The 112,271-nt window shown below is 43.5% G+C and overlaps 5 protein-coding genes and 1 non-coding gene across 12 annotated transcripts; 3 read left to right on the forward strand and 3 right to left on the reverse strand.

The window, feature by feature from the left end:
* Positions 1–453: 453 nt before the first annotated feature.
* LOC119393237 (steroidogenic acute regulatory protein-like) lies at positions 454–24,759 on the forward strand. Its single transcript, XM_037660149.2, has 12 exons — positions 454–607; positions 1,561–1,604; positions 7,375–7,630; positions 9,689–9,769; positions 12,708–13,083; positions 13,987–14,108; positions 15,381–15,530; positions 17,445–17,540; positions 18,061–18,137; positions 20,833–20,937; positions 23,450–23,543; positions 24,567–24,759. Exons 3-12 carry the CDS (start codon positions 7,412–7,414, stop codon positions 24,678–24,680), a joined length of 1,434 nt encoding a protein of 477 aa, XP_037516077.1. The 5' UTR covers positions 454–607; positions 1,561–1,604; positions 7,375–7,411; the 3' UTR covers positions 24,681–24,759.
* On the reverse strand, positions 21,061–21,134 carry Trnaf-gaa (transfer RNA phenylalanine (anticodon GAA)). Its single transcript has one exon. It is a non-coding gene; the product is annotated as a tRNA-Phe (tRNA).
* A 1,809-nt stretch (positions 24,760–26,568) lies between the features above and the next one.
* On the reverse strand, positions 26,569–29,648 carry LOC119393239 (prefoldin subunit 5). Its single transcript, XM_037660152.2, has 5 exons — positions 29,449–29,648; positions 28,684–28,818; positions 27,884–27,958; positions 27,311–27,416; positions 26,569–26,728 (listed from the first exon to the last, which is right to left on the reverse strand). The coding sequence occupies exons 1-5, from the start codon at positions 29,530–29,532 to the stop codon at positions 26,652–26,654; spliced, it is 477 nt and encodes a 158-aa protein (XP_037516080.1). The 5' UTR covers positions 29,533–29,648; the 3' UTR covers positions 26,569–26,651.
* Positions 29,649–29,846: 198 nt separating this feature from the next.
* LOC119393243 (GDP-fucose protein O-fucosyltransferase 2) lies at positions 29,847–48,177 on the forward strand. 2 transcript variants are annotated; one of them, XM_037660160.2, is made up of 7 exons: positions 29,847–30,072; positions 39,791–40,056; positions 41,105–41,357; positions 41,891–41,957; positions 44,423–44,729; positions 45,078–45,201; positions 45,378–48,177. In XM_037660160.2, exons 1-7 carry the CDS (start codon positions 29,918–29,920, stop codon positions 45,535–45,537), a joined length of 1,332 nt encoding a protein of 443 aa, XP_037516088.1. In that variant the 5' UTR covers positions 29,847–29,917; the 3' UTR covers positions 45,538–48,177. The 2 variants fall into 2 exon arrangements, with proteins under 2 accessions (XP_037516088.1, XP_049272112.1); XM_049416155.1 differs by having other exon boundaries at positions 39,791–39,819.
* A 5,271-nt stretch (positions 48,178–53,448) lies between these two features.
* On the reverse strand, positions 53,449–74,654 carry LOC119393240 (dolichyl-diphosphooligosaccharide--protein glycosyltransferase subunit STT3B). Of its 2 annotated transcripts, none has more exons than XM_037660154.2 (16): positions 74,397–74,654; positions 73,456–73,564; positions 72,135–72,244; positions 69,701–69,789; positions 69,126–69,280; positions 67,771–67,870; positions 65,281–65,379; positions 64,925–65,071; positions 64,259–64,462; positions 63,430–63,683; positions 61,978–62,165; positions 60,210–60,381; positions 59,913–60,086; positions 59,704–59,817; positions 58,980–59,246; positions 53,449–54,062 (listed from the first exon to the last, which is right to left on the reverse strand). In XM_037660154.2, the coding sequence occupies exons 1-15, from the start codon at positions 74,558–74,560 to the stop codon at positions 58,980–58,982; spliced, it is 2,346 nt and encodes a 781-aa protein (XP_037516082.1). In that variant the 5' UTR covers positions 74,561–74,654; the 3' UTR covers positions 53,449–54,062. The 2 variants fall into 2 exon arrangements, with proteins under 2 accessions (XP_037516082.1, XP_037516081.1); XM_037660153.2 differs by having other exon boundaries at positions 59,040–59,246; positions 74,397–74,652.
* A 423-nt stretch (positions 74,655–75,077) lies between these two features.
* Positions 75,078–106,907, forward strand: LOC119393242 (GA-binding protein subunit beta-1). Of its 5 annotated transcripts, none has more exons than XM_037660157.2 (13): positions 75,078–75,359; positions 75,994–76,040; positions 80,622–80,765; positions 83,340–83,537; positions 88,382–88,546; positions 90,971–91,048; positions 92,530–92,818; positions 94,336–94,410; positions 94,869–94,991; positions 98,084–98,190; positions 103,015–103,123; positions 103,728–103,858; positions 106,632–106,907. In XM_037660157.2, exons 2-13 carry the CDS (start codon positions 76,035–76,037, stop codon positions 106,785–106,787), a joined length of 1,581 nt encoding a protein of 526 aa, XP_037516085.1. In that variant the 5' UTR covers positions 75,078–75,359; positions 75,994–76,034; the 3' UTR covers positions 106,788–106,907. The 5 variants fall into 5 exon arrangements, with proteins under 5 accessions (XP_037516085.1, XP_037516087.1, XP_037516084.1 ...); XM_037660159.2 differs by having other exon boundaries at positions 75,084–75,238; XM_037660155.2 differs by lacking the exon at positions 75,078–75,359 and adding an exon at positions 75,492–75,767.
* Positions 106,908–112,271: the final 5,364 nt, after the last annotated feature.

Raw genomic sequence — 112,271 nt, forward strand, 5'->3', positions numbered from 1 at the left:
TTTGTCGTAGACAGCACTGGTGGAATCTGAATGCATCATTGAGCGCGAGTACGATGAGTGGACGCATTGCCCAACAAAACCTTCAGTCACATTTCCGCACCATCGCATCAGAGATAACACATCAATCTCCACATCACATCTTACAGCTTAGTTACCATTAAGCAATCGCAATACCTGTAATGGTAAGTATATAGTAATAAGAGCACTGGCATCCTCCATCAACACTTCGAATAACGCGCCCACGGCTGACATCGACTCGAAACCGCAACATTGAAGTTAGTCTCGATTTTAGTGCACGTGAATAAAAGGTGCTTTAGAGGCATGGTTTAAAACTGCCTGATTAATTAACGTGAGAGTTAATTCGTAGCCGTATTTCTTCTGCCTTAGATTACTGTCGAAAAACAAAGAAGAAGCTTGCGTCTCGCGAAAGCAGCAGCTGTGTCGGCGCAGTGTCGACGCCAGGCGGCGCAGAAATGTAAACAGGCGGAATGACCGCTTGTCAGAGCTTATCACAAAATTCGGAGCCGCAATGGTGCTGAAAATAAGCGTAAGATTGCTCTAGCTGCCGGAACGAATCACGTATGTGCCAAAATCCTGGTCGAAGAACGTAAGTCCGTCCTGCCAACGCCTTGCGTGCTCCACTCGAAGTGCCGTCCATTCGAAAGGCGCGGCATGTAATTGAGAGCTTTCGTTTAGTTGTCTCTGCCCCACGGTTCTACCGCGGACTCAGCATAATATACGTTTGCAGACCTCAGAAAACCATGAAAAGCTAGCACAAACTGCTGACACCCCGCTGAGTGCTTGTTACTCATGTTTGTTCATCGTAAACCCTGTCCTGTCAGTAACCGGTACGTTCAACAACGTGCTTTGTCTAGGCAAGTCACTTCATTGCTCTTTTTTATTTAAGTGACAGGATTTCACCGTTATGTTGCAGCTTTATATTTTCATTGAGTATCATTTGAGAGGCTTTTGCATTATTGCCAAGGTTCACGAGGAAAGGAAATACGCATCAGTGGGCGGTGTCGAGTTTCGTTCATCATAGATCAAGTTGCCAAAACATCATGTGTTCTTTGACCGTGTGTATTGTACGAGATGAATGTCACGCTGACGAGGCTTCACCTTGTTTCACGGTTATGTCACCAGTGCGAAGATAATAGATGTCATGTCTACTGCTTTTTTCTTCTTATTCTAGATACTACGCTGCAGTTAGCCATGTTTAGTTGTTGAACGTTCAGCTCTTCGGCAGTGATAAAGTAGTTACGATGTTTCTTGCAAAAAAAAAAAAAAAAAAATCCCCCACATGGTGGAAGAAGTTATCACCGTTTCATTTTCCTTAGGAAATACTTATCATACACTTTCCTCTTTTTTTTTTTTTTCACACTTTCATCACATGTGTGATATGGCACTGTGGTAATCTTCATTGTTAATGATAACGTCACTGTGATTGTATCCTTTAATGAAAGCACATTGATACATTCTCAGTTCTGTGCACCCAAATGCACCTTGTCACTCGCATTCATAGCACATCTAGCTTTCTCTGACAACTTTTCTTATCTACAGGTGAAAGGATGCAGGGATCAGCATTCTAGTTTCACAATGAAAAGGTATGATATCCTTTCCTTGTAACACACTTATCAGCAGGATGAATAAATGCATAGAGTTTTGATGTTATTTTATCACAACGAAAATGTTGCTTTATTCCTTGAATGGTACCTGAACAGGACATGTAAAATATCACCCACTGTCGTTCAACAACACTCAGCACTGCAATCTACAAACATTGTGCTTATTGTGCTTATTGCTTGTTTTTCTTGCTGTTGAAGAAAAGCAAGTTTTCCAGTTTGTAGATTACTTTTGTTTGTATAGATAGCTTGCGCATGTGGTCACACAAGCGGATTATCAGTGAGCTGGTCCTCTAACAAGGCCGCTGGGATGACAGGCAGTGCAAACTCTCTATATGAGGTTTTAGCATGTCTATTGCTTGTCATAATTGAGTATGCTGTGGTATTACAATTGTGAACCAAGACGTGATACTCAAGACAGGGCCTTGCATGCTAAATCAACATTTCATATTTCATTTAGCAACTTGAGTACACTGCTATGCATTGTGTGCATTTGCAGCATGCCAACAGGCTAGTATTAGGTGTTCCTTAGTGCTAAGTGAAAAGTTGGGCTTTGCCAGTGCTGGTCAAAGTCACGCACCATAAATATACTGCCTATACATGATTGTGGTATGGGGAAGATAAATGGCACCAAGTACAGCAAAAGATAAAACACCCCTAAGCACTCGAACAGGCACAAACGAGCATGCATGCTCCAACACGTGCGCACTATACAGCGTGTCACAGACCCCATCCATCAGCCCTTCTGTCACAACACTAAGATGCACCTAACGCAAGCTCTTTGGTGCAAGACGGGGCCATTCCTGATGCACTGTGGACTGAGGCATGCTTGCTAGGGAGACCACGCACACAAAGACCATGGATGTATTGTTTCAATGATGTGCTCCGCTGGTGAGCAGCTGCTTGTCTGGCGTTCAGAATTATTCTGTGGGAACCTGTACATAGTGCAGTTCAAAGTTTGATGCAAGCCTCTGTGGTTTTGTTAAAGCACAGTGGCAGATAAAAGGAGCAGTGACTGAGCGAAATAAGGGTAATGGATCAGGGGCTTGTTTCTTTGTTAGACACAGCCTAATGAAGCTAAGGAAGGCATAGGGGACATTATTTGTATGTTTTTAACTGTAGTGTAGTAATTGACATAAGGGGAAAGGATTTAAAATGGTTGAAGAAAGAGCTTGCTGTGGGTAGGGAACAAGCCTACAACCTTCGCATAACACATCCGATGCTCTACCAATTCCGCTACCACAGTGGTCGTTCTCCCGTCCATTTTATTTGGTATTTCTGTGAGTGTAATGCTGGTAGTGTTAGGTAGTATTAAATAATGTCTCCTATGCCTTCCTTGGTTTCATTGTCAGGTAGTGTTGACCATCAGAAACAGCTGAACAACATGTTAGCCCCCATAGAGAAGCCTTGCTGATGGGTGCTGAAATGTTTTGGTTATTTTATTTCTCTTGCTTGGATATACTAACGTATAATGACTTGGTGATTTGGCTGGTTTACATAATGCAATAAAACTACAAAATAAAAAGATCTCTTGCGTAGCAAAGAACATCCACGTACCTTCAGTCTTACACATGACTTTAGAGTCGGGCCTCTTTTATGACTTCAACCACTTCCTCTTTTTGGCAAGGCTTCAATTTCACAGACTAATCCAAGAAACAGCTGATGGAAGCCCTACACTCTCACCGATTTGCTTACTGAGAGCCACAATTTATAAACACATGTAGGATACTCAATTGTAGATTTACACACACACAGGAGATACAGAAGCATCTGCTACTTGAAGAAAATGGTCAAATAAGGACAGCTAAATTCTCAAGCCTCCTCTTATGTCCCTTACAAGCATTCATGAGGTGTATCTGTTATCAGTAAGTTTTGGTAGTATATACACGTATACTTACCACACTTGCACACCAAGACAGCACCCATCAAAATTTTTGATAGCGCCTCTTTGTGATGGGGGATGTACAATGAGACTGGATATTAGATTAAGGTTGTTTCCATAGGTCTGCACTGATTTGTGGAAGAAGCTTAGTGGGCAACTAATGTGTTTTTCCTAGGCCTCCATGAGCAATTTCACCCATTGACTTGAATTCCATTATACGTGCTGAGAAAAGTTTTTTTTAACATGAAAATGTTTTATGCCGGGGTCCGCCAAGATTTCAATCACGTACTTCCACCACGGATACGACGATAAAATGGACGCCAACGGGTGAGAAAGAAAAACAACCAAGAAAAAGATCTGCCGCTGGGAATCGAACCCATGACCTTGCGGCCACAACCTTAAGCGCCCGACGCTCAATCGACTAAGCTACCATGGCAGATGCTGGACACTTCGCGAATGCACTTTACAGTTGAAACCCGCAAAAACGAAATCAGCGGGGAACGCACAAAATTTCGCTCTTGCGGGAATTTCGTTGGCGCGAGAATGCGGCAGAAAAGACATGGAATTTACAAAAAACACATTTTATTTCCAAAAGTCAGTAAGTTTGCTTTGGCGGGCCTTACCGTGCAGCAGTTTCATGCCTCTCGACCGGGAATGGGCACAAAGTTCGCCGCATGCACTGGTCAGTGACGGCGGCACTGCGCTGTCACCAGTACCGTCATCAAGTGCGCCTACAGGCGAACCTTCTTCCGGCTCCACTGGATCAGCGCGGATCAGCGTATAATCGTGGACAGCAAGCTGCACGCAACGCCGAATTCTTCGGCGATGTCCATTTTCTTCCTGCCCTTTTCCACCTCACTGATGATTGCAGCCTTATCTTCCAGCGTGATGAACTTCCACTTTTTCGTTGGAGGCGGCATCTTCGCAGGCAGTGAAATTGGACGAAGAAATCGCAACACACAGTTCACGTTGCACCAAGCGACCAAACAAACACTCCACAAATGGCTCCACACATGCGACCATGTGCGCGCAAAGCCGACAAAGCCAAGCACAGAGCCAAGCCAACGAACGAAACTGTTTTTCGAAAATTTCGTTAATGAGGGACTGTGGTATGAATATCTTTCGTAGTCGCGAGTTACGAAATGCATTGACTCCTATGGGCGTTCGCCGGTGCTCCAAAAATATTTTGTTGCGGTGAGAATTTCGTTCCCTCGGGATTTCGTTATCGCGGGTTTCGACTGTATATCTTTCCCACATTCTTTCTCGCACGGTGCTCTCTGTTGGCAGTGTAGGTAGGCGGGGTGAGGTGGAGCGGGGCTGTGCTGCCGTCTTGGAGAGGTGAAAAGAAGTAATGTGTCACGATCGACACTTACTAGCGCTTACTCCGAGATTGCATGCAATCTCGGAGGTCATGGTTAAAGCGTCTCGATACCTGTGAGGGACACTGGCCACGCTAGCATCATGGAGGCACCCTAGACGCAGTTACGTTCTTTGCCTTTTGCTTCATGCTAGCGTGTGCCGGCTTATCGGAGTAGTGCAGCTTCCACGTCCACCAACAGGATTTCTCCGCCGCCGACTGCTTAGATTGTGAGAGCACGGACTAACAAAACCGCTGCAGTACGCATTGCAGAATGGACACGATTTTCACGGGTGAATGCCATGCCTTGGTGAAGCGAGACAAAGGCCAGCAGGACGCGCATGTTTGCGGCTCAAGCTACTAACCTCTGCCTCCCGTGCTTCTGAAGCGCAGTGTCGTTGTGTATGCATGAGCATAGGCATCAGTTACCCATTACTAGAAAGCGCACACTGTGCTGTTTCTCTCCTTAATTGACGACGTTTTGAAGAAGTGCATATCGGGTAGCAATTGATTATGAGCTTGTTGATGTCACCTTTACACGAGATTCACGATTCGCTGTGTCCAAATATACGTTAACAACTTCAGTTATCACAACGGTTTAATCATGATCATGGGCATTAGTCGTCGCGGTGGAGACATGCCACTAGGCGTCAACATGGGAGCATCCACGTCAAAACGGTGCTATAGCTGCCAAACACGAATAGACATTGTACGAGCTCTCATATATCACTTACACAATAAGCACTGCTTCTGTGAAGACACATATCACTTTCGTGTTACACTGATTCCCATGACGGAGGGATCAGCCATGTTTTTTTAATGGTTTGTATGAGTATACTGGTGCCAGTAAGTGTGAAAGATAGGCTAGCCCAGTCACCGGTATTATAGGAAGTTGAATGAACTGCTGATGGAAAAGGGGGCGAAATGCAAGAACACCCGTGTATTTTGATGTAGGTTGAAGTTTAGTATTGGTGCCAAAAACTACGCAGAAAAAATGAAGGTGGACGGAAAAAGCACCATTCATTTTCCGTGTAGTTTTTTGCACCAATACTATGTTTTAAGCGTGAACCAACTAGCCCAACATCACATTCTGCTGAATTAGGTTTAGGCATAGGTCGGAAAAAAATGTGCAGCTCACTCACTCACTCACTCAAGATATATATTTTGCGCTTAGAGCTCACTTGGACTCGGACTCACCAAGATTTTTCCCAGCCGGACTCATTTGGACTTAGGACTCACTAAAATTTTTCTCAACTGGAGTCGCTTGGACTCAAGCTCACCAAAATAGTACTCACACGGACTCACTCAGGCTCACACTTGTGGCTTGATTCGAGTCTGAGTGAGTCTGAGTGACTCGACTCGTGAGTGCATTAGCATATAATTAGCTTTTTCTGTTATGGTGTCAATGCTCTTTAATGCCAATATTTCATATAATCAGTGCTCTGCTATACACCTTTTGATCCCACACCTTCAAATACAAGTTATCAGTGGTTGCAATTCAGTAAGGACATTTTTATTAAAAGACGTGACTCACACAAGATATTTTTATCACAAACTTCCCGTGAAAGAGTGCAGGGAAGTCAAGGCACCCCTCCACCCTTCTGTTACTCACAACTCGGATGAATAAACATTGAGCTGGCATATGCACGCTAGTGCGTTCAAATATGAGTGAGTAGGCGTGGTTATAGACACGAGCTGACACAAGGCCTATAGTAATGCTGAAGATTGATAGGACCATTGCTCCGCAAAAAAAAAAAAAAGTTTGAGCTCACTTGGACTCGCTCACGACATATATATTTTGCATTTAGGGCTCACATGGACTCAGACTTACCAAAATTTTCCTCAACCGGACTGACTTGTACGCAAAGTCACTAAAATGTTTCTCAACCGAGCTCACTCAGACTCAAACTTGCCAAGATATTATTCACCCGGACTCACTCAGCCTCAGATTCGCGGCTCGATCTGATTCTGAGTGAGTTGACTCATGAGTGAGTTTGCTGACCTATAGATTTAGGTGCATGTTAAAGAACCCCAGGTTGTCAGCATTAATCGGGAGTTTCCCACTACGACGTGCCTCATAATAATATCGTAGTTTTGGCATGTAAAACCACATGAATTATTGTTATTATTATGGTGATGAAGAAATCTTATAGAAGTGGCATGTAAAACATCTCGCAAAGAATGGAAAACCAAGGATGTGGTTGACCATTATGCGTTTTTATTTAAAAAAGACGCACACACGCAGAAGAGGGTATACCTATTCCCTCCTAGAAATAAATGTGTAATGGAAAACTAAAAGCACATGGGTGTCTCCACTGCCATCTCGAAGGCAAATGCATGCCCATTCTTATGATAAGAATAGTGTATGTCAAGAAATCTATGCAGACATAAGAGTATCAGTAACATTGTGCAAGTCATGATGTTGCATAATCAAATCAGAGTGACAGGTATTAATGCAAACCAGTCAAGATCTGTCGTACAACCTCGCTGTCTTCCTGTGACTCTGGTGCCAGGTGACAAGCACAGGCCGTGGACCAAGAAAAAGTCTGAATGGGGGCAGCGAGTTCCTCCCATGACCCTGCCTGCCCAAGGCCAGAGCCCCACTGGATTCACTATGGCTCCATCAACCTGGAGGACGAAGTGCCGGCCGAGGCACTCAAAGTGGGGGCTTCTGTGGGGAAAAAGATTTCTCCCGTGCGGAGATTCTTTGCCCTGTTGGCCACATTTGATGTCTGCTTTTGCTCTTTCCTCTGGATTCTCTGTGCAATGGTGAGTGACATTCTTTCCATATATTGTGAGGCTCAATCCCTCGAGAGAGAGATTGGGTACTCACTGCCTTACTAGCTCAGTGGCAGTGTAAGGCTGATCAAATTGTGTGGCAAAGCATGGTCAAAGATAACTTCCATGGCCGGCAACAAGTGAACAAAACACACAGGAGAATGCACACTGCGATGTGTTCTACATTGTGGTGATGTTTGGGCTGTGAGATTAAACGTTGCTGTAGTACTACTACATATATTGGAGTTGAAACACTGCTAAAAAGTGGGACTATGCAATATGGCAGAGAAGGAAACGCTAACTTGTAGCATTTAAGGTTCGCTTTGACCTATGCTTTTCCGCAGGCTCGGCTGTAGCAGATGCGAGCTAGCCCGGGTTTGCATCAAAAGTTCTGTAATCAAGATTACGTGCTAGGTCACGCATTCAAAGCACTTCGTTGATAGTATATATTGATGCACTATTGTGCTTAGTGTGAGCTACAATGTGTGGGCATGCGGCAAAAGCAAGAGTCTTGGGCAATGTGAGTAGGCAAGTATGCTGGTACTGACAGTACGAATACAATTTCCTGCACTGCCCTTCGTTCATGTATGGGCTGCTTCACACTTAAGGGAAAGCGCGGAGCGCATTGCCTTGCGATGCGGCGAGCGTCAGAGTCGGGCAGCGGCAGCAGCTCACGCTGGCGCAGATGCTCGTGGAGCGGAGCCTTGAACTGCGTTGTCTGCTACAGTGGCTTGTGCTGGCCACGTTGTCGAGAGTGCCACAGGGTACCTGCCACTCTTAAATAAAAAAAAAAGTCCTTTCACAATTTATTTGGGTAGTGAGCGGACTGGAAGTTGCATCATATATACTAGGTCGTGCACAAAGTTACAGTGCTGCCTCTAGGTTGTGCATAGGGTTCACCGAAAGGGACATATTAAAGTTTAGCCCGGCTGCAGTACATGCCTTATTATGCATATACAGTAGAACCCCGCTGTTACGTTCCTCACTGCTGCGTTTTCCCGGCTGTTACGTCGTTTTCCGCCGGTCTCGGCATAGCTCCCATAGGATACAATGTATTGGGAACCCCGCTGTTACGTCGTAACTGTCGGACCGTTCCCGTATGATACGTCGCGTAGTGCGCTCGGAGCCGACCGAGTGACTACCAAAGAGAGCGGCCATGGTGCATTTTCACGCAGCTTGGCCTCGTTTGACCGTAATATTAGCCGCATGAGAGGCGCAAGCAACAGAATCTTTCAATTGATGCAAACAAAAGCATGGCCTTCGAGATTCAAATTGCAAAGATGGCGTCTATGACGTAACTGCTCGCGAAAGCAAGGCCTTCGAGATTGGCATTTACTATTGACAAAAGCATAGCCTTTGAGATTTGTATTGCACAAACATGGCGTGTATGACGTAATTGCATGCGAAAGCAAGGCCTTCGAGATTGGCATTCACTTCTGCCATCGGGTTGGCGTAGACTCATCATCATCGTTATTTGTCGGAGAGCGGGAGGAGTTCGAGCTGGTTGGAGCTCGCACGGTCGTGCGTGCGGTTCGCGGTCGGACTCGCCGCGCCGGTCGTGATTGCGTGTGCTTATTTCTTTCATGCCTACAGCTGTTGGTGTTAAAAAAATCACATACGTTAATTACATTTCTGTGGATGAGGCCGTCCTAAGCTCCGCGTTTCTATCCATCGACTAGATCGCGGCTGAGCGCGCCAATTTTCGTGCTGCTCGTAAGAATTGAAATAAAATTCTGTACCACTAAATATTTTGCCGTTTTTCCTGTTTTTCGGCTCTTACGTTTCCCGTCTCTTACGTTTATTTTCTACGGTCCCTTCAAAAACGTATCAGCGGGGTTCTAGTGTATCAGCTCTGGCAATTACATTGTGTCAGTACATTGTTTCAACACTAATTGCATTAAGGTCTACAGTCATCCTTGAATGCTTTCTGCCGAAATCTTTTTTAGTCCCCAGTATGTTGAATGACAAATTTGCTTGTCACTGAGCATTGTTAGTTCAATTCTTAGCTCTTTCAGCAAATGAGCTGTGGTCTGTGCTCTTTCGTTTCAGCTGCAGTACAAGTCAGTAAAACTAGTCTATGAAAAAGAAATCCTTGGATATGGAATTTCGACTTCCCTGTTTGATATGTCTGTAAGTACAGATTTTACTGTCTCTAAATGTAGTGCCTGCATTTGTGAAAACTATTGATATGTAAAGGATTACGTGTTTTGTCGCTAAACGTTCAGGTGCTAAAGGTGCATGTGTAATTGCGCATGTCATTCTTGTTTTTTGCCCATGTGCTCTTGGTGCTACATTTTTCCGGTTTACTCAGTGCTTCCAACCATGAATAAACAGTGTGAGCTTGCACTTGTCCCCGTACCCTTGTGAATGTCTTTTCTTTTTTTTCGTGCAACCTTTTACTTTCAAATATGTGTAACACACTAGGCCAACAGCAAGCTGTACTTGTACCCCTATAATGATGCAAAACATTCAGTAATGGCAAAAGACTGGTTCCTCTTTTCCGCCTTCCACATACATAAGAGTGCAGTGCAATTTATTGTTCCTTTTGATCCCTGAGCATGAACAGTTTGCAAGAGATGTTTGCAAGTGATGTGTGTTACAAATATAGTATGCAATGACTGATAGCTTCATCAAAAGAAATTCTCACCAACTCGAGAATAGCACAAAGCAGAATCAAGAACCTGTACTTTTATCCGAGAAAAAAAGCATCACCATAGTCCCTCAGTAACTTTTGAGGTCACGAAACTGCTGCCTCAGTTTAATATACAGCTAGCAGCGGCTGCTAAGGGCACCACCGTAAAATAAAGGCCACCCAGCAGAGCGACCGCTGCAGGTGATGCTTGTATTTTTTCTTCTCTGGTACGTCGTAGTTGAAAGCCCCGCTCTTTTTAGACAATATTTACGTTCTGCTTCGTCGTAGAAATTATACCAACTAAACTTAAAGCTTCTGAGAATGTTTTCTTAGCGAAGACAAGGCGCATACAAAAAGTAAGCAATCTCAAATTCAACTGGCAGCTTAGTGTGTCAGCAGACGACATGCATAGACCTTTTGTTACTGCAGATTTGTCTTTAGTTGGCTGAACAGGGCTAAAAAAAAAACAAAAAAAAACACTTGGACGTTACTGTGATGCACTGTACAGAGAATGAGACATCAGTGGCGTTACCATTAAATGCACGACAACCTCAGCTCAAGGTCGTGCACTGTTATATTCCGAACTTCTGATTGGACACGTGTCGTTCCAGCAGTGGTTATGGACAAATTTTTTGTAACAGATAATGTTCTAGGACGTGAGCTTGAGGTAATCTGTTTGGAACTGATACATCGACAGATCGTAGCCATCAATGAAGCGCTTGCTTGATGGGAACTGTTGTCATTTTCAGACCTAGAAAGCTTTGCTAGTTTTCATGCCTATCGTTCCAATTGTGCGACGCAGTTTTCTAATGCGATTTTTGTTGTCAATATCCCCGATGAAAACCGCATAGATTATTATGCCCCCCTGACTCTGCATTGCACTTCTTAATCTCTACGAGCAGGGTGACAAGGATTGACGCGCGTTTGCACTCAGTGCCGTACTTCCTTGGCGAACTGGGACGCTTAATAGGATTGTAATCATGATCTTTCTTTGAAGGCAATGAAGCCGTGCAAATGCTTATGAGAAATTACAGATAATTTTTGCCTTCACTGGGCACTGGGGTAGTGTGTATAGTTCAAAAGACTAAATCTTAAAGACGTATTGACACAGAAATCTTGCCTCTTGATTTTTTTTTTGTTACAATAAGTAGCTAATGGCCCGTTTATCACGGCTGGAAACATCCTTGCACAAGATGGCTCTCGGGGTCGTTTCAGTGGTTTCAGTGGCGTTTAAACTCTCCGTGGTCATGACTTCTGATTCGTAAAGTAGCCTGGCAGGCCGTGGAAAACACAAAAAAATGGCGTTAGGCCTGAGACACAGCTTGTCTCTCTGCAACGATATGGCATCACCGTTTATCGTGAAATCGCCCACATGGATGATGTCCGATAAATCAAAGTGCCTTGCACACACATGCACATGCTTCGAATCAATACTGAAGTTGTCTGTTTCTTGCCGCATTATGGCTCACTTTCAGTTCTCAAACTGCCCACGAACACTTGACATGTAGCAATACTTTTTCAGTCGTGCACTTGTAGCTGAAATGGCCCCTCGGTACACGGCACCTCAACGGCGTTGTCACGCGAACACGCCACGTCAACTGTACAATGCCTGAACTTGGCCCTTATCCAGAAAGCAATCACAGACACAGATTACATGTGCAAAATTTCAGCTCACGCCGGCCGAATCTGCGGTCTCAGCGGAATCAACCCGGAGAAGGGTGGCCTCTAAGCGATGGTGGCGTCGTGGCACGGCAGCTTTCCACGCCACATCAAGCTCTCCCATAGCACGATGCCAAAGTTTCGTAACCAGCAAAAGTATTGAAGGACTATGGCATCACTAATTTAATCTTGGTCCCAGGTTTGACTCCTATCTGGCCGTTTGATTATTACTTTTTCAATGACGAGACCCACAATTGAAGACTTTGTAGCTTTGTGCCACTGTCAGGTGAACGATGACTTTCTCTTTCATAAAGCTTTCTGCACTTTGTGGATTTTTTCAGAACAGAATTGCCATATTGTCAACTGTCATTTAGATCAGATTTCCAAACTTTTTATTTGTATGATTAGCATTCATGTGTATGCTTCATTGTGTTTTCTGATGGGCATACATTTTAAACTGCAACTGCAGCGATGTACTTAATTTCACATTTTTGTGAATGCACTCTTTTAGTGAAAAGTAATTCTATGTTATCTATGTATTTAGAATGAAACTTGTATGAAACATATGATTCTGCAATCATGTCAGTATTTTGGTGCTGTACAAAAGGAACTCTTAAGATTATGCAAGTGTTATGCATTGCCAAAGAAAAAATGAAATAAATCAAAGGGACACAGACCTAGTCAAGCAAATTTGTCGTTTTTTGTTTGTGCCTATGTCACTTGTACCTCGTGTGAGGCATGCAAAATTCAAAGTTTCATGCACTGCTCATTTTTCAGGTCCTATCCGCCCTTCGTTTCGTGGTGCTGATTTTAGCATATGTTGTGTTCCGGTTGAAACACTGGCTCCTTGTTGCACTCATGACAACGCTGAGTGGCGCCATCGTCATCTGCAAGACCTTCCTGTACGACTGGCAGGGCCAGTTGGCAGTGAACTCTGGTGTCCTTGCTGGAGTACTGCTTCTCGTGACATCATTCGTGCTGCCCTGGGGGCAGGCCTGGTTTTTGGACTTCCGTGTGGTGCCTAGCGAGAACCGGGCTTCGCAGCTGCTTGCACGCATAGTCAATGATGCCTTCCCACCTGTGCCATCAACCATTGGCCGAGAGAATGCACGCAGTGAGGATGGTGGCACCACTTTCTACTCGCCTGAAAGCGGTGAGACAAGCTGTGGTTCTCTTTTATAGTGTTGTTGCAAGGCAGGCATATTCAGGGCCAGCCAACTGAGCTGTGTAGATCCCACAAGAAAAATATGTGTGACTTTCTACTATTGTAAGTAATGCGGTGCAGTTTAATCTGTTGAATCTTGCATCACGTGTGTATGTGCTTCTAAAGTGTTGTATTCTTAGATATTCATTGTTTTTTTCTCTCCACTTTTCTGCTTGATATAGTGGCAGTGAGCTTCCTTATCCGCATATACTCCCGCTTTTACATAGTACTACCTTAAAAGAGGGACTATAAATGAAAATAATGACATCACAAAAATTCATCACAAACTCTTCCTTTTACTCCTAAGAGCCAAGACATCTTTTGTAAGTCGTAAGTGTGGAGTGTGAACCATCTTTCTATCCTTTTGTAGCATGTAGCTAATTGCCTTTCGCTTGGATCACCTCGGCTTGCTCATTGGCAGTCTAGTTGAAGAGACATCATTGAAAGGATGAAAGGGTATAAGAATGGGTTTGTTGGTAGTGATACATGGTGAAACTTGTAGTGCACAAAAAATACACAAAGCGCATCGTCCGGTCGTCGCTTTCTTCGCCTGTGTCCTTTTGTGTGCTACAAGTTTTGCCATTGAAAGGACCTAGTGAGGCTTGCATACTCATAATAGGTATATCTGTAATATAAATTTGTTGTAGAGTTCATTCCATCTCTGCTTGTAAGGAAACATTTATGAAAAAAAAAATCCATTTTTGTATGTGCATTTGTAATGCACTTATGTCTTGCTCAGAGCTTCAGAAGAAAAATGGTTTGGATGCTATATGAGTACATTTGCCTTAAACCCACAGAGCAGCTTATTCAAACATGCACGTGCAAATTATGTGTTCATACATTTTATTACAGGATCTGAAAGTGAGTCCTTCGCAGGAGATGATGTGCGCGTTAGAAGTGATGTTCAGCTACCTCATGACCTGCGGGTCAGATTTGAGCAGCCAGAGTGTGCTCCGAAACTGCTGGCCCCTGAGGTGAGTTTGGCCAAGCAAACTTAATCACTGCATTGTCCGACAAGATGAGCTGGTTGTAAGTTACTGCTGATGCTTCCTTCATAAGCTTTTCAGTCTCTCGTAGTACTAGTACAGTGCTGAATAACTAACCCATGGGTCCATTTGCACTTGTCTACAATCCATATGGCAGTTTCAATACTAGTAGGCATCTGTAAACTTGATTGTGATGAATTTGATCAGTCTCTTATTATTTCACTCCTGAGAGCGGCCTCGTCTTTTAAAGTAAGACAAAAATTGCTTGTGCATTCGGATAAGAAACTGCAACCATGTTTGTGGCACTGGCAACAAAGTCAGAGTTTGAATCATTCATGGGAGGAGCCCATTTAAAAAAAGTTACTTTACATGCCAAGTTAGCAACAATGGGACTGCAACGCATATTTTCAGCATGTTGGAGTCCTGCATCAGATTACAAACTGATCAAATGGTTATTATAGGCATGGGCCAGCATCCTTTTTGAGGTGGTCGTGGGGTCATTAAAGAAATGAAAGGTGGAACATATGAAACCACAGCACATCGTGACCCATAGCAATAAAGAGTTGTCAGAGAGTGATGGCAATAGACACCAAGTGTACACGTACTTCCATTCTATGATTGTGAATGCTGCAGGTATTGACTTTTCCTGGTTGCCAGAATCAGAGGCATGGTACATTTTCCTTGTAAAATGAAAATGTCTGTTAGATTTGGGTGTGCATTTGGGGATGTGTTATAAACTCGCAAATACAGCTAGAAAAAGAAAAGCAGCAGTGTGTCTGGACATTTTTTTTTTTCTGTCTTGGCTTTTAATTTGACCTGCCTTATTTGTACATTTGACAGTCGTGTTTAGGTGGACTTTATTAAAGTTTACTTGCCGTACATTTCGTATCATGTACAAAACTTCTGTGGGCCAACACCTGCTTGAATTAATAGCCCTACTACGGGAGTGCGTTTATGTTTAGTTTTAAAGTTGCTGTGACGGTCAAATCATTTGCATGGTTTTATTGTTATCAAGGCTATCGTAATCTGCAGCATGTTAGGAACGCACATAGCACACATAATAAATGTTGGGCAGTCTCCTTTTTATCAGTATTTCAGACATTTGTAGCTTCATAATTGTAAGTGTGTAAGATGTAACAGTCGTGGAGTCTGTTACGTATCAACCCCTGAAGCCATGCATATTCTTACTGTTTGGTAACAAAAGTGGTAGCAACTGATAGGAGTGATAAGTTCATGCTTGTTGTACACGTGTTTCAACAGGAACGTTCATACAAGCGCAAAGCTGAGGAGGCCTTGGACACAGCATTGAAGATATTCCACGAGAGCAATTGGAAAACTGAAAAGATGGACCACAACGGTGCGATTCAAACCTGCCATCATTCCAAATTTGGCAAGGTCTACAAATATGCGGTATGTCTCTTGTACTTCCAGTTTTTTTATTTCTGTTTACAGGAGGCACTGCTTACTCTATACTTGTACTACAGTAAAAGCTCGTTAATTCGACTCTCGTTAATTTGGAAAATTGGTTAATTCGTACACATCCTCTGGTCTCTGTAAATATACGCATTGCTCTATGAGACTGGGTGCTCGTTATTTCGGACAGATTTTACCGCAAATCGAATAATTCGGCGACTTTCGGGCCGCTGGCGAGGCTCGAAAACGAAAAAAATGAACAATTTGGAACAAAAGCAAAGCTCAAACGCAGCATCGCCATGGACATCAATTATCGACTTGGCTTGACTTGAGACTGGTTGAACACCTTTTCTTCGCGTGTGGGCTTGGCGGTGCCATTTTATTGCTTTGTTCCCGTTGGTGTGCTGCATCGTTGAACGCCGTTTTATCGAGGAATGATTCAGTACTGCTCTTTTAGCTTGATCGTTGCTGGTGCTTTTGTGCTGAGTTCTCGTGTGAACGCACTCTCCGCCGATGGCAACGCCAGCGAAGCGGCCCAAGTACGAGGCCAAGGACTTCACCACCAAAGCAGAAATTTTGTGTGCCCTGAAAAATGGGCTCTCCCGACAAGAAGTTGCTCCTGTGCCATGACGTAGGCAAACAATACGACGCGAGTCTCCTGAGCGCAGTTAGCATTCTTGCGTATGTGTGGCAGAACATGCCTGCGCACGTCATTGCCAACTGTTTCAGGCACAGTGGCTTTGTTGTACCCGACTCCAGCGATGCCGCAGTGGCCGAAGTGTCGCCGGGGCAGGAGTTCGGAAGTGTTATGCCTGATGCAGTGACACTCGATGATTATATTGGCATTGATGATGGTGTTGCCACTGCCGGCTCTCTTACTGATGAGCAAATCGTCAAGGAAGTGATGCATGGAGACGAATCCGAGAACAAAGAGCCTGAAGAGGAGCAGCCACACCATGAGTCACACAGGCTCCCTCGTACTGTGAAGGAAGTCGCGGAAGCCCTCGTCGTCCTTGAAGAATTTTGTTTTGGCACTGCAAACAGCATGCGAGCTGCTGAGCACCTTGAAGGGCTCAGAAAAATTTTGTCCGCGCAAATTTCTGCTCGAAAACAGACAAGCATCCGCGATTACTTTGTAAAGTAAAGGTACGTTGAAAAAACTCTTGCATTTATTGTGTTTATTTCCACCATTCGATAATTCGGACATTCTGTTAATTCGGACATTTTTTCCGGTCCCCAGAAATCCGAATTAACGAGCTTTTACTGTATTTTGTTTCCAACATTCAAGTGTCTGAGCATTTATACGTTCCCATTCTCTCTTCTCTTTACACTTAGGCGCAGCCTAAAACGTGCTCAGCTGTGGAATTTTGTGTTGCCGCTGGCAAACACTGCTTCCCAGTGCCATGTTTCCCCTGTAAAAGTACGCTTGTACGCAGGATTAAATGAGCAGACCTAGGCTTTCAGCTGTGGTTTATGCTGAACATGAACGCAAAAGTCAAGTCTGATGGCCCAGTCCACATTTATTAATGATGATGTTGAGTTCATTATTTCTACATCTGTAATGTCATACTGCAATACTGCAAGTATCACTCTTGTTGCGTGGGCTGAAGTATCCACCAAACACATGCTAACAGAACTTTCTGCTAATTAATAACCTTGCATAAACTTTTATAAAAAAAAAAAGAGAGAACTTAAACTTTTAACGAAGAGTATCTTCCCACTCTTTGCACACAAGTCGTGGCATTGTACTATTGTCCGTGGGAACAGCTTATCTGGTACATGTTAAAAGGTGCCTTAGCAGCTACCCATTGTCTGTTAGACCATCTGGCTGCCAAATTTCAGAACATTGTTACTAATGTTTGCTATCTATAGTGCATATTAATTGACTTAAATGCTTGACTTGTATTTCAGGGTACACTGCCGGCATCTCCAGAAATTATTTTGGACATCCTGTTCAACAAATTGGAAGAGCAAGTCCTGTGGAACCCTTCAGTGAGGGAAGCCAGGGTATGCTGCTTGTATTCTATGACGAGAACATGTTACTGTTTTGCTATGTTCTAACATGCGAGCCAACATTGGTGCGACCGGGCGCGCAGATGAGGCCAAAGCAATGGCTCTGGGAAGGGAGTTTGGAAGGAAAGCTCCTCCACTTCTTGCTTCCTCATAAGTGGTGCAGTTGACTCGTTTTTTGAGGGGGTGGACGGGGCGCGAGGCACATCGCGGTGCATGCCATCAGCACGGAGAGCCATTTTAGGTGTGCGCTGTAGCCGGATTCAATCGCTATATCCAATATTGCAGCACTGGAAAATCATAATAAGCGGTTGATATTACCATAGAAAGCATGCAAAAGTGGACGGTGCCATCGCTGTTCATCGTTATATCCGATATATTGTTTTAAACGGTATCGTTATAAGTTGACTCGACTGTATGCATTAGTAATTTTGTCATATGGCAGATGGTCGATGCTTTTACATGTAATTAACAGTTACATCATCTTCTTATTTTTGTTTCTTATTTTCTTTTGCAGGTAATAGAGAGTATAGACAGTCAGACAGACATTGTGTACATACTATCGGACGGTGCAAAAGGAGTCGTTTCTTGCAGGTACGTTGGCTACTGGTAAATGCTCTAGCCTGGAAGATTGGTGCAATACGTGCCTGCATTGAAGATTTGTTTAAAATTGGCCTTTGTCAAAAACGATCTGTTAACAGTCATACATCAAGATTAGCTTGCATTCATGGTGACATTGGCAGCTAACGTGCCTCTTAGATGGGCAAATCCTCTATATACTACGTACCTGTGTTCTTGTTACATTTTCAGGGTCTGGGTTTGTGGCACCGTTTGATGCTTTGCAGTGACACCAGTCTGTGCTTGATACGCTCTGATAAAACGCGCAGCCACATCTTGGCTGTTTGTTCCTCACTACAGTCGAACCTCGATATATCGAACGGCACGGCGATCGCGAAATAGTTCGATATATCCAGAATTCGATATAAAAAATCACGTAAAAAATGCGTCAAGAACTTGTGGAAAACAACCAACGAACCAATCGTGGTGCAGTAAATACTCACTTGAAGATTCAAACAAAGTATTTATTGTGTTGGCTTAAAATACTGAAAAAGAGTAGCCTGCTTTTTGTTGGCAATGGCGTGTTTGACGACTGCGTCCTCAACATAGTCCAGGCGATCCACAAGTGAAAGGCCGGTGCCTTCAATCGCGCTGCAGTGGCGGCGCGCAAGGGCCAAAGCGGCTACGACCTCAGCTGATGTCGGGAGCGGGGCACCATCAGCGCTTGCGGGATCCACCTCGGCAGCGTCTTCATTCGGCTGCTCAGCGGTAGCTTCGGCGACGATCTCTACATCCGTTAGCTCCGCCGTTGTACCAGTGCTGTCGTCACCTCCAACGAAGTCTTCGATGCACATGCTTTGCGGCTCCGCACCAACAAAGCTCTCCAGCTTGCTCCACGTTTCGGCGAGCTCGCTTTCTTCATCTGCGCATGCCAACCCAGCTTCCTCGGATTCTTCCACTGATGCTTCGTCAGTGCGTCCACCGAAGCCCGCATGCCGAAAGCAGTTGGCTATCGTCGACTGCTTGACGTTTTCCCACGACGCCTTGAGCATTTGGATGGCGCCCAAAAGATCGATCTTCAGATCTTGGCCCATCCGGAGTCTTACAAGCAAAATGTCGATCAGCCGACGCTTGTAGATAGACTTAAATGTGCGGATAATGCCCTGGTCCAACGGTTGGAGCTTCGAAGTAGTGTTGGGCGGCAGAAATACCACTTCGATGTTGCTCAGCTGGGCATCGGTGTGGTGTGCCGTGCAGTTATCGACGATAAGGCATACCTTCCGTCCCTGACGCACCAGGTCCGAATCCCACGCCTTCAGCCACTTGAGGAAAATATCCCTCGTCATCCACGACTTCTTATTCCAGGCATAAGTCACCGGAATATTGGGGCAGTTCCGCATGCACCTCGGGGTTTTAAATTTGCCAATTACAAGTGGCCGCAGCTTCGTGCTCCCATCCATATTGGCAGCCAATAGGACCGTCACACGGGCCTTGCCTTGCTTGCCCCCGTGGCACTTGTCCCCGCGAGTGTCCAGCGTTTGCCGCGGAAGCATTTGCCAGAACAGGCCCGTCTCGTCAGCATTAAAGATTTGGCTCGGCTCATACTTGGCGAGAACTTTGGGCCACTCATGATCAAGCCACTTCTGAATTTCTTCATCATTGGCGTCCTCACTCTCTCCCGACACAGTCTTCCCGACAATGTTGAAACGAGTCTTAAAACGTTGTAGCCAACCGCTACTCGCACTGAAATTCTCGACGCCGAGAATGAATGCAAAGTTCTTTGCCTTCTGTTGCAACATCGGCCCCGATACAGGAATATTTCGGGCCCTTGCGTCCATGAACCACTTGTGGAGAGACTTCTCAACATCTTCAAAAGCAGCTTTGCGTACACGCCGCGCGCCCGAGTGCTGACTCTTCTCGGCCTTGGCCTTTATGTCGGCTTTGTTTTTGAGCAGAGTACTCAATGTGCTTCTTGGTATCTTGGTATGCCTAACCCGTCCGCGACGCTCGACTTCTTCTCACCATTCTCAACGCGCTGGATTGCTTCCAGTTTTGCTGCAAAAGTCAGGGTCGTCCGTTTCTTCGCGTCTGCAGCCATCGCTACACACACACCACAACGCGCGGCAGGCCTAACACACGAGCACAACAACGACCGATGCGACGGATGCCTGGCGATACTATCAAGGAGGAGCTGGTGCAACAAGTGCAGTGCGTCGTTGCTGCAAGGCTGCGGCGTGCGTATGCCGCTACGTTCAAGTGGCGCACTCGGCGCCATCGATGTGTGCAGCAGTCGTAAACGCCCACCGCGCTACCGCTATTTTCGAGAGTTGCGGGAAAGCTCGCCGCCTGTCAACGGAGCGCGGCGGGAAAGCTCGCCGCCTGTCAACGGAGCGCGGGCGGTTTGGGGTGGCCGAGTTCGATATATCCATTATACGTCAAACTTCGTTCGAAATAAAAAATTAAAAATGCATGCGATTTCCCACGTGATATAGGAACCGTTCGATATAGGCAATAATTCGATATGTCCGTGTTCGATATATCGAGGTTTGACTGTAGTGCCCTGTAATCAGCCATTTCTGGCTGCACTTTTGTGTCGTGGATACCTTTTAAGTAATAAACTTGAATGACTACATAGTTAGCCTTGAGATTAAAGCAGTGATGTGACATTACATACAACTTCAAATTTTCACTTTGCGAAATTGCATTTGTGCCTCCACTGTATCTCTTCTAGGGATTTTGTGAACCTGAGGATGTGGCAAAAGCGTGGCGAGTCCTACTTACTGTGTGCCATTGGTGCGGAGCATGCCAAGCAGCCACCAAAGAAAACGATTGTGAGGTAAGGATCCTACTTTCCTTCACTCTAGGAAGGAAAATGGACAACCACTCATTTGTAGCACAAAGCCACAAGGAAATCCATATGGATTTCTCAGAACGAAAGCTTCTTAGGTGTCGAAAAATAGTCCTGGTCCGGGGATCGAACCTGGGACCAACGCCTTTTCAGGGCGGTTGCTCTACCAATTGAGCTAACCAGAAAGCTAGCAATTGGCAGCGCGAGGGCGAATTCATCAAGGACTCGAAGCACATGAACTCATATTATTGCAGATCGGTTCCCGCAAGGTGGCTGAAGGGTTAAGAAATATATTTAATAAATTAAATAGAAAACATCGCTTGGGGTGGGGGCAGGGGCTTACATGTTATGCTTTGTATTGAATGTGCTGTCTTCCTGTTTTATCGCAATGTCTGTATGGCTGCTGTTTGTGACATTCTATTTACAACTTTGTAATCAGGTCCCTATGATAATGCCCAACTCAGGTGCTGTAGGTGTTTGTAATAAATAGTAAATAAATAATAAGAAGGGGCTGGGACTGTTCCTTTAAGCAAACACTCTCATTTCCCATGCGACACTGGTTTTGACACCACCCTTTACCTCCTTCCTTGATAATGGTAGTACATACTACAGCCATGCCTTGTTTTGTAACTCTCTGTATTGGAAAACTCGAGTAATGGACAAGCCTTATAGAACCCTTTGTGCTAGCACAGTGGACAACGTGTTATGCTTAGCTCGAGGTCGTTGGTTTAACTGCTGATCACTGCGACTACATTTCGACGGGGGCAAAATGCAGAAACACCCGCGCACTTAAATTTAGGTGCACATAAAAGAACACGAAGTAGTCAGAATGTAACCTGAAGGCCGGCCTCCACTATGGTGCGCCTCGTAATATAACATTGTGGTTTTAGCACTTAAAACCCCAAATTAAATTTTTAAATTTTAAAAAGCCTTATGGAGTTCCAAACATCTTTCAGTGAATGTATGCTTCATTGATATGAAAAATCACTTAATAAAATGGACTTTGTAGAAATGAGCAAAGCCTGTATATGCTTATGTACTCTTTCAGCCTTGTTAATATGAATGGCATCAGTAAGAACAGTACCTTGACTACACTACACAGTGCGCTCTGTATTTTGTATGCTTAACAGCATTGATGAAGTTTTTTATGCTTTGCAGTATTGAAATATGCAGCCACCATGCATTTAAGTTTGCTTCTGAACAGCACTAGTGTCTCCTCTGAATTTGATTAGCAGTGTGAATAAAACCTTCAGAATAGAAAACTGTCAAGGAAACTTTTACTGTTAGTTAGGTGACATTCAGTGCTTGGCAGTGCTAATGTACAAGATGAGTGTGTTGTCACGCTTCAGATGAATGAAGCATTGCTCAATTTCAATGCTACTACTTTACATATGCAAAAATACATTAAGTCGCTGTATATTTGAGGGAGTTTTTGTTTTTCACTGAGGCAACTTGGTATGGAATAACAGAGAGCTGAGCTAGTTGCTATGTATTCATTCTAAAAAGGTAGGGCGTGCAAACACAGACACAAGAAAAAAGTCAGGACACCACAAACGGCGTTTGTGGTGTCCATACTTCTTTCTTGTGTTCGTGTTTGCACGCCCTGCCTTTTTAGAATGAACTTCGTATGGTCATCTCACTTTGTGGGCATCTTGTACACGGAAGCGTTAAAAGCATCTTTGTTCATTGAGACATGAGTGTGTGCTCATGTTAATATATTAATGTGTTTAGCTTGTGTCTTTTAATAACTCTGAAGCAGACTGTTGAAGTGCTCAGTGTTCAGTTGCTTCATGCATAGACATGCCTTGTCACATGTAAATGGCTCCACTAGTACAAAACAAAGGAAATTGATTGAGGGGCTCATTTCTTTAATCGCAACACTGTCAAGCCAAGGAAAGTGTACAGCGTGTTATTTGTAGTATCTAATTGAAGTATAATTGTGAGACAAAAGGCAAATGAATTAATGTGTACAAAAGATAGATCACTGTTGGTGTGGACCAAACCTGCAACCTTTGCATTACTCATGGGATGCTCTGCCAACTGAGCTACGGTGGCTTCTGTTCCCCCGTCCACTTTACTGAATATTTTTCTGTGTAAAAACCTAGTAGTGTTGGGCAGCGCCACTCGTGGCCATGGCACCAAATCTGGAACATTCTTTTTGCCAGATGGAGTCACATAGAATGCTGTGGGGTGCATTGTTGTGGAGTAGCATGTGTTATTTACCTAGAAAAGGATATGGGCATCAGACATGCATTTTCCTGTGGCAGAAGAAAATAGAGTCTCCATCAATTGCCCATCTGCACATTTACTCGGGAATGTGTGTCATCGTGGCATGCTTAACTTACAGGAGTTTGCTTGCAGGAGTTGTACACAATATTGGGGGCATTGTGGGTGATCAGAAGCTTGAAAAGTTACTTGTCAGCTGATCAAGTGTAAAAACATGCCCTCCGGCTTGAGTGTTTCTTGTAGCATTAACACAAGCTTTCGCTGCTGCTTGCAGAGGTGAACAGGGACCCCTGTTGTACATGCTGGCTCCATCAGATACAGAAATGCATCGAAGCAAATTCCAGTGGCTACTCAACGTCAATCTCAAGGTGAATGCATTACATGATGTACTTACTGCAAACACGTAGCCATTGAAATAAGTTAATATGTTCACTGTGGCATTGGTCATTGGTGGTAATGGAACCTATGCTCATAGTAGGGAGAAGTAAGGCTTGCAGACACAGACACCGGAGAAAGGACAATGCTTATCTAGCTTATCTATGTCTCCTGTGTCAGTGTCTCCTTACTTTTTGCTACGATGAATCCTTACCATCTCAATTTGTTCTAAGTTATTTTGTGTGGTTATGATGTTGTGAATGTCTTTCCTGCAGCTTGGAAGCAATAATGTTGCAAAGCATCGGTTCAGGTGAAAAATTCATTGCTGTCTCCATGTCCCAACATGTTCAGCGCCAAAAAGAACACGAAAACACAAGGAAGGGCACGTTTTCGTGTTCTTTTTTGCGCTGAACATGTTGAGTATGTTCCAACTAGCCCAATTTGCCACCTTACTTCAGTTCTGTCTCCATGTAACATAAAAATCATACAGAGCTGCATGGTTCATCAGTGAAATTTTGCACTGCAGCTGAGAAATACGATGCGGAGCTTGCGTGTGTGCCATGACCCTCAGGAATCGAGACTTGGAAGTGCTGCTGCACCTAAATGTTAAATTCAAATCTCAGTGACCTGTAGGCACAGATATTTTAATATAAGTGCTCAAATATTTTGTAGTGGTGAAAAATTTATATGCCAAGATGCTTGAGGTACAACTGCGGTACTGTATGCTAAGAACAAGTATATCACAAGTGTGGCCAGCCAGGAGTTCTCATGCATTTTCACTTACAACTATGCAAATGTTAGAACAACACTGGTGATTACAGTGACCACTGATCTCATTAAAATTTTCAGTATTTGCTCTCTTTAGTACTTTAGTAGCCAAAAGATACAACTGCAAGTCATTTAGTCCTCCTTAAAATGAATTTTCAAGGCTGGTTGCGCGTTCCTGTATTATGCCCCTGAATGTGACTTGCTACCATGTGTTCATCGCTTCATGACATTGTTGCTTTTCTTTATAGGGCTGGCTCCCACAGTACATAATAGACAAAGCGATGGCCAAGAGCATGTTTGAGTATGCTGATGCACTCAAAGCCCATCTCAACAGCCTCGAAATGTCTCCAGAGAACATCTGAAACAGTCATCACATCCCTTGAACGTTCAGCGTTTATTATTTTTTTACAAGATCACATATGTCACAGTGATTAAACTTTTTATATAGTTTTGACGATGCCTAAACTGTCTTATAGCAAGTTTGCAGCCAGCAGGCCACGAGGCATTACAGTAGACTTGCATCAAGTCAACTTCGATCTCAACTGAAAGGCCTAGCCACCACCTATACATTTCTACGGGACCAAGCCTTCATTACTTCAATATTGAAATTAGCATTTGCTGAGTAATTCAGATTTGGCTAGTAATTTTGCTAGGCTTGTGCAAATATTCGAACGATTATTACAGTATTTGAATTCGCTTCGTAACGAATTTAAGTTATTCTAAATTTGAAGCATTCGAAATGAACAGACATTTATAAAGTGCATTTAGCCCCCTGTAAGAGTGGTTTCGCTGCAGTGAAGGGGTGCTATACCGTGAATACACCTATCCAGGGAAGATGTGCACTGACGCAAAGCCCCCATTTCAAAGTTAAGTGAACTAATTATCCTCACATTGATTCATCATTTTTTAAGTTTAAAAGCTTTTTACACCGGCTTATATGCTCTAAGTATAGTAAATTTTAAAACTCAACATATTTTACAGGTTATCACTTGCATTCTACCGAAAGTCAAACCCTGCTGCTATTCAAAGTTGCTTCCACTTCCCTTTGAACTAGAAAGAATGACAGTTGCACATGCCTTCTTTAAATTTAAAAAATATTGTGCAGGTTAGTTGGGTCATGACAAATATGATCATTTTTCTTTATATTATGTCATATACACTATTCAAATTAGATTCGAAATTATTTGACAAAATCACTATTCGCTTCGAACCTAAAATTTACTATTCGCACAAGCCTAAATTTTGCTCATTCCCAATGGTGACTGCAGTGATGGTTCCATTACCAACTGCGTTCAACCTTGCAGTGCTTACACTGCAGTGAATGCATGAAACATGCCATCAAAATGGCCTATTTTCGTCTATTTGCATCTATCTAGTGCAGACTTGTAGGCACAAAGGTGAAAAGACAAGATACAGACAAGTGTCTGGTCTTCACATTTGTCTATGTATTCTGCACTAACTGCAACACTTGTTCAAATGCGAAACTGCACTTCCATAATTGTTAACTGTACTTTTACACATTATGCACAGTTCAACAGTGTGCAGTCATTTGAAGATCCGAGAGTGCTATAGCAAAGAATTTCAGCTCTAATATGCAGTCAGAACTTGCATTCATATGAAGTAGTGCACAAAACTGCACAATATGCACCATCGTAAAATGTAGATTGTAACCATGAACTTTCCTTAAATCATGGTATGCAAGAATAATCAGCAATTGTAGTAATAAATAATGAAATTTTAAAATGCTAATAGACAATTTACCTACAGTAGTCTGTCGACTCATGGTAATGATCCAGTCCTAGTACCAGTTTCACCACAAAATGTTGTGCAACTTGGTACTATTTTTGCTGTTTTTTGAGCCAAATTAAAGTTGCATCCTGCCTGAACTGCAAAAAGCATGTTTGACTCCATGACTATATGTCTTGCTTTCATTTCCACCAAAAGATTGTGACACATATTGGGCAGTTATTGGTCCCATTAAAATTTGTTCCGAGCACACACCTTTTATGTGATGCATATGCACTTTATAAGCAATTTACCTTTAGATTGGCAAACCCCACATGTTTAAATCGGTGACTTTTTCTGCAACTTTGTTGTTGCCGATATAGTTTTTAATAAACTTGCTCAATGTAAGTACCCTTATATGGTGACCAGATTCACATACATTATGATGAACCACTGCCAGGCAGCTCTAAGCACACTTTGTCCTATGGGTGGCAGGGTCACAAACTGTCAATACACGAAAAATTCAAATTTCTTAGGCTTTTATTTTGATCTGTAGAAGGATCACTATAGCAGCATAAATAGTAGTACAAGTCTTGTGACAGCATGTCTCAACTTTTGGGTGCAGCTGCAGCAGCTTGAGCAGCAAAAGTTGCCTGGATCTTCTTGTCCATGGTTTCAACAATGGCTGCAAGGTACAGAAAACACAGACTGATGATACTTAGAAATACGAGCGCGTAACTTATACAGGGACTTGGGAAGACAAGGACAAGCGCATAAGTTACGCGCTCGTATTTCTACGTATCGTGAATCGCCAACTCGCCCAATCAGCCATTTTAACATAGACTGATGGTCGTGAAATCAAGTCATAATTTTACAGTGAACAAGCTTGCAATATTTTACGCATCTAAATTGCATATTAGTGTTGCATTATAAACTGCATGGCTATTTGGAGCCAAGCTACTGCAACAGTTTTTTCAACAATCCATAAAGATCTCCATAAGGATGGATAAAATTCATTTTCTGTGAAAAAAATCTGTATTTCAAGCTTTATAAACATTTAAAAGTGTCGCAGCAGCTCTGCTAAAATTAATTACACTTAGGAACTGAATTTTTTTCATTAAACACACTAAATTACTTCATTTGTATTCATTGCTAAACTTATCTATATCAGGCCTGTCAAATGTGGAAACTCAATATTAGAAAAGCTTGCAGGTCAAAATAATTTGCGCTGTTTATTAAACGGTACGTGGTAGACATTTTCACATACCTTCTCGAAGTGCCACCTTCTCCTGAGCAACTTTCTGTATTTTTTCCATTTGGTCTGTGATATACTTGACTCGTCGCTTAAAATAGTCCTTCGATGCACTGACGTCCTGAAACGCAGTTACACGAGATGAAATTGTATAACAAAGTGTTTTAACACAAGGTTCCAAAATTTCCTAAATGGACATAATGAACAGCGAAAGCTGAGAAGTGAACTCAAACTGCAGTATTAGCTTGGCCAGTGAGCACTGTTGTATTAGAAGAATCGCTCTTTTACTTAATTCTGGAAAATTAAGTGGTACTAAAAAACAAGGACAGTTAGGAATCATACAATTCATATCTGCCTTGGCATTGCTCAGTTTGCCGGTATGTTGTACCTAAGTGTTTCAATGCTTTGAAGCACTCCGATTATACCAACTAGAACGAATGAGTGCCTTGATTTTACAAAATGCAGTGTACGTAGGGGCTTTCACTGCATGTAAGGAAGGATTAGTTTGCAAAAGAAAAGCAAGCAATTTTATGCGGTTTTGGTTCACAGCTGCACTACATCGCCAGACATATGGCATTCATAACTCACCTTTTCCACATAGTAGCCAGTTCCAATGTCAACAGTGACTTTGTTGACATCCACGAGTCTACCAGGTACATACATCTGAACAATTACAAGTTATGGAAAGCTTGGTACAGGATGTGTTGATACTGCTTACCTGCCAGCGTTCCTAAATTTTTCATAAGGTTTGCAAACTCGGGCTCATTTTTACTGTATCTACTACATTTCAACAAGCTTTATAAAAACAAATTCTGTTCATGATAAGTCTTTCGCTCGTTGGTTTGTGAACATAGTAGCGAATTTTGTCAGTGGGAAAGGACACCAGAAAGTCTGCTTCAGGCAAGTACCAGCTCCCTAAGCAGATAAATTTGGTGACAAAATTATTGGAAAAAGTCACTGATAAATTTGAGCTGTGCTGAGGTTCGACCTTTGTGATGCAGCATACATGATGATGTGAAGCACTTGAGCAGGAGAGGTCAAAAGAGCAGCATGGGCGTCCGGAGGGAGTGCAAGGGGGGGCAGCTGTCCCCACTTGGAATTTTGTATAATAATTTTCTATGCAGTAGCAATAAGCTACACAGCTTGATTAGCACACTCCAGTCCCGCATATCCGCGTGAAGCATCATTCAGGATTACCAGCCAACTTTGCACGTTACATACTGCTCTGGACTAATCTTGCCGGTCATGTCACGGCAATGCAACAAAAGCTAGCTATGCTGTATGCCCCCTCCCCCACCCTCTGCTGATTTTCCGGGGGCACCCCCCCGGAAAAAGTTCTACGGACGCCCTTGAAGAGCAGAGCACAACACGAGCGACATCAAGGATACGGAGCTTGTCAAAGGCACAAGGATGTCTTTTCCTTCGCACGAGGGTTTCAGCATATCCAGGCATCCTTCTGATTCCTGGAACTTCGTCTGTGCAGCTTTAAGCTGCTGCAACGAGGTACTGAAGAAATCGAGTTCCTGTAAGGGGTGAGCGAACATACACATTAATACAGAAGAACAGTGTCGACAAACAAGGCAGTAGACAAGACGGGTGTGTTATGCGGCCAAACAAAAGCTTTTCACCTTACCGAACACCATACGGTTACGAGATCGTTAAAGTATAAATACCTTTGTCTTTATTCATACCAGGCACTGCTAAGAGCAAGATACGCGTAGAAATACAACTTATTCGATAGCAAGGTTCACGAGCGAGGTCGAGTACTGGGCTAGTTGGTACGGTTCCATTGTAGATTGAAGCAGCGCAAACAACTAAGACGAAGGTTAGACAGCTTGTTGTGTCCGTCTTCCGTCTTTGTTGCTTGAGCTGCTTCAATTTAGAAACGGCTTATGTGGACTTTTCGGCGACGGCTGAACTAGTTAGCTGGCAACGCGAAGTAGTCGGGAAACGTCCGTCCTGTCAACTTCACGGTGAGTGTCCGTTTTTCACACGGTGACAATGTCGCACAGGACATTTAATCTAGATCCAACATTCGTTAAAAGGAGCAATTTCCTGCCCTTTAAAACGCTATTTCTAGTGGTGTCCGTCCTCAAAGAATCCACCACGCCTCTTGTACTTTGTCTACACACTGTACAGCTTCAACTCATCACCTGTTCAATATGCTGTTTCAACTGTGCGAGGGCTCCGATGTCAAGCATGGAGATCGAAAGCACGTTTTGTTTGTCTCCAGACATTGCTTACGCGTGGGCAGTCACCGCACTAAACCAACTAAACGCCAACACCACACGCAATGACCAAGTATGCACGGTCCCCGTGCTAGGCTCGTATACGGCTATTAATGTGAAAGTTTGTGGCTTATGTTGGCTTCGACTGTTTCCAATTGAACTGAAACTTAATAGTTGTATTACTTTAGTATATTCTAGCCACTGTACTTTAGGTTGCTACACAAATGGTTGCTTAGATTTAAGTGTTTATCAATATATTGCTAAATGTTTTCTTGTTTGTTTGAAGTTTCGAGTTTAGTAGGAACCATCGAGCCATCCTCCTCGGCACGGGTTGTTTTGGTTCAGTGCGGGTGGGTTCAAAACGACGTGCTTTCGCCTTCCTCGTTGTGAACTAATGCTCGTGCTAAGATTTACGGCGATAGTATTCTGTGTCGTCATTACTGGTTTACTGTCGTTGCTCGTCTCTGCTACGGACCCGTATTCTACATGTTCTGGTGCAAAGCCGTCACAACCGTGTTCAGCTTCTGTGTCCAAAAAGACGCTGCCACGGTACGTTTTGCGTCACTGTGATTGCTTGTCTGCAAACGTTTTCGATTCATGCTGACACGCTGTTTGGTCAGTCGGGCAAATTAGTCCACGGACTTCGAATGCGCGAAGCAGAAATGCGCGAAAGCAGACTACACGCGGAAGGCGATGCACGCGCCAACAGACTCGAAACTGAAAGTATTAGCCAAATTTAAGGTATATTTTACACTACCGGTAAAAAGAAAAAGCGCAAGCACGTGTTTCAGAACATCTTCGTACGTACGCTAGTAACTGGAACACAAAGCAAGAAGAAAAATAGTAATATATCTGCTTGGTTTTCTTATACAGGCATTTTTTTTCGAGCATGACGCGTGTTAAAAGCTTTTCAAGCATAAAAGCGTCGATACTGCTGTAAAAAAGTTGAGATTTGAGTAACCTCCCAGAGCAATCAACGCAAGGTTTACGATTAGGGCACCCTATATGTAGCATTTCATTAATTTTGGCCATTGGCAGGGGCAGTGGCGTACAACTTGTTCGCGAGTGAGAAGGGGGTGGGGGGCAGTCTTGGGCAGTAACTAGTGACTAGTAACGCGTTACCGGTAACTAGTTACTTTTTTCAGTAACTTGTAACTGTAACTAGTTACTTTTAAGTTAGAGGAACTTGTAACTGTAACACTGTTACTTTTTTAGCAGTAACTGTAATGGAAAATACCGTTACAGTTACTTCTGTCTTTATGGAAAATTATCCAACAGCAACATTTTTTCGAACTTTCTTCTTTACCATATATCCTCTCCACCCCTCAACTTTCCAGAATAGGGCTCAACTCGCAGTTTAGGAGAGGAGGTGACTAAGCGTATTATCTTCCCTGCAGAATACCGAGTTTGGAGGTCTGTCATTAACGCAACATGTAAATCAATCGTGGTTCAACTGAACAGCCTGCTAAGTTCGCGTCCGTTTTTTTTTTCAGCATATATATCCTTTTCGTCACTTGAGCATCTAGCTATGTTCTTGGTGTACAGGTGGAGGAGCATTAGGATGCCATGTTTATAGTCTCCTTTGTCTGAGGCTCCGAGCTAATCGTGTTTGACAGGTGGCTAGAAAACAGCAGAACGCGAAACGGCTAAGGCCAGAAATTCCATGAACTAGTGAAGCGATATTTTAAAACTTCTTTGTAACTGGTTGTAAAATGTTTACTCCGACTTATTGCAACAATTATTAACAAAATGACAGACGTTTCACCCCCAGTGAAGGTGGCATCCTAAAAAAGAAAAAAAAATGAGCCGAGGTCAACCAGTCCACTAGTCACACATGTCCTTGTAAATGTCCAGTGGGGGGCCGCGGCTGTTTTTGCAAGCCGCGGTGAATGAACCACGATTCCAGGAGTTGCTTTTCCCCCACCTTCGTTCACAAACCGGCGTCGTCGCATTGTTTAGGTCAAAGCTATGACCTGTCATCCAGCAGTGCTCAACAAGCTCAGTCTTAGAACGCGTTGCATGGGTTGCTTTAGCGACATTCCTCTTGAGTTCTTTAGGCCTCGTTGATCATTTCCTGCCCGTTTCGCCGATCCCCGCATCGCACTTTTAGATACCGCCATGATCATCCGCAGGTGTGCAGTCTTAGGATTTCGTGAACACACGCTGTCATGTTCCAAGGTATAATAACGGGACTTAAAAACGGTTTGTATGCCCAGCGGACCGGAAGCTCTCCGAACAGAGTCTGACACACCTTAAACATATGGAGAAGACGCAATGGACGTCGTAACCACTCGTGATGCACTCCCCGCTGCTCTTCGCATGCGCTTCTGGGTATAGTTAATAAACGTCTTAGGATATACGCCGTCGTTCCAGTACATCAACCACGTTTTCCACTTCAAGTAAGAGGCGTTCAAAGTGATTGCTGGTGTTGGGCCCCTTTTATGTTTCCTTCGTCTAGGGTTTTACGACGTGCAACCCTTATTAAATAAATTCTATAATTTGATTTGTGATCTATTATTTTATAAAGTAACGGAAAAGTAACGACGTTACTTTTGCACAGTAACTGTAACTGTAACAAGTTACTTTCGGAAACTCTGTAACTGTAACTGTAACAGAGTTACTTTTTTGGCTTAGGTAACTGTAACTGTAACACTGTTACTTTTTACTGGTAACGTGCCCATGACTGGTGGGGGGTAGGTCTCCCTCATTCTGTAGGCCGTGTATGTATGCTTGTATGCAGTGCTGGGCAGTATCGAAGATACATGTATCTTAGATACTATCTTAGATACTCTTTGGGTATCTTGTATCTGTATCGCGATACGTCTCGAAAAACAGGTATCTGTATCTGTATTTCCGATACATTCGATAATATATCGTGTATCTTAAGATACAAGATACTGCTGTCGCAACACAACCGTGCGAGACAATAATCGCTGGCCCAACTCCGCTCCTCAAAATGGTCCTGGCGTCACTATGCCATCTAAATAAAACTAAAGGCAGTGATGAAATTTTCTTTCCGCCAGTGCCCTCCAGTGAGGGCAGAATATGAGGTCTGCGCGTCCGCATTGGTGGAGCAGAGTCACGTGCCAGCGCTCACGCAGTCTCGACAGTAACAAGCGCGCGGACGTCTACGCCCATCCCAAGTACCTTATGTTTTCTCGATGTTTCTTTGTTTTTAGTTGCGCCCATGCCATGACACTTGCTCTTAACCACTGTCCTACGCCGCGTTCTCCAATGCGTGCGGCGTCTATCGCGCAAATTCTGACGTTGCTACAGTGTCGTTATTGAAGATTCTCTTGCGTCTTGCTTCGTAACAAAATCTGACGCCTGCAAGGATGGGTTTGCTTTGCGTCTCGTGGCTTTTACATATTAACGATTTGAACGATCTCGTGGATGTAAGTTTGACTTACATGCAATGAATTAAGTTATATGCAAATAAGATTTTAACAACTTTAGCATTACTGATACTGATGCTAGATATAATAGAGCGAGCGTTATCTTGGCCTACCGTACTTTTTTTCCTGCTGTCGTTATTCAAAAAATTTATAAAATCATAATTCGAATGTTAGCACAAGTGCTTTCTTAGCTGTCCTTTTGCATCCCATACATTGCCTAAGTCTCTGTGCTGTTTTTTACGGTCTAGTCACTGCAGTATATCTTTTGTAACGGACTACCAAAATAAGATATCTGCTTTATTCTTTTGAATGTCTGCAATATTTCTACTACTGTTTACACATTTACACGTTGCCAAGGGGATTTTGAAAACAGATATATATTTATGTGGGCGCGCCTTGAGTATACAGTACAAAACATTCTGCTTACCGCTTAGTAAAATAGCGAAATTGAGTTTGCGTTATAAAAAAAAGGAAATTATTAGGAGCCATCTTAAAGATGTTAGGAAGGGGCTTCGAAAAAGGCTGTTATACCGAACGCTCTGTTTTTCTGGTAAGCGTCCTCACGATCCGTTTCAGGCAATTTTCCATAGGCACTGAATTTGCCATTGTCTCACCTTAACAGGTGAGTTGACGACATTTCATGCTTAATTGTCATAGCTATTAAGGGCGCCGTCTGTATCGTCTTTCTGTACTCACTCAGTGTGAATGTTTGATACGGAACCGCCTCTCTGTTTTACCTATATTTGTTTTCCTGTTTTAGGCCTTCCTGAATTTTTTAGTACTACTAATCGCCACGTAATCAGAACTTATAAGTGGAAGTAGCGCGAATAGTGGCGGTATCCAGCGACGCTTTGTGCAACTATACAATACGTATATATATATATGAGACGTTTCTGGGTTGCACATGTTCTCTCCTTGAAGAAATATGGTTGAAAGATTGTACTTTAGTGAGTATATCAACGAAGAATCATTTACGCCAGCAGAAAAGTACAATATGAAAATTCATTGCAGCTTATGTCCTCTACGTATACACCAGGTGTCTCAAGCTCACCGTAAAGCGAGCGGACCGCAGTCACTAAATGCAGTCCCGCAAGAGCCAGGGCAGTAAAGTGAAGGTTGAAAGGGGGGGGGGGGGGGCAGGAGTAGCTTGAAGAAGATGACAGCTAACGCTGCCATTTGAAAGGAACCTTTCCCATATCTCATATATAGGTCATTTCTGAAAGGAATTTGGACTCAGGGTTCGAGAAACATCGATACAGTTACAGAATGACTGAAATCTGGACGCGGATTCTGAAATATCGAGATTTTGTTAATAATAACGATAATAATATCTGTGGTTTAACGTCCCAGCACCATTAGATGATTACGAGGGACGTGGGGGTGGTGGTGATGTTGCAGCAGGCGGGGTTAGCCTGGCCTGCATGGCCGGCAATTTGGACCATCTGGTGCGCTTTAACGTGCACCTACATCGCACACTACGCGTTCGCCTTCGTCGAAATGCAACCGCTGCGCCCGGGGTCGAACCGAGTTTTTGTTCCACGGTTATGTTTCAACACATGGTGACCACATGTCCTCAAGAAAAGAATGCTTGAGACCGGTCATGTCATTGTAGCTCATGTACATACTTATTAAGAAAATAAAAACAAATGGGAGGAAGACGGTGCTTGAGACCCCTGGTGTACACGATGCGTCAAGAAAAAAGATTCGCTACCAGCGTTGTTGCTGCTGTACACCTGTCCAGTGCTCCGGTATTGCGCCAACGCTCTTTTACGGACAAGGCAAAAGTCTACGCCGGTATTTGTGCCATCGTGCGAAGGCTTCTTATTGAAGTTCTTGTGATTAGATGGCAACCCGTTAGCTGGTCAGCAAGCAGATCAGCGACTCCCATCAACTGCAAAATTTACAAGCAAGAAGCGCTGCAGCGAAGTGTATAAACAGCTGTCCTGTTAAGAAGCTAAAACAAACTCCAATAAGTTGTTTCGGAAGGAAACTAATGTAATTTGAGCAAGAAGGGCAAAATTTTGAGATACTAACACACATTTCACTCATTTTTTAATTTTTTTTAATTTTCTTTTTTTCCCGAACTACTGAGGAATGGAACCTGATACCTTTTCATCATCCGGACTCACCAGAATAAATTCATAATTACGTTCTCACTATTTCCTAAACAACATTTTCATATTAGAGCTGTTTGTTTGCTTGTCTTCCTTCGTTTGAGATTTTCAATTGTCCTTGTACGTGTGTTTCCTATGCTGTACATTGCCCCTCCTGCTTGGGCCACATGCCAACAGTATGATGTAAATAAATAAGTGAAACGAAATGGGTCAATCTTAAGAAATTATCAAGCAGACGTTTTTCTGCATAGGCGTTTGCTGCTACATTATATGGACTTATAAAAACAAATTTGCGAATGTATCGAAGTATCTTAAGATACAATTGCCAAGTATCGTATCGAATACAATTCTTGTGGCAGTATCTTGTATCTGTATCTCAAATACTTCTTGCCTGAGTATCTTGTATCGTATCGCGATACAATTTCAAAGTATCTTTGCCCAGCCCTGCTTGTATGTATACACACACACACACACACACACACACACACACACACGCACGCACGCACGCGCACACACACACACACACACACACACACACACACACACACACACACACACACACACACACACACACACACAGGTAGCGAGAGAGAGAGAGAACTTCATCGCACTCACTTATATACAGAGAGAGCATTTGTTTAGCAGTGTTTAATAACAGTATAGAAAAAGTACAATCAGTTTTACATAGCGTACACTGGGTGCACCATTCATAGGCGTGTTATGCACATAATAGTATGAAGGGCAACACTTTTTATACATTTACCACACAACTTTATGCATGAACACAATTATATTGATGGCGGTCTTGCTAGTATATTACAGATTTGTATCATTCAATAAAATTTCATATACGTCTAAAAGCTGCCCACTAATAATTGCGTTGTAATGTTTGTGGCTATGACTGCACCTTTCCTTTTCCATAATTAGTACTACACATTCTTGCATATACTCAGGTTGGCATATACTATATATTGCCTTGTTTGCTCCTAGTCGAAATAGTGTTTCTAGCATATTATTATTATTATGATTACTATTAGTATATTATTAGTATTATCAGTGGCGTAAATCCAGAAAAGTTACTAGGGGGGACACACCTCGTGCGATGGCGGCCATTTGTTTTTACAAAAATGTTTTATTTTTATTATATCAAAATTAAAATCATTCTTTCAAATGAAATAAAAAAACGTTAGTTTTTAGCGTAACTATAGCATATTTCCAGCTCCCTCATTGAAGCTCCCCCATCCTTTTTGCCAGTGTAGGGTAGCGTAGGCCGGTTAACATCCCTCTTCTTCTCCTGTTCCTTCCTTCCTTCCTGGCCATTTCATTCGATTTAAGCCATGAAAGGCAAATGCTAGCACTTTTTTGTGTGTGACAACGCGTAAAGCTACAGCTTTTCATTCTCCATTCCCCATCGTGTAAACCTGTTAGAAAAGGCCTCCCACGGTTTGCCCCAGGAGACTTTCTTGTAAAACAATTTTATCTGCAATGGCAATTTTTATTAAAATAACACAATCATAGTCGAGCGATCGCATTTATACTTCATCGTGAATGGCTCCCAACAAATCGTCGACGTAAGTAAAGGTAGATTATCGGGGATCCTTTATTATCTATGTCAAACTTCAGCGTAATAAACATTTGAGGCACGTCTGAAGTAACCGTAGCCCGTGCTGCAGCATTCCAGAAAGCTCATGCTCTACAGTACTTTATGAAACGACAAGGAGCTTTCACTTTTGCATTTCGTTTCTGTTTATTGGAAGGGTTTTTGGTTTTACGGAAGGTGCGCAATCCTTAATTCAAATCCAACTATGACGTTCAAGAAATTCAAATATGACGTCTGAAAGATAGATCTCAAGGATGGACACTTGCAAGGGGTGTCCCCCTCAGCCTGAACACAAGGGATGTCAGGACCCCCCTGACCCCCTCATGATTTACGCCACTGATTATTATATTACTGTTCTTGTTAACTCGTCAACCCCAAGTTTTATTTTTAAAAAGTAAGAATTCGTGGTGTTAGGGCTGTAGTGTAACCTTTATACTTATCATATTTATATTTGCGTCATTGCTTGGAGAGCCCTCCGGCCTCTCCAAGTAAATGCACATGTGTAAACGGCGTAAGTACATATTTTCTTTGAGAAAATAGGGGCGACTGTGACGTTAAATACCCCGCATTGTTTCCTTCCGCATTGGTCATTAGCTGTTTATGATCGGTCAAAATTTTCTGGGTCACACACACAGCACCTGCTCGTAATGCGATGCAACAAATGACGTGAAAATGATTTATCGTGTATTGACCACTCATGCACAACTACGTAAAAAATAGGGGAATACACTATTTTTAATACGGCATATTTTTGGCCATTGGTTCTTTGCCATTCATCAAAAAGTTTCGGTGCGCCATAAAATCGCCTGCTTGTTACGTGGTTACCCGCCCCGGTGGTCTAGTGGTTACGGTGCTCGACTGCTGACCCAAAGGTTGTGGGGCTGAATTCCGGAATTCCGGCTGCGGTGGCTGCATTTTCGCTGGAGACGAAAATGCTTGAGGCCCGTGTGCTTTAGGTTTAGGTGCACATTAAAGAATCCCAGGTGGTCGAAATTTCTGGAACCCTCAACTACGGCTTCCTTCATAATCATATCATGGTTTTGGGACGTAAAACCCTAACACTTATTATTATTGCCTGTTACGCGATGTCACAAACTTTGAAATCGCCTGCTTGTTACGCAATGTCATAAATGACTTGTGCACACTAAACAGCATATTACTATGCTGAACAATGCCTAAAATTTTTTTGGAATAGCCGTACAATGTCTCATTCTGAATGTAGTACTTATAGCAGCTGGTGAGATGAATTCACAAGTATAATAAATATTTCAGTTGTAGTATAACGATGTTGAGCTGTTTCTGCCCGTATACAACTCTGTGAATTCATCCTTGCTGAGAAAGGAAGAGAGAGAAATAAACAGCACTCCGCATGTGTACTTCTTTGCCGTCTGTGTTCTTGTGCTGTACAAGTCAATTCAAGATGAATCAGACCAACTAGTCCGGCTGTCAGTTAAGTCTCCTTAGTCCAGAAAACCATTCAGTCCAGAAAACATTGACCATTTCCCTGGTTTGGTAGATCAAGTTGTGGGGCAAGCTTGAAAGCTGGGCATCCCAATGTGTGAGTCTACTTTCTAATTTGTCGGTTTGTTGCAAGCCGCCGCGATCACTACAAGGTACCATATGGTAAGCAAGGCGAAGCAGGTTAATCGGACACCAAATCGGAACTTTTTTAGCTCGACCTAACTAAAACACTCGGCACTTCTGCACACTCATCGACTCATGGCAGCTTGGATGTAGAGCAGCGGTGATGCTATTCTTTTTAGATTAAAGAAAATGAATGTCCTGAAACAGGAGGAGCGTTTGATCGATCCATAAAACGTTTACTGATTCCCGCCCGTATTCGCGTCGTCGATGATGTAAGTTTCAGGCTTGGCAGAGCAGGATCAAAGCATGACAGTGCGTTAGAACGTTATAGAGCCCCTGCTCAGCGGTAGCCTTCTTTGCAGTGCTGCAGAGTGCAAGATGCGAAAGCGTTGCATAGGTGGCCTGTACCACAGAAAGCCTACAGTGTGTGGTCGTGAGACACGGAAGACAGTGTTCACAACAGAAGTGTAGCACAAATTTTACTGTATAATTACTTGATTGATGTGTTGAAGGAAAACTTCTCAGTTGTTGGTTTCCCAGTGTGCAACTGACAGTGACTACTGCCGCAAGTGGGGGGGCTTCGCCCCCCTAACTTTTCTCAACGAGGGGTCTGGCGCCCCCCTTGCCCCTCCCCCCCGTGTAGATACGCCTATGGTCAGGGGTACCTAAAAGCATACACATACTCAAACCATGTCTATTGGTACAATGTCTATTGGTACGTCATGAGACTCAATCAATCTGTTCCTTAGGCAGTAGTGGTGTGGCAGTGCTGCATAACTTGTAGACACACTGTCTAGGAACATGAACATTCTCAGTTCTGAGAAACAAAACAGCACATGTACTGTTTGTCACCTTCCATTATGTCTGTGTAGTGCTGCCACAAATAAATGTTCACAAAGCACAGTACAATCTCAGTAAACAGTGGTTGCTTAAGTGGAACTACTGTTATATTTGTATAGTGCTAGAGAAGTTTTGTTTATCAGTACCAAAATTTTCAGAACTCTCTGTAAACGGAAACCGCATAAGCGAGCTCTAAAAGACTTTTTGCAAAAGAGGGGCAACCTAAAATATATTCTTGGGGAACCTGTCTTATATCCTGACAGCCACCTTCACTGAACAGTGACTAAGATTCCTTGCACAACTTCATGTTATTTGGTCACTACTTGGAGCATAAGAGCTATGGTATTTCTTTTAATACGTCACCAGTGTCTCCTTGAAACAGAAACTAGCAAACCTAGTCCATCCAGTAGCCATCAGCTGTTCCCCATGCTACAGGACAAACTGGCAGCTATATTCACTTGATGCTTAACACACCTGGCTGTGTGTGTATGATAGCTAGCGCTACACATATTGTTCAACATAAATAGAACTCCGCTTAATCAGAACACGTTTTTTCTGTCTATTAAGGTTCCCTTTAATAAAATTCTATTGTAGCTCAGTTTTTGTTCTAATGCAGTCCTTGAGCTAGCTAAGAAACACAGGAGGTGCAGCGTCACTTTTACACGTACAATGTGAGCTAGATGCCCAGTCCTCTCTGAAGTGATTGCAATTTGGTTTCTTGTTTCTTGTTGCAGGAAGTATCTGATGCATGATGTCAACCCTGGTGAGGGTTTCAACTTGAGAAGAGATGTCTACATGAGAGTAGCAAGGCTTGTAGCCGCACTTAATACGGATTCGCACCTTGAAGAATGGGTGCTGGTTTTGCCACCATGGGGTCCATTGTACCATTGGCAAAGCAAAGATATAAGTTCGCAAATAAAGATTAGGTGGGAACAATTTTTTGATATAGGAAGCCTAGCAGGCTATGTGCCTGTCATGGAATTCGAAGATTACATCCACAGTAAGTAGGGCTGTATATTCACTTTGAAAGAGTACTGATGTGACAGTTCCCTTTTTTTTTTCATTAAATGAAGCTGTGTGCCTTGAAACCATAGAAAAATAATGACAAACTTCGGGGTTCCCGGAGTACTTTATTACAACGGCTTTTATATGTACCGATATTGCTTTGGTTTCACAAGAGATGTATATGTAATGATGTTGTGGTGTAGAAAGTGGTCAAATGGGAGTAGAACATCACAACATCTTGGCACTTGCTTTAGCTCGTTCTATTGTCTCTTGGCTACTATTCATCTGCTATGCTGCTCATTGTGTAGCCCAATGCCGCAGCATGTCGGTGCACTGAATGACCAAGCAGCTGACAGTGTAATTGCGCTGAGGAGCCCCAATTTCTCAAGATCGCTACATTAGCTTTCATTGTGACCACGGCAAAATGCACACCATGCACAGCATGGCTTCAGAGGTGAAAAAGGAGTCTATTCACATCACTGAAATCTGATGTGGCTGTCTTGTGGTACCAAGAAACCACTGTTACATAAACACACATTGCGGCACTACCAAAAGCTCAGCACATTGAGGGATCGACGTTACAAGGGACGAAAGAAAGTTCCTGTGTATTGCAAGAGAAGCGTACGATTAAAACGGCACAATTGACAGCTTTTGTCAACAGGTGCTACTGCATGACCTTCAATCATTGCAATGGGCTGACTGGCGTGCACTTGAGTTGTGATACCCTAAGATTGCCAGCCCTGCTTTAGCTGACAAAAGTTGCCTTTTCTGTGCCTAAAGGTATGTTGTACTATCGCACATCTTGAACTGGTACCATAGCAGCTGGTGTAATTTTGTGTCATTCTCAAGAAAATTTGGTTTTATATTGTAGTTATGATGTCCACAGCCACCTAAAAAAGCAAAAAATTTGCACTCAGACTTTTCACGTCAGTGCTTCTTTAACACATACTCTCTTTTTATCAATACAACTCTCCATATTAAAAGCCTGTTGCATTTTATGCCTTAACATGGCTCATTTGCACTCAGCTGCCCTTCCCTTGCAGGCGTAGGGCGACTTATAGACAAAGTATTCTACCTGCAACATTATCCGAGCACATTTACCTCGTCCAGCTGGGTTGAAAAATACGAAGAGAGTCCATGCCTGGAGGAGACTGGCTACTATGAAGAGAGCGATGGAGAATTCACTGGCTGGTTTTGGAGCTATCATGATGTCGTGAGCAAGGAAGTTTCTTGCCTTTATGTCCAAGGCTCTGGCTCCACATTGAAGCCACTGCTTCAAGAACACTCAAATCACACGTACGTAATATTTACAGGGCTCTCTTATTAACAAACCTTGTCTCACAAGCACAGCAAACGAAGCAAAGACATGGAATATCACACCATTATATTCCTTCCTCTGTTTTTCCATTGCCTTGAATAAGCAAGGTAGAGAGAGTCAGTTAGACTTAAAGCCAGACGGATAATATTATAGCCTCAGCAAGATGCGTATATACGGTTTTTTTACATGCACTCAAAAGGAAACAATCTACAAGTTATGGCACGTGACAGAAAAGATATCATACTTGGGCATGTAAATTACCTCATATAAACTCCCATCACTTTAGCAATCACTCAATAATATGTTGTAACGACGTGAAGTCTGTCTTGCTGATCAGGCAGTTGCTTATACTAATTTTAGTGTTATATATCCACTTCTCTATCCTTTTTTCGAAGAGTGGTTGTGAATATGACATTGGGCATGTAAATATTTTGCATTTTTGAGGTGGTGGCACTGGCTTCAATGCAGCATCCCCTTCCCCTTTTTCTTTTTTTCTCTCTCTCTTTTGCAGTGCCATCATGCTAGATCGTGCTGAAGTTATGCTCCATGATAATTTCGGGGACCCAGTTTATTGGGAGGTTAGCATCTGCTTGTGGCTTTTTGTCTCTGCATGGCCAAATGCACAGTCTGTAATGTGATTTATAATGGCCACCTATTTACTATGAACCCAACTGACAAGAACAGCATTTTATTTTTTGTGGTGATGCATTTTACTTGTTATAAGATAAGTGTAACTATTATTCAGGTCCAGATTAAGAAATAGGGCAGCCTTGTTTATAAGCTGCTTCATGCTCGAATTTTCCTTACAGTCTTTAATCTTTCTCTTCATGCATTATAGTTAGGAAAGGTGAATACCAGTGGTTTTCAAGACGAGATCACATTTGTATCAAATAGCGATAAAATCAGATCAAGTGCCAAATTAATTGCACGAGGAATTAATAGAATTAAACATAAATTTAATGTTGGAATTTGTTGAATAGTTTGCAAGTACACACACTTCACCTTTAAAGGGACACTAAAGGCAAATAACAATTTATGCCAGAGTGAAAGCTCAATGTATGACAACTTCTTAAACGGCAATATTATCAACAGCAGTGCCCTACTTACCGAGAAATTAAGCTGAATGTATCACATGATGAGCACCACGAGTGGGGCAGTTTCGAAGTGATCCCGATGACGTATGAGAGTCTGCCTACAATAAATCACTAGTAATAAAACTAGCAGCAATAAAAAAAGAACCTTCCGTGCATCAAGAGACGTAATAAAATGCTGCTTGTTCGTTTCTGTTTGATTCATGGAAAAAAGAACCTCTTTGGCGTTGCCATGGGGAACGGCACGCGTGGTTCAAAAGTTTCGTTTTCGCCGAACTGCGCTTCATCCGGCACCCTGCTTCACTCACGCGGTCGCGTCTCAGTGGTAGTTTTGGTATTGCGTACTGCCCTGTGTGTTTTGTACGCTCGTGAAAGTCGCTCTGACAGAAAATTCGACAAAATACCGCATGCATGTGATGTTGCCGGATGCCTGAATGATGCATGCCGCCAGTGCATGCCGCCGCGCAGTAAAGGCGGGCAACGTTGGGCATGGCAACAGTGACGTATGAAAGTCTGATTTCACGCGGGTGATTTGAAGTGCTTACGCGATGAGGACCGCTAAAATGTGATTTTATTTCAAAATAAGCACTTCCTTGGCATAAAAGTAGCACTATGAGGTTTCTGTACCGCTATTTCAACAATCAACGTTGACTTAATATTTGCCTTTAGTGTCCCTTTAATATTTAAATTTTTACATACTGGTATTACAACGTTATAAAGTTTTTACCGTGTGACTGGTAATGGGAGTTGTCATAGTTCTGCTTCGATTTAACGTCTGATTTTGTGCAGTAAACAATGTAAAGCATTAAAAGATATTTAGATTTTCATACGTATAGTCACTTGTATTCATCTTGAGGACGTAATGGAGTAGTGATTGTTTGATTTGAAGACCAAATTAAATAGGACAGTATTTGATTCATTTGAATGTTTTGAATATTTGCACATTTCTACTCTACATTAGGCTTTGCAAATGAGCTACATTATGCAGGAAAAGAAAGGGACACGCATGCTAAGTGATAAATACAGTTTGCATATAAACTAGTGGTGGCTCAGTGACTGTGGTGTTCTGCTGCTGAAGGCTGGGTTACTGGTTCAATTTCTGGTCACAGCATGCATTTCAATGGGAACAAAATTAAAAATGCTTGTGTATATAATTCAGTGAATGTTAAAGAACTCAAGGTAGGCAACGTATAATCTAGAGCCTTTGACTATGGTATTTCTCACAACCCACAAAGGAGTTTTGGGACATTAAATTAATTCCTTTTGTGCACTCTCGCCGTTGTTTTAGAGGACAGGTGAGCCTGTATTTTTCAGAGTGGACCTATTGTAAATGCCAGTAGTTATGCTTACATTTATCTTCACAACTGCTACACCTGGTCTCTTAAAAACAGAAAAATGAAAGAGTTGCCTTTGTACTGTAAGAAGCGAATTATTCAGTGGCAACCTCTCAAGCCCTTGCTTAATACAGCGAACGTTGTATTACCTCTGTCTTTCTGTCGCTGTAGCATTGTGCCACTGAGCTTGAGGTCGCAGTCTTGATCCTGGCCACAGCAACCTTGTTTCAACAGGGGTGAAATCCAAGACATTCTTAGATTTAGGCACATCTTAAGTACCACGGGTGGTTGAAATTAATCCAGACTCTCCCACTATAGCGTGCCTCATAACTGTACCATAGATTTGGCACAAACCAACAGAATTCAATTAGTTTATTCTTTAACAATTGCAAGTATGTAATATGAAGGCCACATTCATATGTATTAAATGAAGCAAATGTTTCATTGTGTTGGGAGCCTGAGAAATCTTATTTTACTGCTTGTATGCCTTTACGTGCCAGTTTACGTTGAGATATTGGTGCTAATAATGCTGCCGTGAGTTATATTAACTTTGACATGTGCTGTATTTAATTTTCAGTCTTATATGGGCACTTTCTTTGCTTGTTCATGCATGTACAGATAAGGCGAAGCATGCTCTTCTCCAAGAGACTTCGTGATGTGGCAGACAAGTTTCGCCGAGATAGCCTGAATTCAGACGACAAAAGGGATGGCACAGTGCTTGATGAGGACTGGAAAGTTGTTGCCAATAGTACACGCCATGCCCGAGGTGGCCCATACCTTGCAGTTCATCTCAGGCGCCAGGACTACGTGAAGAGCCGTCCCAAAGATGTCCCTGACCTCAAGTGGGCAGCAGAACAGATTCAAGTGCTGCTTGAGAAGCAAGGCTTGAAGAAGGTGTTTGTTGCAACTGACGCAGGTGATGAAGGTAAGAATCTGGCTGCACTCTTTGGCCACACCCTCAGAGCTTCGTGCTCACTTTTTTCTTTCGCTGTATTCGTTCTCTTGGCCATCCCGTAGCCTTGTGTGACCCTCTGCTTCCCTCCTCACCCGTTTGCCATCCTCTCTACACTCAATGTGGAAGTACCATTCACTTGCAGGGGAAGAGCGTTAATTTATTTTGCACGAAATTATCACTAGTTGGCTGTTGCCTAGCAAATGAGAATTAACTTTTTTTCAAGGCTGGTTTTAGGTAATGTATACATGATGTTGCATTGCTGACATTGCTGAACATTTCATTAGTGCCTGCTGTTGCAATTTCTTGCATTTTTCTCAGAATTCCAGACACTGAAGACATACCTCCCTGAAGCTGTGCGGTTTGAGCCCAGCAAGGAACTTCATAAAGAACTCAAAGATGGTGGGCTAGCAATTGTCGATCAGTGGATAGCAGCACATGCAAGGTAAGCATTGAATTGACTAAGCTGTAGGCTAGGCAAGACGCACAAATTTTTATGTAGTACTTAGTGTAACTTCTTTTTTGGATAGCAAAGCTGAAGGCCAAAGAAATTTGTTTTGTGTAAAACCCATTCTGCTATGACAAACCTTGCATATTCTTTCTTTTTCTTTCTTTTTTCAGGTATTTTGTGGGCAGCTACGAGTCAACATTTTCTTTTCGCATTCAAGAGGAAAGAGAGATAATGAATTTTGACCCTGACACAACATTCAATAGGCTGTGTGGAAATGGACAAAAAACATGCACTCAACCTACCAGATGGAGAATCGCATATCCTGACTGATCATCATTCAAGTAACAGCACGCGGTCTGCGAAGGCCATTGGTCTAAAGCTGCATGCTTCACACAGATGCAAGCGTATAGTTGCACATGTTGCCTAACTTCATTTTTAAAGCAATATTTTTGAATGAGACGCGCCTGCATTAGCATAATGATTGCAAGGGTTGACGCTTGGGCAAGTTGGTGTGGATTCATTTCAAAATGTTAACAGCACATAGAACAATTAAGAAGGGACAGAGGTAAAGGGTGCTGACTTTCAACTAGTTTTATTTCGATAAGAAGTGCATATATACATGGCAAGGGAGAGGGCGCTAGACAAGAAAGAAAGGATGCACAGGTGCTGCCATCGTTGCCTCATAATCTCCAATACAGCGCGCATATCACCACGTGTGCCCTAAAACCCAGCCAGGTAATCAATTTCTTGATTTAGAAGCGCAATAGAGGGAGCACTGACGCACTTATCTCCTAGCTTATTGATGAAATCAGCTTCAATAACTTCGCGAGTTAGCTGATCCCTATGCCTCGCCATCACTTTGCCCTGATTGAAGCAGGGTGTACACCCGCAGTCACGGCAATGAATGCCGATGTGACCCTGGGCCGTATTGAAGACGTTATTGTGGTGTTTGCGCGAGCGGTCATTTAGGCATCTGCCTGTTTGACCAATATAGTCTTGCCCCGACACCTTGCAACGTAGTTTTGAAGCGCAAGTAGGCCGGCTCGAAGACGCCGGGTACCCTAAGGCTTTGCTGACTGCTGTCGCTGAAAAGCTACTAAAGCAGGTTCGGCAAGGAAACGAATGCAAAGAGCGTGAAAACACCAACAAAAAGCGCCTTGTTGTGTTGCCGTACGTGCACAATGTGTCACATTGGCTGAAGAAGATTGGAGCGCACGCCAACTTGCAGGTGGCTTTCTCAGCTCCCGAGAAGCTTCAGAAGTTGTGCAAAATGGTGAACGCTCAGCCCTCACGGGTTCCTGTGTGTTCTCCACAGGACACGTTTCATCTCCTGCACAGTGGGGGTTGTTTATTCAATCCCACTGACGTGTGGAAAAAGCTATATTGGTCAAGCGGGCAGATGCCAAAATGACCGCTTGTGCGAACACCACAATAACATCTTCAATACGGTCCAGGGTCACATCGGCATTCATTGCCGTCACTGCGGCTGTACACTTTGCTTCATTCAGAGTAAAGTGATGGCGAGGCATAGGGATCAGCTAACCTGCGAAGTTATTGAAGCTGATTTGAAAATAAGCTAGGAGATAAGTGCGTCAGTGCTCTCTCTATTGCGCTTCTAAATCAAGAAATTGGTTACCTGGCTGGATTTTAGGGCACACGTGGTGATATGCGCGCTGTATTGGAGATTGTGAGGCAATGCTGGCAGCACCTGTGTATCCTTTCTTTCTTGTCTAGCGCCCTCCCCCTTGCCATGTATATATGCACTTCTTATCGAAATAAAACTAGTTGAAAGTCAGCACTCTTTATCTCTGTTGTCTCGTCCCTTCCTAATCGTTCTATGCGCTGTTAACATTTTGACATAGCATAATGATCTTTACTTAAATAGACGAACAGGGAGGGATGTAGCTTGTTTACCGTGATGTCCTTTAATAGGTTGGACCACACTCGTCTAAGTCTAAAAAGTGAGAATTATTCTCTAAGTGGAAGCACGGGGCTGTGGGAAGTGACAAATCAGAGCTTGGCAATGTGCAGACTACTGGCCAAGTGCTCTGAGGTCCAAGTCACAGAAGAAACAAAATATAAGCTGTGATTTTTTGTACATACTTTGAAGGTGCCGCACAACATTCTCTGTTGCTAACTTGTAGTTGAGGTTTGTGAGTCAAATATTATTGCTTTGCATGCGGCCAGGAACTTAAAATTTCGTGCCTGAAACAGCCAAAGATTCCTTGTTCCGTTTGTTGCAATGTCTTTGCCAGCTGCGAAGCAGGCCCGACTATGCAGCCAGCGGGCACAACAGACATATTGCCCAATTTCATGAAAGGCACGCCAGCAGACGATTTCAGAGGGCATGTGCTGCGTCATGTATTGACTTAGAACAGATTCTGGAGGAAAAAGCTGCCATTATGTTACAGTGCAAACGTTGCCTGCTCCTGAGACGCCTGCTAGACTTGACGGTAGTATTCAGTTTTAGTTGGCCAACCTAAGCCAGCTAACTGTGTACGCTGTGTACATCACTGCATGCAGTGATGTATGTGTAGTGTTGCCCATGCAGCTCGTCCATGCAGGTGGTTGAAACTTTACATGGTTTGGGCATGGTTTTCAGCAGTTACGCACTACCAATAATGTATGACTTATTGGGCTTCTCTAGAGAAATTCACTATACTCGATGGAATCAAAGCTCAAAATAGCGTAGGCCACAGTCGCACGGTGCCTTGACTCGGTGGAGAGAGCATATGAGCCAGAAGGATATAAGGGGGTTTCCAAAGCAGCGGTGAATGTGAGTGAACAGGGCGAGTTAGTTGGAATTTATTGTAACAGCAGCACAGCAGGACATCAACACAGTGAGAACTCACAAATTTGCTTTTATGTAAAAAGGACTGTATCAAATTTTGAAAGTAGGTGATTGCATAGAAAATATACCATCACCGCCAAAATATCCGTGAATAAAGCTTTTTCTGTATGTGGTGTCAACTCTGTTCAACATGTTACTGTTGAGGTAGTCTTAAAGGAAAGACTACTTGTGATAACTCTCATACCGTACTAGGTTCTGTATCCCTCACGTGAGCAAAGGCTGCTGTTAGTAATAAGACGGCAACCATAAGCTGGAATTTAAAATGTTACATGACATGAATGTACTATAGTGAGGAGTAACACTGAAGTTTTATATGAAAGTGAGACGCATATCATCGAATTGAAAGCACATTTCAATAGAAAGCGCAAACAACAAAGCACTACCATTCACAAGACATGCAATAGACCACAATCTCAACCTAGGTGGATATGGTGGTGCCATCTAGCAAAGGCACCTGCAAACGCTCCTTCCTGCACACAGCAGATTACGTAAACAGCTTTTGGACATTTCCTAAAATTATTCTTTGTGAACATCAAACACTGTCCATGCGTTCATAATTGTGCAAATACCTGTTCTTGGTTTCTGTTGTGAATATTGCTAGCGTTGCATAATGCTAATTTTAGCCAATTCATAAATACATTAGACTCTCAGTAAACAGAAATCTCTTAAATGGAACAGCTGCCTCTAATATAATTGGTTTAAGTATTGTATTCTGCACCCATGTTCATCTCTCAGTAAATGGAATTCCTGAATCGAACTTGTTTTCCTGGTCCCTTCAGATTCCGTTTAACGAGTCTATTGTAATGGCAATGGCAACAATGACAAGTTCCAAGATGGTGGTACTCTAGTGGTCAGCACCTTTTTGACCCAACTTTTCCTCTAAAGTCTGTCTATTGTATCATATAGGTACCGCAACCGCCATGTTTTGGCACTACGCATGTCCAAACCATAAGTAGCGGCCACTATGTTAAAAAAAAAAAAAAACTCCAGGCCTGCATGGAGCACGCAGCACAGTCACATCAATAGCTGGAAGACCAGCATTTCTAGAGCCCGTTATAAACTCTCTTGGGGCTACTAATACAAGTACACCAGCAACGTACCCACTACGCCACAAATCACATTTTTTGTGAAGTAGAAAGCACCCACTAAGCCATTATTCGTCATTCTGCGGAGAAGCGAGATACCATCTGTAAGGCATTATGTGCACTTTGTTGATGCGAGAGCTGATGACGATGAATAATGATGGCTGAGCCCTTCGTAAAGGGTTGGAAGTTTTAAACGACCCACTAGTTACATAATTCACATTGTTTGACGCCTGGTCGTTATTTCACTCTCCCCCCACGCTATATCACATACGTTAGCGTGAGAAAGAGATAGAGAGAGGGAAAGAACTTTATTAAGACCCGAGGAAATGGCTCACGGGTACCTTATGGGCTTCCTTGGCAACCAAAAGAAGTGCACTTGCGAGAAACCCACTACACTATAAATCATCATAATTTTTATGAAGTAGGAAAGCAGCCACTATACCATTTTTCGTCATTCTGCAGAGAACCGTGGTACCCGCTAAACGACTGTAAGGCGTTATGTGCACTTTGTTGATGCTGTGCCTGATGACGATGAAGAATTATGGCAGAGCCCTTTGTAATGGGTTGGAAGCATTCAACAACCCACTCGTTGCGCAATTCGCGTTGTGTGATGCCTGGTTGTTATTTTACTCTTCTACCACGCTACATTACATGTGTTAATGTGGTTCCTTCCGGACATGAAGCCTGTATTTGGTTTTCTGCAAAGCAGTTTCAAGCACCAGCATGGCTCTGAGATAGAACACTGGGCTTCCACACAGAGGGCCCATGTTCGAACACCGTTCTATCCTGGATATCTTTTTCCTATTCAGTTTTTTTTTTTCTTATTTCATGCGATAGCGGTTACGGACAGTGGAAGCAGAGGCGACGGACAACTGCGGCGCCATAAATGGCCGTTGTGACCTCATGGCAGCTTCTGCTGTGAAAAAGAAAATGCTGAAGGGCATGACACTTGGTGATGTAACTTTTGGGCAGCACACCGTCTGTGCAGCCTCCAGTGCGTTTGTGCTGACGAAATAAACGGAACACACTTGGCTCGTGCATCGACTGCACTTGCACTTGACGGATTTGAAAAATTTTTCCTGGCAGGTGATCAGTGAGGCGGCAGAGTCCAATAGTATGTCATTCTATGATAATTTTTTATGGTGCTACGGACCCCTTTAATGTCAGTGCCCCTGGAAGCACATGTTTTTACCATGCAGACTCTGATCTGTAGAAATATTTGCTGTCAGACAGATGCTACATCCCTTTGGAAAAACAACTCAAACATACAGCTCTATACTCATCTGCGCTTAAATTGAACTTCCGTTGAGCTGCACACTTGATATTTAGAACACTGCACTGCGCTGTACGTTTGCAAGTGAGCTTCTCCTAAGCAGAATGCGATAACTTGTTGAAAATATCTGTGCCAAAGAAACAGCACTGCTTTGGCAGGTTCTCTCATAAGGGGCATTGTATATGAAGAGAAATTATGTGCAAAATATGAAGGAAAATGAGCAAAGTGCATTTCTCAGAATATGAATTTTTATTTGTGTTTCATTCCGGTGGATTTGCTGTAATAAGCTTCACTGCAACATGGCTGTGTTATGCAGTAAAAGAAACAAATAGCAGATGGAATGATCTGTTATGCAGTCAAGTGTAGCACATGCGGATGTTCATATACTCTTAAATTTCCCCTATGCTTTGTCTGTTCTCTTCATATAGCTGTAACCAGCAAAAGAAAAAAATTATCTAGTGCCCGAAGTCTCCTTATTGTTGGCTCACAGCATGGCGAGGGCCTTGCCTACTCGCAATATTGTGGCCATAAGTGGCTCTTGCTAACACTCCTGAGGCTGATGAACAGTTGTGAGCAATATGAGGGGACACTGAAATCGCCTTTTAAAGGCCGTAGCGGCTGAACACAGCTGGCAAGTGCAAAAGTGTTTATAACACTAAATACTCAAGCAGAAAGCTATCTATTGCAATTCAGTATGTCACATTCATATCGGTACAAGTAATCGTTAATTAAACATGAATTCGGCGTTCCCTCTCATATTGCTCACAACCATACATATAGTACAGATACACAAGAAACTGTGTGGAGCTATGGGTACTGTGGTGGCTTTAAGGGGGGAAATGGTTTGTGGAGATATTTCCTGTATTTTGTTGAAACCTGACGAAACTAAACAGACTTGTACAGTTTTTCATGCTGATTCTATCCTTTCCGGAGACAGTAGGGAAAAAATCTGTTCAGCAGAAAGTGATTATTACTAGATAGCTACATACTATAATATGCAATATGTGCAATGCTGCTAACAGTTCTCAAATGCTATCATAGCTAGTCTGCAGTCGATCAAAATTAAATGTTAGTACCATGACTACTGTAAAGAACAAAACCGGATTTTTTAAATATATGTGCAGAGAATTAGAATTCTGTGCTCAGCGCTTTGCGATACACAGTTCTGGCTTTATGTTAAAAATTTAATTGTAGCTCTAGCTGTTCTAGATCATCAGATATTCTGGCAAGCTAAATCGGTTACTTAAAAACATTTCATATTCAGCTCATACAAGTTGCATAGGTCTACACTGCAGATGAAATACTGATCTTATAAAAATTAAATAAGGCCTTGAGTGTGGAAGAATAGCTGTAGATTTCAATAATGTTATAAGGAAAACTTTTTCTTTGATTATTTTCAGGTCTCTACAAAGTACTGCATGTACACAGGGGTCCACTGTTAAAGGGAACATTGGAGCGTGTGGTGCCACCGCCAGCCAGCGGCTGTAACGAGTTTCGTGCAGGTGCAGTGAGTCGTGCTCTTTTGTCGTCTGCTGCCCTCTGCTTCCGCGCTGCGAATTGCCGCAAAGCGAACCGTTGACGAGACGAAAGAGCACAGTGCTCACTGAGTCTGCGCGAATCTCGTTGCAGTCGACGGCCGGTGGTGGCGCCACACGCTCCGATGTTCCCTTTAACAGTGGACCCCTGTGTACAATGTGAAAGAAATGGGTTTGGCTGTCACCTCCACAATCTCCCTTGCCTTCATTGTATTATAGTAAATTTACCCTATACTTTTTAAGACTTTATATTAGAGCAGTGTGAATAGCAAAATTTTGGGTTCGAATATTGAAGTGTGAGTGCGAATAGAATAGAATATTTTTTGAATATTTCTAGAATATTTTTCGAATACTTTGAAGTGAAATTGCAGAAAAAAAAGTTGGAGAGGATTCCTAAACATATTCTTATGAGTTAGCAACATGAAAATGTTTCTTTTCGCTAGGTTGATGCACTGGCAGGGTGGTGTTTCATAGTTGTCTTATCAAGAATGAGGCAATGTAGAGGCCGAATTGTATTTATGTACCTGATTTGGTGCAACCAAAGTCTTGCCGACAACACTTTACACGTGATAGGCAAAGATGCCATTTCCTCAGCCTCTCCTCCTCTTTCAACTTCTGTGGAAGCCCAACTGATGTGGTGGACAAGGGTGTGCTCCCTTCAAATCCGGAGTTCCATACCTGCCTCGTAGACGTCGATATATAAGAACATCTGAAATTTTGGATGCTAAAAAGTTTGGCTTCCGATTTGTCCTGCCCAAATTTCAGGTCCAAAACAGCATTGAGCCCCCACCTCTGCCACGTCTTTCATCTCCATGTTGGAACCAGCGTTTTCTTGAGTTAATACATTTGCGACCGTAGCGGAGCTTGAAAGGCAGCTTTGCCGCAATACCGGGCTGTGATGAGGCGAAACATATTGAAAATCTAGGCACCACTTTGGTCGGACGTTGACTGTGTCTTGGCCAAGTTCGACCGTAACAGAGCTTGAAAGGCAGCATTGCCGCAATACGGGGGTGTGCCGAGGTGAAGCCTATTGAAAATCTAGGGACCATTTCCGATCGGACGTTGCTGTGTCTTGGCTAAATTCGACCGTAACGGAGCTTGAAAGGCAGCTTTGCCGCAATACGAGTGTAATGAGGTGAAGCATAGTGAAAATCTGAAGGGGTCACTTTCAATCGGTCGTTGACTGTATTTGTTTTTGGGAAGTTCGAATAGTAAAATTCCAGTGCGAATCGAAACGAATAGAAAACATTATTCGAAAAATATTCGAAATTTCGAATATTCGCACACCCCTACTTTATAGTGTTACAACAAAAAATTATGCCTTTGTGATCCTTTTCACTCCCATTTATCACTGAATAGCGAGTTTGGGCAAGTGTGGTTGAAGCTGCGCCTAGTGTGAAAAGCACATATTTTGGAGAGAGAGAAATGTCTTTATGAAAAGCTGCAGATGTTAGCCACGTTTTAGTGTATGCATCAGTGAGGCATGAGACAAACGAGTTCTTCCTTAGTGTATTTTATTTACCAAATTCATTATATCAACAACCCCAGACACTTTCTCCAATAATGAGTCATCCACACAGTAATGAGGAAAAAAAAAAAAAACAAAACCACCACAGAAGTGCTTGCTCACTCAAGTCCCACAATAGTTCAAAAATAGCCAACAAAAAACAGTGGTAAATAAAAACTAAGCTTCTTCCTCTGGGCGATGGGATCTCTCTGTCAGCTGCGCAAACAGCACTGAATGCCACAGGAAAAACAAATGCAGAGAGAGAGAGCAGGTGCTTGCTCGTTCTGCACCTGTCGCGAATGAACAAAAGCTGAACTTGCACACTCCGATGCACGCACACACACAACACACTGGATGGAGGCACCCACGGTTGTCCGCAGCAAGTGAAAAAGAACAAAGAACAAATGAGGAAAAAAAAAAAAACAAGTCTTCGTCTTCACATGATGACTATGCGCAGGTTTCGACGTGCATTGGGGACAGCATTTACAGCTTCTTTTTCCTTGTAAAGTAATTTGATTTGATAGTCCTACATGGTTTTTGCCGACCTCTTTCCTTTTACAACAGCGGGCCTGTTTTTGATGTATCCTTTCTTCTTGCGTAAGCTCTGAAAAATGAGGGAAACAATATTAACACGACACTGAAACGGTTATTTATCATATACACACTGTGTCACCTATAGCTGTTTTGAGCATTTTAGAAAGAAACATTCTTTTTTAGGCCAGGCTTATTACAGTAGATAACCTCATTACAACGTACCTTGATACTAGTGAAGATTTTGGTCTGTTGTAGAAGCATGTATAGTATCAAAATAATGTTGCAAGACACCTTTGCGTAAACACTAAATTGGTCTGTTATAACTGGAGTGAACCAGTACCAGACACACACATGGTCAAACAACAGACTTAGTCCGATGTTTTCTGTAAGAGGCTTGAGAAAGATTGTAGGTCATGTGCCAATGCCTTTTCTCGCACCACTCTGTTTAACCATAAGGTCCGTGTAAGCGTATCCTGAGACCATGGACTGTGTTTGCCCTGAAAGTATGCAAAGCGATGTCCAAAGTTGGAAGCTATTGAACTTGGGATGTCTGTGGTACAGAAGACTGCTAAAAGGGAGTGCTGACCAGCTTGCTGGCCTTATAATGTAGTCATTTACCGTATTTACTCAAATCTAGGCCGGCCCCGATTCTAAGCTGACCCCTGAAATTCGCAAGGCCAGGAGAAAAAAAACAAACAAACAAGAACACAAACAACCTTAATCATTGTACTTGAATCTAAGCCGACACCCCCCCCCACTTTCGCACATCGTTTTTTTGAAATAAAAAAACAAAAAACATCAGCTTAGATTCGAGTAAATACGGTATATATACAAATATCCATTGTAACGAAGTTGTACTGTATTAGAAGACTTGCAAAATATGTGTATAGCTTCCACCTGTACCACGACACTATTTAGTATACAATCGTGGTTTTGTGCCAAAGTTTGCATTGAGTACACCAAAATATGCTTGCACCGTGAAACATACTAACCTATTTTCTTTTGTCATGGCAGTCAAACGAACAAAACAAGAAATCAGATCCTCAATCAGCATTAAATTTTACGTGCAGTGCCTTGGGTGTTTTTGACATAGTTAACAGGTGCTTTGTGTATTTCTGATTTCTGCATAAGCCAAGGGAGAGAGGACAGCATCAGTATACGATGGCTTTTGGGACTGCTTAGGTGCACACTGCCAGGATGTCACACATGAACCAAATTTTGTATTCTGCATAAATGCAAACTAGAGCAACGATAAGACCAGAAAAGTAAAAACGCTGCGGTACCAAATGCATCAGAGTGTGCATGCCGAACCTTAGTGAACATGGTAGTAGTAGTAGTAGTAGTAGTATGTTTTCCAGAGACTCAAGCAAATTCCTTAAATATTTTCACTTTCTTGTGTGCTTGTTCATAACCACATGAGTGCTACGATGCCAAAAATAAAACCAACTGATAATACTTGATGGATCTACAATCCAGAAGCAGGAAAAACTGTTGATAATAAAAAAAGTTATATGGTTTTGTCATGCTGTTAATTGTGACCATGCTATGTAATTTTTTGTGCAACTGTGTAAAGATCGATTAGTAGTACCTAGTCAGGCAAGCCGTGCTGCAATTTCAGGTGCTTCACTACAACATGGATCTCTGCAGACATAACAGCACCTCACAGATAGCAGTTTAACAGAGCCTTATAGTAAGATGCGGATTTGCAGTTATATAGCTGGCTAATGGCTAGCAGCCGAAGAGAAACAGGTGCATAGAAGACAGCTAGTTCAAACATGACTCGTTATAGCTGCGACACGTCAAACATTCAGCCCATAGAGTAACAAGCCGCGATTCTTGTTTAGGAAATCTTGACAAGAAACTTGCCTACCACATGCACGTGAGTGGACCATCAATTTGGATGGTGTCTTCTATTTATGCTGCACATGCCTTAAAGAGACTCTAAAAAATGTAAGGTGTATCGTAACTATTATTTGCCACTTAGTTATGCCTACACAGATTAACATCTATGTATGCATTTATCAGTTCAACTTGATGAAAGGGACACCAGAGGTTGAAAAATGTAAAAGCCATAAATGTCCAATAGTCTAGGTTTCAGCTATGTGAAAATACCGCACCAGCTTCTCAAAATATTTGTCCCATTTATAAAGTTTCAAATTTTTTAAAAGAGAAGCTTGCATTTTAACAGGAGGAAAATATTTGGCAAATTTCATTGCGTTGACTGACACTGGCACTATGTGAGGGCTTGATTAAAAAAGGCAAAACATAACTTGTACATTTCCCCCCCTCACTTCATCTCTACACGTAGTGATCATGAATGTAAGGTTTTGGAAATGCGCTGCCGCACGAATGTGTTTCAATGTTCTTTTTTTCCTCACACCTCCATGTACTGGAACAGACTTCCAAAGGGTATATCTCATTGTAAAACATTATCCGAATTCCAATCGTTTTTACATGCTGATCTCCCGTGAGATATTAATTATCTGTCTCCCTGCTTTTTCTGATACTTTTTTTTTTCGTTCGCATGTGTTGCCAATTTTTCACGCGGAGTCCATCGCTTGCTCACATTTTCATGTCTGTATGTGAATTTACATATATTTTGCTATTGTATCTATTTTTTCCTGAATTGCCCCCCTGCAATAATGCCCTCGTGGCGCTGCAGGTACTTGTATAAAAAATAAAAAAAAACTTCCAAGATTGCCAGCAAGTTTACTTAAAAGGCCCTGCATGTACTGGGCAATTTAAATTGACGAAGACTGGTGCAACCCCTTCAACTACCAATCTGTGCAACTAAGCGATCTTACCTTGAACGGCACCTAGAACGTTCATCGAGCATAATCGAACCTGCATATATCGAATCTGAAGGGGGTCACAAAAGAGCTCTATATATAGTAGAGCTGTGCGAATAGCAAAATTTTGGGTGCGAACGAATTCGAATGTTGAAGGGGGGGGGGGTGCGAATCGAATCGAATATTTTTCTAATATTTCTCGAATACTTCTCGAATATTTTTCAAATACTTCGAAACAAAATTACAGAAAAAAATGTTAGAGAGGATTCCTAAGCATATTCTTATGAGATAGCAACATGAAATTGTTTCTTTTCGCTAGGTTGATGAAGCACTGGCGGAGTGGTGTTTCATATACGTCTTATCAAGAATGAGGCAATGTAGAGGCCGAATTCTATTTATGTACATGATTTGGTGCAACCAAACTGTTGCCGACAACACTTTATACGTGATAGGCAAAGATGCCATTTCCTCAGCCTCTCCTCCTCTTTCAACTTCTGTGGAAGCCCAACTGATGTGGCAGACAAGGGTGTGCTCCCTTCAAGTCCGGAGTTCCAAATCAAATCTGCCTCGTAGACGCCGATGTATAAGAACACCTGAAATTTTGGATGCTAAAAATCTGAAGGGGTCACTTTCAATCGGACGTTGACTGTATTTGTTTTTGGGAAGTTTGAATAGTAAAATTCCAGTGCGAATCGAATCGAATAGCAAACACTATTAGAAAAATATTCGAAATTTTGAATATTCGCACACCCCTAATATATAGGTAATTCTATATATGTAAAATATTTTATGTATCAAAAATATACTCATAGGGATATTACAACTGTTTGACATACTACACAATAATTCGTTATATGTGGGTTCGATGTATGTGGGTTCAACTGTAGTATGCTATAAGTACAGTATTTACAGTAGACTCTCAGTAAACAGAAATGCTGCTTAGACGGAACAACTGCATCTAATATAACTGGTCTTGTACTTGGATTCTGCACCCCTGTTCGTCTCTCAGTAAACGGAACTCCTGTTAAATGGAACACACTTTCCTCGTCCCTTCAGGTTCCGTTAACGAGAGTCTACTGTATTTCTTAATCTTACGTGCCGATTTTGGCAACGAACAGTCTTTATTTTCTTTAGAGCTGTGCGAATAACAAAATTTTGGGTGCGAAGCGAATATTTTTCGAATATTTCTAGAATATTTTTCGAAGTGAAATTGCAGAAAAAACATTGGAGAGGATTCCTAAGCATATTCTTATGAGATAGCAACATGAAAGTGTTTCTTTTCGCTAGGTTGAAGCTCAATGTAGAGGCCGAATTGTATTCATGTACATGATTTGGTGCAACCAAAGTGTTGCAGACAACACTTTACACGTGATGGGCAAAGGTGCCATTTCCTCAGCCTCTCCTCCTCTTTCAACTTCTGTGGAAACCCAACTGATGTGGCGGACAAGGGTGTGCTCCCTTCCAGTCCGAAGTTCCAAATCTGCCTCGTAGACGTCGATATATAAGAACATCTGAAATTTTGGATGCTAAAAAGCTTCAGCATCCGATTTTTCGCACTTCTTGCCAAAATTTCAGGTCCAAAATAGCATTAAATGAGCCCCCACCTCCGCCACATCTTTCATCTCCATGTTGGAACCAGCCTTTTCTTGAGTTAATACATTTGCGACCGTAGCGAAGCTTGGAAGGCAGCTTTGCCGCAATACGGGGGTGTGATGAGGTGAAGCATATTCAAAATCTAAGGACCACTTCCAATCGGACGTTGACTGTCTCTTGGCTAAGTTCGACCGTAACAGAGCTTGAAAGGCAGCTTTGCCGCAATACGAGAGTGTAATGAGGTGAAGCATATCAAAAATCTGAAGGGGTCACTTTCAATCGGACGTTGACTGTATTTTTCTTTGGGAAGTTCGAATAGTTCGAATAGTAAAATTCGAGAGCGAATCGAATCAAATAGCAAACACTATTCGAAAAATATTCGAAATTTCGAATATTCGCACACCCCTAGTTTTCTTTGTTTATCCATGCTTGCTTTGTTCAAAGTGGTTTGCAGACAGGTTTCAGCCAGAGCACTCTACACAAGCAAGCCGCACAGTGACAACTGCAGTGCACACTGTGGCCAGACACGCAGGCAGTCTGATAGATGCAGCAGGCAGAGACAGGCGGGGCACGTGCCATGTGTGAATGCCGATAGCAGTCCTCACCTAAGGCGGCCTGCTCTGCCCGCTGCTGTAGATTGGGGAGGCCCCAGCCTGTGGCTTTACCTTTTTCGAAACAAAGGTGCTCCGGGCCTTGATCTGGCGCTGGACGTACGGGATGCGTGGACGGTTGGGTTCCTTCTTCACCTTGAAGATGCGCACCAACCAGTGCTCGGTTGTGTATGCCTCCTCAAGGTGCTCCAGGGTGAAGTGCTTGTTGCCTATCTCCATGTTGCGTGTGCGGTCAAAGCCGGGCGGTGACCGGTAGTCGAGCTGAAAGGCAAGTGGATTCAGTGTTGGAGGGTTGTAGGCACTGCAATTATATACTAGTATCCAACACGGGGAAAAGGGTTTCCTAGAAAAAAATACTGTTGGCACACCGATAATTCAAACTAGGCTGGCCAGCTTACATGTGCCTGAATTCGTGGTGGTCGCTTACAAAGAAATACTGCGGCATTTGTTTATAACGTAGGTGCATGTTAAGTGTGGTGTTGGGTTCATTATACAATCAGGGCAAATATGTACTAGTACTACTACCAAATGAGTTAGCGGTCTGTTTCCTTTTTTTTTCTACCTCAATAACTTCATCAATTTCATCTGTCTCTTCAGGGTCAAATCTAAAGTCGACTGTCAAAGATTTGCCTCAAGTTCATCCTTGTGACCTCAAATGTACAATATTAATGATCATGTTATGCAAGCTCAAAGCTATTGAAAATGCCAGCCATCTTACCTGAACTTCACCAAAGCGGTAATAGCTCATCTTGTACATGAGACAGTTGAGCAGTGTTTGGGATCCGTACTCGTCTACTCTGAACTCTCCCTTGTCGTTGAAGTAATCGGTTTCCTGTCACAGTCAGAATACGCAAGCTCATTCATTCTGTACAGAATGCACCGAAGGACACACAAGGCTTTGGATACACCAACACAGTCGTGGTTTACCTTTATATCCTTGGGGTGTTCACCTTCTGCAATTCTGACCATCCAAAGGAACTTATTGATGTCGTCACCAGAGTAGCCAATCACACCGCCAAAAATGACTAGGACGTAGTCCACGTCCAGTGCTTTCATGATCTCGTAGGCTGCAGTTTCATTTGAAGACATGGCCTTTCCTACCTGCAAGTTATTACGAAAAAACAAAACAAAAAACAGTTGCAAATTTAAGTCTGGAAAATTTCACATAAGACGGTTGCAGGATTGGGAACCGTAAAAAATGTGCTAAACGTTAGAGGCACTGACCAGTGCAATGTGGCTGTTGTTCCACGTATTGTTGTCTACCAGAGTTGTTCGGTTGGCCATGCCTGCTATCTGGTACCCGTAATCCCACCATGACATCACACGTGCATTTTCATGGGTGTTCTGAGAGAGCCAGTAGTAGGCCTCCCGGAAGTCGTCCAAAATGGCTCTTGACCTGAAAGAATAGGTGTGCCAGCGTCATCAACACAAGTATGCTAGTGCATGCAGATAATGTCAACAAACACATTAAACTGCAAGTCATAAGCTGCCGGCCATCTTTCTACGTACAAATTGTGGTTACAAGTTTTGGCTCATTGTTAAACCTTGTTTCTTTCAGCATAAACTAAAATGTTAAATTCACACTGGCATAAGCTTGTATGCTCTGGATGTCCTGGCCTGCATGAACTGCATGAAAATCTGTTTGCTGCTAAATTTGCAACATGGAAACATTAAAAAATCTAACTCACTGGCAACCTCAGCATGCTGCCATAAATGGAAAGGAAACTAAGCAAGACCTTTCTTAGCTCCAAGCAGTACATACAAGTTTAAGCAATTTTAATCTTTAAGGCTGGACTCATTTTAGGCGTAAACCTTTAAAGCTAGAGAACTAGGTAGCAGCATCAATACAGTGATGTTTCAACAATATACAGTAGACTCTCAGTAAACGGAAATCTGTTAAACGGAACTGCTGCTTAAACGGAACAACTGCATCTAATATAATTGGTTTCATACTTGGACTCTGCACTTCTGTTCATCTCTCAGTAAACGGAACTCCTGTTAAATGAAACACATTTTCCTGGTCCCTTCAGGTTCCGTTTAACGAGAGTCTACTGTACACCCATCTAGCCAAAGACAAGTCCTTGCGTTTGTTGCAGTGCTGGTCTGCAAGTCCTTGCTGCCTGATTTCCCGAGCAATCTGGTTTCATTTCCTCTAGTCTATGTGAACAAACATTCAGTTGGGTTGACTTGTCACAATTGATGTTACCGTATTTACTCGATTCTACCGCGCCCTCGATTGTAACGCGCACCTGTTTTCCGCGACCAAAAAAAAAAAAAAAAAAAAAAAACGTACAACATCGATTCTAACGCGCACCCATTTTTCATGAGAGAAATGAACAAAAGTACGTAGGAGTCCACCTTCGCACATTCAGAAGAACAGGTATTTGGGTTTTAAAGAACTAAAGTTTCAAAAAAAGAAAACACAAAGTCAAACGGCGGGCCTTGCCGCTGAAACTGTCACCACTACGGCGGTAATACGAGTCGCGTAATGGATCAGTCTTCGTCGCTGTCGGACAACTCCTCGTCGCTGTCAGCGCTCTTCGAGTTCGGCAAACCGGCCCTGCTTTTGTCCACAGAAACTTTTTCGTAAACCTTTGCTGTAAAACAATCTTCTGCTTCTGTTAGCGCCAGTCTCGCACGCACGTTTCGGCAACTCCGAACGACCGCGATGCGGCCCGATTTCCGTCCGTCTCTGCACATGTAATAACTTTTCTTTGAAATGCGACATCGTGGTGCACTCGTCGAGTATTTGGAGGGGGCACTTCCATGCCGCCGATGCGAATGCAGAACGAGATGACAAACTCCTCAGCACACGTACGAACTGAAACAATGACAGAAATGGCCGAGGCGCGTAGGAGGCGGCCATTTTGAAATGCCGATGGCAATACGATAACCGTTTTTTCGGTACTCGATTCTAACGCGCATGCGATTTTACGACTCGTTTTGCCGAAAAAAAGGTGCGCGTTAGATTAGAGTAAATACGGTAACTCACCCATCTGAGCTGTAGGATGCAAGCACAATGCTGGGACTGGAATATGCATTGCTGGTGACCCAGGTGCAGTGGACGGCAAACATCATGAGGATCATCATCAGCACAACGACCACTATGCTCCGTACATTGGTGCCTAGGCCCACATTCTCACGACCTTGGTCAGACTTGATCTTGCGAAGTTTTCCTGCCTGCAGAATGGTAGGCCTGTTAACCATCTCATTTTGTATGAAAGTATGCCGATACAGCAAAATCTTATGAGGCACCATGCTGAATCAAATTTTGGCTATATATATACACTGAAAGTACAAATGTAGCACTAAGGACCATCTATGGAGTTTCACTGGAGTAGTTTAATATCCCTGCCTTTCCTATATTCCTTCTCTCTTGTTATTAAAGAAAACACGAAGAAATTTAAATGTTACTGTTGCATTGCTGCCAAGAGGTGAAGGCCACTGGCAACATAGGCGTGCACTCAATATGCCTCGACCAGCAAGTGACATCCCTTGCCAGTTTTTCTTTTTTTTTTTCATATACCACGTCTTCTGTGGGAGTGTGTCAGTTCTATGCCATGAGCCCCATCTTTTTTCTTCTACTGCAGTTCCAGTACGCTGATACAATTAATTATATTTGCAAGCATTCGGTGTGCCTTCCTTTACTATGAATAAAAATTCGTAAACAGGGTTTGTGTGCTGGAGCTGACGTTTCGACAAGCGGCCTCTCCCTCCACCCCCACTTTCGCAGTTGTCCTCTCCTTCTCCTTTGTTTGGATTGGAGGTGAGAGTACAAAGCACATACACACAAGCGCTAAGGAAAGCAGTTGCAGCCTTGAAGAAGACAAGTCCGCTTGTCGAAACGTCGGCTTCAGCACACAAACCCCGTTTATGAATTTTTAATCGCAAGCTTCCATCTTACCTTGACTCCTCCCTTTCTTTTGGATTTCTTTGGTACATTGAGGCTCCACCAAAAGGCCATGAAGGCTGCTGTTCAAACCTTCAAATGTTTTCATGGCATACACTCAAGCGCTTGGTTATGATCTATGTACTGTACATTTCCAATTGTCAAAATTGGTGAATTCAAGTTGGAGATTAAGCTTAGTGTCGTTATTGTACACTCAAATCTCGATATAACGAATACGGATATAACGAATTATCGGTTATAACGAAGTAATGAAGAATAGTCTGGTCATAGCTACAGTGTTAAAAATAAACGTTTATAACGAAGTTATTTTCGTGGCAGGTGTGACTTTGTTATAATGAGGTTTGAGTGTATGTACGGAAATGGGCTTGCATATTAAAGCATCGGCAGGTTCCAAACCATGAAACTGTCAGGGTACATTTTAGTGCATGCACAGGAGTATAGTATTAGAGCAGCAAGAAATAATGTGAGGTGCCTTTAAAGAATACATACAATGCAAGAAAAAAAAAAAGCTAATAGACATCTTCATGCCTTCACCTTGTCATAGAGCTTCTTCTTCTCGCGGTTGTCATCACTGTCTTCACTGTCGCCCTGGCTGCTGCTGCTGGCCTGGCCACCCTGGTGGTTGCTGCTGGACTGCTGGCCAGCCTTGGGCTCCTCCTCTTGCAAGTACAGCTTCAGGGTGCTCGAGAAGGCAATGGCACTCAGCACACACACCACGGGTGTCAGTGTCAGCATCAGCCGAACCATCACACCCGCAAAGTACACCGATGTCACAGCGTACAACACGACTGCGTGCAAATGAACACAGAAGCAATGCAAACACTGAGCGCTTGTTTAGTGTAGCTCTCAGGCACAGAAAACTGTTAATGATATGCAAAACATTAACCTGCGTGAAACAAGTTCGACAACACAAAATGCAATGCAATGTACGGAGGACAACTTGGTAAAAGGTTCATACATACTAATTTACGGACACAGGCTTCTTAGCCATAACAAAAAATCTTTATACAAGGACACTTTAAACGAAGAAAAATACTGCCGCTAGACCTCCCAGCATCTTTCATTTAGAAAGATTTCACACTTCTGGGTTACATTTCATTCATTCCAACCATTTAACTCGCTGCACTTAATTTAAAATGCAAACCATAAAGATAGCACCTATTCTATTCTTTGTTAAGCTGTCATCAGACTTCCATTACTACAGCAATTCGTCACGATAATGTCCAATGTCAACTGCGTAGCCGTCGAGAATGTGCTAGCACAGGGCACCCAAGCAAAACAGTGCTAGAAAACGTTACACCTGGTGAGCGTTATTCAGCCCTAGCAGCCAACACAAAAGGGAGGACTCAAAAGAAAGACCCACTGAACACGCGCTCATCGTTGATGTTCTTGACGCAGTACCAGAGGCCAACTGGAAATGTAGCCACCAGGGCATGCAGGTCAAAGAAGAAGGAGAACCATGTGGTCGGCTGGTGCTCGGACACAGAGGCAATGATTGGAATGTGGATCTTGGCATAACCAGTGTCCCATAGAGAGTAGAAGCGGCCACTCCATGGAGCAATGTAGCCTGCAAGTAAGGAGAGCAACAGGACGAGGATGACCCTTAGTGATTTGTGCTAGCTACAATGACATTCTTGGTGCAAAACACGAGCCCATGACTCAAATATATAAATTGATCTGCGCTTTTTCTCTTGCAACTGAACGTATTCTAAATATTGGCTCAGACAACATACTACCAAGTTATTAAACTAGACTAGTGTTTACATTGAAGCTACAATTAGAACCATTTTAAAAGTCAGTCATAACTGGTCGATCTTCAGAAAAGCTACAAAACTTGCAAATTGGAATTCTATTAACAACAAAGCAGCACTCTAGTACTTTAAGAATCTTGAAACGTGTATGCCAGTAGAAATTCACTAACTTGTTGAATTACCAGACTGTGCACCTAATGAGACAGAACACTGCAGTGATAAAAAAAAACACTCTCCTACATTGCTGCAGCCTGCAGCACAAACTTGAGTCTGCTCACCTGCATAGGTAAGAATGACAACAGACAGGAACACCAGTCCAGCTACTGCAGCTACAGCGCCAAAGAATAATGTTTTCATCTCGGACCGGGAGAAGAAGGTTTGCAGGTACTTGAGCAGGGCATAGGCATTTAGCAGGACAAATACACCTGGAGAGAGAGAGAGAGAGGGAGAAAAAACAAGTAAATTATCAGAAATTGTTTAGTAGGTGCAACGATGACAACTGCCATGACACACCACAGCAAATGTGTCACCATTGAGAGCAGGCACAATGCAGCAAGTCTTACAACAGGTCAGGCCACCATGTGCACTGCTGCCACTTTATTTTCCGGGAGATGTGGAAAGGAAGATAGCTCACCTGCTGAAGCCATGTGCTCGCTTGTGCGCACTGGCTGGAAGCCAACAAATGGAATTTGCATGGACATGAGCAGGCCAAGGATGAAGAAAGTGTTGTAAGCTGGAAAGAAATGTTCCACACATCACCACACACTCAATATAAGTGTCACATGTATCGCCTGCTCACCTTCCTCATCACAGTGACGTGATGAAACATTAGCGTCACCGTGTTTCTTAAAAAAAAAAAAAGATGCTCAAAGCAAAAGCAGTGACAATCTAATGAGCATAGTACTAGTAAAAAATTTGGAAAGTTTGCACCAAGTCACGCAAAGATTGGCACAGCGAAGCACGGGCCTGCCGCCGCTCGTACTCCCTGTCAACAGACACGTCTAGCTTCAAGATGCACGGCTTCCTCCTCGGGAGTATGCTCTTTCTTAGGACAACCCATGGCTGTCTAGGCACGATCGGGCACAGCTAGGCTATGCACTGTAGAGCGGAGGTTGCGTGCAATGTCTCCGTCGGCGGGCGTGGCTTAGCTACCGCGCATGCACGACTTCGCCAGGTAGTGCGGTATCTGGTCGCGATGCTTGCTTGCTCTTTCTATCTTATTTTCTCTCTCTTTGCGCCTATGCCTTTAAACTGCCATAGGACGCTATGCGCGGCAGTCTCCATCGCAGAACGCATGCTGTGCTCAGCGGTTGCTAGGCAACGGCGCGGCAAGGTTTTTACACCACTGCCGTTATTATGGTTTGACTCACAGCTTCGCTGTTGAAACACCACTATTACTGCAAACAAAGTCTCCATAGGCATTCTAAAAGACAGGGCGTGCAAACACTGACACAAGAAAGGAGTAGACACAAACGCCGACTAACAACTGCAAAGGCGCATAACGGCGGAAAAGAAAGAAGGCATGAAAACTCATCTGCGCATGCCCAGGCAATAGGCGAACCTATCAATTCGGCATGCGTGGGGGTCTACGTGAAAGATAAATGTTAAGGCATCTGATTTCTTCTTTATGCAAGTTAATCGACGATTGACTCACGCATGCACTACCACTATTATTGATACGCAATGCCTCAATGATTACATGAGTTTCTTCATTCCAGTGCCTGTACAGAACTGCGCATTCATCGAATTTTGGTGTGCACTTACACTCTTGGCAATGTAAAGAAAGTAGGGGTGTGCGAATATTCGAAATTTCGAATATTTTTCGAATAGTGTTTGCTATTCGATTCGATTCGCACTGAAATTTTACTATTCGAACTATTCGAACTTCCCAAAGACAAATGCAGTCAACGTCCGGTTGAAAGTGACCCCTTCAGATTTTCAATATGCTTCACCTCATCACACCCCCGTATTGCGGCAAAGCTGCCTTTCAAGTTCCGCTACGGATTCCGCTTAGGGATTCTCTGCAACTTATTCTGTAATTTCACTTCGAATTATTCGAAAAATGTTTGTGAAATATTCGAAAATTATTCGAAATTATTCGATTCGATTCGCACTCAATCTTTATTATTCGAATTCGCTTCGCACCCAAAATTTTGCTATTCGCACAGCTCTAAAAGAAAGATTAGAAAGTGAGCCTCTGGTTAGCAATCTCTTATGTTCCAATAATCTCTGGTTGACACAGTGGCCCATCTGTCCTACGTAGAAGCGGCCGCAGCTAAAAGGAACCTTATACACCACACCTGTACGGCAATCAGTGAATTTGTTGGTGTGTTATACGAAACAAATGTTGGTCCGCTTCTTGTCTATTACTCACTCATTCTTTCTCTGCACAGCGCCACAAATCTTACCTGGTTTATTAGCAGCCGTAAAAACAACATTAACACCATATCTACTTCCCAGTTTCTTTAGCATGTGAGCTACACAATGAATGTAAGGAATCCCTACGACATGTTTTTTCCTATCACTTTCTGCAATCATGCTTGGACTTAACAAAGCAGACGTCTTTAAACATTCAGCAACAGTGGCCACTGCAACGCGAGGATAACCTACATCTAAAAGACTAGTAACCTGTGCGTTAAACTGGTTTGCATGCCCCGTTTTTTAGAATGAATACTTACCAACTAGCTCAGCTCTCCATTTTTCTGAGCTCCATAGGCAATAAAGTATGATGTGAACACATGTAGGTTGCACTTCAGTGCTCGCATACAGTACTAACTGCCACTAAATCATTTGGGGTCACGAAGAACACTATTCTTTCACATGTAACATCTGCCACATCTCTGTTATAGCATAAAATTGAACAGAACACAAGTATCTCAAGACATGCTTGAACACGCCAGTGTACTTTTTCTGCAATGCAGTTATTCCAAGTTCTTGAGCACTCCTTTTATTTGTACCTATTGCACAAAATTCAGCGTGTGCATGCTCTCCAAGGAGAATACAAGATTATTTAGTGTATTTTGCTTACTAAAAGCACATGCACGGCATACTGCAGGAATGTCAGTGTAGCGGCATGTAGTGCTCCTTTTCAAAAGCCTTTTGTAGATAGCTGTGCACTACTCACCTATGTAGATTCTATTAGAGAACCGGTTCATCAGCAGCAGCACAAACACATGCAGTGGAATAAGGTTAATAATGAAAACGTAGCCACCCCAGGCAGAGACCTGTCAAAGGAAGAAGGAAAAAGTCTATATATACATGCAGTCCAGCCAACCATAATAAAGGCTTATTACTGTAAATGAAGATGTGACGATCAGAACTGGGCATTGCTAATGTGGCTCAAACATACTTGTGGGGACCAACAGTTGGACGAAAGGGACAGAATTACAGCAGGTTCGGTCCCTGCCAGCAGCAAGTTGTCTTTTCGTCCCCTTTACTATGTTCACATTTATATCGTAATTAATACAATGCAGTTAAAACAGTCCAATTAACGTCCCCTATACCTTCCTGGCTTCATTATCTGTTGGCTTTCATTAAGGTTGTGACCTACAATTGGGTTAGACCAAGCACACAATTACCTGTGCAGTAAAAACATTTTCTTTTCTGACAAATTCATCTCGAACTTTGGAGCTAGAAAAACTAATATTGCAGATGAATCACAAATTTTGATGTAAAAAATAGTAATGAACTGTTATTTTACTTAAGATGTTGGCCCTATTAATAAATTTGCAAACTTTATACCATAGCGATACTGTGATGAGGCACTTGCTCTTCAGAAGCAGCTACAATGATATAGAAAAAATTACACCGAAGAAAACATCTCGGCATCTGTTCAAGTTAATGTGATTAACATTGCAGAGTTGTAATGGCACACCGTACTGCCGCCACTTTAGTGGATTATTTATGAGGCATGTACTGCAGCCAGACTCCTGTCGCGTCAATATGCCATCTCTTGAGCCAATAAGCTATCTAGCAGTGCCAGCTCAAAATCCGATCAGTCTGAACATATACAATGGTGCTTGAATCTGTGCATCATGGTTTATTTTTTTTCTAAGGGGGTGGGCACCATCAGAGATTAACACCCATGTTGGTGTGAATGAGGTTGCATATGGCCAGGCATACAGCAGACTGAGCGACATTTCCTAATAATGCTAACTATACTAAAATATTCATATGTTTAGTCATAACATTCACAAAATGAAGTCCAAACGTCCACTGCCACTAGTATAGCTATTTCTGTGGTGTCGGCAGAAGCCCTGCATGAAGGTCAGAGTGATGTAGTGGGTCCGAAAAATTAAGTGCAGCGAAGTGTGGCAGAAACAGTACATTTATACACCCTTCAAATCCATTTTGCCCAACCTGCCGCACAAGAAATCGTAAATAGTTGTTCCGATTATGACAGACACAGAGAAGCTCTGAAATCTGGCTATTATATAATGAGAATTGTGCAAGTCTGTGATTATGCCATCACGTACTTACCATGTAGAAGTAGGAAAGTGCAGTAAGAACTGCCCAGAAGATGGCACCAGTTTTGACTGCCTTGACCCATAGGAAGTATGTGAACATGAGTGCGAAGATGGCAATGCCTTCGTTATCATAGCTTCCTGCCACCGAACGGCTGATGTAGCCAGGTACTGAAAATAAAAGTTAACATGAACTAGTTGTTAGAATCTGACAAGAGAAAATCTGAAAGAAAAGAAGCAAAAATAAGTTAACTGGATAAATGCTTCGAAGAGTATTTCAAGACAATGGAGCGTATAAAGCACCTCAGATGTGGTGGACTACTGTAAACAAATAGTAGTGCGTTTGCATAAGCAATATATTTTCACAGGTAAACAAGCTATGACAAGTTAGCATGTTCTACTCCACCGAGAGCACTCTGTATCATGAAGTGTGACTAAATTGTAGTATGCCACACGTGGTAATTTAATCATTATTTCTATATTGGTAGACCAATATAAATTTCCTCATTCACTTCAGTTTGTCCACCGTTACAGCCAAACACTCCAGATTTAAGAGCAGTCCAGATATAGCAAAAAAGCACGAGTACTTGCCAATAGCAATGAAACAGGCTGCAAAAAGACCTGCTGCATCATTCCAAAGTTCTTTTGTTAAAAAGTATGTTGCTAGTGCAGTGAGCCCACTGAAATGAAAAAAAGGACAAAGCCAGTGTGTCAGAAATAGCTCAAGGCTAGCTAAATGAAAAAAGTAAAAAAAAAACCAGGCACTTTTTATTCTGTCGCTATAGTCAAGTTCATGTCACTATCAAAACCGCTTTTCCACGTGGAGGTACTCAGTTCAGCTTGAAACAAGCTGAAGGAAAGCAGCTGCTTTATTAAGTGAACATAAGTAGTAACCATACCCGACTACATATACTCCTCGGGTGATATTACAAAGCTAGCTTATTTTTTCTTCCCGAGGAACTTCTGAGCAATTTTACGTAGTTTGGCACAGCAAACACAGCTTTTTGCGGCTCAACAATGTATTCTGAAATATCCACTGAATGCCACAAAACAAGTGGCAAAAAGAATGCTACTGCCAGTCCTAGCATTTCTGGTGTTCTGGAGAGGAAACCAGTTCTGGAGAGGAAACTGGCTTGGGAAGGGGAGGGCAACTATGATGCTGCCAAGACAAATTGGTGTAAAACATAGAAGTGCTTTCAAGGGACAACCTCTTGACCAATATAGACAAAATTCACTGCACAGAGAAAATGTTAAACTGTAGTGACTGCAGCAGCACAACTTCGATTTCGGGCCTGAAATTTTTTACAAACATTTTAAAGAATCTCTAAAAAGAGTAGCACAAAGTTTACTAATTTGTAACTCTACACCAAAACAAACATTACAGTCCTGTAAACTGGATTCTCTAAGTGCATCTAATGTAGTTCAAAAATTGACAATTTATGTGAATTTGTTTCAATTTTACAAAGGTTATGCAGAAGTCCTACTTGCAAATTCATGGCATATTTTAGAGTGCTATATAATGCAACAATTCTGTCCACTATAGATGCTACTACCTTGTGAAGTTTACAGACATTTTGGCTACAGAATTAGATGCATATACTTTAGAAGAATACTTTTTAATAGAGCTGCGCAAATAGCAAAATTTTGGGTGCCAAGCGAATTCGAATACTTCGAAGTGAAATTGCAGAAAAAACATTGGAGAGGATTCCTAAGCATATTCTTATGTGATAGCAACATGAAAGTGTTTCTTTTCGCTAGGTTGAAGCTCAATGTAGAGGCCAAATTGTATTTATGTACATGATTTGGTGCAACCAAAGTGTTGCAGACAACACTTTACACGTGATAGGCAAAGGTGCCATTTCCTCAGCCTCTCCTCCTCTTTGAACTGATGTGGCGGACAAGGGTGTGCTCCCTTCCAGTCCGGAGTTACAAATCTACCTATTAGACGTTGATATATAAGAACATCTGAAATTCTGGATGCTAAAGAGCTTCAGCGTCCGATTTTTTTAACTTCCTGCCCAAACTTCAGGTCCAAAACAGCTTTAATTCAGCCCCGACCTCTGCCACATCTTTCATCTCCATGTTGGAACCAGCGTTTTCTTGAGTTAATACACTTGCGACCGTAGCGGAGCTTGAAAGGCAGCTTTGCTGCAATGCGGGGGTGTGATGAGGTGAAGCATATTGAAAATCTAGGAACCACTTCTAATCGGATGTTGACTTTGTCTTGGCTATGTTCGACCGTAACGGAGCTTGAAAGATAGCTTTGCCGCAATACGAAAGTGTAATGAGGTGAAGCATATTAAAAATTTGAAGGGGGCACTTTCATTCGGACGTTGACTGTATTTGTTTTTGGGAAGTTCGAATAGTAAAATTCCAGTGCGAATCGAATAGCAAACACTATTAGAAAAATATTCGAAATTTCGAATATTCGCACACCCCTACTTTTTAATTGTGCAACTACATCAATTTTTAATTTTACAATAAGAACTTAACTTTTTCTTTAAAATGTAACAAAATACACAGAGTTCGGTGCAGTGGTTGCCGAGAAAAGTGATTTTTCCTTTTCCATTTATTTAAATCTGAGCTAATGCTCCTTTCTTGAGAGAGCAAACAGTTAATGGCATGGCTATGCAGCACAGCAGTGCATATCAACAAGATGAATATTAGCATTAACATAATATGGTCAGTCTGCACAGTAGTTTAATTGGCAGTTTCAAAAATGTAAGCTGAAGTGCTTTGCTGCTCAGAATAATGCAGCATGCTCACTTTCTTTAAAGTTCCTCCAGTAAGAATGTTAAGCCTTCTTGAATACATTCGTTTAGGTACTGGTTGGAGAGACTGCGCTGCTATCAGCCGAAGAATCGATGAATGCGACCAAACTCCCATTAGCTGAATAACATGTCCTTGAGAGAGCATGAATGGTGTAAAATAAGCTCTGTATAAAGCTGTATGTGTGCCGTGTCTCTCATGCACTTAATGAAACTGAAAATGTACACAGGAATGTTGGTGTCAGGCACAGCCTTACCTGAACACTGGTGCTAGGAAGACGCACACATCCCGTATGTGCACGGTTATGTGGAGAAGGCTTAGGACATAGTGGATAGCACCAGAAGTTATCATAAGCCCAGGGTAGACCTGAATAAATCCAGTTTGAAAAAGAAAGCAATGCAGGAGAGTTTATGACAACTTATATAATAAAAACACTTGTCACACGCTAAGCGATTCTGACATCAAGCACAGCTTCTAATGTGAGCAAAGTGGGAGAAAGGAAAGTACAAGAACTTTTTATGCAACTGGCTCTATGTGTTTGGCAACGACATTGCTCAGTTTTCTATGCCAGACACTCATTATTTATGAGGTGTTATCAATCACTCTCCAATTCATTCAATGTCGCATCACATTTTGCGCCACTGCCACGACAAAGGTATCGCTCAATAATAAAGGTTCAACAATCCTTGCGCCAGTCACGCTAGAGTGCAGATGCTTGCTCTATTCATATGCGTCTTGCACAGCTGTATGACAGAGTGCCTGTAAGTTGTAGTAACAGCTGTGGTTCTAGTTTGTTGGGCACTGGACTAAATGTTGTGTGCATATAAATTTTACTGTGCTTATTCATTTTTATTTCCTGTGCTTTTTACCTAGCACAAAGTGTGTTTACACTTCTTCAGCAAGACAAGCAGCTCTTGCAAGTTCAATGCTATACGAGTACGCAGAATCGCAAGTTGGGCTATTTGGTGATGTTCTCGTGGAATAACTAACAGCACAACAAGGTTAGAATATGGACAGTATTCCTGTGCCCTTTTCTTCTTACTGTCCGTATTCTAACCTCGTTGCACTGTTAGTTATTCCACTATATGAGTACATCTTGAGTGTTAGAATTTTTCAAGTCTAGAAATTTCTCTTGCCAGTGGAGTTTAAATTGCACAATGACATGTGACAATAGTGATGTAAAAAATATCACAATGTTATACAGTTGGTGTTGTTGTCAGGTGCCACCGAATGGCACTGAGATCTATTTAGTACAAGTTCTTTAAGCTTGCTCAGACATTTCCCTGTGGCCTGAAGATTACCATCTAACCATCTCGCAGCACAGTTAACCACATTTTCTCTTACTTTGGCAAGCATTAATTTTTGCTCCGTTGAACTGGCAGCTCTCATGAGATGATCAACATAAGATAGTTTTAGTTTCATGACCTTTCCTTCACATGAACATTCGGGATGACTTTTGTCACAGAAATCTTGTTAAACCATTATACGCGAACTTGCACTTCCTGGACAACGGGACCAAACAGCAGTTCATACCCTTTTGTATCATGCAGAGAATGTGAATAAACCAGAAGACCTACCGTTCCACCCACTATCCTTCCAAGTGGGTACCAAGCTCTTTCATCAAACCAATTTAGGAAATTGTAAAACCCATGCTTGACCATGTAGTGTGTCGAGCGGTAGTTGAACCTGCGTGAACCCACACATGAGCGTAAGGCGAGTAGCACCGATGTCAGCATTACAAGCGTAAATCACGCGATTCCAACGAGGTCAGAGCTTGCGTAGCGTGTAACTGCGCCTCGCTGCGCTTAGCCAGCTGCTTCACGCGTAGTTACCAAAGCGGTACCAAAACGGTAGCGCGATTCCGAATACCCCTTTTTCCGTTGCGCAAATCAAAGCTTTAAAAGGCCAGACAAACACAGCGTGTTTTCGATACGCGTTAGACGCACCTGTTTTAAAAGCGAAAAATGCTTGCGTTTTGGCGACACGTATGCATGGAATGCGGACTGTGAGCATTCTTCAATTAAATGGCAAACACTCGCGATAGAAAAGGGAAATGGACGTTTTTGTACTGTACTATAGTCTTTAGGTATCACTATTTCGATATGCAATGAAAATATATCCGGTTATTTTTCGCGATCTGGCTTTCTGGAGTTCTGCCCGTAGGTGAGCCTCGTTGGAAAGTAACGGTGCGAAAGCGTAATATGGAGAAGTTCGGCTAGTTAAGAGTATTGGGGGTTAGTTTTTAAGTTATATGCCCTGCAAATATGCGAACAGTAAAGGGGAATTCCGTGCTCGCTACACGTCGCAAGGCGCCGTGCGTGTGCCAGTGCTTCCGTGTTTCGCGCGTTCCATGTTCGCGTGGCGCCTGCGCGAAGCAAACCACTCGGACTGGTATTCCACGTAGTCGCTTTCTGGCCCTCGTACTCGAGGTCGTAAGAGGATACACGCTTTGCGCAGTAGCAGTACTACGTGTCTTGGGTACCAGAAAGGGGGCGAACTTGCGGACACCGGTTCTTACCATGGGTCGAACTCGTGGATGATGCTCTCGAAGCGAATTACGGCGAACAGTCGGGAGCTGAATCCGACGAGCCATGCTAGAGCCAAAATTGTGAAACGCAGTAGGGTTTGCCATCCGATACTTTGCCGAAACAGGCCGTCGGCCTTCTTGCCGGTCCCCGCCATGTCGGTAAACACCGACACGTTGTTAGGGGAATGCTAACCAACCAGCGTCTGCCACAGGAGAGGAACAGTTGGCTTCGGACGACGACAGCGCCAACTTTGCGCGTCAGCAGAAGCCACGCGGCACGTTTTTATTAACAATAAAAGTTCAGAGAGACTCCTACGGCATCGATGCTTTGCCGATTAGGAGTAGGATGCGCGTTAAATGCGGTTTTATTCCGAACCGAAATTAAAACCCGTAAGTTACCCATAGTTTCGAATAGTTGCGCAGTTGCCGGCAACAATGAAAAAATGTTGCACGAATAAGTTACTTTATACATATACGCAATATCTTAAAGCTTGTCACAGCTAATTAGTTTTTTCAGAGCCTCTGTATTATAAATGTGGCTTTATTACTGACGTGTCTGTGTAACGGCCGTGACGTATCTCAAGGTCATTCTTGATAACGTAGTTCTCCATAATCGTAGCGCGCGGAGATTATCACAACGCAGTAATTTTAGCATATGTGAGGTTTCTTTCACAACATGCGGAATTTGATGCACGAAAGCAAGTATTCAAACTAGGCAAGCCTTTATTACGCATTTCGTAACGTAATACGTGCGTTTGGGCCTGTTTGGGCGCTGGCGCAGTGATACGTTGCGCAACGACTATGGAATGTAGCTCGGAGGAAACGGAGACAACGTAGGTGTATTTCCGGAAAAATGTCTTACTTCCGGAAATTTGGGCCCTTTCACAGACTTTTTTGACAAAAGCCAGGCTTCGTGGGCCTGTCTTTTAATCGTCGCAGCATCAAAGGCTGAAGGTGAGAGTTATCTTCCGCGCACGACCTCGTGTGCGGCGTTGTGCAAACGGCGACCCGAAAAACGAGCTCGCTGGGCGCGCATCGGGCGCAGCGGGTCCCCGCCTCTAGAAACGCGTCTTCAGCCGGATCATCTGAGCCTGCTTCCGTTTCAGGATCCCCTTCCGTTTTCCTGTTTTCAATGGCGTCTGCCTCGCGCGAATGATCAAATTCAGCGCGGAGACGCGCGTGACAGCTCGTTCGGATGTGTCTCATCCTCGATTTGGTGCCGCTTCGCAATGGTGTGGCCTAATACCGCTCTCCATCTTGATGGCAGCATTAGCCCTGGCCCCCTGCCGCAAGAGGCGAACGCGAGTGCATGGCCCCAGTGCCTTTCCGATTCCGACGATTCTCTCGGTGGTAGCATCTGTAGTACGTAGCGTGTGTGGTGTTAGCATAATGTTCACCGCTCTAGCATTTGATCGGCTCGTCGGTTTGTAGCTGCGTGATGTGTGGTATGCCGGTGTGTGCTAATAACGTTAACAGTGAGCGCTCCTTGTCGCGTCGCGCTTGTGAGGTGAGACGCCAGCGTTCGAGTTTCGCGTCGGCTGCGTTGACCCGAATCGTAGCAAACTCACGCGTCGGTCTTCTTATGCAGGAGTGCTGGATGTTTTCCAAGAGGAACCCGTTGATGACACAATGGAGGTAAGCCCATAGCTCGAGCACGATCGCGCATGTTGATTGCAAATTTTCGAACCTTGCTGTGTGTCCAATGCTGTCTGCTCGAAGCTTAAATTGTATTATGTGTACATAGTACTCTCTACATGGATCTGTTAACGCGTGCTCACGGGCGCCCTCGCGGAAAACAGTCTGTATGAGGTTAGCTAAAGCGTGAGGAAGTGGGCGGGGCAGCCTGTTTTCCATCAAAGGACCAGACTCTAGTAGCATGTCTGTTCCTTCGATTAATTATACTAGTGCAGCTGCGTCTTTAGAAACGCGACATCGGTGTGGTTTTTCTGATACTTAACGAAACAGATAGTTAGATTTCGCAAAGGAACAGCGGCCGAACATACGCAATGCAATAGAGTCACGCGCTGCCATTGCATATTTCTTTGCGTGTGCGTAGCACGTCTTAGCAATACCAATTTCGATCAGATCTATACAGTAGCCGGGATAACATCCCACCGTTAAGGACTGAGGAAGTAAGGAAAGCCTTAAAAGAAATTTAAAGGGGTGAAGCAGCTGGTGAGGATTAGGTAACAGCAGATCTGTTGAAGGATGGTGTAGAAAAACTGATCACCCTGTATGCCTCATGACCTTGGGCATACCGGAATCGTGGACAAGTGCTAGCATCATCTTAATCCATAAAGGGATGCCAAGTACTTCAAAAGTTACAAGCCTATTAGCTTACTGTCCATTGCCTACAAGGTATTGACAACGTTGATCACTAATGGAATAAAGAACACCCATGACTTCAATCAGCCAAACGACCAAGCAAGGTTTTGTAAAGACTGCTTGACGCTATACCGTATTCACACTATCAATCAGGTGATAGAGGAATGTGTGGAATATAACCAACCCCAATATATAGCCTTCACAGATTACGAGAACGCATTTGATTCATCCGAGACCTCTGCAGTCGTGCAGGCGTTATGGGATCAGGGTGCAGATGAGCCATGTGTAAATGTCCTGGAAGATATCTTCGGTGGCTCCACAGCCACCATAGTCATCCATAAAGAATGCAATAAAATTGCAACAAAGAAGGGTATAAGGCAGGTATATACAATATCTCCAAGGCCATTCACAGCGTCTTTGCAGGGACAGTCGGGGATAAGAGTTAGTGGAAAATACATTAGTAACCTGCAATTTGCTGATGGCATTGCCTTGCCGAGTAACTGAAGTGGCTTTAAAAGTTAATATGAATGAAAATAAGGTAATGTTAAACAGTCCCGGAAAAGAACAGCAGTTTGCAATATGTAGAGAGGCTCAGGAAATACATCTACTTTGGGCAGATAATGACTGCAGATTTGAGCCATGAGACGAGTAACTAGAATTGTAATTACAGTAGTGCATTTGGCAGGCATTCTCAGATAGTGAATGGCAGTTTACGACTATCCCTAAACAGAAAAAAGTATATAGCAGCTGCATTTTACCGGTACTTGCCTACAGGTCAGAAACCTGGAGGCTTACAAAAAGGGCTGCACTTTGAATTGAGAACAACGCAGCGAGCCATGACAAGGAAATTGTAGGTGTGACGTTAAGGGACAGGAAGAGAGTGGAGTGCTGCGGGGAACAGATGCGTGTTAATGACGTCTTAGTCGAAATTAAGAAGAAATGGGAGTTAGCAGGACATAGTAATGAGAGGGCAAGATAACTGCCAAGCATTAATGGTAACACGCTGGATTCCAAAAGAAGGCAAGCACAACGGCGGTGGCAGGAAGTTAGGGGGACAGATGAGGTTAAGAAACTTGTGGAGGGGATAATGTGGCTGCAGTTAATGCAGAAGTGGGTTAAGGGGGAGAATTATATTTATATATGTATATATATATAAGAGAAAGTCACAGTGAAAAACATAACATTTATTCTGAGCTTTCAGCCGGGGACCGGCCTTTATCAAAGATGACATTATGACATTGCGTTCGGGTTAAGTACAGATTCTCGCAGTACAGACACAGATGCACACACCGTCACGATTCGTTGGAACGGGACAAAGGGAGGGGCCAGAATAACAACGGCAAAAAAAAGAAAAGAAAGAGAGAGGGAGAGACATACATACTGACATACACAGTGTCGCAATTTGTTAGAAGTTGACAAGAGGCGGGGTCAGAGCACACAAACAAACAAGAAATAAATAGCAAATAGAGAGGGCAAAAGAAACAGGGTTACGTGTGTGGTTCGGGGGGGAAAAAAAAGTTAACGAGTGACAAAGGCAAGAACGCGATTACTGTGCTAAAAGGGGAGGTCCATACACTTCGGGATGAAGGGGAAATATGGTCATGGACGGCCGATGTCAACGCACAGCACGTGTCTTTGTTCAGCATATTATCTTGTAGAAGCGTGCCGAAAGTTGTTAAGTGTGTGCCCACCCGTGAACCGGAGGGATGGGGTTTGGTGTGACTATTGAAGTCGACCGCTTACATCGGAGGTCTTGCAGCCGCTGGCGGTACTCATCAAGGACCGCCCGCAATGTCACAGATGTGGCTCGCCGGTGCACAATATTGAGAACAGATGCAGGATATAGGACTTTTAGGGGCCTAGTTGGCGCATACTGACAAAAATTATTTAGTGTTTGTTCCTTGTGTACCTTCCTTGTGTGCCGTTTTTGTATTGTACCAAGCAATTCTTGTTGCCAGGATGCAGGATAGGTGGAATGAGGGAGTACATCAGACATTTCCTTGAACAAATTAGCCATTATATATAACATGCACACGGACATACACATACAAACGTATACACATACATATATCCATGTATATATACATATAATCACGCACATACACACATATACTACATACACGTATTCATAGAAAACAACAACCGATGTCCAAGCGACCGCCAAAGGTTTACAAGGTTACATCATCTGTACATGGAGGAAGGAGCACGCACGCCGATTCACAAAGAAATGATAATGAAATGACGAAAATATTAATGAAGGAACTATGTTACTTTCTACACCCATACCCATAATCACGTACACTACTGAAATGAAAGGGATATGCATTCTTCAAATTCTGCATTCCGAACATACACATGAGCTTTTTGGGCATCGGTCACTTAGTTGCCTGCGGAATTACATTTTTCTGGTTCGTTGCAGGCCATACGATAGTCGGCCTATGCTTTCATTTATGCCACCAGAGACACTTAAACTTGTGGATGAGGTACGATTCACGAGCCTCCCGGTCATAGTGTGTTTTGAAATTGGATTGAAGTACCACAGCAGAAAATGTGTCGAAGGGGTGGTCAAGATTATTAACATGTTTGGAGATAGGAAGGTGTGGCAGGGGATTTACGTGTGCTCTGTGGTTGTTTATTCTCATTCTGAATGCAGTCTCAGTTTTATCAATGTACTGGGCATGGCATAAGGTACATTCGAGAAGGTATATGATGTTTGCACTGTCACAGCTGAAGTTGCCTCTTATCTGATAAGAAAATGAAAAAATGAAGACGCGGTACTGGTGACGGTGGACAGTTTGTTCATCATTGGACAGAGTTTGCACCTAGGCTTGTCGCATGGGCCGCTGCCTGTGAATTCAGGAGTGTTGACTTTAGAGGACATTACAATATCTCTAATGTTCCTCGCCCATCTGTAGACAACGCATGGAGGTTCCGGGAATACACATCGTAGTTTTCACTTTCAAGCAGAATGTTGTGGTGCCTTCTGAGGACGTGGTTTATGTTAGGGTAAGAGGCTGAATATGTTGGAATAAGATTGGGAGTAGTATTTGCAGGTTCGGATTTTGTGTTTTTTATCAGGTGGTGGCAGTCCTGTTTTTCAGATTTCTTAATTGCGTCGTTGATGACAGAATGTGGGTATTGTTGCCGTGTGAGGTCATTGCTTAGCTGTTAACAGTTGGAGGCGAAATCGGCCTGGTCAGAACATATACGCCTAAACCGAAGAGACTGGCTGTATGGTATGCAGAGTTTACAGTGCTTGACGTGGTTGCTGCTAAAGTGGAGGTATTGGTGTCGGTCCGTTGGTTTTCTATACACTGTGGTCACGAGCTTATTGTCCGATATTTTCACTGAAACATCAAGGAAGTTAATGGTGGATGCCAAATATTCATGAGAGAATGAAATATTCTCGTGGGCGTTGTTGAAAGCACCGATGAAATCTCTGAGTTTCTTTTCTCCGTGGCACCAAATGAGAAAGATGTCATCGATGAACCTTCAATAAAAAAAGGGCCGCAATGGGGTGCTGTTTAAAAATTGAGATTCCACTGTGCCCATAAAAATGGCCACCCCTAATGTCATAATGTTATTTTTGATAAAGGTCGGTCCCCGGCCGAAAGCTCAGAATAAATGTTATGTTTTTCACTGTGACTTTCTCTTATATATTTTAACTGATAGCCAGGAATATACTTTTGAAAAAAATATATGTATATAATATATATATGCACATATAATGTGCAGTGTAATTGCAGATAGCAGGGAAATTCCTTAATTGTTTAATGCTGCAGCATAGGGGAAGCAATACATACCAACTAGCTCAGCTCTCTGTTATTCTGTGCGGAAGCACAACTTCATATTTCCGAGTTTCATTGTATTGACATCTCTTTCTTTTTGTAGATTTCGTTGCCACTGCAACTTGTGCCACAGCCTTCCCTGTCCCTCGTGGACCTTGGAAAACAGCTTCTGGAGTCTGCGCGCAATGGCGAGACTGAAGAAGTTCGTCAACTCATGACTAGTGGTGCTCCTTTCACTACTGACTGGGTGAGTCAACTCAAACGTTGTGAAGAAAACTATTTCTTGAAATATTCTCTAGTAGAGATACACTGCCGCAACGATAGGATTTTTGAAAGTATGATTTAGTGGGGCATTGGTTTTAAAGGATTGGTTTTTTTGTGCACAAAATAGAAGGGAGGCTTGGGGGGGAGGGGTGACAATAACATGTGACCACGCAATGCTCTTATCTCTTTGCCTACCTCCATCTTGTTTCAACATGCTTCATTTTCTGCACCACAAGTAATCAGTCTACTAGTAGTCATTGTGACATCCGCTACTGATGAACAGTCAATCTGCTGCTGTCCCTAAAGCGAAAAGTGTGCAGTCGCCACGTGCTGTCACCACTAACATATGGGGCTGAAACTTGGAAGATAACAAAGAAACTCGAGAAAAAGTTAAGTACTACTCGGTATCCAATGGAATGGATAGTGGTAGGCGTGGGATTAAGCGATCAGGTGATAGCAGAATGGGTCAGAGAACAAGTGGGTAGCCGATATTCGAGTTCACATTAAGGAAATCGAATAGACTTGGGCTGGCTACGTAATGTGTAGGACAGAAAGCAGGGTTCACTTAGAGCAGTGGAATCATTACCAAGGGATGGGAAAAGAGGCAGAGGACAGCAGCAAGTTGATGGAGTGACAAAATTGAGAATTTTGCTGGGATTAAATAGAATCGGCTCGTGCAAAACAGGGGTACAGGGGATATCACTGGGAGAGGCCTTCGTCCGGCAGTGGACATAAACAGGCCTGTGATGATGACTACAGGTGGGCATTACTGAAAGAGTTCCTGTACGGGAAAGTTTGTACATGCGCACTCTTCAGCCGGTAAAGGTGCGTTGACACTAGAGCGACACGACACCGAATTCTGTCTGCTGACTGTCACCGGGAGTGTCTTTTGTTGTGTGATCGTCCTATTTACTCTGCACGATGCCAACAGTCGGCCAATCGTCTGTGAAAGGCCCCGTCCGCGTCTTGTCGTGCTCCCAGCCTCTCGTCGGCCGATTCTCTTGTCACACAGAAGGCGCACTCAGCAACACCAAGTAAACTTGCGCGCAAAAATTGAAAACAGAGAACCACCTGCTCCTCATTTAAGCCGTCCTCCCTCCTCTACCATTGTCCCTTTTGGCGTAATCGGCGCCACACTCGCCAACTCGGCTGTGTTGCGGAGCGAGATGCGGATAAGAAAGCGGAAGCGAAGGAGACGTCGGAGGGATGCACAAGACGCCCATTGTTAAATGCCCGAGGATCTCGAGGGGGGCCTCCGTTATCTTCCCCAAGGTCTCCCCCTTCGACGTTCGAAGCAACAACATGGGCAAATTTTCACTCGGCCACGGATCTCTCGACCTGCCAACGACCAGTCTGCCGACGTGTTTTGCTGGGGTTTTTGGTCTGCCATCATGTTACACTACGGTGACATGCTGTCTTTAAAGGCGTCGGCGTCATCGTCGGCCTAGTGTGACCAGACGGTCCGGCGACATCATCAGTGGGCGACTCGTCGGCCGACCGTCTGTGTCGGTGTCATGTGTCGCTCTAGTGTAAATGCGCCTTAAGGCTAACTAGCACTGCTAGAAGACCCTACCTTCAACCCGAGACCTGGTACGAATGATGCGGCGGGGTCATCTTTCCAATGAATGTCTACTCTTTGCAGTTTTCGTCCTCATTGCTGGCCGGGCCGGCATGCCTTGCACGACTTCTAATTTGTGCCCTTTTATAAGTCATGCGAAGGCAGTACAGCTTAGTTGGGTTATGGATTCACTTTTGGACATTTTTGCTTGTTTCAACTTATTTTCAAATTTGCTGAGCATTCCTACTCTAAGGTGCGTGACAGGGGTGTCTGAGGAATAGATAATCGCCGTTATCTTGACATCATCAAAACATCTTCAAAGTGTTGGATGGTTTTACTTTGTTAATGTCAGGCCATTAATTTATAGCCTAATTTAAATTGACACAAAAACGAGGGATGATTGTTACTTCGTTATAGGTATATGCTTGCTGCCTTCTCAACGATCTCGAGTCATGAGCATGTTTGGTTCTATCTTTCACCAGTAAAAATAGGATAAAAAAAAAAGCCGCACCTCCCCGAAGGGGATCGTGAGGAAATGCGAATGCATTTGGGTGCACCCGATGAGTGTACGATTAATTAATGAAGAGAGACCAGAGTGTGCACGCAGAGGCGTAATGCTCGAGTTGCATTGTGTTACACTTCGTCCTAGTGGTATCGTTGCCGCGAGAGATTCGACTTCACCGACTTCCATCGCTATCAAGACACCAAAGCGCGCGCTCCCTGCATGATATATATAGGTCCGAGCGCGGAGAGGAGGAGCGCCCGAGCTCTTTTTCTGCCGAGCGAGCTCCGCGATGCGAGCGCCCTCACCGGGTACACTCCTCCTCTCCCTTACCCTCCACCGCTCACCACCTGCTCTGGTTGCTAGGGGCGAGGAGGAGCGCGCGCGGAGAGATAACACTGTGCGCACGCCGGCCAGGGACGCAGGACAACCCCCGACTAAGAAATGCATTTGCATTTAAAAAAGAAAATAACCTTATCTTTGCACTTGTGATGCAGTTGGGCACATCTCCCCTGCATATGGCCGCTCAGAATGGGCACGTAGCCACTGCTGAAGTGCTTCTGCGGGCCGGCATCAGCCGAGACGCACGCACCAAGGTGGACCGCACTCCGCTGCATGTGGCAGCCCAGGAGGGCCACTTGGATGTGGTGGAGCTGCTGCTCAAGCACTCTGCTGACATTGAGGCCAAGGACATGGTAAGTGCCATCCAAGCAATCTGCATTCTCAAGGAGGATACCCAGGTGGCCCAAGCAGACATTGCAGGAATATGAAAGTAAAGGTCCGAAGCTTGTAGTTGTTAGAAAACCATGTCTGAGTGACCTGAGTAGCAATTAGCAGTAGCTGTTATTTCTGTGAAGCAGTCTCATTTCAAGTATTGAGGAGGCATCATAATGTCCTTATATGGTGGCACCAAGGAGGTTGAAAAAAAACTTCTGGAGTGGAGGCGGCGCGCCGCCGCTGAAGCCGACGACTGCCATATTGCTCCAGGCAGAAAACGTGTGGGTCGTCGCTTGAGCCCGTGCGGAAGTTCCACAGATGGCAAATTTCTCCATTCTTTTGATGACAAGCGAGTGTTGTGGATGTATCATTTTTTGGACTGCGATCCACTCGATAACCCCATTTACAATTTGTCGAAGACTGCCAAGCTGTACATAAAAAACGCCGGGCCTGCGCGCAGCACAGTCACCGCGAAAGCTGGAAGAGCGGCCTTTCTAGATCCCGTTCTAAACTCTCTTGGGGGAACTAATACAAGTACACTTGCAAGGTACCCACTACGCCGCAAATCATAATTTTTGTGAAGTACGGAAGCAATCACTATGCCATTATTCGTCTTTCTGCGGATAAGCGAGGCACCCGCTACACATCTGTAAGGCATTATGTGAACTTTGTTGATGCTGCCTGTGGTTGCTGGATGAAGAATTATGGCTGAGCCTTTTGTAATGGATTTGAAGCAATTAACGATCCGGTCACTCATTGCGCAATTAGCATTATGTGACGCCTGGTGGTTATTTTACTCTTCTGACACGCTATATTACACATTTAACGCAATTCCTTGCCCGACATGACGCCTGTAAGGATGTTTATGCAAAGGAGTTCCAGTCACTAGCGTGGCTCTGTGGTAGAATACTCGACTGCCACGCTGAGGACCCGGGTTCAAATCTCATCTGAGCCTGTTTATTTTTATTTATTTTATTTTTTCTTATTTCGCGCGATAGTAGTTACGGACACCGGCGGCGGCAGCGGACAACCACCCCACAGCCGTAGTGATCTGATAACAGCTTTCGCTGTAAAATCAGGCTTCACCACATTTCAAAAGAAATCAACCGGAAGAAAATTCGGCAGATCCCACATGTTGTGGAAATCTGTTTCATGCGAAGCAGTCAGCGAGTACTTCTATGCTGTATTTTATAGCTTTGAGCCAAGCGTTACGAGGTGGATCAACGTGTTTTTGTAAGTGCAGTAGCTGTGTCCACATCGTGGGCTTACCAGGCACGTCGACAACACTGGCGTTTAAAGGGTAACTTATGGTGCAGCGTAACGCCAGCCCTCACGTAAGAGTACATAGGTCAGTATTATTGAACCTAAGTGCACATTATGGTACAACCATGTGGATACGTAACTTTCGTTAATGTATTCCTCTGGGTCGAGCAATGCTTCAATATAGCTTGATGAAACAGAGGAATACAAATGTAATGTTTATTACACTGCTATAAAAGCGGAGCCAACACTGGAACCGCAGACGTTAATCTGATATGACGCCTGTATCGTAGGAGTACATACGTACTCCTACGCATTGCTTTCTTGCAAAATTAGATAGCCAGCACTACAACCACACTTGACGTTGCTCCGAAATTATGCCTGCATAGGCTCTTTTTCCAAACCAGTCTATATACCCGACGTACCTCTGTGGTAGAATACTTGATGGCCACGCAGAATGCTTGGGTTACATTCCTGCTGTGATCTTAATATTTATTCTTTCCATTCGTCGGGTCAACGCTCCCGATGTCGGTTTTTCTTAACGCTCTCGCATTTAAAGTACCAATGTCTGTTTTCGCCGTTCCTGGGTAGATATAAACTGTCAATCACATGTGGCGCATACCCGTACACCACGGCCAGTGGTAAACGGCTATGTGTCACACGTGTCTGGAGGAAAGGGTTTGACGACCTACGCGACAGGATTTTCCTGTTATTCATGTCATGATACGACAGCCATATCCATCAAATCTTCTTACCCTCCCATGCCGATCTTGCTCTACACCAAGTTAAGGAGCCGATCATGAGAGCACTTCGGCGTAGGTGGCTAGGTAGATAGATTCGTAGATAAAAACGCTGAATGTGCCAAAGGTTCGCTAAGAAATGCCTAGCATTTAAAAATCCCAGAGCGGAGTAAGAACACAGCTGACAATTAAGGACTGTTATTTTTTAAAAATTTATAGACGAGTGTAAACAAGAGCTGCAGCAAGCTAGTCAATTAATCTGCTTTCGTATCTCTTCTTTTTGCTGTGTTTACTTTTTAAGGGTGCGTGTTTCATATAGTTAGTTCCGTGATTGTCTGCATTATGCGCAAACCAGAGCTGCAGCAAACTGGTCAACTAGTTTGCTTTTGTATCTTTTCTTTTGCTGTGTGTAGTTTTTAAGGGCGCGTGTTTCATACGGTTAGTTTCGTGACTGTGTGCATTATGATGCATTTTGAAGTTATTTTGGATTTGTTGCTTTATCGATTCACGTATAAACCACATTGTATATTCTTCTTTTTTCTTTTGAAGTTGTGTAAAAGCCGGGGGTGAATAAAATTTTATGTACCACTTATTAACTCCTCCATGTGCTTCATTTCGGGAATGCTGGAAGCGAATTCTACGTGTTATCAGGCACGCTTCAGCCCATGTATAATGGTGTAAAAAACTGCCTCCTTCAATCCTGCAGGGCAACAAAAAAATTCGGCCAAATAAGTGACACTAACTATCCAGTTCTCACGCTGAAACGCCCCCGCGGAAGCTCACAATTACGCTGTCCGCACTCAAGCTAGGGTGGCCCTACTCAAGTTGCGCTGCCTCTTGCCCGGAGCAAAATGGCTGCCAACCGGTTTCCCAGGCTTCACCCGCTCGCGTGGGCGCGTATAGGGGACCTCCACTCCAGAAGTTTTTTTTAAACCTCCTTGGGTGGCACGCTCTGTTCTTCTGATCGCTGTGGGTAGTGGCGTGCCAGCAATTTTTCTTGAGGGGTGGGGGGTGGGAGCGGAGCTTACTATATGTTACGTATGGGGAAAGGTATGAAACCTCCCGGCTACGCTACACCGGTGGCTGTGGCTGCCACATGGGAGCACGACCAGAATAAATGGTCAGAGAACTTTTGTTATATTTTTAAAAAATGTTACGAGTGATGTCAATGTTGACTAATGCTATTACAGAAATTTTTAACTGCAATACTATTTGTCCTGGGTGTTAATATCGGTTCTTGCTTTATTAGTTTGCAGACAATATAGCTCTGGTCCAAACTTTTTTATAACACACATTCTTGCAGGAATCCCTGTATTCCTCATAACGACTAGCCTTTCACGGAGAGCTTTTGTTCACGGAGAACTTGGAATTACGAGTATATGTATTTAAACTGGACGGCACAGTCACTGTGTGATGAGTGGATGTCGTTAAAGATATGATTGTTGGTCGTTCTCCTAGCCTGTCTCGCAAAGTTTTGCCAATGAAACGAAGAGAGAGAGAGAGGAAGAGGTCATCGGCAAATGACATCCCAAATGATCCAATCTGGTTGCCAGGTGTTGCGATCTGCCGTGAGATCTGGGAAGAGCAGGGAGTTAAAAACTTTGCTCCTGGCTCTGCATGGAAGTTCCAGTCGCTTCAGCGCTGCTCTGCACTTTTGGCTCTGCTTAGTTACAGCATCAGTTCCAATGTAAACAAGTAACTGCCTGAATGTATGTATAGTATATAATGTACACAAGGTCTAGTTGTTTTGTAATATGCTTCCTACTGATTTTTTCAGCTATGCACAATGCGTGGCCAGGGTGCCTTTTTTTCTGTTTGTTTTTGTCTTCTTGTTCCATGTCATACAACGTTCTGTAGCTAGTGCGAGCATCCTTCTTTGACGTTATTGGACAAAAAAGCTAGGCTTGTGTGAATATTCGAGCACTTCGAATATTCGAACGAATATTACAGTATTTGAATTCACTTCAATTCGAATTTAAATTATTGGAAATTTCTAAGTATTAAAAATGAACAAATAGGTGTATATTAGTCCGCATGTAACCCCCCCCTGTAAAGGTGATTTCACTGCAGTGTAGGGGTGCTATACCGTAAGTGCACCTTTCCAGGGAAACACCACACTGCCGCGAAGCCTCACTTCAAGGCTAAATGAACACATTACCCTCACATCGATTCATTATTTTTTAAGTTTAAAAGCCTATTATACCAGCTTATATGCTCTAAGTATAGTAAATTTTAAAACGTAACATATTTTACAGGCTCTCGCTTGCATTCTACCGAAACTCAAATCCTGCTGCTATTCAAAGTTGCTTCCACGTCCTTTGAACCAAAAAGAATGGCACTTTGCACGTGCCTTGTTTCAATTTTTAAAAATTATTGTGCAGGTTAGTTGGGTGATGACAGATATGCTAATTTTTCTCTATAAGATGTGACATATACTATTCGAATTCGATTCAAAATTATCTGACCAAATCACTATTCACACAAGCCTAAAAAAACCCATCATGGTAATTGACATGAGTGCTGAACGTGTTACTCAGTACCGTGAGTGTATGCTAGCCAAGAAGTAAAAATTTAATAGAAGTGTGACATGCTGTGTCTGACATCATGCGTGAAAATTTCTTGGAAAGGCCTTGAATTGTGTTAAAAGCTACACAAACCTTGCATCCAGTTCATATCACAGAATGGAAAGAGTGTCCCAACACTGCTCCCACTTGCATTTTACACGTGCTGCTCATATAGAGGCTTTTCTGCATTGTGAGCTGAGACCACTTTCCATGCAGCAGCTAACTTTTGCTGCATTTGGTGCCTGTGTGTTTTAACAGCTGCGCATGACACCCCTTCATTGGGCAGTGGAGAGGGGCCATCTGGATGTGATCAAATGTTTGCTGCGGTGGGGTGCGGATGTGAGTGCCACCAGCAAGTTTGAGAAGTCGCCGCTTGACATCGCCCTGGACAACGACTATGTTGAAGTGGTCAGGGTGCTTCAGGTGGGTGCATCACCCTTCCACAATGCACAGACACACATTTGCATCGTGCTAAAAGATTTAAATGGTATGTGGTCAAAGAAGCCTTCTTTTCCACACACTTTTATCTCTTGAGATTGTACAGCAAACTGAAAATTCTTCTGGCTGTTGTTTCCTTTCGGTGGTGGATCACTTTCTGTGGGCTTTTCGTTTAGATTTTTTACCTAAAAAATTAATTTTTTTGGTCAATCAGCGTCATGGGTAAAAACGATATCTATATTTCGTGCCTACAACTGGATTCCCATATATTACTGTATTTAATCATGTAACAATTGCTCTTAAATATATACTGGGTAATATTTTCAGATGGATTATCAATAACCAACAAATAATGTTTAACAAGGCCTTCTTTAGTAATAAATGTATGCATTCACTGCACATTGCATAAAGCTCTAAAAGCTTGGCACTTGAAATAAGGGAACGGGAAAAATGCACAAGAAAAAGAAAATAGAAACCACTAATTTGGCACCGTCATGTCTGATCCTTAGCTTGGACTTGGATTTTACAGTAATTTAATATGGTGAACGGGGTCGGGTTGTATTAGTTCTGAGCGCCCTAAAAATTCCCTTCGCGGAACTCGGTTTGAGAACCACAGGTCTTAGCACATCTTCAGCCATGGCTGGCATCGAAGAGGCATTCTCAATTTATCTCAAATACATGCTCTGGTGGGCTCTTGTTATGTGAGCGCATACACTTGCTGCTGCATGTGATGTATGCTATGATTATTTGCATGCATAATAATAGTTAAGAATAATTGGACATTATGAGTCATTAGTTGTACTAAGTTGGCCGACAACAAAATTCACTGTTTTTGTAGTCAATCACGAACCGAAGTTTCTCATTTGCAATGAATTGTTAATGGTTATGCAGGGATTTTGGTGAAGTTGATTTTTCTGTTTGGAATGACGTTCTGACACGTCACTCACAGAAATCATACTTGCCATGTTCGCCCTTGTCACTAACACTGCACCGCAATTCACGTCTTGTATATTGAGGAAAGCACAGGGACTTCTTCAGTGAGAAAGAGAGCCTGATGGATAGCTGCTCTCTTACTGTTGGCCTTGTGTCTTTCTTCATATTAAAATAGCATTTCCTGTTCACACAGTAACAAGAATCTTCACGAAATACTTAAAGGGACACTAAAGGCAAATAACAATTTATGTCAAAGTGAAAGCCCAATGTATGACAACTTCTAAAACGGCAATATTATCAACAGCAGTGCCCTACTTACCGAGAAATTAAGCTAAATGTATCACATGATGAGCGCCACGAGTGGGACATTTTCGAAGTGATCCCGATGACGTATGGAAGTCGGCCTACAATAAATCACTAGTAATCAAACTAGCAGCAGTAAAAAAAGAACATTCCGATCATCAAAAGACGTAATAAAATGCTGTTTGTTCGTTTCTGCTTGATTCATGAAAAACAAAACCTCCGTGGCGTTGCCATGGGGAACGGCGCGCGTGGTTCAAAGGTTCCATTTTCGCCGAACTGCGCCTCGCCCGTCTCAGTGGCAGTTCCGGGATTGCGTACTGCCGTGCATGTTTTGCGCGCTCGTGAAAGTCGCTCTGACAGAAAGTTCGACAAAATGCCGCATGCGTGTGATATTGCCGGATGCCCGAATGGTGCACAACGCCAGTGCTGCAGCAAGGAAACCGGTGTGTCTTTTCACTGGGTGCTGCGGAATGAACCCTTACGCTAGAAGTGGCTTAGTGTCATGCCATTGCGCCAGTGTGCTAAACAGTCAAAACCTCTGCGTGTGTGCTCACTGCACTTTCGTACTGAGGATTACGAGACCAACCGCAACTTGGTGAAGGCTTTGAATGTGCCCATCCGAGCAAGTCTTTGCCGCAGCGCCGTTGTTGCTACTGTGGGTCCCGCTACTTCCGCTCGGCTGCTACTAGTGTCGGCGGCCGCGCAGTAAAAGCGGGCAACGTTGGGCACGGCAGCAGTGACGTATGAAAGTCGTATTTTCAGGCGGGAGATTTGAAGCGCGCTAATGCGATGCGGACCACTAAAAACGTGATTTTATTTCAAAATAAGCACTTCCTTGGCACAAAAGCAGCACTACGAGGTTTCTGGACCGCTATTTCCACAATCAACGTCGACTTAATATTTGCCTTTAGTGTCCCTTTAAACACACCCTGTTTTGCCAATGTGTGTAAATGATCCTAGACACCATTTTTGTTCTCCAAACAGCTTTCCTCCTGCTCTAGAAATTGCTCCAAATCTTAAACTGGCTGGACCACCACTGAGAATGAGAACAGTCTGTAACATAATACAGAATTTTTCAGCTTTTAAATAGCATTCAAACATTGTTTACTACACTGTTTCGAAGGGAAGAGTGTGCAGTGGCATGTCTGACAAAGTTTGATGTTCATATTCCAGGAACATGTTTGCAATCCGACCCGGACCAAAGAGACAGTGGAACAAACTTTCATTCTGCCCATCTCACAAGTGACTAAGGTACAGCAGTTTATATTCATGCCCATGTTTCTGTATTTGAATTGGTCATTTTTTATGCTATTATTTTTGGAAGGGCCTGCCCTCATGCAATCCTGGGACCCTCCACATTAAAGGGTCCCTGCAACACTTTTTCAAGTAGCCATGGAATGGCTTCATTAAAGGAGCTTATTTCCTCACGAATCGACCACCACAAACATTTTTAGAATCTGTCCAGTACGAGCAGAGTTACAAAGATTTGTTCCACGCTGCAATTGCTTTCTCTCTTCTCTCATCCCCACGAAAACGCTGGAAGCTAAGCAGGGAGGGGAGGCACGGGGGAAGAAGGTAGCGCGCCTCATGACCTTGAGCACTTCTTCCTTTCTTTTTTTCTTCGAATGCGCAACGTACTTTCAGTGCGATCACGCGTGCACGCAGGCGAATGACAGCCTCCCACGGCGACCGCAGTAACTACCGAGCGCGCCATGTTCAAATCAGCCAATGGCGTGGCCAACGGCAGTGATGCCGTAAGCATCATTTCTTTCGAGAGAAGAAGGAGCGCTTCTTAGCTGACCTTGAGAATTTATTGTAAATCCCAGGCTGGGTGCTACGCTGTAATGTTTGGCTTGCGTGTTCTCTGCAGCCCTGAGTACTGATCGGCAGCATTTTATGACCATGCTGAAAAAGTGTTGCAGGGCCCCTTTAAGAGGTTTTGGAGAAACCTTTACTGTGGCATCCAAGATTGAAGCAAATCACCTTGAATCGCACATTTTTTTTTTGTTATTCCGAGTACTTATTTTATGCATCATTTTTTGAGCAAGTGAGACTGACAAACTTATTGTATCATCATGCCTTAAAAAGACATTTTATCGGGATATAACTTAAGTGGACTGTTATATATAAATGAACGGTGGTCTCTTGTGTGGGATTGGTATAGGTGCCTCCGCTGAATACCAAGAACAATGTTTTCTCGAAATATTGTTCTATGTATGTTTGTTGAAGCATCACTGGTTTAGTAAAACCAGAATGAGCTGCATACATTTTATATATAAAAGGTTTAAGCTTAGTTAGGTACATGCCGATCGCACTGCAAAATGACCTCTCGTTTACGTGTCCCAAGGCTTAGCCTAAAACAATCGTGTTGCCTGCAGCAAGTGCAAAGCAGTGCTTCTCATGTGCATCGAAGCACTTGCCTTATGTTTCCATTGCGAAACCGATGTAGTGAGGTGGCTAACTGGCTTGTATAAAAACTGCACCGTGCGAACACTGACACATCATGAGCGATAAATAATGCGGGAACATGTCCCACTTGTCGCAAAATGCCGTTCATACCACCAATGTATGACACCCGTCAAACACTATAGAACCACACCTGAAGTCCTTATGTGGTTCCATTAATATGGCTGCTTGGATCCCAATTCTGATATCTTGGTGGCGTGAGTGTGGCTGACCTCAGCCGAACATGTGCCACGCTACATGCTGTGAAGTATATTTCCTTGTCGTAGGTCCCAGCTGGGGCCTTGGGCACTGCTCACAAGGTTCTCAAGACCATCCCTGCTGCCACAACTGCACTGGTAACTGCTGGAAGTCCCACCATCATCCAAGCCAAAGCAACTGGGATGGTGACACCAACACGCACTGTGTTTGTGGCTGCCAAGGCACCAAACACAACTACTGTCAAGCGAGCCACAGTGACCAAAGTTGTGCCTGCCGCCTCTGTAGCCGCTTCTGCTGGTGGCACGGCCACTTCGGCGGCTGCAAGCGCCTCCACCACGACCATCACCGCCGAAGAAAGTGAGTTGCGAAAAGCACACTGTTCGTGACATCTGTAGTGGAATCTAGTTGATACGACCCTCACTGGAACCAGAACATTAAACTTACTATCATTTGAGAATTCTGTTATCCAAAGCAAGCTCAAAAAGTATAAAAATAGGCGTGTTCAATGACAAACTCAGTCGGGCAAAGGTTTGCGTGGTGTATTGAATTGATGGTGTGGCATTGGCGCTCACCACTCCCTCCACGTGACGATTTCTTTGTGCTGCTGCTGCATATTGTGCACAGCTGCACTTGTGTAATACATTACTACTTGTGGGTCGTAGGAATAACTGTGCACTTGTACAACGCGAACATGCTGCCACAAGGATTTTGCTAATAAGTGCTGTAATAAGAAAGTTATAGTGGATCGAACGACCCTTTCATGGCCGCTTCGGCTGGTGTCAGTTTCTTGCTCAGCCTTGCTACCGTTGTCTACCACGGAGAGTGGTAGGCGTAGTCCGTTGTCATGGCTATGACCACTTTGGAACACAGCACAATGTCAGCGACATCATTTCGCTGACATTGGCGCGAACGCTGACATAGTGTCAGAGTTCGTGCCTGCTTTGCGTTCATGGGGGAGAGAATTAATAATTAAAATGGCAATACTGCTTGTCAGAAATGATGTAGAATGTGAAATGTTCAGGAGATGAGCTGCACTTATGTGCGACCTCTTAAGATCCGGTAATGCCCAAGCATGCCAAAAACCTTGGACGTCTGTTTCAAGGATTTTCATCATACTTACTGCTCACCACTGTGTTGTCTGCTTAGGTGCTAATTAAAGGCTTAATAAGAAAAAGAAAGATGGTTACTAGCTGTTCATCTTGGTCATGATTGCTTCAGTAGTGTATATACAGCTCATTTGTAACCAATTTATGTGGGCTTTGTGCCTGTTCTGAATAAATGTTAGGGTGGTGAAAACGGTCTCACATCCCACTTATTGGTATTTTATGTTGATAACAGGCCACTATCTAAAAATTTTGTTTTTGCTACATGGCCTGATGCAAATTGCACAGGTGGGATTAAGACAGTGTTTGGAAATATTAAATTGAGCCCATCAAAAACATTAGGTTAAGTTCACATGTAGTGTAACATGTGGAAAGGGGGCACTAGTTTTCACCTTGATGAACTGTCATGTTTCTTTGAAGGTCAAATGAAAGTTAGCGGCATTTGGAATGAAAATTCATTTAATGCCCTTGGAACCAATATAGTACTAATACTTCATATTATTGCTTCCTGTGTGTGTGTTGAGATCAGGATTTTGCATTTGCAACACACATTGGGAGGAGCAGAAATCTTTGATTTCAGTGAAAGTGCATCTGCACGCTAGCACCTGGATGCATGGTGTCAGCTTGGTATAGACATGGCCACTTAGCTGTCCCTTGAGCCGTTGTAGAGTATGCGAGAGTGCAAATGAGCTCTCTTTGTGAGGAGTGCTGCTCATGACTAATGGGTGCCTGGTGCTGGGTCTCTCTCTCTCTCTCTGCCTGTGGCCTCAGTGAGCAGTGACCAGGGAAGCCCTTCGGTCCTGGCCACTCTTGCAGCGCTTGCAGAGGCCACTGCCCCCAATGCAAGTGAGCTCGCTTTCACTCTCTTCTCTCTCCTTTAGCTCTGCCCTATCCAACTCTAGCTGCCGCTGCTTTGTTTAGGGGGTGCATGTTTTGCATGAAGCTGGCATGTCTGTTATACCGATTGGGGTGCTTCTTTACCCGTAGCTTGCTAGGGTTGTGTTTATTTTCACTCCTATTTTGGTAATGCTGAAGGATTAAGCATGGAGAGATAGGAAGAGGGAACTGAACAAACTTGGGTGGATACTAGACAAAATTACATAACCAAGTTATAAGAAGGGAAGTTGCAGAGCACACCCAGAGTGTCGAGCTTGTATTTGATGGGCTATTATGGTAACAGAATGGGTGTGCATTGCCCATCCATGGGAACGCTGTGTGCATGTCAAAGTGCTTGTTGCACATTTTCATGCCTTAAGTGTACTGCTCTCTATCTATTTCTTTCCATCTTTTGTTGTTTCTTCTAGCAACGTTATCTTCAAATGAAGCTGTTCAGTGGCTCGAGACGCATGGCATTACAATGCTGCCTGCAGACAATTCCACCATTGTGGCTTCAGCGTTGGAAGGCGGCCAAACAATATCACTCACAGGTGATTCTTGTAGATACCACTTCTCATTGCAGCTCACTATTTCTTCCATGGGCTATTTCATGTTAGCTTTTACAAAAGTGCTCATTTCCACATGTGAAGGAAGTGGTTGTGCTGTTAATGCTGCTGCGCTATACATAACCCTTGGCTGCTTGCACAACTGTTTAAAGTGGAGCTGCATAACTTGGCTTTGCAGTGTCTTACAAAGTTAAGTTCACCTGGCTCAGATCATGGTCATGCTGAAGTACCTAATTGCAGTGCTTTAGCAATGTATATCTGCACTGAAATCTTGGTTTATATAACCATGCTTTTTCTGCTTTTACTCAATATATGACGCAAAATGTCAATCAAATGACAAACTTTGCATTTTAGGAACTCAAGTACCTTTCATTACCAATGAAAACAGTTGCCATGAAAATATTAAAAGTTGGGCATACAGACATGGGAACAGGTGAAGAGAAACACCCGCCGGGGTGGCTTAGCACGTAAGGTGTCGCACTGCTAAGCTCAAGGGCGCCGGTTCGATTCCTGGCCATGGTGGCTGCATTTTCAATGGGAGCAAAATGCAAAGAACGCCCGTATACTTTTATATTAGGTGCACATTAAAGAATCCCAGCTGGTCGAAATTATTCTGGTGTCCCCCACTACGGTGTGCCTCATAATCATATTCTGGTTTCGACGTGTGAAACCCCCAACAATCATTATTATATTAGGTGAAGTTTAATGTTTGATGGAAGCCCGTCTGGTCGGGATGATACATGGTGAAGGTAAAAAACCCCGAGGCACTGCGCCAACCAAAGTGAAAATTAAAACACACAGAAAAAGACGTTTCAGCTCCCACACGGGAGCCTTGTTCACAAGTGAAATGAAAAACATGTGTCAAGCAGTCAAGCAGTCCCTGCCGACAAGGAGAATGCGACTGTTCTGTTGGACAGAGCCGACTACTCGCAAAAAATGTTGACGCTGTTAGAGGATACGAACACGTACGTGCCACTTGACCGGGATCCAACGCCCAAGGTGCAGAAAGACTTCCAAAAGCTCTTGGCAGATGTCTTCCGTGTGGTTCCCCCTGAACGTAAATCACTGTATTTCACATTGCTTTATCACAACGGTTCAGCACCGGCTTTGTACGGCCTGTCGAAGGTCCATAAGCCAGGCGTCCCCATGCGCCCAATTGTGGATTTTACGTGCTCCCCCTTGCGTAAGCTATCAGGATTTTTGCACCGTGTCATTTCGCCCCTTGTAGGACACCGTGGCACCCACATCCAAAACTCCTACGACTTAATGGACAAAGTCCGTGTCGTCCTCGATCAAGACAATGTTTTAGTGTCCATGAAATCGCTTTTTACCAGTGTGCCAACAGAACTGGCTGTGGATGTATGCAAGACCGCTCTGGAATCGGATGCAAATCTAGCGGAAAGACCGCCTGTTGATGTACCGGACCTAGTTCGGCTTTTACAGTTCTGTTTGTCATATACGTATTTTACTTTCGAAAAGAAGTTGTACAAACAAGTCCACGGAACGGCTATGGGTGCTTCTATATCGGTGACTGCTGCTAATTTGACGATGGAAGCGATTGAAAGTCGAGCCCTCTCCTCGTTCAGCCCTGCTCCGAAGGTGGTGTTCTGCTATGTGGACGACATTTTTTGCATCATACACCGAGAAGCGGTTCAGGCGTTCATTTCACACCTGAACAGCATGGAAGCAGCAATTCCATTTACGGTGGAGGAAGAAGTCGAAAGCAAGCTTCCATTCCTTGATATGCTCATTGAAAGGAAAGGGCCCACTTTGACGTTTGGTGTGTTTAGGAAGACGACCCACACAGGGCGTTAATTGCATTTTGATAGCATGCATCCTGCTGCTCACAAAAGGGCAGTGGTTTCTACGCTTCTACGACACACGCAGAAAATCTGCACAAGACAAGGAGACTACGCAGCTGACGTACACTTGGTGCAGCGGGAATTGTCAGCCTGTAGCTATCCGAATTCCTTCTTGAATGCTGTCGAACGACAATTGGCACGCCCGCAATTACCCTGTGCTGCCTCTGGTAAAAAGCACGCGGGGATACCGTATATCTCTTCCATAAGCGAAGCCCTAAGCCGTGTTCTGTGTTCATACAATGTCCAGGTGGCACATGTTCCAGACCAGAAACTGCGACAATCACTCGTGAATGTGAAAGACAGACTACCCAAAGTGAAGTTCCCCGGTGTGGTGTAGGCTGTCCCATGTGCGGATTGTGAGGACGTATATATTGGTGAAACTGGTGACTTTGAACGCCGTCTCAAGCAGCACAATTATGGCTTGAAAAAAAGAAATGTGAAATCCAGTGCTTTGGCTGAGCATCCATCAGGTAGGCACAGAATCGACTGGAGGAGGGCACGTGTTCTTGCTAGAGAAAAATAACTGTCACGGCGTCTTCATCTTGAGTCGCTCGTGATACAGACCACACCGCGCACTCTCAACAAAAGTGATGGTAATCTCCCGCCAGTTTATGCTCGCTGTCTTCGTGACGTATTCAAGCAGCGTACATAAGGCGAACTGCTTGATACATGTTTTTCATTTCACTTGTGAACAAGGCTCCCGTGTGGAAGCTGAAACGTCTTTTTCTGTGTGTTTTAATTTTCACTTTGGTCGGCGCAGTGCCTCAGGGTTTTTTTACCTACACCATTATATTAGGTGAAGGGAAACAGACGACACAAATGCTGCACATTTAAGAGCAAAGAGTTGAAGTGCATGCATAAGCCACCCTTTCATTACTTTACCTCAAGATGAAATGTCAAGCCTTAAACAGTTGTCATGCTGGCCCAAGTGCATCTCTTATTGATCGGTTGCACTGCCATTCCTGAGCATGCAAGGATAAAGTATGTCTATTTTCTTTTCTGCCACAAGGCAACCTTTCAGCTGTGCATCCAGTGCCATAAACAGAATGAACATTCATAATAATGACACTTCTGGGGTCTGTTACTCTTCACTTGCGTCCATGTCGGTACACCTAACCTTTTCCACGATGAATCCCTACCACCTGGCTTAACTTTCTGTAGTTCTGCAGATAACACGTCGTTCTTTTCACTTTTGTGATTTTCGAATATCTTTAGATGCTGGTAAACTGGCCTTGAACTGGGTAAAGGATCAGCAGTCTGTTGCTGCTGATGGAACCACCAGTGAAGTTTCCCTCTCCAATGTAGCCACTGCTGGAAGCCAGGTGAGTTTCCGGCAAGATTTTTTTAATCCTTTGAGCAACTGTGTAGGAAGGTACTATTTCTGATGGCTATGAGACGCCCGCCACAGTGGTCTAGTGGTTACGGTGCTCGACTGCTGATGGGAAAGATTGCAGGATCGAATCCTGGCCGCGACGGCGGCATTTCGGTGTAGGCGAAATGCTAGAGGCCCGTGTACTTGGATTTAAGGGCATATTAAAGAACTAGGGTTGCCACATGTCTGGTTTTATACCGGCCCTGCCAGTTTCTTAGCGAGCTGGTTGCCAGTCCACACTTAAGACCGGCCGCTGTTGGCGTTCCTTTTTGTCACAGTATCGCAATTATTTATTTTCTGGGGCATCTTATACGTGTTAGTTCAACTACAACAGCAAATATTTATCGCCAATCACGAAAACTCTTGTGCTATTAGTCAACAGCTTTCAAGTATTCCTTCAAGTGTAGTGATCATTGGAATAGAGCACATTATTGCGCATCTATATATTATATATGAATACCGCATATTTTTGTGTCATATACACTGTGTACATTTTAACGTTTGTTTGTGCCTACAATGCCACTGGCCTGGTGGATTCAGACGCAAAGAAGAGCTTTTTATGTACGCAGTATGCACGGTTCAATTTCAGTGCAGCCCATTTAGAGCAGTAACAAAAACTTCACTTACTTTTAGTACGGGTATTTTTATGACAGCAATTAGACCAGTTGGTTAGCTCAGTGTTGTGTTTTTGTGTACATGTAGCACATTAAGTTTGTTTCACTCAAGAAAAGCAATGTTACGTTAAATGGCACTGCATGTCAAATACTTAGCATGGCGTCTATTGTTCAACATTAACTCACTCTTGTAACCCCCCGCCCCCTTCGCCCGAAGGGCCGGTTTTTTTCCTTAGTGAAAGGTGGCAACCCTATAAAGAACCCAAGCGGCAAGACTTGTTGTTTAGAGAATTAGCAGTGTTGTGTTTTCAAGCAGTTTTGTTATCCCCATTATGGAGGTGAATTATTTTGGCAAATAGCGTACTTGTGGCATTATTTAAGCTCTCATAGAATTGCTGTTGTCACGAGCAGCATGTTCTCTTAACATGTAAGAGCTTATATGTGAATTAAATAGTTGAAATTCATGTATACTTAAAATCTAATGTTCACTTCTATTCACCGCGAGATCGGGCTATAGGTGGCAGCACTGTCACCACGTTAGTGTGGATAGGCGGTCTGCGGCGCGTATACAAATGTACGCAGCGGCGCTTCGCTGTAGGCGGTTTGAGTCAAGTGTCGGCGAATAAAGCCTAATGGTGATGTATACGCCCTCTATTGCCACATTAATGCACGAAGCCGGACTAACGTTCCTGTTACGTGTGAGAAAAGCACCATCATCTGCAATCAAGGGGCTACTGGCCATGGGCGTCGGCAGGGGGGGTGCAGAAGGGGCACTTGCCCCCCTCAAGCCACACCAGCACTTGGCCCCACCCAAGCTATATACCAGTGCTCTCCCCCTCCCCCAGCCGCAATGCTTAGCGGGTTTGCACCCCCCCCCCCCAAGACAAAATCCTGCCGACACTCATGGTACTGGCCTTCAGTCACAGTCGTGGTTTGCACTAGGCTCGATGTTTTTTCTTGCTTTAGTTGAACGTGTTTAACTTGTGTACTGACTATACCACAATATAAATAGTGTTGCGCGACTGAGCCAATTAAGATTTACTTCTTGCTCCAGCGGCTACAAAAGAAAAAGCCTCTATTTCTAAGTGAAGTAGAACTTTGTGCACTCTACTTTTCTGTTTGCATAAATACGCATATACCGCTATAGAAATGTGTGGCTTGGGGTCTTTTTTTACCGCTAACGGGCCTTTGCAGACGCTAGTTCTCACTTTGCTGTATCACGATGATTTCTAAATCGCCAACACTTTACGAGAAGGTGTCGCTGAAATTCTACATTCACACCTCAACATTTAGTACTTCTTTCGTTTGCCATGGCGCCAAATGCACTATGTAATGTGCTTGAACGATAAAGTGGCACCCACATTGATATGATTTTGGCGAATGGACGGTAGTAGGCTTGTGCGAATAGTAAATTTTAGGTCCGAAGCGAATTCGAAGCGAATAGTGATTTGGTCGAAGTGAATTTCGAAGCGAATTCGAATAGTTTATATCACATATTATAAAGAAAAATGAGCATATTTGACATTACCAAACTAACCAGCGCAATAGTTTTAAAGTTGAAACAAGGCATATGCATATGTCATTCTTTTTGGTTCAAAGGGAAGTGGAAGCAACTTTGAGTAGTAGCAGGATTTGACTTTCAGTAGAATGCAAGGAATAACCTGTAAAATATGTTACGTTTTAAAATTTACTATACTTAGAGCATATCAGCTGGTATAGCAAGCTTTTAAACTTAAAGAAATGATGAATCGATGTGAGGGTAATACAGTAAAACCTTATTAATTCGGACTCGGTTATTGCGAAATCCCGCATAATTAGAAGGATGTCTGCGGCCCCGTATTTTGCAATGTAAATTTGAGTGGATAATTTGAAGCAGCGGTCAGTACCAGCCCGGTTAATTCGAAAACTTTGGGTGCCATGTGCCAATTCCCGATCCCGATTTCGCCTCAAATCCGCAAAAACAATTAGTATCTCTACTAATGGGTGACAAATGAAGCATTCCAGCCTCGCTGCTGCCAGCGCAAGAAAAAAACAAAACAAAAGGCGGTCTCCTAGTCAGCGGAAACGTGCGCCTGCGGAAAAGAAGACGAGCTTCACTGCAACACAGCGGTGACACGCGGGCAGTATGACGCATGCTTCCCTCAACGTCAGCGCATCATGATTTACCCATTCTTTCTGGGAAAATAGAGAAATTAATAAATGACGGAATTCGCGATGTATGCGAACCTCCGATTGGCGGTTGTTCCGACAATGTGCGCGCTTGTACTGCTGGCGGAGTACTTGCCTGCAACGCCTACTTCGAAAACTGAGTTGAACAATTCAATGATCACCCAGAACACATCGCGAATTCCGTTACAATGGTCATTATTAAATTCTTTATTTTACCAGAAAGAATGGGCGAATGGTCGCGTCATGACGCGCTGACGCTGCGAGGAGCAGGTGACATGCTGCCCGCATGTCACCACTGCGCTGCAGTGAAGCACGTCTTTCTTTTTCCGCGGGCGCGCATTTTCGTTGATCACGTGACCGTTTTTTTTTTTTTTTTTTTTCTTGCGCTGGCAGCAGCGAGGCTCGCAGTTTCTCTGGTTTAGCGGCAAAATTGGGGCCATGTATTGCTAGAAAACATAACCCTTGTAGTCGCAAACTAGCAGGCATAGCAAACGACCACCTCTGATTACTTCCAGTAATTCAAAGTTCCTTGCATCCCGCTTTTTATACGTTTGGTTAATTCCAAAAACCCGCTTAATTAGATTTTTCACAGTCCCAGTCACTTTGAATTAACGAGGTTTTACTCTATGTTCATTTAACCTCACGGCAGTGCGCATTTCTCCTGGAAAGGTGTATTCACGGTATAGCACACCTCCACTGCAGTGAAACTACCTTTACAGGGGGTTACATGCGGTTTATATATGTCTATTCGTTCATTTCGAATACTTCGAAATTTCCTAGAATTTAAATTCGTTTCGAAGCGAATTCAAATACTGTAATATTCGCACAAGCCTAGACGGTAGGATGGTTAGACGTAGCGCCAAACAAACACGTGCATGCACTCACTTATTAGAGTACATACAAGTCTCGGAAGGTGAAATGCTTGTGTATATTGTGTAGGCATATATACAAGCATTTGATATTGTGCTAGCACAACGGAATAAGCTGTAATCTGAGGGCGTGCATGATGTACGCACACATGCTAATACGGTGTGGCTAGCAGACGACGTAAGGAGCCATCCACACCACGGAGTTTTGTCCGCTCGTCGCTAGGTGCCGACTCTGCGCGATCTCGCGGCCAATAGTAGTTTATAAGATATCAAGAGTCAGCTGACTGCTACTTTAATTTCAGCCTACAATTATTTGTAGCATAAACCGATAAACTGAAGGGCTTATTGGACCCATAAAATGATTGTGGGGTCGAATTTTCTTGTGTGTATTATGTTTTGATTGTGGCCATCTGACACCTTTTGTAGTTGGAAATTGCATCAAATTTCTGTATGTACTACTAGATATGTTAAATATGCAAGCTTGTGAAAATCTTGCTTGCAGCATTTTTTCTCTTACGAGCTTGTTGCAAACAAAAATGAAATACTATTTAAGTCTGCAAACATTGATAAAGACATTACTTTTTCTTGCTTTTTTCATGGTATAGGGCATTTTATTTCATTGGAATGTATTTCTAACATGTATGTTACCTATGAAGGCAATATTTCTTTATCTTTTTTTCCTTGGCCCTTGAACTATATACTACTTCATTGAAAGTGCCCTTGCCAGAAAGCACCAGGAGTACCTAAGTGAGGCCATGTAGATTTGTTTTGCGTCATTCACAGTGTGACATCTGACATTATTCATTCCTTTTGCTGTGTTGATTGAGAGCAGGATGTTAATTATAATTTAATTGATTATCTGATTGCCTCATGTAATGCTATCTGGTAGAATGTTAGATTACCTGCCAGTATTGCATATGATCTGCATAAGTATATGAGCGAATTGTCTTATAGTGTAATGTCGAAACAGAACTAGAAAAAAAATACTGCGAAAAAAAAAAAACTTGTGTAAGCATTCAGGCGCACAAACAAGTACATGATCACAAAACTGCAGAATACTAAAAGTAATATACAGTGGTTTTGAATGCAGCTCTTAACAAGATTTCTTTTTTTGCTTTGCAGAAAGTGATTGCCATAGTGACCGACCAGTCACAGATCCCGTCTCTAGTCACTGCGGGTGCTGGCCAGTCACCATTTGTCGTCGTTTCTGGTGCCACGTTGAAGGCAGCAGGTAACAGTGAAATGCTTTTGTTTAGTTATTTCTTACGGATTGGCCTTTCTGTTTATTGTGCCACTGTCTTTCCAGGCTTGCAGTGTACCACTGCAAGCCAGGAAAGACATCTCGTTACTACTTTTGTACCTCACCACCAGTTGAAAGGGGAGGAATTATGTGCAGTGGTGCCTGCTGGGAACAACATCGTTTGAACTGTTGTTGTCATAGCCAACTTTGTAGTGCCACAGTGCATTATATCTAGCGACAAATTCGAACAAGTGACGGCTTAAGAGTGCCACCCATTCTTATTTTTACAGTAGGACATTGCTAACGCAGCTATTTTAAGCTTACTATGGTTAAAAAGTAATGTTGATGAATCCCCAATGCATTCACTGTTGTAGTGGCTTGTCCTCTGCCTGGCAGTAACATGTGCCACGATCATGATTCTTCGCATAAAAGTAAACTATACACCTCACTATTTACCTTATGAAAATTTTTAATAATGAAATTGAGGTCACTAGCGAAGACATACATGAAGGAATGCATCCTGTGGACAAAAACTGATCACTGGAAGCAGTTATTTGTTAGCACGTGCACTTAATTTTCAAACTGTTTGCTGCAGATGGCAGTGCCTCGCACATGATCATCAAGGGCCCCATGGAGCCGCCCATAAAGCGCATCAGGAGGGTGTCCATTCCCGACAAAGTCAATGGGAAGTCGGCAGCTGCACCCGTTGTTGTGACAGAATCTCAGGCAAGTTTGAGATCGTGCGAAGGCTAGTCAAGTAGCCACCATATTTACGTCCCTTGTCATGGGCGTTTTTGTTCAGCATGCAGGTGACGGCACAAGTGATACTAACAGGACACTGCATCTGTTTTGTTAAGTGCAGTCATCTCACTTGTCCCATTGTTCACGTTATTCTGCTCTAAATTTAAAATATCTAGTACAGCTTAGAACCTTCAAACAATCTCGCTATATTTTACTTCTTTGTTTATGTTACACCACTTCCCAGGCCTCGGATACTATTATTTTAGAGGCAGTTGCAGTTGTATACTCGTAGACAACTTTTCTTGGCAATGAAGCGAAGGCTAGAGAGGCAAATTGCGCGTATCCTACCGCTAATGAATGTATTCCCACAATTGTGGTCGTATTTCCTGCGTGAGGTATAAAAAATACTCCTTTGTTTTCTTGCGATGAAAAAATTCGTAAACAGGCGTTGGGTGCTCGAGCCGACGTTTTGACAAGTGGACTTGTCTTCTTCAAGGATTTTTTTCTTTATTTTCTTGGAGCTCTTTGAGACAGGATGCAGCTGACACCAATGAGATATTTGTATTTGTTTTACTTTATACATTATCATTTTGCGTTTTTACACGCATGAGAAAGTCGTGCCTTTTACGTGTACCTTGAATGCTAAGTGGCATCTGCGTCGATATGAAACGCTGATTGCGTGCAGCCATCACATTCCACAGCGGTGCGAAACGCGCGCCATACCAGAATACTTCGTGGAGGAGTACATGTGCAGAAGCTCCGCCCTCGTAGCCAAGAAAAGTTGTCTGCGAGTATAGTAATAAAATGCTTGCGTCATGACAGTGCAGAGCGCTTACCCTCAAGGAAGCTCACCTAGATTTATGGTGTTGGCAGACACTATAATTGTGTGATAATATTAATGTAACCATTAGTTATTAAATTGTGACTATAAAGCAATGAGATAGCCGGCAGGGTGTAATTGCAGGCTGGAATCCACCACTGTCCCAAGTGTAAAAACTTGATTGAAACTACAGTGGAACCTCGATTATACGTCCCCCGGTTTAGCGATGACCCGCATTTTACAATGAATTGGTTCCGGCAATGCCCCCATAGAAATAATGTATTTAAAACCTCGGTTATACGACCCAATTTTACGCTGACCTCGCACTTTATGACGACTCTTTGGTACTGTGAGAGAAAAAAAGAATAGTCTTTTTACTCAACTCTAACGCTGAGCAAATGTCCACGGGTGCAAAATAAAAACTTAAGTGCCCCTAGGTTGACGAATAGAAAAAAGTTGTGTGACAGGTGCAGTATGCGAATATAGATTGGAAAATTTATTCTCCTGGCAGTTCATTTGCTTCTGTGGTCCAGTTTTCCTGGCTTCAAGATTGCTTCTGGATACTCCTCAATCGCGGACGTATTTCAGGGCCATTAACTAGACAAGTTCGATATACACAGAGTAGCTTCAGCTAGTCGACAAGGTCATTTTGGAAATCCGGGTATTTTCGCGTTTTTTGTCCTTGGAAACATTTCCTGGTCGACATGCAGCTGAAGATCTCCCTTTGTTTGTGGCACTCGCAGTCACAGGCCTCAAGCACGCAAAAAGGGCGTGACACAGCTATTTAGAGCGTGCAAAATAACTTTCCGTTGACGTGAGCGTTCATAATAACAGCGGCACATCACCAGTTGCACTTCACATTGGAATAAATAATGCGCACAGCTCAGTCACACACGAAATCCTTCTACGCGAGCTCAAAATGTACTCCGTCGCCATTGTGTGATGGCAATAGCGCTGTACTTGACTCTTCTGACGGGAGGAGTCGCCAACGGGGTTTTGGTTTCGTTTTATGCACGGGCAATTTTTGAACTCGTTTTATCGGAACAAAGATGCGCGTTAGATTCAGTTTTTTTTTAAGTTGAGAATTAAGATTCGCTTACACCTCCTTCAATTACCGTAATAGCCCGAGCAAGTGCCCCTACATGGGCAAGCGCTCCCCCTGCCCTCCCGCCATTTTCATTGTTTGATTCACTGTTTTTATTCACCCTACGAGGGCGAATAAAAACACCGCACATATTCTTATTTTTTCAATTATTCGATGGTTTTGTGTGGTCCCCTCAAAGTCGTAGAATCGGAGTTCCACTGTATGTGCTTAGCATCACTTTCAAGAAATATGGACTCAAAATGTGTGCCAACATATAATAGTATTGCTGCAAATAGGCTAACTGCCATATTAGTAACTATGTCATATCACCACTGCATACTACAAATCTCGGTCAGCAAGAAGAATAAACTTTAATTGTTCAAAAGCATGGTCCTGATATTTCTGTGTAAAGCACCTTACCTTTAGTAATCTAAGACAGTCATTACTGAAAGCACAAAGTAGAAGATTGGAGGTTATCTAGCCTCATTTATTAAAACAAGGTTGTGTTTTATTTGCCGCAACCTGTGTGTTCATGGATGACTGAAGAAGTTCCAATTGGACACAGAGAGAAAATGAAGGGGCTGTCAGAGAAAAAACATGCATGCAGAAGCAAGAATTAGATACTAAAGAGATCATTAAACGAGGATGGACAGATTGTCAGGTTTTTTCTGGTATACTGCACAATAACATGTTAATATTGTGCCGATGCCTGTGGTAGCAAGAATAAACTGTTGGCAATAGTGTCGTGTGCTTGCTTTTTCTGCCATTGTGAAGGTCGCCCTTCTTTAGTCAACGTAGCCAAACTGCCATGCCACTGAGCTCATGTGTTTGTGGTGTGACCTGACCTCGCACAGGCCAAATCCCCGGTGGATCAGGAGAAGGATAAGCTCCAGCGGGAACTGGAGGTCCTTCGTAAACAGGCAGAGCAGTACAAGGCCCAGCTGCAGCAGAAGTCTCATGAAGCGGAGCAGTACAAGAAGCAGCTGGAGGAGATGAAGTCCAGCAGCTGAGAGGAGGAAGAGCATTGTACGGCCATCGTCATCTCACCTGGGCTTCTTGGGGAAGAGGGCTTTCTTTTTCTTTATTGCCTGTACATACTGCACATTAAAGTACACTCACTGTTTTTATAACAAACATGCAGTTACGTTGTGTTTCAGTTCAGTAGACTAATTTTCTATGTTGAGCCCAGCGATTGCAAGTTCAGGTGTCGTGGGCAGGGGGGCAAGCACACCCCTTCTTCACCCCCCTTTAATTGACACGTCTGTCTAATTCAAAAGAAGGGGAATTGAAGGGCTCGTTTTTCTTTGTTAGACACAACCTTTAATGAAAACCAACAGACAATAAAGCCAAGGAACTGTTCAATCCAGTTTCTTAAAAGCAGATGCGCCTCTGATGAATCGTGAATCCTGCGCGCTGTGGCGAGCCTGCAAAACGAAACAAACTTGATGAGAGGTGCACAGTGCACAAACACTCCTCACAACTGACCGGACACAGCACGAGCACCAATACCAGCATTGAAGCCTGCAGAACCGACAATGCTCTTAATTGCTCAGTGATGAGTGCGTCCTGAAACTCTTGTGCAAAAGCACAACAGTTGCAGATGGAGAAAGTGTGCTGAGCATTAAAATGAAAAAGCGACCCACCATTCAATACTCCCTAATGCAAATTGCGAGCGCTACTGTACACTTTTTTTCATTTGGAAATATATTGAGGCAAATAATTTCAGAGGCATGTATGTATGTACATCTACAGACTACTCTATCTTTAGTTTACATTATTTGTATTTATTATCAGCAGAGCTGTTCTAGGGCTGAGCCTAGCGACAGATGAGCGTCCGCATGTCACATTCCGGTTCCCAGATGCACCTATAAATTGATGAACTGCCTCTGTTGCAGACGCGAAAGCGTTAGCTTGTTTCGCAGAAATTCCGGTGTCGGCATCAGTGTTGGCGTCGTCGGTTGTGTGCGAAAAATCATCTTGTCCATGACTTAACAATTCAAGAAAGAGATGCAAATAAAATAAATTATAAAAAATCTTCGGTTCGAGTTGAACCCAGGCCGCCTGTGTGGCAAGCAAGCAATCTACCACAGAGCCATGCTATTGCGTGAAACTGCTTTGGAAAAAAACACTATGTGAATGTCATGTAGTGGAAGGAGACTCCTTAAGGGGAGACGTGGGTCTTAAAAAGTGGTTTTTTAAAAGTTGGGTGAATGGCATGAAATTTAAAACACTTATTCAGCTTTTCCCACAGATTCAAAATATCTAAGCAGATTTTTAATAGCTGCATTAGAACAAAAGATATGCAATTTCTAACACATATTTAAGCATATTTCTTATGGGGATTTTTGGCAACTTTGCTTTGTCAAGCACAAAAACAAAGTATGTGGCAAGATTGCCAGGAAGCTGGTCTTGCCGGTGATGCTATTTATTTTCTTATAATGTTGTTCATCAAATCATAATTCTCGATAATCAAAAATAGTATGCAGCAAAAAAATTTCACACACATTTACTTCTATTTATTTTGCATTCAAAGTTTGTTGATGGCAATCGGATTAGCATCACCGGCTAGACCAGTTCTCTGGCAGTCTTGCCACATACTTTGTTTCTGTGTTTGACAAAGCAAAGTTGCCAAAAATTCCCGTAAGAAATATGTTTTTAGAGATTGCACATCTTTTGTACTAATGCAGCTACCAAAAATCTAATTAGAGATTTGGAATCTGCAGAAAAAATTGGATAAGTTTGTTAAATGTCATTCAGTTCACCCAGATAATAAAAGAAATAAAAAAAAGACCCGCGTCTCCCCTTAACGCGTGTAATATTGCGTGCGAGAAGCGTAGAATCGCGCCAGGCGTCAAAACGTGAATGGCGCAACAAGTGGGTGTTTTAAAGGCCCACCCATTAAAAAGCACTCAGACATCCTTCATCATCATCATCAAAGGGAACAGCTGCGTAGGTTCGCGTGTTGCCTTACGGACGCGTAGTGGGCCCTTCGCTGATTCGCAAAAGGAAGATTTATGCCGTATTGGGCACTTAAAAGTAGGCATTCTAGGACAGTTTGAAATGGCCAATGTTACGCGCACAGTCGTTCGTTTCCTTACGGCATGGTTTAGGCATGCACTGAGAACTGAAGAAGGCTAGTAGTTGAGAAGGCGATGCGCACGTTGCCCGATTACGCTATCGCGTTCTGCTCTTGAAGGCGAAGCTCAAGTGTCCTCCATGTTTTAGATGCGAAAGCATCTTATGCTCGGGGCAGTGTCCGTTCTGCGGCGTCCGCATCCATACTGGGCATGGCGCCAACCCTCGCCCTTCTCGTGTGAGCGCGAGGAGGTGGCGTGAGCGCTGCCTCCGCCTCGTTTCTCCTCTCTCGTTTCTCTCTCCGCCACAGCTGTGCGCTCGTATATAATGCGGCGCGCGCTCGCTCCCGTTGCCTTCTCCTTCGACGTAAACGACAACGTCGGCAAGCGAATCTCGAAGCTGCGAGGCTGCAAAAGCGCGCTTTCGCTGTGCTTCCGTCATTCTCTATGCAACGGTGCGCGAAACGCCATGAACAACGCCGGCGCTAGTTGCAGCGGCAGCGCCACCGCCGCGGAGCGTAGGAAGGCTCGGAAAGCCGAACGTAAACGTCGGTAGTTCAAACGCCTCGACAACCACCGTCTCATAAGTCACATAAGAGAAACGGAAACTCGATGCGCACCCCCCGTGATGCTTTCGCATCCCACCATGGTTGCCCGTCGGGGGAGATGATGTGTAATTTTTCTTTGAGTGCGACCTTTGATACTTATCTGTTTCATAAGCTACAAACACGCTTTTTATTTTATTTTTTCGTTATTTTTACTTTTTGTCTCATTTTGTTTTGTTTCATTTCCTTTTCATTTTCTGCTTTGGCAGCCCACACTGCAGTTACATATAGGGCCTTATTTTTATTCCTTATTTTGTTTTCTTTCTTTCGTTATATTCCTTCGTGCCTATTTTTATTCACTTTTATTTTCTGTTTCGGCGGCGAAAGTTAATCCAACCGGTGTCGGAAAAAGAAGAGCATCGTGTGGCTCAAGGCTTGCGAAAGGGACAAACTCAATTAGGGTTGCATGCGCTCCGAAGAGATGAAAAAAAAAGGGGGGGGGGGGGTCCAAGCATTGCGCAAGATGCTTTCTTATAGGGTGGTAACTTGATAAAAAAATTCCGAGGGTCTTAGTGGTGATGCATTAAAGACCGAAACGTCATGTCAGAATCTGACGAGCCGCTGCGTCTTTCATGCTTGTCGAGTCTCCTCTGGCGTTGCATACCTCAGCTTGGCGTCAATAAAGTTGTATCCTCCTCCTCGCGCTACGCTTGAGAAGTCACGTCTTCTTGTACGATTTCGTGTCGGCGCCGGCTTTTCGCTCAAGGCCACCTTCGCACACATGAGGCTTTCTCCTTAAGGGGCCCTGCAACACTTTTCAGCATGGTCAGAAAACGCTGCCGATCGGTAGTCGAGGCCCTGAGAACACGCGAGCCAAATATAGCGAAGCACGCGGCCCGGAATTTACAATTAATTCTCAAAGTCATATAGAAGTTGTTCTCTCTTCTCTCGACAGAGGATGCCATGAGCTCAAATGATCGCGCCATAAACCCTAAGTCCACGGCCATTGGCTGATTTGAGCATCGTGTGCTACATAGTTACTGCGGTGGCCGTGGGATGCCGCCACGTGCCCCCCCCCGCGCGCGCATGATCGCGCTGAAAGTATGACACGTGTTCGAAGAGAGAGAGAGAGAGAACAACTTTATTGGTTCGATCCGGCAAAACAGGGGAGGGGATAGAGATGGAGACTCTTGCGTGCCCGCTTGCCCTACGGAGGCGAAGAAAAAATCACGCCATATCCACGAAGTGAAGATGATTGAGGTGCTGGCTCGGAGATAATCGGGTAAACCGTGAATGCCCCATACAATTCCTCTACTGTCATCTAAAGACGTCACACGTTTTTATACTAGCGATTGGGGTCAGGTTGTTGTCGAACCACAAGCGGTCGCAGACCTTGCAGCTGTGGCCGAACGTGTGGACGAGAAAATCGAGGAAATGTGGTTTTGCCTGCGTTAATATCATCATCAAGGCGCTCGAAGAAGAAGAGGAAGAAGACTTCTCGTTCGCGCGAGCTGCGCCTGTAGCGGTCGCCTATGGAACTAAGGATACGCTTACGACGCGGGACATTGCCCCAGCTTAAGAACCTGGCGAGCCAGCTCCTAAAAAGAAAGTGCTCAAGCTCATATGCGCGCTGACGAAGGGGCGCGTATTCTGGCACCCTTGTCATCCCCCTCCCTGCGTAGCTTTCAGCGCGCTCGCTGGTACGAATGGAGAGATAAAGCGCCTGAAGCGTGCGACAAATCCCTGTAACTCCGCTCATGCTTGGCGGATCCCAAAGGAATTTGCGGCAGTCGATTCTTGAGTGAGTAAGCTCTTTTAATGAAGCCATTCGACGATTTTTTGGAAAAGTGTTGCAGGGCCCCTTTAAAACTCGAGTTATGTTTATGCACGTTACCTTACACGTAACGTACAGAATTGGCCAGAACCACATAACCATATTAGACTTCTCATGGCAACTATTATTTTCTTCCAAACGAGACTTGTAAACTGGTGAGAGCTGCTCTCCGAAAAACACTGCCCTTTCCACTCACACGGTCACGTACACAGATGCATTTTTACATGACTGAAGAAGCGAAAGAAATGCTTTGTCCTATTGGTAAATGTTCAATTCTGGGATACCAGTCGTGCGTGCGAAGCGTTTCTGCGATTGCTGTATACGTGGTGCTGTGTGCTGTATTTGGATGCTCAAACCGCAGCACATCGACGAAGAGACGTGTGTCGGTGAACACAAATCGCTTCCCCCTACCAAAGGTCGCGCAAAAATCAGTGCGACCATTAAAAACGGACACTGACCACGAACTTTCATAAAATCAAAGACGTTTAAACTCGCACGGGAGCCTTGTTCACAATGCATGCGAAAATGGTCCGGTTATGTTGGCTTTAAACCAAACCTACCCAGAGGTCGGAATTTAGTTGTGGTGTTGCAGTTGTGTACGAGTCCTCAACAAACACGATGCCGCGAGAATTTTTACAGCAGAGCTGTTATGGTCGAGGCTTGCCGTGTGTCGTAGATATAAAATTATCATCATCATGAACCGGTACGTGCCAAATCACTGCCCAAGCTAGCCCAAGTATTCTGTACAGATGGTTAGCAAGGGAAGCTAAAACGTGCCCGCCAGCTCTGCTGTGACCCATGCTTGCGCGACTTGGTGCAAGCTGCGCTAATTTTTAGAAACGGTGCCGTAATAGCGGAGCTACACGCGTTGGATGATCTAAAAGCGCTCCCCGCTCGCTTCGCTCTTTCCTTCGCTATGCTTCGTTCGTCGGCTCTCTCTCCTTCTGGGCTAGTGTTCCTCCTCGCCGTGCGAGGAGCAAGAGCGGCGAGAGCGCGTATACCTGCGAGCAGACAAACAGGACCTTTTTGTAGACATGACAG

Source organism: Rhipicephalus sanguineus, chromosome 5 (assembly GCF_013339695.2).
Source record: "Rhipicephalus sanguineus isolate Rsan-2018 chromosome 5, BIME_Rsan_1.4, whole genome shotgun sequence".
Taxonomy (NCBI): domain Eukaryota; kingdom Metazoa; phylum Arthropoda; class Arachnida; order Ixodida; family Ixodidae; genus Rhipicephalus; species Rhipicephalus sanguineus.

What these genes read in the sequence shown, in the direction of transcription:
- LOC119393237 (XM_037660149.2), top strand. Translation starts at nt 7,412, where the DNA reads ATGGGGGCAGCGAGTTCCTCCCATGACCCTGCCTGCCCAAGGCCAGAG. An exon ending in AAAGGAGTCGTTTCTTGCAG is followed by an intron (nt 18,138 to 20,832) that starts GTACGTTGGCTA and finishes TATCTCTTCTAG; the next exon opens with GGATTTTGTGAACCTGAGGA. An exon ending in CCAAAGAAAACGATTGTGAG is followed by an intron (nt 20,938 to 23,449) that starts GTAAGGATCCTA and finishes TGCTGCTTGCAG; the next exon opens with AGGTGAACAGGGACCCCTGT.
- LOC119393243 (XM_037660160.2), top strand. Translation starts at nt 29,918, where the DNA reads ATGCTCGTGCTAAGATTTACGGCGATAGTATTCTGTGTCGTCATTACT. An exon ending in TCCAAAAAGACGCTGCCACG is followed by an intron (nt 30,073 to 39,790) that starts GTACGTTTTGCG and finishes TTCTTGTTGCAG; the next exon opens with GAAGTATCTGATGCATGATG. An exon ending in ATTCGAAGATTACATCCACA is followed by an intron (nt 40,057 to 41,104) that starts GTAAGTAGGGCT and finishes CTTCCCTTGCAG; the next exon opens with GCGTAGGGCGACTTATAGAC.
- LOC119393242 (XM_037660155.2), top strand. Translation starts at nt 75,635, where the DNA reads ATGGTGTGGCCTAATACCGCTCTCCATCTTGATGGCAGCATTAGCCCT. An exon ending in TCTCGGTGGTAGCATCTGTA is followed by an intron (nt 75,768 to 75,993) that starts GTACGTAGCGTG and finishes CTTCTTATGCAG; the next exon opens with GAGTGCTGGATGTTTTCCAA. An exon ending in GGCCACTGCCCCCAATGCAA is followed by an intron (nt 94,411 to 94,868) that starts GTGAGCTCGCTT and finishes TGTTTCTTCTAG; the next exon opens with CAACGTTATCTTCAAATGAA.
- LOC119393240 (XM_037660153.2), bottom strand. Translation starts at nt 74,560, where the DNA reads ATGGCGGGGACCGGCAAGAAGGCCGACGGCCTGTTTCGGCAAAGTATC. An exon ending in TTCCTAGCACCAGTGTTCAG is followed by an intron (nt 69,790 to 72,134) that starts GTAAGGCTGTGC and finishes TTTTCATTTCAG; the next exon opens with TGGGCTCACTGCACTAGCAA. An exon ending in CTCTAATAGAATCTACATAG is followed by an intron (nt 65,380 to 67,770) that starts GTGAGTAGTGCA and finishes ATTTCTTTCCAG; the next exon opens with CTTACAACACTTTCTTCATC.
- LOC119393239 (XM_037660152.2), bottom strand. Translation starts at nt 29,532, where the DNA reads ATGTCTGGAGACAAACAAAACGTGCTTTCGATCTCCATGCTTGACATC. An exon ending in TTGTGCCTTTGACAAGCTCC is followed by an intron (nt 27,959 to 28,683) that starts GTATCCTTGATG and finishes GTAATTGTTCAG; the next exon opens with ATGTATGTACCTGGTAGACT. An exon ending in GAAGGTGGCACTTCGAGAAG is followed by an intron (nt 26,729 to 27,310) that starts GTATGTGAAAAT and finishes TGTACCTTGCAG; the next exon opens with CCATTGTTGAAACCATGGAC.